The sequence below is a fragment of the Somniosus microcephalus genome, chromosome 30, assembly GCF_052327205.1.
Source record: "Somniosus microcephalus isolate GS21.2 chromosome 30, FLI_Smic_1.0, whole genome shotgun sequence".
NCBI lineage: Eukaryota > Metazoa > Chordata > Chondrichthyes > Squaliformes > Somniosidae > Somniosus > Somniosus microcephalus.
This window is the reverse complement of record NC_141016.1, coordinates 26,901,039-27,045,217: the sequence shown is the minus strand read 5'-3', so window position 1 is coordinate 27,045,217 and position 144,179 is coordinate 26,901,039. Positions and strand designations below refer to the sequence as shown.

At 48.6% G+C, this 144,179-nt stretch overlaps 2 protein-coding genes across 2 annotated transcripts; one reads left to right on the top strand and one right to left on the bottom strand.

Annotated features, from left to right (window-relative positions):
- Positions 1-38,382: 38,382 nt before the first annotated feature.
- npc1l1 (NPC1-like 1) lies at positions 38,383-116,866 on the top strand. Its single transcript, XM_085971264.1, has 19 exons — positions 38,383-38,546; positions 41,823-43,375; positions 51,487-51,587; positions 67,015-67,187; positions 68,629-68,757; positions 71,841-72,023; positions 74,103-74,217; positions 79,500-79,627; positions 80,869-81,006; positions 84,748-84,837; positions 89,735-89,925; positions 91,027-91,154; positions 100,065-100,194; positions 101,793-101,848; positions 103,207-103,357; positions 108,070-108,301; positions 109,405-109,518; positions 110,579-110,741; positions 112,845-116,866. Exons 1-19 carry the CDS (start codon positions 38,493-38,495, stop codon positions 113,111-113,113), a joined length of 4,098 nt encoding a protein of 1,365 aa, XP_085827390.1. The 5' UTR covers positions 38,383-38,492; the 3' UTR covers positions 113,114-116,866.
- A 1,577-nt stretch (positions 116,867-118,443) lies between these two features.
- On the bottom strand, positions 118,444-139,157 carry LOC147098041 (uncharacterized). Its single transcript, XM_085971265.1, has 5 exons — positions 138,928-139,157; positions 126,184-126,232; positions 125,394-125,465; positions 121,539-121,623; positions 118,444-119,609 (listed from the first exon to the last, which is right to left on the bottom strand). Exons 1-5 carry the CDS (start codon positions 138,991-138,993, stop codon positions 119,549-119,551), a joined length of 333 nt encoding a protein of 110 aa, XP_085827391.1. The 5' UTR covers positions 138,994-139,157; the 3' UTR covers positions 118,444-119,548.
- Between the last annotated feature and the right edge of the window lie 5,022 nt (positions 139,158-144,179).

Sequence of the window (144,179 nt, the reverse complement as noted above, 5' to 3'; positions counted from 1 at the left end):
TGCCTGGTGTGTAGATCAGTTCAAAGTCATATCTTTGCAGCTTCATCATGAGTCATTGAATCCTTGGAGACATCTCATTCAGGTTTTTTTTTATGATGGCAACCAGAGGGCTGTGGTCTGTCTCAACTGTGAAGGTGGGAAGTCCATATATGTAGCCATGAAACTTTTCTAGTCCAACTACCAAGCCTAGACATTCCTTTTCAATCTGGGCATATCGACACTCAGTATCAGTCATAGACCTGGAGGCATAGGCAACAGGCTTCCAATCTTTGCCCTCTGCTTGTAGCAAGACCGCATCTAGACCATCTTTTGATGCATCTGTTGACACTTTGATTCTTTTTGTTGGGTCAAAGAAGGTGAGTACAGGTGTGGTTTTCAGCACTGTTTTGAGGTTTATCCACTCTTGTTCATGTCTTTCTGTCCATGCGAACTCATTTGTATTATGTAGCAGGTCTCGCAGACAGGCTGTCTTGGCTGACAAGTTAGGAATGAACTTTCCAATGAAGTTTATCATCCCCATGATGCGTAGCACTCCTTTTTTGTCAGTGGGTCGGGGCATTTTGAGTATGGCGTTTACTTTTTCCATATCTGGCTCTATTCCTTTACCAGATAGATTATCTCCTAGGAAAGTGATTTCCTGGACGCCAAACTGACACTTGGCTTTGTTGAACTTCAGTCCATTCCGGCGTATGCTCTGAAGCACTTTAGTCAGTCTCTCATTGTGTTCTTTCAGTGTGGAGCCCCAGATGATGATGTCCTCAACATAGACCCGCACTCCTTCCAGACCTTCAATTATGTGTTCCATCGCTCTATGAAAGATTTCAGATGCAGATATTATCCCGAAAGGCATTCTGAGGAAACAATACCTGCCAAATGGTGTGTTGAAGGTACAGTATTTGGTGCTCTCTTCATCCAGTTTTAGTTGCCAAAATCCTTGTGAGGCATCGAGCTTTGTAAAGTATCTGGCACCTGACATTTCACTGGTGATTTCTTCTCGCTTGGGAATCTGGTAGTGTTCACGTTTTATGTTTGCATTTAAGTCCTTTTGGATCCATGCATATTCTTAGATCATTGTTCTTTTTCTTTACACATACCATGGAGTTAACCCAGTCTGTTGGCTCTTCGACTTTCCTGATGACTCCTAGTGTGGTCATTCTGTCCAGTTCATTCTTGAGCCGGTCACGCAGGGGTGCTGGAACTCTTCGTGGAGCATGTACCACTGGCTGAGCATCCTCCTTTAGCTGGATCTTGTAAGTGAATGGTAGAACTCCAAATCCTTTGAACACATCCTGGAAATTATTCACTACAGAATCCACTGAGTCATCTGGTCTGCTTATGGCACAGTTTATACGGTAGACTCTCTTGACCAGTTCTAAGTCCTCACAAGCTTTGTCACCTAATAGTGAATCAAGTCTTTCAGCCACAACAGAAAACATGAGATGATGCACTTTGTCTTTGACTGTCACTTTAAGTCTGCATACACCTAAGCTATCTATTTTCTGTCCATTATAGTTCTTCAGTAATACTGACTTTTTTTGTATTTTGGGCTTTTCTTTCATATTGTTAATGTCACTCATACTGATTAAGTTTGCTTTTGCCCCAGTGTCTAGTTTCAAGGTAACTAATGCTCCATTTACCTGCAGTGGGATCATCCATTTGTCCTCTTTTACTGCATTAACTTTATGTTCAGCATTGTCCATTTCTGAGGGCTGCACATTTTCTGTATCCTTTTTGATATTGTCACATGACACCATTCCTGCAAAAAATGTCCCACTTAAATCAGTGTCCTCAATTACATTAACTCGTTGCCCTTTCTTAGTTTTTACTTTTGAAAAGCATTGTTTGGCAAAGTGATTCTTTCCATTACACTTTGTGCACATTTTTCCAAACGCTGGGCATTGTCTTAACTGGTGTTTGTAACCATAGCGTTTACAATTAAAAATTTCATCCTCCGATTGCTTTTCATTTCTGTTCTGCCCACGTTTCTTCCCCTTGTAGGACACAGCACCGACAGCAGCATTATCACTCATTACAATCACATCATTATTGATTTCACTGAAAGTCTTCGCGTGCTTTCGAGCTAGCTCGCTGGCTTGGCATATTTTCACCGCATTTTCCAAATTTAGTTCGGTTTCTCTCAACAGACGTTCCTTGACTTTTTTATCATGAATACCAAACACAATCTGGTCACGAATCATGGATGCTTTGAGCTCAGAGAAATTACATGTCTGTGCTTTCAGTTTCAGGTCAGTTATAAAGCTATCAAAAGTCTCATTTTGCTGCTGTGTCCGAGAACAGAAGATGTATCTTTCATAGGTCTCATTCTTTTTGGGAGAGCAATGTGCATCAAATGTTTTTAGCACATCTTCTAATTTTTCTCTGTTCTCCTTTGGATTAAATACAAATGTATTAAATACCTCTATCGCCTGTGGGCCGGCAACCGTAAGCAGCAACGCTATCTTCCTTGCGTCTGGCTTCGTACCGAATCCGATGGCTGCAATGTAGAGTTCGAATTGTTGTTTAAAAGTCTGCCAATTGTAGTCGATGTTTCCTGTGAGTTTCAAACGCTCTGGTGGCTTCAAATTCTCCATGTCGCTTTTCACAATTTTCAGCAGACCTTCACCATCCTGGTACCATCTTATGTTCATTAATAACTAGACATTCTTATTATGAACACAGCTAGCTTTTGCTAGACACTTTTATTGAGCACATGTGGACTAGGTACAGTATCTGTAGAGGCTTCCATCTTGACTGCTGCCTTGTGGGTAGCCTAGTGCCTCATGGGTAATGTAGTCTTAATATACATACAGCTGGGTAGTGTAGTCTTATGCATACAGCTATATACAGCTCTACACAGCTCTACGGCTCCACCTAGTGTCCACTATAGAATGACATGTTATTGATCATTACAAGTAGTTGTAGTCCTCTCGCCCATATTCCTTTGCACTGTCGTCCGATTGGGCTGCTTACATGAAAGCAGCCTTTAAATAAGGAAGGATGTCCCTGCAGGTTACGGTAGTGCAGAGATTATGTGACTGGACCAGCAATCCAGAAAATGTGTACTCAAATCTCACTGTGACCGTTTGAGAATTTGAATTCAGTTTCAAAAATAAATCTTGGCATCGGTGATAAAGTGGCCAGGAAGATGTCAGATTGTCGTAAAAACCCAACGGGTTCGCTGCTGCCCTGCTGTCCTTACCCGGTCTGGCCTACATGTGACTCCAGTCCCACATCAACGTGGTTGGTTCTTAGCTGCCCTTGTAGCAAACCTGGTAATTAGGGATGGTCAATAAACGCCGGCCTTGCCAGTGACAATGTGTAAAAAAAAATTAGTAAACCAATTTTCACAACCCCAGGATGTGCCAAAGGGCAAATGCCCAAGTTTTGAGATCCAACCATACTGGACGTCTTCCTGGGTCTCATACTCTCCCCCTCCTGTCCAACCCAATGCCATAGCTCAATGCATGGCTCCGTCTGCATCTCCCCATCCTCAATTTGACAGGCTCTTATGTGAAGAATATGTCCTCTTGTTAGCTCAGTGCTAGAGGGAATCATAGCCCAGTCACTGACTGTCTCACTTCCTCATTCAAACACACAGGTATCATTCCCCTTTCTTACAGACCCACCAATCTACTTCTACCACCCTGAAGACATGGATATGGGCAAATTGTCATCACAGGCATATTTGTGTTTGTTTTCATCATGGGTCCCTGAATCTCTTGCTGTGGACCTTCCGTTAGGGATGGTAAGACAACATTCTTGGAACCATTTATGAAGCATCTAGATGCTGTGATTGAGGAAAGGTTTTTCCTGGATGGTCAAGCTTGGATGGGTCAAATGGCCTTTCTCATCTATATTTGTCTTGTGATTGGACCCTTCCAGCATTTCTCTCTCTCTGTCTCTCTCTCTGGCCCTCTCCTCTCTCTCACTCCCTCAGAGAGCCAATAAATGCGGTCTTTCATTTGTCTTGTCCTTTATTGAATTATTATAAGTAGGCTGTGGTCTTTCTACTCTATAAGAGGAGCTTCCTTCCCAAACCTAGAGCCTTGAACTTTTCCTCAAGCTTATTTATGTAGGCTATTCATTGCTTGCCCTATTGATCCAATAGATGGAAGCATCACTTGGTGAACCATACTGGTTGGGAGGGTCTCAGGTTCCTGGGGGGGGCGAAATTCGGTTGGTTAGCGCCGCCCGTTAGCGCCTCCGGGGGGCGCTAACCACTTGCCGCCCCACGTGGCGATTGCAGCGCCGCTCGTGATATTCGTCTGCCAGTTAGTGGTGCCGCTAAACTGTAGCGCCACGATCTCCTGCGCCCGGAGATCGTGACGTCATCCATGCGCGCAGCACCACGGACGAGAAATTGGGTCACGCCACCTGCTCCAGCGCCTGGCGACAGCTACAAGGGGACGGTGCACAATCAACCGGGAGCTGAGGGGGCGCTATTTAAAGGTGAGCACTTCCTGTGTTCTGCCGTCGGCCAACTATTCTGCCTACGCTCGCTCAGAGAGGGAGAGACGCATTTGGAGAGGCTTCACACTTCCACACATGAGGGTCTGTTGGTCGGCAGAGAAACTTATCAGGTTTCCATTTCTGTTACCTTTGCTGCAGCAACACTTTGAAGATTTAATGGGGGCTGTAATGGCACAGGGGGCCCGACCCCCAGCTTCATCATCGGAGGCAGCGGAGGCGGAGACAGAGAAGCACGGTGGCATAGTGGTTAGCACTGTTGCCTCACAGCGCCAGGGACCCGGGTTCGAATCCGGCCTCGGGCGACTGTCTGTGTGGAGTTTGCACATTCTCCCCGTGTTTGCGTGGGTTTCCTCCGGGTGCTCCGATTTCCTCCCACAGTCCAAAGATGTGCGGGTTAGGTTGATTGGCTATGATAAATTGACCCTTAGTGTTAGGGGATTAAATACGTGGGGTTACGGGGATAGGGTGGGATATGTGTTGGTGTAGGGGTTACGGGGATCAGGTGGGATATGTGTCGGTGCAGGCTCGATGGGCCGAAATGGCCTCTATCTGCACTGTGGGGTTTCTGTGATTCTGTGATTCTGTGAGTGCAAAACGTGGGCAGAGGGAGGAGGGCCAACAGGCCTCTCCACACAAGACCTTACCCTCCCAGGATATTCAGAGAACAATTCTCATATATCCATCTCTCAGAGGAGGAGTGTATCAGGAGGCAGCAAGTCAGCAAGGAGGTGGTCACAGAGCTCGGCCACCTCCTGCAGCCAGAGCTCGAGCCTCGGCTCAGGACCAAGACATCTCTGTCAGTGGCAGTGAAAGTGATGGTGGCCCTCAATTTCTATGCCAGCGGCTCCTTCCAGGCATCGACCGGGGATACTGCGAACATCTCCCGGTTCGCAGTCCATTGCTGCATCCGGGAGGTCACTGATGCTCTGTACAGATGGAGAAGGGAGTATATCGCATTCCCCATGAGCCGAGAGGAAACAGCATGAACGCGCATGTGGCTTTGCTAGGATAGCGGGCTTCCCCATGGTTCAGGGCGCCATTGACTGCACCCACGTGGCACTGCAGGCACCTCATGAACATGCAGAGGTGTTCCGTAACCGGAAGGGCTACCAGTGCAGGAATGTACAGTTGGTATGCGACACCAGGCAGTGCGTCCTCACCGTGAATGCCCGCTATCCTGGCAGCAGCCATGATGCCTTTATCCTGCGCCAGACTGGTGTCCCAATATCAAGCTCGCGGCTGGCTCCTCGGGGATATCCACTCTCCACCTGGCTGAAGACACCGCTCCGTAACCCCAACACTCCTGGTGAGCTCGCCTATAATGAAAGCCATAGCCCCACCAGGAACCTCATCGAGCTGGCCATCAGCATGCTGAAGCAACGGCTCCGGTGCCTTGACCACTCCAGCAGGAGCCCTGCAGTACTCCCCTGATCGAGTGTCGCTGTTCATAGTCGTCTGCTGCATGCTGCACAACCTCGCCATTCTCCGGACCCAGCCATTGCCACCAGGGATAGCTGGACCTCCTCAGGAGGTGGAAGAGGGAGAGGATGAGGCGGCGGAGGAGCAGGAGGAAGAGGAGGAAGAGGAGGGGGAGCCGCAACAACGTGGGGGAGGCTGTGCAACGTTGTCTCTGCGAGGGCCGTCCGTGAACGCCTGATGAGACAGCGCTTCTCATGAGTGAGGCAGCACATGGCACTGGGGGTCCACAGCCACATCATCGCAGCCACACCTCAGCCCCTATGAGCAGCCAAGGTTGCGAAGACAAAGATGATCAGATTTGTAAAATGGAGACAAACACCTTTATTAATGTGAACAACTTTTTTTTTATTCGTTCCTGGGATGTGGGCGTCGCTGGCAAGGCCAGCATTTATTGCCCATCCCTAATTGCTCTTGAAAAGGTGGTGGTGAGACGCCTTCTTGAACCGCTGCAGTCCGTGTGGTGAAGGTACTCCCACAGTGCTGTTAGTTAGGGAGTTCCAGGATTTTGACCCAGCGACGATGAAGGATCGGCGATATACTTCCATGTCAGGATGGTGTGTGACTTGGAGGGGAACTTGGAAGTGCTGGTGTTCCCATGCGCCTGCTGCCCTTGTCCTTCTAGGTGGTAGAGGTCGTGGGTTTGGGAGGTGCTGGCAAAGTAGCTTTGGCGAGTTGCTGCAGTGCATCTTGTAGATGGTACACACTGCAGCCACGGTGCGCCGGTGGTGGAGGGAGTGAATGTTTAAGGTGGTGGATGGCGTGCCAATTAAATTGGCTGCTTTGCCCTGGATGGTGTTGAGCTTCTTGAGTGTTGTTGGAGCTGCACTCATCCAGGCAAGTGGAGAGTATTCCATCACACTCCTTACTTGTGCCTTGTAGATGGTGGAAAGACTTTGGGGAGTCAGGAGGTGAGACACTCGCTGCAGAATACCCAGCCTCTGACCTGCTCTTGTTGCCACAGTATTTATGTGGCTGGTTCAGTTAAGTTTCTGGTCAATGGTGACCCCCAGGATGTTGATGGTGGGGGATTCGGCGATGGTAATGCCGTTGAATGTCAAGGGGCGGTGGTTAGACGCTCGCTTGTTGGAGATAGTCACTGCCTGGCACTTGTGTGACGCGAATGTTTCCTGCCACTTATCAGCCCAAGCCTGAATGTTGTCCAAGTCTTGTTGCATGTGGGCATGGACTGCTTCATTATCTGAGGAGTTGCGAATGGCACTGAACACTGTGCAGTCATCAGCGAACATCCCCATTCTGACCTTATGTTGGAGGGAAGGTCATTGATGAAGCAGCTGAAGAGGGTTGGGCCTAGGACACTGCCCTGAGGAACTCCTGCAACGATGTCCTGGGGCTGTGATGATTGACCACCAACCACCACAACCATCTTCCTTTGTGCTAGGTTTGACTCTAGCCAGTGGAGAGTTTTTCCCCTGATTCCCATTGACTTCAGTTTTACTAGGGCTCCTTGATGGCACACTCGGTCAAATGCTGCCTTGATGTCAAGGGCAGTCACTCTCACCTCCCCTCGGGAATTCAGCTCCTTTGTCCATGTTTGGACCAAGGCTGTAATGAGGTCAGGAGCCGAGTGGTCCTGGCGGAACCCAAACCGGGCATCAATGAGCAGGGTATTGGTGAGTAAGTGCTGCTTGATAGCACTGTTGACGACACCCTCCATCACTTTGCTGATGTTTGAGAGTAGACTGATGGGGCGGTAATTGGCTGGATTGGATTTGTTGTGTTTTGAGTTTTGCTTCAATTAAGTTTGTCCCAGTGCCCGGGTGTTACCTGAAGGGGGTGCTGGGGGGCTCGGTTTTACTTTGACTTTCACTTTCAGTTTCGGTTCTGCCATGTAGACAATGTGCTGCAATGTCCAACCATTTACTTAATAAATAGTAAAAGGTACGTTCCGCCTCCTCTATTCATTACTGTTCGGTCAAGATGCAATACTGGCGACGAGGCGGCTGTTGAACTCTCTAGAAGGACGGAGATAGACATGCGAACCTACAGCCGTGATATTGGAAATTGTGATGAGCGGGCCACTCAGCTAGCAACATCAACGGCATTTTGATAGTTGGCTAGCTGCAACGTAGACGGCGGACAGAGTATTGTGCGGGCCAGGCAACTACCGTGAGTGTAGCTACCGTAACTCTGGCCGGAGGAGAAAAAGAATTTTTTAAAAAAAGAAAAAAGTCTGTGGATCTTAAAGGGACAGTGCACATTAAAACTATGACGACCTTGGGACGTATTGAAGAGTTCTCTGGGGATAAGGACAGTTCATGGGAGGAATACGCAGAAAGACTGGGGTGTTTCTTGGAGGCCAATAATATTGACAAAGAAGAGAAGAAGAGCTCAGTGTTGCTAAGTGTATGCGGAGCTGCTACTTACTCCGTCCTGCGTTCATTGGTGGCTCCTCGTAAACCTAGTGAGGTGGATTATGCTGATTTGATTGAGAAGCTGCAGAAACATTTTCACACAAAACCCTCAGAGATTGTGCAGCGTTTCCATTTTCACAATTGTAAACAACAGCCTGGACAATCTATTTCAAGTTACATTGCTGAGTTGAGGAAACGCTCATTACATTGTAATTTTGGTGACCATTTAGACAATATGCTCCATGATCGGATTGTGTGTGGAGTGCTGGACTCGGCATTGCAGAGACAGCTGTTAGCGGAGAAGGCCCTGACGTTCCGACTGGCCGAGGAGAAGGCTTTAGCAGCAGAGGCTGCATCGATGAACACACGTATGCTCCATACAGAGGCAGCACCATCTCAGGCCGCCGAGGAGGTGCACAAGACCACACACGCAGCTGCTGCTGCGAGAGACATGGAGGCAACTAAAGAGACAGGAAGAAAATGTTTCCGCTGTGGGGCTCTCCATGGTTCCACTACATGCAAATTTGTGTCAGCGGTATGTCATTTCTGTAAGAAAAGAGGACACATAGCTCGTGTCTGCATGAAGAAAGCTCAGGCTGCTGCAGCAGAGCCAACACAAGCATCGCAGACACACACCCTGACACTGGAGGACAACGATGTGTAGACAGTGTATACCACGGAAGCTGAGCAGCTACCCCACAGACGGTGGGGATACACGGCAAATGTGATCATGAATGGGGCACCACTCTGCATGGAGGTGGATTCAGGCTCAGCGTGTTCGTTGATAAGTGAAGAGACTTACAATAGGCTGTGGCCAAGTGAACCCCCGGCGATGGCTCAGGTCAGTGGCGTGCTACGGCAGTGGTCCCAAGCTCAACTCCAGGTGCTGGGTATGATTCATGTGGAAGTTAAGTATCAGGCAGTCAAGGACACACTTCCACTTTATGTGGTGGCGGGGCAGGGCACAAGCCTGCTGGGCAGAGATTGGTTTGAGCCCCTCGGCATTGAAGTGACAGGAGTACACACGGTACAGCGACAGCCCATAATGCCTATGTTGGAGAACTATGAAGAGGTTTTTGGTGAGTTCGGGGCCTGTCGGGGACCGCCAGTCTCAATCGAAGTGGACCCAAGGGTAGCGCCTAAGTTCTTCAAGGTGCGACCAGTTCCTTTTGCGTTGCGCAAGAAGGTGGATGAGGCCGTGGATAAGCTGGTGAACCAAGGGGTTCTCTTGCCAGTGAAGAACTCCCGTTGGGCCACCCCTATCGTGCCCATTGCAAAGAAGGATGGGGGCCTGCGAATCTGTGGAGATTACAGATGTACGGTTAATACTGCTGTGTTACCAGATGTGTATCCCTTACCAACAGTTACAGAGCTGTTTTCAACACTGGCTGGAGGCACTCTGTTCACCAAGCTGGATCTCAAGCAAGCATACCAGCAACTGGTCCTGGATGAAGAGTCAGCCGAGCTGTTGACAATCAACGCCCACAGAGGACTTTTCCGAGCCACAAGGCTGCAGTTTGGGGTGTCTACAGCTGTGGCAATCTTTCAGAGGTTCATGGACACCCTGTTGGCTGGTGTTCCGGGAGTTCAGCCTTACTTGGATGACATACTGATTACAGGCAAGACACAGGAAGCCCATGATGAGCGGCTGCAGGAAGTACTACGCCGGCTAGCTGAGGTAGGACTACGCCTTCAGAAGGAGAAATGTGTGTTCGCTGCCAATGGGGTGGAGTTCTTGGGATTCCGAGTGGACAAAGACGGTGTGCATCCGACTACGGAGAAGGTGGAGGCTATCAGGAGCGCTCCCACCCCCAAGAACAAGACCGAACTGCAGGCATTCCTCGGACTGTTAAACTTCTACAGTTGTTTTCTCAAGGGCAAAGCCACAATCTTAGAGCCACTGCACAGGCTGTTAGACCAAGCAACAGTGTGGAACTGGACCTCAGCTCATGAAACAGCCTACAGACAGGCAAAGGAACTGCTACAAGCAGATAAGGTTCTGGCACACTATGATGAAAACAAGCCATTGGTGTTGGTGTGTGATGCCTCACCATACGGGCTGGGAGCTCTGTTGGGTCACATAGAGCCAGATGGCCGGGAAGCGCCTATCAGTTTTGCCTCAAGAACACTCTCAACAACAGAACGTAATTACGCCCAGATTGACAAGGAGGCCCTAGCCATCATATTTGGGGTAAAGAAGTTCAGCCAGTACCTGTTAGGGAGACAGTTCGTCATCTACACAGACCACAAGCCACTCTTGGGGCTCCTGCATCACTCCAAGCCCATGCCCCAGATCATATCACCGCGTATGCTTCGGTGGAGGCTGATGTTGGGGGCCTACAGTTATGAACTTTGCTACAGGCCTGGGAAGATGCTGGCTAATGCTGATGCTCTGAGTCGCTTGCCTTTGAACCGGCCGATGGCTGAGGTGCCACCACCCCTGGAGGTGCTGCTACTGGAGGAGGTTCCGGAGGCCCCACTCCATGCCCAGCGGATTGGCAGCCTCACACAGAAAGATCCAGTCTTATCACGGGTGCTACGCTGGCTGCTGCATGGCTGGCCCTCCAAGGTCCAGGAGGAGCATTTCAAGCCCTTCATTCAGAGGCACCATGAAATGTTTGCACACAAGAACTGCGTGCTCTGGGGAAGCCGTGCGGTGGTTCCTGCCGCCGCAAGAGAGGAGTTGCTGAAAATACTGCATGACTCACACCCTGGGATTGTGCACATGAAGGCGCTGGCGAGAAGCTACGTCTGGTGGCCGGGGTTGGACCGAGACGTGGAGGAGGTGGTAAAGAGCTGTGAGACATGTCAGCTGACTCGCCATAGCCCATCCAAGGCTCCCCTTCACCCCTGGGAGTGGACCACTCGTAAATGGTCAAGACTCCACATTGACTTTGCAGGGCCATTTCAGGGGAAGGTCTTTCTGATAGTGGTGGATTCTCATTCAAAATGGCTGGAGGTGGCTATCATGAGCTCCATGACATCCAGTGCAGTGATCAACGTGTTGCGTTTGCTGTTTGCCACACATGGGGTCCCCGACGTGCTGCTTTCGGACAATGGAGCAGCCTTCACGTCAGCGGAGTTCAAGGCTTTTGCAGGCAGAAACGGGATCCGCCACGTGACCACAGCGCCCTATCACCCCTCCTCTAACGGGCAGGCAGAGAGGATGGTGCAAACCACAAAAGAGGCACTGGTGAGGATATTGGTGGGGGACTGGCAAACCAGATTGGCCAGGTTCCTGTTATCACAGCGTACCACACCAAACTCAGCAACGGGGAAGAGTCCTGCCGAGATGCTGATGGGTCGCTGGCTGGCAACTGCACTGCACTGGCTACACCCGGACTACAGGGATGAGATGCACACAAAGCAAGAGGAGCTGGCTAAGAAGCACCAGGGCACCGCCAGGCAGTTCGAGCCATCAGAGACTGTGTTTGCCCGTTGCTATGCAGGAGGAGACAAATGGATGCCTGCCGTGGTGGAGCAGGCCACGGGTCCCCTGTCGTACAGCGTCCGTACACCTGATGGCCAGCTACACAGACGCCATGTAGACCAGCTACGGGGTCGTACTCCGGTGAGAGTAACAGAGACGTCACAGGCTAGGCCATTGTCTCCACCACCTCTGCCAGGCAGTGACGGCCTGCTTCCTGCAACAACGACGGAAGCCACATCGACAGAAGGTGTCACGGAGTCATCAGCCACGGAGGAAGGTTTTCCTGCGGCTAGCAGTGGCACCCCGACTATGCCTGTCCAGCGGCGCTCAAGTCGGGTTAGATTCCGTCCCAGACGCCTGGAGGACTAAGGGGTTTTATCTGGGGGAAAGGAGTGTTGTGTTTTGAGTTTTGCTTCAATTAAGTTTGTCCCAGTGCCCAGGTGTTACCTGAAGGGGGTGCTGGGGGGCTCGGTTTTACTTTGACTTTGTCTACATGGCAGAACCGAAACTGAAAGTCAATGTGCTGCAATGTCCAACCATTTACTTAATAAATAGTAAAAGGTACGTTCCGCCTCCTCTATTCATTACTGTTCGGTCAAGATGCAATAGGATTTGTCCTGCTTTTTGTGGTAAGGACATACTTGGGCAATTTTCCACATTGTGGACTTTCAGAAGGCTTTCGATAAGGTCCCGCATAAGAGATTGGCGTGCAAAGTTAAAGCACATAGGATTGGAGGTAAGGTACTGACTTGGATAGAGAACTGGTTGGCAGACAGGAAGCAAAGAGTTGGAATAAATGGATCTTTTTCTGAGTGGCAGGCAGTGACGAGTGGGGTACCGCAGGGATCGGTGCTAGGACCCCAGCTATTCACAATATATATTAATGATCTAGACGAGGGAACTAGATGTAATATCTCCAAGTTTGCAGACGACACAAAGCTGGGTGGGCGTGTGTGCTGTGAGGAGGATGCCGAGAAACTCCAGGATGATTTGGACAGGTTGGGTGATTGGGCAGAAGCATGGCAGATGCAATATAACGTGGATAAATGCGAGGTTATCCACTTTGGTGTCAAAAACAGGAAGGCAGATTATTATCTGAATGACAATAGATTGGGAGAAGGGGAAGTGCAACGAGACCTGGGTGTCCTTGTGCACCAGTCGCTGAAGGTAAGCATGCAGGTGCAGCAGGCGGTTAAGAAGGCAAATGGTATGTTGGCCTTCGTAGCGAGAGGGTTTGAGTACAGGAACAAGGATGTCTTGCTGCAGTTGTACAGGGCCTTGGTGAGACCACATCTTGAGTACTGTGTGCAGTTTTGGTCGCCTTATCTGAGGAAGGATGTTCTTGCCATGGAAGGAGTTCAGCGAAGATTCACCAGGCTGATACCTGGGATGGCAGGAATGACATATGAGGAGAGATTGGGTCGATTGGGCTTATACTCGCTGGAGTTTAGAAGAATGAGAAGGGATCTCATTGAAACTTATAAAATTGTGACAGGACTGGACAGACTAGATGCAGGATGGATGTTCCCGATGATCGGGGAGTCCAGAACCAGGGGTCACAGTCTAAGGTAAGGGGTAAGCCATTTAGGACAGAACTGAGGAGGAATTTCTTCAGCCAGAGACTGGTGAACCTGTGGAATTCTCTGCCACAGAAGGCAGTAGAGGCCAATTCATTAAATATATTCAAGAAGGAGTTGGATATATTTCTTAAGGCTAAAGGGATCAAGGGATATGGGGAGAAGGCAGGGACAGGGTACTGAATTTGCATGATCAGCCATGATCGTATTGAATAGCGGAACAGGCTCGAGGGGCCGAATGGCCTACTCCTGCTCCTATCTTCTATGTTTCTATGTTTCTATGAGATGGCTGATGGTGGATTCTGTTTAATAAACACCTGAATCGATAATACGCTTATAAAACAACTCAAATATCAAGAGATATGGAGAATCGATCGGGAAAGTGGAGTTGAGGTCGAAGATCAGCCATGATCTTATTTTTTTTATTCGTTTATGGGATCTGGGCGTCGTTGGCAAGGCCAGCATTTATTGCCCATCCCTAGTTGCCCTTGAGAAGGTGGCGGTGAACTGCCTTCTTAAACTGCTGCAGTCCGTGTGGTGAAGGTCCTCCCACAGTGCTGTTAGGGAGGGAGTTCCAGGATTTTGACCCAGCAACGATGAAGGAACGGTGATATATTTCCAAGTCAGGATGGTGTGTGACTTGGAGGGGAACTTGGAAGTGGTGGTGTTCCCATGCGCCTGCTGCCCTTGTCCTTCTAGGTGGAAGAGGTCACGGGTTTGGGAGGTGCTGCCAAAGAAGCCTTGGCGAGTTGCTGCAGTGCATCTTGTAGATGGTACACACTGCAGCCACGGTACGCCGGTGGTGGAGGGAGTGAATGTTTAAGGTGGTGGATGAGGTGCCAATCAAGCGGGCTGCTTTGTCCTGCATGGTGTCGAACTTCTTGAGTGTTGTTGGAGCTGCACTCATCCAGGCAAGTGGAGAGTATTCCATCACACTCCTTACTTGTGCCTTGTAGATGGTGAAAAGGTTTTGGGGAGTCAGGAGATGAGGCACTCACCATGGAATACCTAGCATCTGACCTGCTCTTGTTGCCACAGTATTTATGTGGCTGGTCCAGTTAAGTTTCTGGTCAATGGTGACCCCCAGGATGTTGATGATGGGGGATTCGGCGATGGTAATGTCGTTGAATGTCAAGGGGCAGTGGTTAGGCTCTCGCTTGTTGGAGATAGTCATTGCCTGGCACTTGTGTGACGCGAATGTTACCGGTCACTTATCAGCCCAAGCCTGAATGTTGTCCAGGTCTTGTTGCATGCGGGCATGGACTGCTTCATTATCTGAGGAGTTGTGAATGGCACTGAACACTGTGCAGTCATCAGCGAACATCCCCATTTCTGAACTTATGCTGCAGGGAAGGTCATTGATGAAGCAGTTGAAGATGGTTGGGCCTAGGACACTGCCCTGAAGAACTCCTGCAGCGATGTCCCGGGGCTGAGATGATTGACCTTCAACCACCATAACCATCTTCCTTTGTGCTAGGTATGACTCCAGCCAGTATTGAATGGCAGAGCAGGCTCGAGGGGCCGTATGGCCTACTCCTGCTCCTAATTCTTATGTTCTTATGTTCTTAAACCAAACCAGGAACAAATAAGAATTAAAAATGCTGTTATAACTACCGCAAAGGCCAAAGTTCTGCCAGGCTGTATAAGTGTAATTGATAACACTGATACAAAATTCACTCGCCAAAATATGACTCTGCAAAAATTGGCCCTCAGACTTAAAATCAGCTTTCCAGGAAATTAAAAGGTCAATATCCATGTCTGGGTGCAGCGGTGCTGGGTGCACAGATGTTAGCAGCACAGGTACAGACCATTTGGCCCATTGCGTCTGTGCCAGCTCTTTGCTAAAACATGCCAAAACTAATCCCATTGCCGTGCTCGCTCCCCAGACCCTTCTATTCAAATGTTTATCTCTTAAAAGAGGCAATTTTCTCTGCAGCAACAATTTCCCGTGGCAAGTCATTCCGCAATCCAACTACTCTCCCGGTGAAGACATTTCTCCATTTAGTACCAATTTTAAATGATGCCTCCTCACCTCTGACTCCCAACTGGATTAAATCTCATCTAAACCTTCTCTGCTCCGGTGGAAAGAGTTCCAGTATTTCAAACTCTTCCTCGGAACCCCAGTTGCTCACACCCTGGTGTTATCCTGATGAAGCTACACCGTACGTTGACCATTGCCTCAATGTGCTTTCTGACATGAATCAGTCATTCATGAAAGAAAGACTTATGAAATAATACTGAGCGGCCTGCGGGTGGTGCTGTCCAGGGAGAGTATAAATACTCGGGCACGGGCCCAGCTTGCGCAGGACATTTTTAACAGGTACTAGTGAAGGACACAGGACACAACTAGACCTCCATGTTGTAAAACAGTTGATTAAAGCTTTGTTTAACGCTTAGACCAAGTGCCTAGTAGTTTTCTTACATCACTTTCTATAAAGAGCTTCCCAAGATCGCACACGGTTCTTTGTCACCCAAACATTACCTTGTGTAAATTTATCGTTTCGTATTTTCTCTTGTACTCCGCGCCCTGTTGATAAAATCCTGCAATTGCACTTTCAAGATGGGAATGTGGGGGGGGTTAAAACCGGTGGAATTGACAGCGAGTCAGGAAGCCGGCTCCAACCCACCGACTTCCGCATTTGACTCCAGCGCGTTAGGCCGCGTGCGCGCAACTACCTCGGGAGAGGTTGGTTGTCAATTTCCATGTGCTAATCGCTTAATTAGAGCGCTACTGACACATTGTTTTCACTTTCACGTCGGGTCCATGGGTTGCCCGGGCTTCCTGAAACTCGCCAGTGAAACCAAGGCGGGAACACAGCGGCAATGGAGGGGACTGAGGCAATCTCAGGCAAAGATGCCAATAAATACTCAGTACTCACAGCTGCTTTCTTACCTGCTAGAGGGAAAGGGTTTCTTCACAGTACTTTTGTTGAGAGATTAGTTTAGAGGTCACTTTTTACACTTTGGAAGTTTGCTGTGTCACATCAGGATGGGTGCCGCTTATGCTGCCTTAGATTGGACCTCAAATCAGGATCAAGACAACCAGCAACAGCACTTGCAGCCTGCACAGCAGAGAGGAGACCAGCAGAGTGGGGACCAACAGAGAGGGGACCAGCAGAGAGTGGACCAGCAGTGGAGACCAGCAGGAGACCAGCAGAGAGGGGGCCCAGCAGAGAGGGGGCCCAGCAGAGAGACCAGGCAGAGAGAAGACCAGCAGAGAGGGGACCAACAGAGAGGGGACCAACAGAGGAGACCAGCAGGGAGAGGACCAGCAGAGAGAGGGGCCCAGCAGAGAGACCAGGCAGAGAGAAGACCAGCAGAGAGGGGACCAACAGAGAGGGGACCAACAGAGGAGACCAGCAGGGAGAGGACCAGCAGAGAGAGGACCAGCAGAGAGGAGACCAGCAGAGAGGGGACCAGCAGAGAGGGGGCCCAGCAGAGAGGGGGCCCAGCAGAGAGGGGCCCAGCAGAGAGGGGCCCAGCAGAGAGGAGGCCCAGCAGAGAGGAGGACCAGCAGAGGGGGGACCAGCAGAGAGGAGACCAGCAGAGAGGGGACCAACAGAGAGGGGACCAACAGAGAGGGGACCAGCAGAGAGGGGATCAGCAGAGAGGGGACCAGCAGAGAGGACTGGCAGAGGAGACCAGCAGAGGAGACCGGCAGAGAGAGGACTGGCAGAGAGGAGACCGGCAGAGATGGGACCGGCAGAGATGGGACCGGCAGAGAGGAGACCAACCGAGAGGAGACCAACCGAGAGGAGACCAGCAGAGGGAAGACCAGCAGAGGGAAGACCAGCAGAGGGGTACCAGCAGAGAGGGGACCAGCAGAGAGGGGACCAGCAGAGGGTGGGGTACTGGCAGAGAGGGGGACTGGCAGAGAGGGGGACTGGCAGAGAGGGGGGCCAGCAGAGAGGGGGACCGGCGGAGAAGAGGACCAGCAGAGAGCACCAGCAGAGAGGAGACCAGCAGAAAGGAGACCGGCAGAGAGGGGGACCATTATTAATTCAAGGTTCACTTAGGTTGCACCAGTGTACCCATGTCACCAGAAAATGCAACAGCCGCTCTGCCCCCTCCCTCCCCTAATGCCACTTGATGTGCCTCAATTATTCCGAGACTCGAAGTTAGCAGAACAAAAGTAAGGCTTTTATTAACTCAGAACATAACACGTAAAATAGAGAGATGTCTTCCTTCAGGAGGCTGATGCCCGACTGAACTTAGATTACAAAGGAGCCAGGTATGGGCGGAGCCCTGCACACAACCAGTTCCAGCACATTCCAATACATAATACATGAGGACTGGGGGAAGGGAAAAGACACAGAAAGCAGGCAGTTACAAGACACAGAAAACAGGCAGTGATGAATGGAATATATTTCATCACATTCACCCCTTCTATAGATTTAGTCTGTTCGGGGGTTTGATAGTCCTCTGCGACCGACGTGGCTGTTGTGGTGCCGCGGGTGTCGGCTGGGTGTCCCCGGTAGCCTCCTGGGTCTCTGCCGGGGGTGCCGCCGGGGTTGTTGAAGGGGTAGTTGGTGGGGGTGCCGTTGGTTGATGTTCTTCCGGGGGTGATGAAAGAATAGTGGGTGGGTAAGGGTTGCTGTGATCGTCGTCGCTGCTATTGCCGTGGTTGTTGTCGATGCCGGCTGGGGCGACGTCTTTTATGGACACGGTGTCCTCCCTTCCGTCGGCGTGCCGGACATATGCGTATTGGGGGTTGGCGTGGAGTAGGTGTACTGGCTCCACGAGAGGGTCCGTCTTGTGGCCCCTCACATGCCTTCGCACGAGTACCGGACCTGGGGTGGAGAGCCATGACGGCATGGATACGCCTGAGGTGGATTTCCGAGGAAAGACAAACATTCGTTCATGAGGCGTGGCATTAGTGGCCGTACACAATAGCGACCGTATCGAATGGAGCACATCCGAGAGGACTTCCTGCCAGCGGGAGATAGGGAGGCCCTTGGTCCTTAGAGCTAGAGTGACTGCTCTCCACACTGTCCCGTTCTCTCGCTCCACCTGGCCGTTACCCCGGGGGTTGTAGCTGGTGGTACGGCTCGTGGCGATCCCCTTGGACAGCATGTACTGGCGTAGCTCTTCACTCATGAAGGACGCCCCCCTATCCGTGTGGATATAGCTCGGCATACCGAACAGGCAGAACAGGCTGTTGAGGCATTTAATGACCGTGGCGCTGGTCATGTCTGGGCAGGGGAAGGCGAATGGGAAACGGGAGTATTCGTCCACAATGTTCAGGAAGTAAACATTGCGGTCGACGGACGGGAGGGGGCCCTTGAAATCTAAGCTGAGCCGCTCGAAGGGCCGTGTAGCTTTGATTAAGTGGGCTCTATCTGGGCGGTAGAACCGAGGCTTGCACTCAGCGCAAGTGCGGCAGTTCCTGGTCAGAGACCGAACTTCCTCAATCGAGTAGGGTAAGTTACGGGACTTTATGAAGTGGAACAGCCGCGTGACCCCTGGGTGGCAGAGGTCGTTGTGGAGGGTCTGTAGCCGATCCTCGGTGGCGCTGGCACACATCCCTCGTGAGAGGGCGTCAGGGGATTCGTTAAGGGCCCCTGGCCGGTAAATGATGTCGTACTCGAAAGTGGAGAGCTCGATCCGCCACCTAAGAATCTTATCATTTTTAATCTTCCCCCTCTGTTTATTGTTGAACATAAACGCTACCGACTGCTGGTCGGTAAGTAGGGTGAAGCGTTTGCCGGCTAGGTAGTGGCGCCAGTGGTGCACTGCCTCCACGATGGCTTGGGCCTCCTTTTCCACGGAGGAGTGTCTGATCTCGGGGCCTCGGAGGGTCCTCGAGAAGAAAGCTACGGGCCGCCCCGCCTGGTTGAGGGTGGCCGCCAAGGCGAAGTCGGATGCATCACTTTCCACTTGAAATGGAGTGTTCTCGTCCACTGCCTGTAGCGTGGCCCGCTCAATATCCTGCTTAATGCTTTTGAAGGCGGCGTGGGCCTCAGCAGAGAGCGGAAAAGAGGATGCTTTCAAGAGGGGGCGGGCTTTGTCGGAGTAGTTGGGGACCCATTGGGAATAGCAAGAAAATAACCCCAGGCACCTTTTCAGGGCTTTGGGAGTGTTGGGCAGGGGCAGCTCCCGTAGGGGGCGCAATCGGTCGGGGTCTGGTCCGATTTCCCCATTCTCCACCACGCTGCCCAGTATGCAGAGGCACGTGGTGTTGAAAACGCACTTGTCCTCGTTATAGGTGAGGTTGAGTTTTTGTGCGGTTTTCAGGAACCTCTCGAGGTTCGAGTCGTGATCCTGCTGGTTGTGACCGCAGATGGTGACGTTGTCGAGGTAGGGGAAGGTTGCCTGCAAGTGGTGGTCATCGACCATGCGATCCATCTCCCTCTGAAAGACCGAGACCCCGTTCGTCACCCCAAAGGGGACTCTGAGGAATTGGTAGAGGCGTCCGTTCGCCTCGAAGGCGGTGTACGGGTGGTCCTCTGGTCTGATAGGGAGCTGGTGGTACGCTGACTTGAGGTCGATGGTGGAGAACACCCGGTATTGGGCGATTTGGTTCACCATTTCTGATATGCGGGGTAGCGGGTAGGCGTCTAGTAGGGTGTACCTGTTGATCATTTGACTACAGTCGATCACCATCCGTTTCTTCTCGCTGCCCCTTACCACTACCACTTGGGCGCGCCACGGGCTGTTGCTGTGTTCAATAATGCGCTCTTTCAGGAGCCTGTCTACCTCGGTCGCGATAAACCGCCTGTCCTCCCAGCTGTACCTCCTGCTTTTGGTCGCTATTGGCCGGCAGTTAGGGGTAAGGTTCGCGAATAGCGAAGGCGGCTTTACCTTCAGGGTAGCCAGACCGCACACTGTGAGGGGCGGCTGGGACCCACCGTACTTGAGCGTGATGCTTTGGTGGTTGCACTGGAAATCCAAACCCAAGATCACGCTCGCACATAGATTCTTCATGATTAATACTTTAAAATGATCATACACAGTTCCGTTAACGCACAATTGTACCGTGCAGTAACCCAGAATGGTCGATGTCTGGGTTTTATCAGCCATAGAGATGGTACCCTGAGCAGGGACCACCTTTAGGGAGAGTTGTTGTGCCAGTTCAGGGTGGATAAAACTCTCCGTGCTTCCACTGTCAATTAAGCATTTAACCCGGCACCCGTTTACCTCGATGTCCACCATTGATTTAGATAGCAGATGCGGCCTGGTCTGGTCCACTGTGACCGATGCCACTGTAGGGCCCTGATCGAGATAAGATGGCGTCCACGCTGTCTGCTCATAAGATGGCGGACCCCACGAGGTCGGGCAATATGGCGTCCAAGATGGCCGCTCCCACGGCGCACACGCGGCGGTGGCGGGTTTTCCAGCGGTTGGTTTTCCGGCGGGGTTCCCTCTGCACACCTTCCCGAAGTGCCCCTTCTTACCGCACTTAAAGCAGGCGGTGCCTTTCGCCGGGCACAGGTTTCTGGTGTGCTTTGGCTGCCCGCAGAAGTAGCAGTTGGGTCCTTGACGCGTCGCGGCTGTCGTAGGGCTTCTGGGGGGAGAGCTGGGCCCCGCCGGTGTCGGGCTGCCGGGCGGGGAAGATGCCTTCCAAGATGGCGGCGCCCTCGGCACACACATGGCGGCGTGGGCGGCGCGGGCTGAAGAGTAGGCGTCCGAGTTTCTCTGGGCCATCTCCAGGGACCGCGCGGTGTCCGCAGCCTGTTTCAGGTCCAACTCCGTTTTTTCCAGCAGTCTTTGCCGGATGTGAGTGGAGCTGAGGCCTGTGATAAAGGCATCGCAAACAAGCTCGTCGGTGTACACTGCGGCTTTTACATCTCGGCACTTACAGTCCTTGCCAAGCTTTTTCAGGATGCTTAGGAACTCCTCCACCGATTCCCCAGGTCGCTGTGCGCGAGTAGCGAGTAGATGCCTAGCATACACCTCATTCGTAGGCTGCTGGTAATGCGCCTTTAAGGTGTTGCAGGCGGCCAGGTACGTCTCGGCGTCTTGGATGAGGGGGTAAACCCGGTGGCTTACCCAATTCCGTAGCATTCCGAGTCTCATCTTCGCAGTGTCCGTAGCGTCTTTGACGGCTGCGGAATTGTCCAGGAAGAATTCCATACAGTCAAACCAGTGTCCGAAGCGTGCTGATGCGTCCGGAGCATGTTGATCCAAATCCAAACGTTCGGGTTTCAGGAGTTGATCCATAGTGTTGAAAATTGAGTTAATAAAATTGATGTGCCTCAATTATTCCGAGACTCGAAGTTAGCAGAACAAAAGTAAGGCTTTTATTAACTCAGAACATAACACGTAAAATAGAGAGATGTCTTCCTTCAGGAGGCTGATGCCCGACTGAACTTAGATTACAAAGGAGCCAGGTATGGGCGGAGCCCTGCACACAACCAGTTCCAGCACATTCCAATACATAATACATGAGGACTGGGGGAAGGGAAAAGACACAGAAAGCAGGCAGTTACAAGACACAGAAAACAGGCAGTGATGAATGGAATATATTTCATCACACCACTGACACAAAGCAGTCCTGCAAACAGCCAACCAGCCTTTCAACATCCCCCCACTGGTCCCCATCAATTCATGTCTCTCCATTCAGCATCATACAAGATAGAAGGCCACTTACCCCCCAGCACCCAAGAATGGACAAGATGGGAAATTGGTGAAAAAGCTTAACATTTATGTGAGCTAAATAAAGAACAAAAACCTATCAAAACAACATTTTCTCATACACCCACGTGCATACCCTTAAACTACAAAGCTTTATTCTTTGTTTATCTACTACTCCTACGTGGTGCAACGGCTGTGGCTTGAGCAGAGGTAGAGGCAGGCTCCTCAGATCCCTGCTCTGACGGCTGAGATGCTCTTGGCCGACGTCCTCTGGGTTTTGGAGCCCGCGGGTGCCCCACCAAAGACTGCTCCACCTGCACCTGTGCAAGGGGCAGACTCGGCCATCGGGAGACAAGGCAGCATGTGGGGTGACGTAAGAAAACTACTAGGCACTTGGTCTAAGCGTTAAACAAAGCTTTAATCAACTATTTTACAACATGGAGGTCTAGTTGTGTCCTTCACTAGTTCCTGTTAAGAATGTCCTGCACAAGCTGAGCCCGTGCCCGAGTATTTATAATCTCCCTGGACAGCGCCACCCGCAGGTCGCTCAGTATTATTTCATAAGTCTTTCTTTCATGAATGATTGATTCATGTCATGGGGTACTGACTGAGCATGGTCGGGGGTGGGGGGGGGCAACAGGTGAGAAGTGGAAGCGCTTTGGGTGGCGTCCCCAGTTCCATGTCCCTGTTCGCCACCATCCCTCTCGTGGCCCAGCCGCATTTTGCTGCTCCCGCTGTGCTGGAGAGCACTACGGTGCAGATCGATGCGGCGCTGTATGGCCCAGGCTAAGGTATCCGCCATCCTATTTAAGGTGGCAGTCATGTTGGCCTCCAGAGTCTGCACGGCCGTGGTCAAGGCGTGCATGGACTCATTTGATTGGAACGTTTGATGATCCACGGCACTGGCCACTCTATCCATGGAAGAAGACATCGAGCCAGAACTTCGGGTCCCCACGGGTGAGTGCACGTTGGATACTCACCCGTAGGCCCAACGAAAGTGCTGGTTTCGTGCATGCACTGCGCATGCGCGGGAAAACGGAACTTCCGTTCCCTTAAAGGAAGGGCTTCAGAGGTCGAACGCGTGCGCCGGAGAGGCAGCGCGTACGCCTGGAACGTCCATTTTTTTTACAGGTTTCTCCGGGAGGGTAAGTCTCCAGGAGCTACGCTTTTAAAAAGCAGTCGCAAGGCCTGCTTTTAACAAGGTAAGTGGTGAATTAAGTAAAATTAAAACATTTTTTCCACTGGTTTATTATTTTTAAATACTTTAAAGAAAGGTAAGTTTATTTTTAGCCCCGTTAAAAACTGTAATTAATTTTTTTTTAAATTTAAATTATTGATTAAAATAGTTATTTTATGTAATTTATAGTTATTTTAAAAATGTGATTTAAAAAAAAATGTATTTGAAGTTTTAGTTATGTTTTGGGGCCGAACTCTATTCATACAAATCTATAAATAGAGATTCCCTGCTCCCATTGGCTCTCCATGGCCCACGTGATCCCAGGGGACGCTTCGAACTAACTGCGCCCCTGGGATACGCAAGCACTGCGCGCCGGCAGTTAGAGGAGGCCCAGGATCGGAATCCCACGCGGGCCCACAGCTCAACGGCCGGCGCGCTAGGTAAGTGCAGGTCGGAGGCTTGCACCCGCGGGAAGCCTCCGACCCGAATTTCTGGCCCAAATTATCTCAATGGCCTGCGACATCACCCTCCCTCATGCTCAAGGCGGACTCCTCCATTCTCTCAGCAACAATGGTGAGTCTACGTCAAAGGCCTTTCAGTGCATCGCACATTCTCCGCTGCTGCTCAATGGTTCGCCTTTTCATCGATGGCATCCGGGGAACAGCATCTGTGTCTGGCTAAGCAGAGCGTGGAGAGGGTCCTGTCTTGTTTTGCACAATTTGTACAAAAATAATAACTTGCAGGACCATGGAGTATTACAGTTTAAACTCTTTTATGAAACAATAGGTCTGTGAACTTACTCATACAGCACAGTGGGGACAAGATGGAGTTAGGACCCCTAGCCTGGGTCTTCAAGAACAATTGCAGTCCTTACAGATGCCTGCAGGCCAATGACAACTCAGCATGTGATCACATGTGAATATAATAGGTATTCCTTACAGATGCCTGCGGGCCAATGATAATTCAATATGCAAATGTTACAGGTCCCACGCAGACTCTCCACTGCTGTCCCCGTCTCCACCATCTGCTCTTGCTGACTTGTGAAGGGCGAGTCACCAGGTGAAAAAAAACAACTCTCTGTGTACGAGGTCCAACCGAAGTGCGAGAATCTGAGCTGGTGCACGGTAGGCATGAGTCCTGCGATGGTGCACCCTCAGATGGACTCAGCTGCTCTGAGGAATTGTCGTCAGTGGCCTCCAGTGACCGTTGCTGTACGCGCGAAGGCCCTGTGGGAGATAAAAGACATGACTTAGTCCTGGCAAGGTAAGAATATGTTGCAACGTAACATTATGAAGTTGCAGTATAATGTGGATAAATGCGAGGTTATCCACTTTGGTGGCAAAAACAAGAAGGCAGATTATTATCTGAACGGCAATAGATTGGGAGAAGGGGAAGTGCAACGAGACCTGGGTGTCCTTGTGCACCAGTCACTGAAGGTAAGCATGCAGGTGCAGCAGGTGGTTAAGAAGGCAATTTGGTATGTTGGCCTTTGTAGCGAGAGGGTTCGAGTACAGGAACAAGGATGTCTTGCTGCAGTTGTACAGGGCCTTGGTGAAACCACATCTTGAGTATTGTGTGCAGTTTTGGTCGCCTTATCTGAGGAAGGATGTTCTTGCCATGGAAAGAGTGCAGCGAAGATTCACCAGGCTGATACCTGGGATGGCAGGAATGACGTATGAGGAGAGATTGGGTCGATTGAGCTTATACGCGCTGGAGTTTAGAAGAATGAGAGGGGATCTCTTTGAAACTTATAAAATTCTAACAGGACTAGACAGACTAGATGCTGGAAGGATGTTCCCGATGGCCGGGGAGTCCAGAACCAGGGGTCACAGTCTAAGGATAAGGGGTAAGCCATTTAGGACAGAAATGAGGAGGAATTTCTTCACCCAGAGAGTGGTGAACCTGTGGAATTCTCTACCACAGAAGGCAGTAGAGGCCAATTCATTAAATATATTCAAGAAGGAGTTAGATATATTTCTTAAGGCTAAAGGGATCAAGGGGTATGGGGAGAAAGCAGGGACAGGGTACTGAATTTGGATGATCAGCCATGATCTCATTGAATGGCGGAGCAGGCTCGAGGGGCCGAATGGCCTACTCCTGCTCCTATCTTCTATGTTTCAATGTTTCTATGTTTCTATGGTCATATTTCACTCGCTGTTGAAATCAAGTCAACATGACTGAGTGCCATTTGACATGTGGGTGGCTTTTATTTAACTGTGCCACCAGGTAGCTGGGAGCTCCCCGTCTCCCCTTCTCCGACGGCCAGGGACGCTGATACTCCATTGATCTCCAGCGCCTCCTCCTCTGTGCTTGTCAGTGGCAAGATATTTGGAGGGCCCCCTCCAGTTCGCTCCCTCTCTCTGGTGTTCTGTGCTCTCTTCTCCTGCAAGGAGGGGAAAGAACAGTTCTATGAGTTCAGCTGATGGATGGAGAGCGTTTGGTGTTGGTGGCTATCAGGGAGAGGCATGGCGTTGCATTAGGATGAGGGTGAGTGACAGTGGTGGATGGATAGATGGGGATGTGAGGAAGTGCATAGACAGAGGGAGATGGGTGCACCTGAAAGGCAAGTGGGTGTGAGGAGTGATGTGATGGAGTAGGCTTGAGTAGGCAGAGTGAGGGGGTGGAGTGATGCGCACAGCAGGGTGTAGGTAAATGTGCCACTGTGTTCACCTTTCCTGATCTACTTAGGTCTGTAAGATTCGCAAAATTGAACATTGTCCTATAAGGGTCTATTGGCAGAAAAGGCCTTAATTTTAAAGACTGTTTTAAAAGAAGCCCAGAAAAAGGGGCACACAAAATGGCCGCCAGACCCCGTGACCAGCTTTTTGGGACACTTTAAAATGGTTCCTGCAGTCCCCAGACAGCCTTTGTGGATTCAGCCCACAGTAAGTTCTGGAAGGCAGTTTCGGAGAAAACGAAACCAGACAGAGCCCCATACATATAGATTGGATGCAGATCCGATCAGATTGGCCTGTAGATAAAGGCCATCTAAATGTTTACTCAGACAAAGGGGAACAGATTCAAGTTCGAAGGAGGACATTAAAAACAATACAGGGCCATTCCAGACCAGAGATGGCAGTTACCGGCCATCCTGAAGATACTTTAAAAACAAAGACTACCCCGCTGTGCTACAAGCCCGCCAAAAGTTAAACAAAGACTAGCCTTGATGTGACGGGAGATAAGGGCCTCTTTGAGAAGTATAATTGGGGACCTGGAATAGCTATCGGTAGCCTAAGCTTTAGCCTTGGCCTGCGCCAGCCTTTCTCGTAGCCGTTGGAGAGCGACGAGCCTTCAGATAGCCTTGGGAAGGCTCGACATCGGAGAAGGTGGCTCGAAGAAGAAGAAGACGAGACCCGGGGTAGTCATCGGGAGATCATTGACAAAGACCCCGGGCCGTTGACGAGAAGAAGAGGGGACGAAACGCCCTACAGATCAGGTAGCCAGCGTTGAGTGCAGGAGCACGGAAAAATCGAGGCTGTGACCACCATCGTTGTCTGCAGGAGCACCGAGAAGACAGCCGGTGGGCGAAACGACGGACGGCGAGTCCTGCTGACTTAAGGTGGCCGAGACACCATTAGCCTGGGCAGCCCGCTACGCCTACAGCCCGCTGACCACGTGGAGACAGGACGCCTGAGAGGACCAAAACGCAGACTTCAAAACTTCTATGTTTCTAACTGGGATTGGTGAGCATGTTTCTGACCCCTCGTAATCTAATCTAGCTAGGCTTAGGGGGTGGGCATTTTGGGTATAATTTAACAATGAGTTGTTGTCCCTCGATGTTCCGTGTGTTTCCCTATTTCAGGATGAACCTTGTAAAACATAATGGCCTAGAAATTCAGTATAGCCACTTTTGGGGCGGTAAAGACGGGCGGCCGCTAAAGTTTGCGCCCGGCGCAAAGTCGCGCCCCCTTCGCCGATATTCAGTCGCATCACCCCAAGAGGTTGCTGCTGCGCTAAAACAGGCGATGCACGACTATCTTTAGGCGCTAAGCCGGCGGTGCTGAGCGACACCCCCGAGGCCGGGCGCAGCGCAGGTGCGGCGAGTTCTTGATTGACGGCAGACACTCTGGCGCCGGTCATCTCTTAAAGGGGGAGGGTGGATTTGTTTGCCTGCCACGCCCTGCACACTGCAGCCCTCAACCTAGGCCTGACCACTTCAGCTTCACCTGTACAACGCCCAGGACTATGGAGAAGGCCAGGGAGAGAGCGCAGCGCTTCAGCGACGGCGACCTGAGGCTGCTGGTTGGCGGAGTGGAGCGCAGGTGCCATGTTTTGTTCCCAGAAGGTGGCAAGAGGCCGCTGCCCAGTGCCTACCGGAAAGCCTGGAGGGAGGTGTCCAACAGGGTGTCTTCCAACAGCGTGGTTGCCAGGACTCCTGTGCAATGCCGGAAGAAGTTCAACGACCTCACTCGGGTTGTCAGGGTGAGTACCCTTTCCAGTGTCCTCCTCATCCTTGCATGTGCACCTCACATTATGGCCAAAGGGACCTGAAAGCACTAATGGCCAGCCCTCATCCAGCAGCTATGGGACTGGCATGAAAATCAATTGCACATTCAGCAATTTACACACTGTACAAGCTATTCGACCATGGGAGGCATTGCAGACAAGATCAGGGCTACACACTGTACAAGCTATTCGACCATGGGAGGCAGTGCAGACAAGATCAGGGCTACACACTGTACTTAGAGGCCGTCCTTTCTCTTGCAGGCCAAGGTTGCGCACAACCGGCGCAACCAAACTGAGACCGGGGGAGGCCGTCCTGACCTCAAAGAGCTCTCCGACCTCGACCAGCGTGTGGAGCGCATTATGGGAGGCCGGCTGATTGGCCCCGTCGCCAGTGGAGATGCCGACCCTGTTCTGGGCACCAATGGTAAGGGCATCACCTTTTGGACCTCTCTCGTTCCACTTGCGCATCAGATCAGCATCCTTTGCCACTGTCCGACCAATGTGGTGAATGGCACCACTCATGCCTCCCTCGCTGCCGCCCTGTCCTCACTCTAAAGCTACTCTTGTGCCTTCCTGCTTTCAGATGGTGAATCACCAGGTGAGGAGGCGGGCCCTCAAGCTGCCACTGTCAGCCCTTCGGAAGACGAGGAGGAGGAAGAGGAAGCCGGCCCATCAGTGCCACCCTCAGCCGTGCCAGCCCATGGCGATGTAGGGGGCACGTCTTCCCTGGAGGGGAGCCGGGGGGAAGGGTCGGAGGAGAGTGAAGCTCCGGGGCCCAGCAGCCTGCAGCAACGCGGAAGGGGTGGGGAAGCTCGGCGGACTTCTTCCCAGAGAGTGAGTGCGGCCTCCAGTCCTGCGACGGTCAGCGCAGAGGAGGTGCGCCTCCTAGAGGAAATGGCCGTCCAGGCTGAGCGCAGGCACACTGAGCTCATGGCTGCAGTGGCAAGGATGCCTGACTCCATAGAGTGTCTGTCAAGGAGTGTGCAGCAATTCGGAGCAGCACAGGCCAGGAGTCTGCAACAATTCAGTGCAGCACAGGCCAGGAGTCTGGAACTATTCAGTGCAGCACAGGCCAGGAGTCTGCAGGACTTCGCGGCAGCACAGTCGGCTTCTAGCCAAGTGCTCAATCGTGCCATCCATTCACTGGCTGGTGTCATGCGGACACAGACCAGGGCCACACGGGCACTAACTGCTGCCACCCTCACTGGATCAGCCAGGCATCGCCAGGGCACTCGCCGTGCAGCAGCAGCCCAGCAGTCTGTTCTTCAGCTGTTTGCTGCGCATGCTGCAGTGCTGGCCTGTGCAAGTGCCAGTGTCTCAGGCGACCAGCGAGCACCTGCGATCTGCCAGGTTGCCACCATTCCTGCAGCCGACACTGCCACTCCGCCATTGCAGCTGCCACGAGCTGCTGGATAGACTGCTGCCGCCCAGCCAGAGTTGGAGCAGTCAGCAGCCGGACACTCCAAGGCCAGAGCTGGTGCAGGCCGACCCCCAAGGGCATCTGCCGTCTCGCCATCTGCCCCTCAGCAGCCTTCCCCCAGCCTTGCTGCAGCCACTGGGCTCCCATTGAGGAGGAGCAGCAGGGCGGGCAGGGGCCAGGCAAGGATGCGCAAGGCATCGCCCTCGCAGGGCAAAAAGTAGAGGTATGCACAAATGCCTGGTGCTTGTTGTAAGGCCGACACTGGTGCAGTTGTTTTTGTGTAAGGCCGAGACTGGTGTCTTTCTTTCTTTTTGTAAGGCCGAGACTGGTGTCTTTCTTTCTTTTTGTAAGGCCGAGATTGGTAGTTTTGTGCTTTTGGAGGGGGCTTCTCCACATGAGCATGTAATGTGGGAAGGGCAGAGGTTTTCAATAAATTATTGTTGTTAAATTGCAGTGTGCATGGTTTTTTGGTTAAGTCCTGGTTGCCCTGCTCGGCTGAGGGCTTGTGGAGCGGCTACATTCATCTGCTGACATTGGCACAAGCCAGTCCCTGAGAGGGGGGCTAGAACCGACGTTCAATAAGCCGGCGACGGGCGGCCCTTGCACTTTCTGCCTCCCTCCTGTGCTGGTCCCCCTCCTCCTCCTCCTGCTCCTCCTCCTCAGGTGGTCCTCCAATCTGTGGTGGCAGTGGCTGAGTCCTGCGGATAGCCAGGTTGTGCAGCATGCAGCAAACAACCACGAAATGGGAGACTCGCTCCGGCGAATACTGTAGGGCTCCACCGGAACGATCCAGACAGCGGAACCGTTGCTTCAAGACGCCGATTGTTTGTTCGATGATGTTCCTGGTCGCTTGATGGCTCTCGTTGTATCCCTCTTCAGCAGGGGTGCTGGGCGCACGGAGGGGGGTCATCAGCCAGGTACACAAAGGATAGCCTTTGTCCCCGATAAGCCATCCTCGTGGGTGAGGCTGTGCCTGGAACATGTCTGCCACAGAAGTCTGTCGCAGGATGAAGGCATCGTGGCTGCTGCCTGGAAAGCGGGCATTGACAGCTAGGATGAGCTGCCTGTGGTCACACACCAGCTGGACGTTCAGCGAATGGTAGCCCTTCCGGTTGCGATAATCCTTGGCATTCTCCAGAGGTGCCCGCAAAGCCACATGCATGCAGTCAATGGCGCCCTGCACCATGGGGAAGCCCGCGAATGCTGCAAAGCCCATTGCATGCTGTTGCTGCTTGGCAAGGGCCATGGAGAAGGAGATGAACTGACGTCTCCTTTTGAAAAGGGCATTGGTCACCTGGCAGATGCAGCAATGCACGGCGAACTGGGAGATGTTGGCAATGTCCCCAGTAGCGGATTGGAAGGAGCCGGTGGCAAAGAAGTTGAGAGCCACCGTCACCTTCACTGCCACCGACAGAGACGTCCTGCTCCTCAGCTGTGGCTGCAGATCACCGCCAAGCAGCTGGCAGATCTCTGTGACCACATCCCTTCTGAATCGCAGCCTCCGAACACACTGCTCCTCAGACATGTTGAGATAGGAGAACTGCTGGCGGTATACCCTGGGTGGGTAAGGCCTCCTTTGCCGACGCCTGTTGCCCCCTCTCCATCTAGCCAGGGCTGCCACTCTCTCACGGCGCCTGTGAGCCCTTTGGATGTAATTGAGAAAGCCAGCGTTGACACCCATTGCAGCCCCCATAATATGCTGGCAAACAATGAGATGTCAATGAAGGCAAAGACTAGTGGAAAGCTGTGGCCTGAAGCCAGAAGTACCTGTCTGAGTGTTGGGCCAAAGCAGAAAGCTATCTACCTTGGTCTCTCCCCAAAGATCCGTTTCTCAAGAGGGAGTGCTGCGAAATGGCAGCCTTTTACAGTGCAGGAGGAGTGCCCTTTAATTTGCGCCCCCCGCGCCCTGCATCGGCTGAGCACCGTTCCACTCTAACAGTCGCTAGGGGCGCCAGGCGCACAATGGGGCGTTGCCACTGAAGTTCCGGTTGGGGGCGCACAAAGGGCGTTGCACGAGGAAATGACGTCATGATCTGCGCGCGCAGCTGAGCGCGCGCAAAGACTTTGCGCCGCCGCTAAATCTCTAGTGAAGTTGGGGCGAGGCGCAGTTCGCGCTGCGCCCGGGCGCTACCCGCCTAGCACCCAACATCTACTCCTCCTAAGGCGCTAACGGCTGGCGCAACCAACTGAATTTCTAGGCCAATATGCCTGTAGATATTTTAGTTAGTACTGTATTATGATTTGTTTTTCCCTCCCATGTACCTTATTTGGCTTGTATTCAATTTTTCCTTTATGCAATAAAATTTCATTTCGTTTCATTAAACTTGGTCTATAGAGTATTCTCTGCATTGTAGTTCCTGCCTCAAAGTCCAGTGTATAGAACCTAAGGGGTGAGTGGGTCGAACCACTCGGTAAATTACTGTGCAAGAGAGCGAGGCCTCTAGAGCGAGAGAGAGAGAAACCTCGGCGATCGAAAACCCCTTACAGGTCAGTGATGTGAAAAGACTACTGAGAGCTTGGTTTGAGTATAAAACAAGGCTTTAATCAACTGTTTCAAAACCATGAGATCCTAGTTACATCACTTGTTCCTGGTTACAGAAACATCCTGAGCAAGCTGGGCCCACGCCCGAGTATTTATACTCCTTGGCCAGTGCCCCCAGCTGGCCGCCCAGTGTTACTTCATGAGTCATGATAAGATTCATGACAGTCAGCAAAGCGCTTTTTGCACTGAATCCAGGAGCGTGGCACCACGCTCCTGCTGCTGAGCTCCTCCGCTTCCTCCAACCACGCCTTCTTCGTCTCAGCTGCAAGCTTCTTCCTCCCGTTGGTCGGGAACAGTATCTCTCTCCGACTCCTCACAACCCCCCAGCAGCACATCCAGGGGGGGATCAGTGAAACGAGACGCAGCCTTTGCCCATGTGGACTCCATTCTACCACTCGCGTCTCTTTTCTTCCCAACTCCAAACTCCTTCAAATTGCATGTGTGGAGTGTTCCTTTAAATACTGACCTGTTTGGACACCATTCACACCTTTGATTGCTGTGATTATCTCTCTGCCGAGGTGTGATAAATGGCAGTTAGAAAGATTACCTGTAAACATCTGACATTATTCTCTGACTATATAAGCTGTTTCTTTATGCATCTCTCCACTTCACCTGACGAAGGAGCAGTGCTCCGAAAGCTTGTGACTTCAAATAAAGCTGTTGGACTATAACCTGGTGTTGTGTAACTTCTTACCTTTAAATACTGGAGTTGAGATCGTGCCATGTGGGTCCACATCATTCCTGTTGCCCCTGACTGGACGGGAAACCCGTAAGTAAAGTTATAATGAGGTGGCCAAGTTAAAAACCCACTGACAGACGCACTGCACTTACGTCCGGGTTTCCCGCGTGCTATCGGACCCCCCCCACCCCCGCTCCCAGCGCACCCCGTAATTAAAATCAGGGCCTGTGTGTCTTCAGCCATCTAAGCCCTAAGCTCTGGAATTTCCTTCCTAAGCCTCTCCTCTTTTTAAACACTCCTTTAAATCTACCTTTTTCACCAAGTTTTTGGTCATCTGTCCCATTGTCTCTTTCTTTGGCTCGGTGTCATTTTCTTTGGGATGTTTTACGACACTAAAGAGGCTGCAGGCCAGTTGGCCTGACATCGGTCATAGGGAAGGTGCTGGAGTCTATTGTTAGGGACGTGGTAGCAGGGCACTTAGAAAATGGTGGTGGGGTTGGGCAGAGTCGGCACGGATTTGTGGAGGGGAGGTCGTATTTGGCAAATCTGTTGGAGTTTTTTGAGGTTGTGACTGGTGGAGTGGGTGGGGGGGCGGAACCAGTGGATGTGGGGTGACGTAAGAAAACTAGTAGGAATTGGTCTAAGCGTTAAACAAAGCTTTAATCAACTGTTTTACAACATGGAGGTCTAGTTGTGTCCTTCACTAGTTCCTGTTAAGAATGTCCTGCGCAAGCTGGGCCCGTGCCCGAGTATTTATACTCTCCCTGGACAGCACCACCCGCAGGCCACTCAGTATTATTTCATAAGTCTTTCTTTCATGAATGACTGATTCATGTCATGGTGTATTTGGATTTTCAGAAGGCATTCGATAAGATGCCACGCAAGAGGTTAATTAAACAAAATTAGGGATAAATACTTGAAGGAGAAAAAGTTCGTAGGGATATGGGGAAACAGCGGGGGAGTGGGACTAACTGGATTGCTCCTCGATAGAGCCGGCACATACTCAACGGGCCGAATGTTTTTTTTTCTGTGCTGTACTATTCTATAATTCTATGGTTCTCGTGGAGCGGAGGGAAGGACTAAGGCTGAGGGGGGATTACATAAAATATACAGCGCAGAAACAGGCCATTCGGCCCAACCAGACCATGTGCTGTACTATTCGATGATTCTATGATAGAGAAGTGGGAAAAATCCACGACCTGGATCTACAACACACTGCTGGAGATTTCCTATGACATGTAGACCACCCCAGAGAGAGGGATAGTACAGGAGATTTCTGCACCAGTAGGAGAGCCTAAGGACAGCGATAGTCCGGAGTGACGGCTCCCTCTGTTTCAATAGACGCATTGATCAGGAGACTTTCACATTGCGCCCAGGACCTGACGGGACAATTGAGCGTGTGAGGACACCGAACCGGGGGTATCTCTGAGCCTGAGCTCTGCACCGATGGGCTGCAAGGAGTTGGCGCAATGTCTCTGTCTCTCCGGAGAGTGGCAATGACCCCCGTGTCCTTCAGCCCCTCCAATGCCTGCACACGAGGGAGAGCTTCACGCACGAGCCTGGTCTCCCTTGACGCTAAGGGAAAGGCGGCCAGGAGCTGAACCCTCCGGGACAGCGGCTTCCCTGAGACAAGAGTCACCTCAGGCTTCTAACTATTAAAGTTATAAATGCATTTGTGTCAGCTGTGGCTCAGTGGGCAACACCCTCGCCTGTGAGCCAGCAGGTTGTAGATTCAAGACCCACTCCAGAGACTTGAGCCCATAATCCAGGCTAACACTCCCAGAGGGAGCGCTGCAGTGTCGGAGGCACCGTCTTTTGGATGAGACGTTAAACCGAGGCCCCGTCTGCCTTCTGAGGAAAGATTCTTTGGCACTAAGTCGAAGAAGAGCAGGGGAGTTCTCCCCAGTGTCCTGGTCAATATATATCACTTAACCAACACTTAAAACAGATTACAGGTAGACTATCCTTTATCCGAAAACCTCGGGACCAGCCGTGTTTCGGTTTTCAGAAAATTTCGGTTTTCGGAAGGTATTTTATAAGACTGGGAAATTTGTCGGAGGTGGGGGTCGGCGGGGGGTCGGGGGTCGGGGTCGGCGGGGGTCGGGTCGGCGGGGGGGGTCGGCGGGGGTCGGGGCCGTGCGCACGACTTACGCTGAACGAAAACACTTTCGGTTTTCAGAGGATTTCGGTTTTCGGAAGTGCAGATAAAGGATACACTATCCCTTATCCGAAAGGGTGGGGGTCGGCGGGGGGTCGGGGGTCGGGGGGGGAGAAAAGAATATCGGACAGGCCGCTGCAGCTATTGGACGGGCCGCTGTATTGTTGGGTTCACTCTCCCGGTATACCTCCTTCACACTGCCCGGCTCGGCCTGCAATCTCCTACCCAGGAGGGAACTCAGTGACCCTCTGCCCTGCTCAGCGTAAGTCGTGCGCCACTCTGGTCATGTTGTGCGCACGACTTACGCTGAACGAAAAAACCTTCGGTTTTTAGAGGGTTTCGGTTTTCGGAAGTTCGGATAAAGGGTAATCTACCTGTATCTGATCATTTACTTCATTGCCGTTTGTGGGACCTTGCTAAGCGCGAATTGGCTGGTGCTTTTCCTACATTACATCAGTGAATGCACTTCTTAAAAATGCATCAGTGGCTGTAAAGCACTTTGGGACGACCTGAGGCCATGGAAGGTGCTGTAGAAATGCGATTTGTTTTCTTTTTTTTCTTTTCAAAGGTACTTTGAACTGGTTATTGGGAACCAATGGAAGAATGTTAGGGCTAAATCACTAATTTTCCCTCAGACGACATGGTTGAGTCTGGGTACCCTGGGAATTAGTGACAAGGACTCGTGTCCAACTCTTACTACAGCATGCCTCGGAACAACTCTGTACTCTCTCACCCCGTCATCTTGTAGAGCTGCTTGCTTGTCTTCTGCACGTAGTTTTCAGCACTTTATGGGTTCAATAGATTTATGGTCTGTTGTGTTGACACCTACACGACATACATAACTACTTTATCTGCTTCAGTGAGCAAATGATAGCCTTGGAGTGCTCAGTGGGTGACTATCTGATTTGGAGAACTCTCGCAGTAGACTTTGAATCTATATGGGACCATTTCTTGACCTTGATGGGGCTTTGTTTTTAACTTATCTGGTGTCCTTGAAAAGAGGGAACTTTAAACGCTGATAACTCTATTCTCCTGAAAACCATAACCCTTACTCCAGTTTACATGTGCCACCTTTGTTCGTGCAAGCACCAGTGAGGCAATCAGAAGCATTGATTAGGGCACTGATCAGGGCATTGATTAGAGCACTGGAAAGCAAATGCACTACTTGAGAAATAGCAATGGGATCAATGTCAACTAACGTTGGTTGAGCATATTGGCGCATGACAGGCACAGTTCAATACCCAAAGCACTTCTTTCCCATCAGTGAGTTCTCTTGTGGATTTTGGAATGTGTGCGTCACAATAATAAACTGCGGAGCTGCCAAAATGGCAAGAGAAGTACAACACAGCGATGCCAGAATATAAGGAACCCAAGAATACCAACGTATAGTAACAGCCAAGCAATGGCAGTGTCATCACAGCTCAGCGATACCAATATATATATAACACACCCAAACAACACACTGAATACGGTACACCCAGTAACACCAGTATATATAACACACCCCATGAACACCATGTAGCAGACACCGGGATCGGCAACATATGTATCATAACCCTGGTAATGTCAGTGCTTATCACACAACCAAAGAAACACTAGTATATGCAACATACACTAGGAATGCCAGTATATTTAATGCACTCCAGTGACAGGTATATTAAAACACATCGGCCTAGAAATTCAGTTGGCTGCGCCACCCGTTAGCGCCTTAAGAGGGCGCTAAGTGGGTCGCAAGCCACTGCCCACGCCTCCCGCTAAATTCCGCGGGACGCTAATGGTGGCGCTAGCCGTTAGCGCTGCGCCGCTACCGATGACGTCATTGGTGTGCGCAGCGCCCCACTGACGCCCCGGCCGCGATATTAGGAAGCGCCCCCTGATTTACCGCCGGACGCTATGTGCGACCGGTTCAGGGTTACCGCCGGACGCTGTGTGCAACCGGTTCAGGGTTACCGCCGGACACTGTGTGCGACCGGTTCAGGGGGGCCTTCCTGCGGCGGTAGAGGCGCAAATTAAAGGAGAGGTGCGGGGCGGCCATTTTTGTTGTTGGCCGCCTGCCAGCACCTCTCTGCGCTGCCGTCCCCGGCCTCCTGACCCCCCCCCCCACGGAGTGCCGGCTGCGTTCCAAGAGCCCGGCACTACTCCTTGGTGCCGGGCTCTTTTGCCGGCACTCGCGATCCTCGGGGGCCCAGCTGGGCCCTAGATCGCGCTAAACAAGGCCCCTCCCCTTTAAGAAGGGGAGGAAGGCCTGCAGTACCGCAGTGCGACGTACCGCAGCGTGTGGCGCTGCGGCACGTTGCGCAGCGATATTCAGTCGCAGCGCCCCAAGAGGGATGTGGGGCGCCTCCAGTAGCGCCGCGCTTCCCTTTGGAGCGCTCCAACTGAATTTCCGGTGGCCGGCCGCGAATGCTTCCGGGGCGCTACTTTTAGCGCCCTGGCGAGGCTGGCGCCCCAAACGGGGCTATAGTCAATTTCTAGGCCATACACACTTACATACACACACACTCACACACACACTCACACACACACTCACACACACACTTACACACACACTAGCATACACACACTTACACTTACACACGTATACACACACTCACATTTACACACACATGCACACACAGTTACACACTTACACTCACACACTCACATACACACACACTAACACACACATCACACACACACTCACACACACACTAGCACTTACACACTTATATAGACACACACTTTAGCACACACACTCATATTTACATACACTTACACTCACACACACTTACATACACACACACACACACACACACACAGACACACTTACATACACACACACTAGCACACACACACTTATATACACACACTTTAGCACACACACTCATATTTACACACACACTTACACTCACACACACACACTTACACACACACACACTTCTACACACACACACACACTTACACACACATTAGCACACACACTTACACACACACTGACACACTTACATACACACACACTTACACACACCTACATACACACTCACTTACACACACACTTACACACTCACACACACTTAAACACACAAACACTCACTCACTCATACACTTACACACAAACACTTACACACATGTACACACTCACACACGCAAACACTGTCTGCTGTTTTACTAAGGACAGCTGCCAGAGATTATTTACTTTGCACCGTAATATCACTGATTAACAGATGTCTTTCAAATAAACACTGTTTTGGTCCATCAACATTTATTTAACTTTTCTTTTACCCCAGTTTGCTCCCCTCCACTAAAGGTGTTGCCTTATTGCTGCTGCACAGTTCCATGTGGGACTTTCTTTCTATACGAGCCTAGACAGTAAATGGCAGCAGGCTGTTCGACTACAGAAGCCAGCATAGCTGAGCCCTGATACTGCTCTGGCCCAAAGTCCCTCTACATGCACTTTCAGTGCGGCTCGCTGGGCAGTGAGCAGGTGTGGTAACCCTGACTGCTTTTCCCCTTCTTGACCAAGCCCTTATGAGGCTACAAGTAGCCCCACTGCCACTGCCACTGCCTTGGCTGGGGCTAGCTGGCTGCGACCTCCTTCTTCTTAGGCAGTCCCTCGGAACCGAGGATGGCTTGCTCCCACATTAAAAATGAGTTTGCAGGTGACCGATGAGTCCAATGTGGGACCGACAGTCTCTGTCACAGGTGGGGCAGACGGTGGTTGAAGGGGCGGGTGGGTGGGGTGCTTGGGTTGATGTGCGCTTGGGTGGCTGCGACCAGCAGTGACTAGGGATCAAATGTGTGATTTTCCCGGCCCACAGAACTCAACAACTCACTTCATTAACCAACTGAGCCATCGAGTAAATGAACCAGTGCCTGTTTAATGATTGACTGCTGGCTGCACAGTGATTACTCAGTTCAATCTCACTGCCCTGGGTTAATAATAACTTGGGATTTATAACTACTTGTATCTGGGCCTGCAGATTGGCTGTACTCTGTCACGCTACATAAACGATAACAAAGATCTATAAAGGTGACATAGGACAGGATTGTCTATTAAACTCCCATTCATTGCCTCTGAAACCTACGGATTTATCCGCTGCTTGTTGCTCAGCTCTTCTGTGAAATCTGTTTAATAATAACAGATTCATTAAATTAAAACGACAAAAAGACCGGTGAAAGAAATCTAAAAATGTTGACGAAAGTGTCCACTGTGCTACCACTTCTCAATCTCCTCTCATTCATGGTGAGTGACAACTAATCGTGACTAGTTTTCAACTGTGAAATTGTTTTATTTTAATCGCTGTGATGTCAGTGACACCAGTCTTGTGACTGTTCTGCACTAAGCTGTTTGCTCAACGGGGTAAGAATTACTTCCCATGTAATTGTACCCAATTACTGTTTGTTCAGCGCTTCACAAACCGCAGGGAGAATCTCTTTGACTAAGAACTGAAGACAACAGAGTTTGATCTCCTGTTGTTCTGCAGCAACATGCCTTTATATAGCGCCTTTAACGTGGTAAAACGTCCCAAGGCGCTTCACAGGAACGATTATCAAACAGAATTTGACACCGAGCCACATAAGGAAATATTAGGACGGATGGTCAAAGAGGTAGGTTTTAAGGAGCGTCTTAAAGGAGGAGAGAGAGGTAGAGAGATGGCGAGGCAGAGAGGTGGAGAGACGGCGAGGTGGAGAGACAGAGAGGTGGAGAGACGGAGAGATGGCGAGCCGGAGAGACGGAGAGGCAGAGAGTTAGAGAGACAGAGAGGTGGAGAGATGGAAAGACGGAGAGTTGGAGAGACAGAGAGGTGGAGAGGTGGAGAGGTGGTGAGCCGGAGAGGTGGAGAGTTGGAGAGACGGAGAGGTGGAGAGACGGAGAGGTGGAGAGGTGGAGAGGTGGAGAGGTGGTGAGCCAGAGAGTTGGAGAGATGGAGAGGTGGAGAGGTGGTGAGCCGGAGAGATGGCGAGCCGGAGAGACGGAGAGGCGGAGAGTTGGAGAGACAGAGAGGTGGAGAGTTGGAGAGACAGAGAGGTGGAGAGGTGGAGAGGTGGTGAGCCGGAGAGTTGGAGAGATGGAGAGGTGGAGAGGTGGTGAGCCGGAGAGGTGGAGAGTTGGAGAGACGGAGAGGTGGAGAGGTGGAGAGGTGGTGAGCCAGAGAGTTGGAGAGATGGAGAGGTGGAGAGGTGGTGAGCCGGAGAGGTGGAGAGGTGGAGAGACAGAGAGGTGGAGAGACGGAGAGGTGGTGAGCCGGAGAGGTGGAGAGTTGGAGAGACGGAGAGGTGGAGAGGTGGAGAGGTGGTGAGCCAGAGAGTTGGAGAGATGGAGAGGTGGAGAGGTGGTGAGCCGGAGAGGTGGAGAGGTGGAGAGACAGAGAGGTGGAGAGACGGAGAGGTGGTGAGCCGGAGAGGTGGAGAGTTGGAGAGACGGAGAGGTGGAGAGGTGGAGAGGTGGTGAGCCGGAGAGGTGGAGAGACGAAGAGGTGGAGAACATTTCTTGAAATTGGGAGGAAAAGGATTAAAAAGGCTGAATGTTCTGGGCATATTATAAAATCAAAGATGTGCCCCTTGAAGAATGGGTTACCTCTAGTTAGTGGCAGTGACACAGGAGAATCCTCACAGGAACCCCTTTATGTTGGGTACTTGTTCCTTCGCCTGTATTCTTACAGAGTGCAATGTCATCACACATACCCTGATCACTCTGCCTCGCTTAGTTGAAACAAAAATGACAACCTGACTCAATGAGCTGCATAGCTGCTTATACAGAGATACTGAAGTAGGAGTTTCCAGTGGCACGAGGTCATCAACAACATTTCTTATTATTTGCCGCTGATTATCAAGCTTTTGGTCACCTGTCCTAATATTTCCTTACGTGGCTCGGTGTCAAATTTTGTTTGATAATTGCTCCTGTGAAGCGCCTTGGGATGTTTTACTACGACCGGGTACTGAATTTGGAGGATCAGCCATGATCTCATTAAATGGCGGAGCAGGCTCGAGGGGCCGAATGGCCTACTCCTGCTCCTATCTTCTATGTTTCTATATAAATGCAAGTTGTTGTAACCGAGTAAAATTTTCAGCTGATCAGAGAGAGCCAGCATGGATTTGTGAAGGGTAGGTCATGCCTGACAAACCCGATTGAATTCAGGGCAAATTATTGACCTGGTTAGGAAATTGGCTGAGCGGCAGGAGACAGAGAATAAGGATAATGGGCAGGTACTCTAATTGGCAGGATGTGACTTGTGGCGTCCCGCAAGGAATCTGTGTTGGGGCCTCAACTATTCACTGTATTTATTAACGACTTAGATGATGGGATAGAGAGCCACATATCCACGTTTGCTGATGACACAAAGATAGGCGGCAGTGTAAACAGTGTAGATGGAAGCATAAAATTAGAAAGCGATATTAATAGTTCAAGTGAATGGGCAAAACTGTGGCAATTAGATTTCAATGTAGGCAATTGTGAGGTCACCCACTTGACCTAAAAAGGATAGAACAGGATAAAATGGTGAAAAGCTAGAAACAGTGGAGGTCCAAAGAGACGTGAGGGTCCAGGTACATAGGTCATTAAACTGTCATGGGCAGGTACAGAAAATAATCAAAAAGGCTAATGGAATGCTGGCCTTTATATCTAGAGGACTAGAGTACAAGGGGGTAGAAGTTATGCTGCAGCTGTACAAAACCCTGGTTAGACCACACCTGGAGCACTGTGAGCAGTTCTGGGCACCGCACTTTAGGAAGGATATATTGGCCTTGGAGGGAGTGCAGCGTAGGTTTACCAGAATGATACCCGGACTGCGAGGAGAGATTACACAAATTAGGGTTGATTTATCTGGAGTTTAGAAGATTAAGGGGTGATTTGATCAAAGTTTTCAAGATATTAAAGGGAACTGATAGGGTAGATAGAGAGAAACTATTTCCGCTGGTTGGGGAGTCTAGGACGAGGGGGCATAGTCTAAAAATTAGAGCCAGACCTTTCAGGAGTGAAGTTAGGAAACACTTCTACACACAAAGGGTGGTAGAAGTTTGGAACTCTCTTCCGCAAACAGCAATTGATGCTAGATCAATTGTTAATTTTAAATCGGAGATTGATAGATTTCTGTTAACCAAAGGTGTTAAGGGATATGGGCCAAAGGCGGGTACAGTATATGGAGTTAAGTCACAGATCAGCCATGATCTCATTGAATGGCGGACCAGGCTCGAGGGGCTGAATGGCCTCATGTTCCTACATTTCTATGTTCATCTAAGTTCCCTCCTTTAACTGGTAAAAATCTTTCTTGGAAAAACAGGTGACTTTGAACCTCTGGTTCCCAAAGCTCTCCGCCACTGGTTTTCCTCAACTCCTGTCTGCACCTGTTGTAGACTAATTGATAGAGATTAATTACTATAATTAGTCAATAACTCCATTATCGTTGTATCATGTGACCACCAGGATGGTAGAGGGCGAACTTTAGTCATCTAGCTATTGATTGCTGTGTTCCGAAGAGAACTTGCTTATAACAGTTACCCGAACGTCTCTCTTTAACAGGTGAATTGCACTCCGATTCATCAAAATGGATACTGCGCCTTTTACGAGGACTGTGGGAAAAACCCTCAGGTTACCAACAGCTTGCTGCCAGCCAGGGTGCCTTGCTTGGACAATGGACCTGCCCGCAGGTTGTCCGGGCAACACCTGGCTGTGCTGAAATCCACCTGCCCAATGCTCTACACTGGGGAGCAAAACACCTCGGCCTGCTGCTCCATCAAGCAGCTGAACATGCTGGACAAGAGTCTCTCCCTCTCCAAACCCCTCTTGGCCCGCTGTCCTTCCTGTGTTCAGAACTTTATCAACCTCTACTGTCAGAACACCTGCAGCCCCAACCAGAGCCTGCACATTAACGTCACCCGAACCTTCAGCGCCAATATCTCAGGCACGCTGACCGAGGCGGTGCTGGAGTATCAGTGCTACTACAGCCGGCTTTTTGCCGACGGGTCGTACAACTCGTGCAAGGGCGTGCGGATCCCGGCGACGGGCGGCTTCGCCATCGCCCCCATGTGCGGAAAATACGGCTCGACGCTCTGCAACACCGAGCGCTGGCTGGGCTTCCAAGGCGACAGCAGCAACGGGCTGGCCCCGCTGGACATCGACTTCATCCTGGTGGACAACCGGACCGTTGGCGGCGGGATCGGCGGCGGGATCGTGCCTTACAACGGCACCTTCTGGAAGTGCAACGAGTCGCCGGTCTCGTGTGGTCAAGCCTGCTCGTGTCTGGACTGCGCCGAGTCGTGTCCCGTCATCCCGACGCCCGCCCCGCCCCCCGGCCGCTGGAAAATCGACAAATTGGATGGGGCGCTGGTCGTTTGCATTATCGCTTTCTGCTCGGCGGTGACAGCGTTCGCCCTTTTCCTCGTCTGTCGCTATTTGTTAAGTCGCAGGAACCAGCCAGATGAGGGTGGCTCGAAAGCCCCTCAGCTCAGGCCGGGGGACGTCGGGCGGTGTGACCGAATCAGCCAGGCCACCCAACGCTTCCTGGCTGGGCGATTCCAAAAATGGGGCGCCATGGTGGCGCGTTATCCTGTCACGGTCATTTGCATATCTTTGGTGGCGGTGATCATTCTGTCGGCTGGCCTGGTCTTCATCACCCTCACCACCAACCCGGTCGACCTGTGGTCAGCCCCCGACAGCCGCGCTCGCCGGGAGAAAGATTTTCACGACGCCAACTTTGGCCCTTTCTTTCGAACCAACCAGATCATCATCACGGTGGAGGGCCGCCCCAGCTACACGTACGACTCTGTTTTTTTCGGGGCCAACCAGTTCACTGGCATCTTCGCCAAGGACATCATCCTGGAGCTCCTGGATTTTCAGACCCGGCTCCAGAATATAAAAGTTTGGTCAGAAACAGCGCAGAGGAACATCACCATCAAGGACATCTGCTATGCTCCCCTGAACCCTGAGAACCCCAGCAGCATAGACTGTGCAGTCAACAGCCTGCTACAGTACTTTCAAAATAACAGCACCAGGATCGATGCTGTTGCAAACCAGACCATGGCCGGAGTAACTGGAATTATCGACTGGAGAGACCACTTCCTTTATTGTATCAAGTAGGTATTTTTTCTTGACAAAGGGTTTGACCTGAAACGTTAACTCTATTTCTCTCTCCACGGATGTTGCCTGGCCTGCTGAGTTTTTCCAGCATTTTCTGTTGTTACTAGGTGTTTTTTCTTCCTCATTAGCTTTACTAAATAGAAACATAGAAGATAGGAGCAGGAGTAAGCCATTCGGCCCCTCGAGCCTGCTCCGCCATTCAATGAGATCATGGCTGATCATCCAAATTCAGTACCCTGTCCCTGCCTTCTCCCCATATCCCTTTATCCCTTCAGCCTTAAGAAATATATCTAACTCCTTCTTGAATATATTTAATGAATTGGCCTCCACTGCCTTGTGTGGTAGAGAATTCCACAGGTTCACCACTCTCTGGGTGAAGAAATTCCTCCTCATCTCTGTCCTAAATGGCTGACCCCTTATCCTTAGACTGTGACCCCTGGTTCTGGACACCCCCACCATTGGGAGGTCTGTGTGGAGTTTGCACATTCTCCCCATGTTTGCGTGGGTTTCCTCCGGGTGCTCCGGTTTCCTCCCACAGTCCAAAAATGTGCGGGTTAGGTTGATTGGCTATGATAAATTGACCCTTAGTGTTAGGGGGATTAAATACGTGGGGTTACGGGGATAGGGTGGGATATGTGGTGGTGTAGGGGTTACAGGGATCGGGTGGGATATGTGTCGGTGCAGGCTCGATGGGCCGAAATGGCCTCTATCTGCACTGTGGGGTTTCTGTGATTCTGTGATTCTGTGAACAGCCTTCCTGCATCTGGAGGCACAGCGAGAGAGAGAGACACTGCCAGAGAATGAGACACAAACTCTACATGCTGTCTGCCCTTGATTCTACCACAATGTGCAGAGTTACAAGAGAATGATACAGCACAGAAAGAGGCCATTCAGCCCATTGTGCCTGTGCCGGCTCTTTGAAAGAACTCTCCAATTAGACCCACTCTCCACTCCCCCCCCTCTATCACCAGAGCCCAGCAAATATTTGTGCTCTTCACGCATTTATCCAATTCTCTTTTTTGAAAGTTACTGTTGAATCTGCCCCCACCGCCCTTTCAGGCAGCGCATTCCAGATCACAACAACTCGCAGCGTAATTTTTTTTCTCCTTTTTCTTCCCTCATGTCCTCTCTGGTTCTTTTGCCAATTATCAAATCAAATCAAATCAAATCAATTTTATTTGCCATATGTATTACTACAATGGAATGTTTTTACTCCCCGATCACTTCCACAATAGGCTGTGGGAGCTCATAGAGACACGTCGCTATTCTACAGCGCCATGTTCAGTAAAAGTCAATTCGATTGCGTCCAATGGCAGTGGGAACGCGATGTCCATCAGCCGCTCCGTCTCCGTGGACTCCTCCTCCCTGTTGCCGGCTCCACAATATGGTGTCCTTCTTCTCACGCTCATCGTCTGGCCTCAGGTCTCCATGCCCGGCTCTCCCTCCTTCCCCTCGAACTGCGAGCTTCCCGCACTGTCGTCGGTTCAAATTTGCAACGGCCCGGGGCCTGCCTCTCACGCTCACGTACGGCCTCCAACCGCCATGCCCGGTATACCTTAAATCTGTGTATCTGTGTCCTCTGGTTACCGACCCTTCTGCCACTGGAAACAATTTCTCCTTATTTACTTCATCAAAACACTTCATGATTTTGAACAGCTCTATCAAATGTCTGCTTAACCTTCACTGTTCTAAGGACAACCACCCCAGCTTCTCCAGTCTCTCCGTGTAAGTGATGCCTGTAGTTGCCGGGTTTATCCCTCTCCCCTTTTTTGAACAGGGGTGTAACATTTGCAATCCTCCAGCCCTCTGACACCACTCCAATATCCAAGGAGGAATGGAAGATTGTGGCCACAGCCTCTGCAATTTCCACCCTTACTTCCCTCAACAATCTAGGATGCATCCCATCCGGACCGGGTGACGTATCCACTTTAAGTACTGCCAGCTTGTACATTAATGACTTGGACTTGGGAGTAGCAGGGTACAATTTTGAAATTTGCAAATGGCACGAAACTTGGAAGTGCTGTAAGCAGCGAGGAAGAGACTTCAAGAGGACATAGACAGACTGGTGGAATGGGCGGACACACGGCAGGTGACATTCAAGACAGAAAAGTGTGAGGTGATACATTTTGGTAGGAAGAATGAGGAGAAACAATACAAGCTCAATGGTACAATTTTACAGGGGGTGCAAGAACAGAGAGACCTGGGAGTGTTTGTGCACAAATCTTTGAAGGTGGCAGGACAGGTTAACAAAGCAATTAATAAAGCATACGGGATCCTGGGCTTTATAAATAGAGGCAGCGAGTACAAAGCCAGGGAGTTCTGCTAAACCTTTATAAAACACTAGTTCGGCCCCAGCTGGAGTATTGTGTCCAATTCTGGGCCCCGCACTTTAGGAAGGATGTGAGGCATTGGAGAGGGTGCAGAAGAGATTTACTGGAATGGTTCTAGGGATGAGGGATTACAGTTGCGTGGATAGACTGGAGGAGCTGGGGTTGTTCACCTTGGAGCAGAGAAGGCTAAGAGCAGGTTTAATAGAGGTGTTCAAAATCAAGAAGTGTTTCGATAGAGTAAATAAAGAGAAACTGTTTCCAGTGGCTGAAGGGTCGGTAACCAGAGGGCACAGATTTAAGGTGATTGGCAAAAGAACCAGAGGCGACCTGAGGAAAAACTTTTTTTATGCAGCGAGTGGTTAGGATTTGGAATGCACTGCCTGATAGGGTGGTGGAGGCAGATTCAATAGTAACCTTCAAAAGGGGATTGGATAAATACTTGAAAGAAAAAAAATTGCAGGGATATGGGGAAAGAGCGGGGGAGTGGGACTAACTGGATTGCTCTTCGAAAGAGCCGGCACAGACTTGATGGGCCGAATGGCCTCCTTCTGTGCTGTACTATTCTATGAATCTATGATAAAAGACTTTGGGTTCATTTTTATGTTAGCCGCTAATTTCTACTCGTACACTCACTTTGCCCCGTTTTTCCCCTTTTTCAGTCCTCCCCTGGACTTTTTGCATTTTCCTTGGTTCTCTACTGTACTGTGTTATGAACCTGACATTTATCATAAGTCTCCTTTTTCTGGTTAAAATTAATCTCTATATTTTTAGTCATCCAGGGAGCTCTAGCTTTGGATGCCCTTCCTTTCCCTTCATGGGAATGTGTCTAGTCTGGACCCAAACGATAGTCCTTTTTGAAAGCCTCCCATTGCTCCTTTACTAATTGTCTGCCCTTGTAACTCTATGTATTGCCTGTCTTTGTAACTCTGCGTGTTGCATGTCTTTGTAACTCTACACATTGCCTGTCTTTGTAACTCTATACGTTGCCTGTCTTTGTAACTCTACACATTCCCTGTCCTTGTAACTAAACATGTTGCCTGTCTTTGTAACTCTACACGTTGCCTGTCTTTGTAACTCTATGCGTTGCCTGTCTTTGTAAATCTACGCATTGCCTGTCTTTGTAACTCTACACGTTGCCTGTCTTTGTAACTCTACGTGTTGCCTGTCTTTGTAAATCTACGCATTGCCTGTCTTTGTAACTCTGTGCACTGCCTGTCTTTGTAACTCTATGCGTTGCCTGTCTTTGTAACTCTACACATTGCCTGTCTTTGTAACTCTACGTGTTGCCTGTCTTTGTAACTCTACGTGTTGCCTGTCTTTGTAACTCTGTGCGTTGCCTGTCTTTGTAACTCTACGCGTTGCCTGTCTTTGTAACTCTACGTGTTGCCTGTCTTTGTAACTCTGTGCATTGCCTGTCTTTGTAACTCTACACGTTGCCTGTCTTTGTAAATCTACACATTGCCTGTCTTTGTAACTCTGTGCATTGCCTGTTTTTGTAACTCTGTGTGTTGCCTGTCTTTGTAACTCTACACATTGCCTGTCTTTGTAACTCTGTGCACTGCCTGTCTTTGTAACTCTATGCATTGCCTGTCTTTGTAACTCTACACATTGCCTGTCTTTGTAACTCTACACATTGCCTGTCTTTGTAACTCTACGTGTTGCCTGTCTTTGTAAATCTATGCATTGCCTGTCTTTGTAACTCTGTGCACTGCCTGTCTTTGTAACTCTATGCGTTGCCTGTCTTTGTAACTCTACACATTGCCTGTCTTTGTAACTCTACGTGTTGCCTGTCTTTGTAACTCTACGTGTTGCCTGTCTTTGTAACTCTGTGCGTTGCCTGTCTTTGTAACTCTACGCATTGGCTGTCTTTGTAACTCTACGTGTTGCCTGTCTTTGTAACTCTGTGCGTTGCCTGTCTTTGTAACTCTACACGTTGCCTGTCTTTGTAAATCTACGCATTGCCTGTCTTTGTAACTCTGTGCGTTACCTGTTTTGTAACTCTGTGTGTTGCCTGTCTTTGTAACTCTACACATTGCCTGTCTTTGTAATTCTACACATTGCCTGTCTTTGTAACTCTACGTGTTGTCTTTCTTTGTAACTCTACACAATGCCTGTCTTTCTAACTCTACATGTTGCCTGTCTTTCTAACACTACACGTTGCCTGTCTTTGTAAATCTACGCATTGTCTGTCTTTGTAACTCTACATATTGCCTGTCTTTGTAATTCTACACATTGCCTGTCTTTGTAACTCTACGCGTTGTCTGTCTTTGTAACTCTGTGCATTGCCTGTCTTTGTAACTCTACGCGTTGCCTGTCCTTGTAACTCTACGCGTTGCTTGTCTTTGTAACTCTACACGTTGCCTGTCTTTGTAACTCTACGCGTTGCCTGTCTTTGTAACTCTATGTGTTGCCTGTCTTTGTAACTCTACGTGTTGTCTCTCTTCGTAACTCTACACATTGACTGTCTTTGTAACTCTATGCGTTGTCTATCTTCGTAACTCTACGCGTTGCCTGGCTTTGTAACTCTACAGGTTGCCTGTCTTTGTAACTCTATGCATTGTCTGTCTTTGTAACTCTGCGCATTGCCTGTCTTTGTAACTCTACACATTGACTGTCTTTGTAACTCTATGCGTTGCCTGTCTTTGTAACTCTGCACGGAGCCTGTCTTTGTAACTCTACATGTTGCCTGTCTTTGTAACACTGTGCGTTGCCTGTATTTGTAACTCTATGCGTTGCCTGTCTTTGTAACTCTACACATTGCCTGTCTTTGTAACTCTACGTGTTGCCTGTCTTTGTAACTCTACACGTTGCCTGTCTTTGTAACTCTGCGCGTTGCCTGTCTTTGTAACTCTACGTGTTGCCTGTCTTTGTAACTCTACACATTGCCTGTCTTTGTAACTCTGGGCATTGCCTGTCTTTGTAACTCCACACATTGCCTGTCTTTATAACTCTGGCTTTTGCCTGTCTTTGTAACTCTGGGCGTTGTCTGTCTTCATAACACTGGGCGTTGTCTATCTTTGTAACTCTACACATTGCCTGTCTTTGTAACGCTGTGCGTTGCATGTCTTTGTAACTCTACACGTTGCCTGTCTTTGTAACTCTGTGTGTTGCATGTCTTTGTAACTCTGCGCGTTGCCTGTCTTTGTAACTCGGCACATTGCCTCTCTTTGTAACTGTGCGTTGCATGTCTTTGTAACTCTACACGTTGCCTGTCTTTGTAACTCTGTGTGTTGCATGTCTTTGTAACTCGGCACATTGCCTGTCTTTGTAACTGTGCATTGCATGTCTTTGTAACTCTACGCGTTGTCTGTCTTTGTAACTCAGCACATTGCCTGTCTTTGTAACTCTGTGCGTTGCATGTCTTTGTAACTCTACGCATTGCCTGTCTTTGTAACTCTACACTTTGCCTGTCTTTGTAACTCTACGCGTTGCCTGTCTTTGTAACTCTAAACTTTGCCTGTCTTTGTAACTCTACACGTTGCCTGTCTTTGTAACTCCAGGTGTTGTCTGTCTTTGTAACTCTACACTTTGCCTGTCTTTGTAACTCTGTGCGTTGCATGTCTTTGTAACTCTACGCATTGCCTGTCTTTGTAACTCTACACTTTGCCTGTCTTTGTAACTCTACGCGTTGCCTGTCTTTGTAACTCTAAACTTTGCCTGTCTTTGTAACTCTACACGTTGCCTGTCTTTGTAACTCCAGGTGTTGTCTGTCTTTGTAACTCTACACTTTGCCTGTCTTTGTAACTCTGTGCGTTGCATGTCTTTGTAACTCTACGCATTGCCTGTCTTTGTAACTCTACACTTTGCCTGTCTTTGTCAGTCTATGTGTTGTCTGTCTTTGTAACTCTACGCGTTGTCTTTCTTTGTAACTCTACACAATGCCTGTCTTTGTAACTCTACAGGTTGCCTGTCTTTGTAACGTTACGCGTTGTTTGTCTTTATAACTCTACACGTTGCCTGTCTTTGTAACTCTACGCGTTGTGTCTTTGTAACTCTATGCGTTGTCTATCTTCGTAACTCTACGCGTTGCCTGGCTTTGTAACTCTACAGGTTGCCTGTCTTTGTAACTCTACGCATTGTCTGTCTTTGTAACTCTGCGCATTGCCTGTCTTTGTAACTCTACACGTTGACTGTCTTTGTAACTCTATGCGTTGCCTGTCTTTGTAACTCTGCACGGAGCCTGTCTTTGTAACTCTACATGTTGCCTGTCTTTGTAACACTGTGCATTGCCTGTATTTGTAACTCTATGCGTTGCCTGTCTTTGTAACTCTACACATTGCCTGTCTTTGTAACTCTAAACGTTGCCTGTCTTTGTAACTCTGCGCGTTGCCTGTCTTTGTAACTCTGTGCGTTGCCTGTCTTTGTAACTCTACGTGTTGCCTGTCTTTGTAACTCTACACATTGCCTGTCTTTGTAACTCTGGGCATTGCCTGTCTTTGTAACTCCACACATTGCCTGTCTTTATAACTCTGGCTTTTGCCTGTCTTTGTAACTCTGGGCATTGTCTGCCTTCATAACACTGGGCGTTGTCTGTCTTTGTAACTCTACACATTGCCTGTCTTTGTAACTCTACACGTTGCCTGTCTTTGTAACTCTGTGTGTTGCATGTCTTTGTAACTCTGCGCGTTGCCTGTCTTTGTAACTCGGCACATTGCCTGTCTTTGTAACTGTGCGTTGCATGTCTTTGTAACTCTACGCGTTGTCTGTCTTTATAACTCGGCACATTGCCTGTCTTTGTAACTCTGTGCGTTGCATGTCTTTGTAACTCTACACATTGCCTGTCTTTGTAACTCTACACTTTGCCTGTCTTTGTAACTCTGTGCGTTGCATGTCTTTGTAACTCTACACATTGCCTGTCTTTGTAACTCTACACTTTGCCTGTCTTTGTAACTCTATGCGTTGCCTGTCTTTGTAACTCCACGTGTTGTCTGTCTTTGTAACTCGGCACATTGCCTGTCTTTGTAACTCTGTGCGTTGCCTGTCTTTGTAACTCTACGCGTTGCCTGTCTTTGTAACTCTACACTTTGCCTGTCTTTGTAACTCTATGCGTTGCCTGTCTTTGTAACTCTACACTTTGCCTGTCTTTGTAACTACACGTTGCCTGTCTTTGTAACTCTGTGCGTTGCATGTCTTTGTAACTCTACACATTGCCTGTCTTTGTAACTCTGTGTGTTGCATGTCTTTGTAACTCTGCGCGTTGCCTGTCTTTGTAACTCGGCACATTGCCTGTCTTTGTAACTCTGTGTGTTGCATGTCTTTGTAACTCTACGCGTTGTCTGTCTTTGTAACTCGGCACATTGCCTGTCTTTGTAACTCTGTGCGTTGCATGTCTTTGTAACTCTAAACTTTGCCTGTCTTTGTAACTCTACACTTTGCCTGTCTTTGTAACTCTACGCGTTGCCTGTCTTTGTAACTCCACGCGTTGTCTGTCTTTGTAACTCGGCACATTGCCTGTCTTTGTAACTCTGTGCGTTGCATGTCTTTGTAACTCTACGCATTGCCTGTCTTTGTAACTCTACACTTTGCCTGTCTTTGTAACTCTATGCGTTGCCTGTCTTTGTAACTCTACACTTTGCCTGTCTTTGTACCTCTACGCGTTGCCTGTCTTTGTAACTACACGTTGCCTGTCTTTGTAACTCTGTGCGTTGCCTGTCTTTGTAACTCTACACATTGCCTGTCTTTTTAACTCTGTGCGTTGCCTGTCTTTGTAACTCTACACGTTGTCCTGTTGGTCTCCAAGTGCCACTCAGTAAGTTAAAATGCGTTTCTGTCTCCAGCTCTCCTCTGTCTTTCAAAGACAATACAGAATTGGGAATGAGCTGCATGGCAGAATATGGAGCTCCAGTCTTTCCATACCTGGCTGTTGGTGGATATAAAGGTAAGGTATTCAATCACAGTCATCAAAGGAAGCTGGCTACACTATTAGAAAACATTTCTTATGCTAATAGAGAATATTAATGGCTAGTTTTAAGTGAACAAATAAGAATAGCCAAACCAGAATGGAATATTTAGTGAGGATTATGGACTGTTATCTAGAATGATACAGCTTTTAAAGGTAAACAATAGCAAATACTCTATTTTAAGTACAGTGATAATAGCAATCTCTTAATCCGTGCAATATTACTCTGTGAACATTGAATAAACAGAAGAAGGAATTGCATTTATACAGCACTTTTCACGACCTCAGCATATCCCAAAGTTCTTCACAGCCAATGAATTAGATTTGCAGTGTAGTCACTGTTGTAATGTAGGAAACGCGGCAGCCAATTTGCGCACAGCAAGCTCCCACAAACAGCAATGAGATAAATGACCAGATAATCTATTTTAATGATGTTGGTTAATAACTATTGGCCAGGACACCGGGGAGAACTCCATTGCTCTTCTATTAATACCATGGGAACTTTTACATCCACTTAAGAGGGCAGAGGGGCCTCAGTTTAATGTGTCATCCAAAAGACGGCACCTCTGACAGTGCACCACTCACTTAGTACTGCACTGGAGTGTCAGCCTGGATTATGTTAGAGTGAGACTATGTACCCACGACCACTGACTCGGAGGCGAGAGTGTTACCACTCAGCTAAGACTGACTTAGGCGGGACTCAGTCTCTGGCTGTTTTCCTTGGTACATCGCAGTGATTAAAGTCTGTAGACATGTCTGCCCAAAACATCACAGTGATGTAGAACAAGGAGGTGGTTGTAGGTACCAATCACATGGGCGGCTCCGCCAATTTGAGGTGATTAATGCATTTTTGACTGAAGGGCCATCCAGAGATGCACTGCAGCAACTCGCCAAGGCTTCTTTGGCAGCACCTCCCAAACCCACGACCTCTTCCACCTAGAAGGACAAGGGCAGCAGGCGCATGGGAACATCACCACCTCCAAGTTCCTCTCCAAGTCACACACCATCCTGGTTTAGAAGTATATTGCCGATCCTTTATCATCGCTGGGTCAAAATCCTGGAACTCCCTCCCTAACAGCACTGTGGGAGTACCTTCAGCGCACGGACTGCAGTGGTTCAAGAAGGCGGCTCACCACCACCTTCTCAAGGGCAACTAGGGATGGGCAATAAATGCTGGCCTTGCCAGCGACGTTCACATCCCGTAAACGAATAATAAAAAAAAGATAGATCTCATCACATACCAGAGCGAGCTGCTGCCAAAGCTCTGGCCCAATATTTTGCTGGTGGAGGGAGGAAGGATGTTATTTGCTCTACCTGTATCCCTCTCATTACATGGATCTTTCATGGGATTTGTTCCTTAGTGATGGGCCTTCAATAACCACAAAACTAGAAGTTATAGACTTAAACAAGTTGGCTTTTAATCACTAAGATCAGAGCTAACATCTCAACACGCCGACTGGTTCACAGGAATGAGTCATACAGATCCTGGGATCTTTATGTAAGAGAAGTCAGGGGCGGAGCCAAGAGCCAAGACCTGGAACCTCCCAGGTTAGTCGGGAAAGAGGAAGTGAAACTATACACAGTGGGGGAGGGTAATATACATGAGTGCAAAACGAATACAGGATCAAGACAAACAGATTTCATTACATTCACCCCTTCTATAGATTTAGTCCATCAGGGTGATGTTTCTTAAAAGTTGGTATAAGTGAGTCTGTCAGGAGGTTTTGCGGTTCTCAGTGATCGGCGCAAAGCCGGTTGGGGTGCCTGTAGGGGAGTGGATTCTGGTTCCTCCGCTGTCCGGGCCTCTGCAGTGTCTTCCAGGTTATCTGCAGTGTCCTCCAGGTTAAAGTTGGGTATTGATACCTCTGGGCGTCCTGTCTCTTTGTAGTGTAGGTCTTCATCAGGTAGTCTCCCATCGTTCTCTCCGCTCCCTGAGGGAGCGAGGTCTTTTATGGAAACAGTGCCCTCTCGCCCGTCAGAGTATTCGATATAGGCATACTGAGGGTTTGCATGGAGGAGCTGTACCTTTTCCACAAGGGGGTCCGTTTTATGGCCTCTCACGTGCTTCCGCAATAGTACTGTCCCCGGAGACGTCAGCCACGCGGGTAGAGATATGCCCGAGGTGGATTTCCGGGGGAAAACGAACATCTTTTCGTGAGGGGTAGCATTAGTGGCAGTACATAACAGAGACCTTATGCAGTGGAGCACGTCTGGGAGGACTTCCTGCCAGCGGGAGGTCGGAAGGCCTTTTGACTTTAAGGCTAACGTGACAGCCTTCCAAACAGTAGCATTCTCCCTTTCCACTTGCCCATTACCCCGGGGGTTGTAGCTAGTGGTTCTGCTAGTGGCTATCCCCTTCGAGAGCAAGAACTGGCACAGCTCGTCACTCATGAATGACGTCCCCCTATCGCTGTGTGAAATAAAGAGTAGATTGCCTTTCAAAAGCTAGGCTTTATTAACCTTAAAAAACCAGCAAGTACATGTTGAGCACCCAGTCTCAACCACTGCAGAAAACTGAATCCAAGATGGCCACCACAGGTCACATGGAATCAACTAACCAATAAGTTTACAGCATATATCTCAAGGCAGGAAAACAGGCAACCAATTACAATGCTTCTTATAAAACAAGAATAATCACCACATTCACCCCTCCTTTTAAAATATACTTCAACCTAGGTAGCCTTTACAGTTTACAATTAGTTATTTATGACTAGAGAAATACATGTATAATGCCTTCAACAATTTTAAAATTTTACTATTAATTTATTAATTATTTTAAAAGTCAATTTTTAATCGGTCGACCGGATATCTTGTTCGTGTCGACCTTCTTAGCCTTGATGGAGTTCCTTGCCCTCCCACACCAGGAGACACAGAAATATCTTCTGCAGGGAGGCTATCAATATCCCGATTATCAATGGTTTCCGGATTGTAAGTCCCATTAGAAGGTAGACTGGGAGGGTCATGAACATCCATCGGGGGCAGACTAAGAGAATTGTAAGTGTCTGCAATAGGATTGGAAATGTTCGTAGTATCTGTGACGACATCAACATTATCTGAATTATGGCTATTGTTAATGTCCTCAGGAGAGGGCTGGCCACCACAAGGAGCTTAGTCTTTTACTTAGCACGTACTTTCTTTCCCATCTTGGAATCGAATGTGAGCATATTGGGAATTTGCCTCCAATAGCTCCACCTCCTCCACTAAAGGATCATACTTTGACAGTCTAACATGGCGTCGGAGCAGCGCAGGTCCCTGCATAGTAAGCCATGAAGGTACCGAATATCCCGTAGTAGATCTCCGCGGGTAATTAAAGAGCCTTTCATGGGGGGTCACATTAGTAGCCGTTGAAAGCAATGATCTAATGGAATGCAAGGCATCAGGCGGTACCATTTCCCACTGTGTATTCTTAAGGTTCTGGGATGTCAAAGCCAACATAACTGCCTTCCAGATCACCCCATTGTATCGTTCGCACTGTCCATTACCCTGGGGATTATACGGGGTAGTTCTGCTAGTAGAAATTCCCCGACTCTGGAGGTATTCTTTCAACTGGGAAGACATAAAAGAACTTCCCTGATCCGAATGGATATACGCAGGCATCCCAAAGATGACAAAAAGTTGAGTCAGACATTTAATAACTGTAGCAGCTGATACATCTGCACAAGGAAAAGCAAAAGGGAACCTTGAAAACTCATCCACAACAGTAAATATATATCGATTCTGAGTCGTTGAAGGAAGAGGCCCCTTAAAATCAACGCTCAGGCGTTCAAAGGGAGAAGTAGCCTTTATAAGGTGAGCTCGTTGAGGCTTAAAGAAATTCGGTTTACACCGGGCGCAGACAGACGTCTTCAACTGAAAAGGGTAAATTCTTACTGCGTACGAAGTGTATCATCCTCATAACACCAGGATGGCACAAAGCATTATGAAGATTAATAAGCGTATCTCCGTGAAGCACAGAACAATAAGCCCTCGACAGCGCGTCAGCAGCAACATTATCCTTCCCCGGACGATAGACTATATCGAAATGATAGCATGCCAACTCGATCCTCCACCTCATTATTTTATCATTCTTAATCTTTCCAAAATGTTTGACATCAAACATGAAGGACACAGATTTTTGGTCAGTTACTAACGTAAAATGTTGCCCAGATAAATAATGTCTCCATTTACGCAGTGCTTCTACTATTGCGTACGCCTCTTTCTCTATTGATGAATGTCTCTGCTCACTATTGCTCAGAGTACGTGAGAAAAAGGCCACAGGTCTTCCATTTTGGTTCAGGGTAGCCCCAATTGCAAAATCGGAAGCGTCCGTCTCAATCACAAAGGGAACCTGCTCATCAATAGAATGCACAACTGCTCCAAGGATATCCTTTTTAAGATTATCAAAAAACATCCTGGCCTCCCATGATAGAGGATATGTCGTAACCCGAATAAGGGGCCGGATCTTCTGCGAGAAGTTTGCAATCCAATTAGAATAATAAGAAAACAGTCCAACAACTCGTTGCAAGGCCTTAGAATTAGTAGGGCAAGGTAACTCAATCAGTGGTCGCAGCCGTTCTGGATCTGGTTTAATCTTGTTTCCCGAGATAATATACCCCAGTAAATTTACCTCGGTGGTCGAAAAGATACACTTCTCTTTATTGAAAGTTAAGCCAACTTTTTCCGCAACTTGAAGGAATCTCTCTAGATTAAAATCATGCTCCACCCTTGATTTGCCACACACCGTGATGTCATCTAAATATGAGAAGGTGTCAGAGAGAGAGTTATCACTTATAAAAGCACCAATTACAATGCTTCTTATAAAACAAGAATAATCACCACACTGTGTATGTAGTTCGGCATGCCAAACATGCAGAATAGATTACAGAGACACTTGATGACCGTGGCACTGGTCATGTCTGGGCAGGGAATGGCGAAGGGGAAGCGGGAATATTCATCAATGATATTGAGGAAGTATACGTTACGGTCGGCAGAGGGAAGGGGTCCCTTGAAGTCCAGACTTAGGCGCTCGAATGGCCGTGTGGCTTTGATAAGGTGTGCACGGTCAGGCCTGTAGAAACGAGGCTTGCATTCCGCACAGATGCGGCAGGCTCTGGTCATTGCCCTGACCTCCTCGATGGAGTGGGGCAGATTGTGGGACTTTATAAAATGGTATAGTCGGGTGACCCCTGGGTGACAGAGGTCGTTGTGGAGACCCTGTAATTTGTCCGTATGAATGCTGGCACACATTCCCCGCGATAGGGCGTCATGGGGTTCATTAAGGGCTCCCGGCCTGTACATAATATCATAGTCGAATGTGGATAGTTCGATCCTCCACCTGAGTATTTTGTCATTCTTGATTTTCCCCCTTTGTTTGTTATTAAACATGAAAGCCAACGACCGCTGGTCGGTGAGCAGGGTGAAACGTTTGTCGGCTAGGTAGTGTCTCCAGTGCCGCACTGCCTCCACTATAGCCTGTGCCTCCTTCTCGACAGAAGAGTGCCTGATTTCAGGTCCCTGAAGGGTTCGGGAGAAGAAGGCCACAGGTCTCCCAGCCTGATTGAGGGTCGCAGCTAAGGCAAAGTCTGACGCATCGCTTTCGACTTGAAAGGGAGTGCATTCGTCCACTGCACACACTGCAGCCCTTTCAATGTCCTGTTTAATACTGGTGAAAGCCTCCCGAGCTTCAGCTGATAGTGGGAAGGACGTCGATTTAATGAGGGGTCGGGCCTTATCAGAGTAATTGGGCACCCATTGGGCATAATACGAAAAAAATCCCAGGCACCTTTTTAAAGCTTTGGGATTGTGTGGCAGGGGCAGTTCCTTTAGGGGGCGTAATCGGTCAGGGTCCGGTCCAATTACCCCATCTTCCACCACACAGCTGAGGATACAGAGATGGCTTGTGTTGAAGACACATTTGTCTTCGTTGTAGGTTAGATTCAGCTTTAGGGCAGTTTTTAAAAATCTCGCAAGATTTAGATCGTGGTCTTACTGGTTGTGCCCGCAGATAGTGACATTGTCCAGGTAGGGGTAGGTAGCTTGTAGTTTATTCTCGTCAACCATGCGGTCCATCTCACGTTGGAAGACCGAGACCCCATTTGTTACCCCGAAGGGCACTCTGAGAAAATGGTAGAGGCGCCCGTTCGCCTCGAAGGCGGTGTATGGGCGGTCCTCCGTTCTAATGGGGAGCTGGTGATACGCGGATTTGAGGTCGATAGTCGAGAAGACTCGGTATTGCGCAATCTGGTTGACCATTTCTGATATGCGGGGTAAAGGGTAGGCGTCCAGCTGGGTATAAATATTAACAGTCTGGCTGTAGTCAATTACCATTCGTTTCTTTTCGCTATTTTTAACTATGACTGCTTGGGCATGCCACGGGCTGGTACTGCATTCAATAATGCCTTCCCGCAGGTGTCTGTCCACTTCCGCCTTGATAAAGTGTCTGTTTTCCAGACTGTACCGTCTACTTTTGGCCGCTATGGGCCTACAGTTCGGAGCGAGATTAGCGAATAAAGAGGGCGGGCTGATTTTTAAGGTTGATAGGCCACAGACTGTGAGTGACGGCTGGGACCCGCCATATGCTAGCGTGACACTTTCGTGGTGGCACTGGAAGTCCAGGCCCAAGATTACATTAACACAGAGTTCTGGCATCACGAGGAGTTTAAAATCCTTGTAGTCCGTGCCTTTTACAGTCAGTGTTACCACACAGTAGCCCAAAATGTCCGAACTGTGGGGCTTAGCAGCCATAGCAATTCTGCTCCGTGTAGGGGTTACCGTTAATGAGTGCCGCCGTACCAGGCTAGGGTGGATAAAACTCTCGGTACTCCCACAGTCAATTAAACATTTTGTTAAATTCCCGTTTACCTGGATGTCCATCATGGATTTTGTCAACGGGTGTGGCCTGGATTGATCCACCGTGATCAAAGCCACTGTTGGGCCCTGGGCGGACGTTGAGTCGGGAAAAGATGGCGGATCCCAAGATGGTGGCCCGCACGGCACGCACGAGGCGGTGACGGAGTTGGAAATCGGATTCCCCTGCAGACTTTGCTAAAATGCCCCTTTTTCTTACATTTGAAGCATGTAGCGTCCTTCGCTGGGCATCGTTGTCTGGGGTGCTTGGCCTGGCCGCAGAAGCAGCATTTTGGGCCTCGAGACATTGCCGCTGTAGTAGGACTCCTGGGTGAACTTCTGTGTGGGGACTCCGGCTGCGTAGAGCTGGTCTGAGACCTGGATGGGGAAGATGGCTGATTCCAAGATGGCGGCCCCCTCGGCGCGCATGAGGTGGCGAGGGCCGCATGGCCGGAAGAATAAGAGTCAGAGTTTTTCTGGGCCACGTCCAGCGATCGCGCAGTGGCCACTGCCTTTTTAAGTCCAGGACCTCCTTCTCCAGCAGTCTCTGCCGGATATAATTCGATTTGAGGCCCGTGATGAAGGAATCGCGGACCAATTCGTCAGAGTACGCGTTGGCCGTCACGGCCTTACAGTTACAGTCCCGGACCAGGTCCTTTAGGCCCTGTAAGAAATCGTCCATTGATTCCTCTGGTTGCTGCCTGCGTGTAGCCAGCAGATGTTTGGCGTACACTTCGTTTACCGGCCTCTGGTGTTGGGCCTTCAGGATAGTGATGGCCTCCGTGTAAGAGGTGGCGTCCCGGATGAACGAATAAATCCGATGACTTACGCGAGTAGTCAGTAGACTCAGTTTATCTACCTCGCTAGCGGATGAAGCCCCCGCGAAGAGTTCGAAGCATTTGAGCCAGTGTCCAAATTGATTTGATGCTTCAGCAGAATGTGGATCCAAGTCCAGACGCTCTGGTTTTAGGAGTCGATCCATCCTAGTATTCTTTAGTGATTAAAATTGATGTGCCTTCAATAACCACAAAACTAGAAGTTATAGACTTAAACAAGTTGGCTTTTAATCACTAAGATCAGAGCTAACATCTCAACACGCCGACTGGTTCACAGGAATGAGTTATACAGATCCTGGGATCTTTATGTAAGAGAAGTCAGGGGCGGAGCCAAGAGCCAAGACCTGGAACCTCCCAGGTTAGTCAGGAAAGAGGAAGTGAAACTATACACAGTGGGGGAGGGTAATATACATGAGTGCAAAACGAATACAGGATCAAGACAAACAGATTTCATTACACTTAGGCAATCCCTATGGCCGAATGTCATTCTGAAGCACTTGTGAACTAAAGGCCTAGGGGGAAAAAATTGGTATCGCCCCATTTGGGGGCGCCATTATTGGCCGTGCGCAAAGTTTAGCGCCTAGCGCTAATTATCGCCTCCGACAGCAAACTTGGCTTTTAGCGCCCCTGGAGGTGATTGGAGTGCTAAATCAGGCACTTCACACCTGTCTTAAGGCGCTAAGGCCGAGGAGCGAGGCGCTACCTCACAGCGCTGGCGAAGCTCATATGATGTCAGTCAGCAATGGAACACAGACACACTGGCACCATCCAATTCTTAAAGGGGTGTTCTGACGAATGGTCATATTGGCCCAGAAATTCGTGTCGTGGGCTTCCCGCGGGTGCAAGCCCCCGACCTACACTTACCTAGCGCGCCGACAGTTGAAGCCTGGGCCTGCGTGGATTTCCTGTCTGTGGCCCGGTTCAGCTCCCGGCGCGCTGTGCTTGCGTGACCCAGCGGCGTACTTAGTACGATGCGTCTGCTGGGATCACGTGAGCACTGGGCAACCAATCGGAGGATGCAAAAGTTCATTCATGAGTTTGACAGTAAGAACTGTCAAACTCATGAAAACTCCGGGCACCCAAAACAGTACTTAAACTTGAATTAATTTTTGTTTTAATCACACTATTTAAATGAACTATAAATAACTTTAAATAACTATTTTAAACAATAACTTAAATTTTTGAAAAAAATAATTTTATAAAAAATTGGGGCTAAAAATACACTTACCTTACTGTAAAGTCTTTAAAAATAATAAACCTGTGGGAAAAAAATTCTAATTTTAATTAATAGACCACTTACCTTTTAAAATTAAGTCCTTACGTCTGTTTTTTTAAAGTGTAAAAAGTGGAGGCCTTCATGCACGGGCAAACCTGGGAAAAAAAAGGAAGTTCAACGCGCACGCGCAGACTCCTGCGCGCACGTGTTCGACCTCTGAACCCCTTGGTTCAGAGGATCGGAAATGCCGGTTTCCCGCGCATGCGCTGTGCATGCAGAAAACCGGCAATTCCATCGGTCCCACGCGTGAGTACACGGTGCTTACTCGCGCGTTGGGACACTAATTTCTGGGCCGTTAACTCTGTTTCTCTCCTCACAGATGCTGCTTGACCTGCTGAGTTTCTCCTGCATTTTCTGTTTTTATCTTAAAGGGGAGGGTTGATCTTGCTCTCCATCCACATACTGCTCATTGCAGCCTTGAATCTCGGCCTGAATCTCGGCCTGGAGGGACCTGTACATCAAATCTGCTGGAAAGAACAATGGAGAGACCCAGGGGAAGAGCTCAGAGTGCAGACCCCACAGTCTCTTCTAAATCGATACAAGGAAGGGCAAATCAAAATGAACCTGCAAAGTGCTGCTCAGTACCCAAAACTCCTTCACACAGCGTTGAATCTCTCCAGAAGTCTCTCTCTCTCTCAGAATGCGTGGTGCAAAAATGTCACCGACAAAAAAAGGCAGGAAGTGGTCGCCTTTAAATAGCGCTCCCCTAGTCCCTTTCTGACAGCAAAATGCTCCCCTCAACCTGTCGTTGCAAGTGGCAGGCGGTAAGGCAGGGAGCGCCACTCAATTTCCGGTCCAGGGCACTAACGGAACGTTGCGCACTCGACTGACGTCACGAACTGCCGGCGCAGGAGAACGTGGCGGTAGTGTTTAGTGCCGCTGCAAAATGTCTAGTTACTTTCGCAAGCGGCGCAAACATCGCTGCACCTGGGCGCTAGTTGCTTTACGGCCCACTTGGCACCCTCTTAAGGCGCTAACGGGAGGCGCAAACATCTGAATTTTTGCCCCCTAGATTTTCAGTCGAAAGCCACCTATTTTCAGGCAGCGCTGAGGTAGTCTGGCAATGGAAAGGAAAACCAGAATGGGCGTTCGACCCACCCCCATCTGTTTTCACCGCCGAAAGTTAGAATCAGCTCTAGAATTGTGCTGGTTAGGAATTTTATCAGAATGGCTCAATGCTGCTGTTGGTTCCTGGGATCTCACTCGTGGATCCTAAGAGCACTGAACCGAACGCCAGTCTCAGAACAAGAGAGCAGAGTATGTGAAGAGCCCTTGACTGCCTAAGGTTTGAATTATCTGAGAGAGGGGGCATCCTGCCAGGTGCAAGAACAGCATTTCCTTATTTGTCTGAGGAGGTTGAAGGTCAACGTTCACTATGGTGAAGGATTCAAATACCAGGAAACAAAAATTAAAAATTGGGAAGCTACGGTTGAGAACGGCGGTCTGGTGAACCCTGTTTGACCCAAAATGTAATCGAGTTGTGGAAGACCAAGGGAGGCCATTGATCAGACAGTGTAAATACATTCAAGACAGTGTTGTAAGTTTGAAGAGCTAATGGGTTGGGGAACATAGGGAGAAGGTGGAGGGTGATTTGTGAGAAATAGATGGCAGAAGCTTTTAGTCATAGTGGATGATTATTGCCCCAACTCCTCACTACCTTGGATCCACCCCATAATAATTGACTAAATTGCTAGGCTTCAAGATCAGAAAGATCACCCAGTTTAACACAGGTTAGACAATCCAGAGGGGCAGAAATGTGCCCAACACTCAACTTTCGATTTAAATTTTTTGCCTGATTAAAATTTAGAAGATACTTTTTTGGTTTCTACTGGTTCTGTGTAAGTTTGTGCAACGGTTTGGAACTTTCTACAGTTATTGAAAGTTGGTGAGGTGACAGGGAGTGGTGCAGCACGTGGAGACCCGATTCTGAATTCGAGGGTTTGGCTCAGACCTCTTGCTCCCAGCCACGGGGGCTCTACTTCTAGTCCCCATCGCGCTGGAGCACGACGGGGAGATGGAGCAGAGGCAACAAAGAAGAGGACAAGCTGCTCGCAGAGGGAGGAGGAGGAGTGCTCTCAGCAGGAGGCCTTACCCACTTAGGGTCTTCCGAGTGCACTTCTCCTACCTGCACTTAAGCCAGGAGCAGTGTGTTCAGAGGCTCCGCTTCACCAAGGAGGTGGTTACAGAACTCTTCCACCTCTTGGAAACAGACCGGCAGCCTCCGAGCAGGGTGATGACGGTGCTGCCAATGGCCCTCAAGGTCACCGTGGCCCTCAATTTGTCGCCACTGGATCCTTCCAGTCAGGAGCAGGAGACATCGCTAACATCTCCCAGTTTGCCATCCATTGCTATATCTGGGAGACCACAGGGGCTCTGTACCCCAGGAGAGGGGACTTCTTTGTCTTCTCTCTGAACAGAGAGAAGCAGGAGGAGCGCACATATGGTTTTGCCAGGATATCGGGCTTCCCCATGGTGCAGGGTGCCATTGACTGCACACACGTGGCTTTGCAGGCGCCGTATACCAATCCTGAGATGTACTGTAACTGGAAAGGCTACCACTCACTTAATGTGCCGTTGGTGTGTGACCACACCCAGCATATCATGATGGTGAATGCCCGGTATACTGGCAGCAGCCCTGATGCGTTCACCCTGCGCCAGTCCGGTGTGCCACCAATCTTTCAGCCACCACCTCAAACCTGAGGGTGGCTGCTCGGAGACAAGGGCCATCCACTCTACACCTGGCTGATGACTCCCCTCCGCAACCCCACCACTCGTGGCCAGCTGTCATATAATGACAGCCTTGCTGCCACGAGGACCCTCATCGAGCAGGCCATTGGGGCGCTAAAGCAACGGTCCCACTGCCTTGACAGCTCGGGCGGAGCCCTCCAGTACACGCCGGAGCGGGTGTCCCATTTCATGGTGGTCTGCTGCATCCTCCACAACTTGGCCATCATGAGGGCCCAGCCCTTGCCACCACGGGTTCCGGGACCACCTCAGCAGGAGGAGGAGGAAGAGGAGAAAGGGAGGAGGCAGGCAGCAGATCCCCGTTCGGGACGGGCTGTCCGTGAGCGCCTCATCAGACTCCAATGAATGAAACCCCAGATCCCCGTTGCTCAACACTTCCCCACCTTACTATCCCTCTGTCACAGAACATCACAGCAGCCTCTTGGCCACAATGCTGAAATGAAAGCCACCACAAAACAAACATTCCAAACATCTATATATATAAATAAAAGGATAGTGGTGTCTGTCTGTCTGTCTGTGTGTATGTCCGCTATACACTCAAAAGTTATAGAGCGTACCTACACATATGTTATATCAAAAGAAAGCTGATGATTAGGGGAGTGTCATAGGTGTATTTACATTTTGGTCAGACAAAAATTGTTCGGACAGTATACAAAAAACTTTCAAAAACCAATCCTACGGGGGAATCCGCTCATTAGCGTTGATTGACTTGATGGTTGACCAATCCTACGGGGTGGGTGGGGCCAAATCCTTCAAACTGCCATTTTACAAAAAGCCTTGGCAACGCCGGGCCCCCCAGCTAGTAATTTATAAATGAATCAATCCAATACTACATAACACATTCAACTAATCAGCCTTGTGCATTCCCTTAGTGTCTGTCTTTCATGTTCCTTTGCCTATTCAAGTGCTCCTACGAAGTGCTCCCCCAGTGACTGCAGCATGGCTGGTGGGCGGCTGCTGATTTTCCGTGGGGGACACTGCAGATGGTCTTGCAGGATGACCTCGAGGAGCTCTGAGCCTGGAAGGCCCGACTGTAGACTGCACCATCTCAGCATGGGCAGCAGCAGTCTGGGCTGGCTGGATGACGGGCAGCAGCAAGGGCACGGGCAATGTGGCAGTGGTAGGAATACCAATGCTGTCATCCTGAGAGAGGACAACAGGTTCAAGCTCCACGGAGCCACTGCCACTCCCCCGGGGCGGCACCTCAGAATTCCTAGCCATCTGTTGGAGCACAGATTGCTGGACTGCTACGAGACCCTGCAAGCCCCTTTCCACACTTGCAAACACCGCCACGATGGCAGCAGTCTGAGCTTGTGTGGCAGCAAGCTGAGCCTGCATGAGAGCAGTCTGAGCTTCCAGTGCAGCACTCAGGCGTTGGGTCACTTCCACTTGTGCTGCAATGGAAGCTGCGACATCGCCCATCACACCCAGCATCATGGATCTAATGGAGTTGTCCATAATTTCCATCCTGGACATCATGGGCTCCAAGCTCTGTACAAAGCCCCGTGCAATGTTGGAGCCGGACTCCTCCACGCTCCCTGACAAGAGGCTCTCTGCCAGGCTTACCATTGCACCTAACATTTCCGTGTGCATGCCCATCACCCTTCTTCTGAAGGCCGTCCCATCAAAGTCATCATTTGAGTCCTGTGCAGCAGAACTCGTGTGTGAACTCGCCCTCCGGGGTGCTGGTACCCGAGCTACCCATTCCCCCTGGCCTGGCTGCAGCCCACTCATGCCCGGTGACTCACCACGTGCAGATCACACCTCCATACTACCCTCTAAAGTTCTCGCAGTGCCATTTTCTGAGCTGGTGCCTGGGAGTGTCAGATTGAGTGAGGGTGCCTCTTCTTCTCCAGCACTCTCCTCCTCTAGTTAGTCGGGGACAGGCTGGGCTGCTGGCAGTTCTTGGGCACCTGAAAGGAGAAAGGTACAAGGGTCGGGTTGTGGTGAGGGGAGGCGGGAAAGCAAGATGTGCATGCTCGCACCATCAGCAGCTTGTAAGTGAGAAGAGATTGTGCCATGAGGGGGAAATGGGATGTGAGAAGGAGGATTAGGTATGAGCATATCGTCATCAGCAATACTTCCATCCTCGCCGCTCACCACGGCCTCAGTAATGGCCCCTCCTGTTACTTCCAGAACCGTCTCCTCCAGCGCGGTAAGGTTCTGCAGATGTGCTTCATCCCCACCAGTCTGCTGCTGCTCACAGCGGTTGTGAGCCAACTTGTCCTGCAAGAGAAAGGGAAATGTGTCAGTGAGTGTGGTGCAATGTGTTTGGGTGGTGTGTGTGTCACTGAGAGTGGTGCAATGTGTTTGGGTGAAGTGTGTCAGTGAGTGTGGTGCAATGTGTTTGGGTGAAGTGTGTCAGTGAGTGTGGTGCAATGTGTTTGGGTGAAGTGTGTCAGTGAGTGTGGTGCAATGTGTTTGGGTGAAGTGTGTCAGTGAATGCGGTGTAATGTGTTTGGGTGAAGTGTGTCAGTGAGTGTGGTGCAATGTGTTTGGGTGAAGTGTGTCAGTGAGTGCAGTACAACGTGTTTGGGTGAAGTGTGTCAGTGAGTGTGGTGTAATGTGTTTGGGTGATGTGTGTCCGTGAGTGTGGTGCAATGTGTTTGGGTGAAGTGTGTCAGTGAGTGTGGTGCAATGTGTTTGGGTGAAGTGTGTCAGTGAGTGCGGTGTAACGTGTTTGGGTGAAGTGTGTCAGTGAGTGTGGTGTAATGTGTTTGGGTGATGTGTGTGTCAGTGAATGTGGTGTAATGTGTTTGGGTGATGTGTGTCAGTGAGTGTGGTGCAATGTGTTTGGGTGAAGTGTGTCAGTGAGTATGGTGTAATGTGTTTGGGTGATGTGCCTGTCATGGTTGACTGGCTGGCAGTGTGTGCAAGGTGTGAGATGTCGGTGTGATAAGTGTGAGAGGGTGGGGTGAAGCTATAAGTGTGAGGTATGAGTCGTGATTGCTAGAGATTGTTGGTAGGTGATGGGGGTGTGGTGCATTGAGCGGTGGGTGAGGCTAGTTGTGCAGTTGGTGGAATATAGCAATTGAAGATGCATTCACTGACCTTGACCACTCGTGTGAAGTCATTAAACCTCTTGCAGCACTGGATCCAGGTCCTGGGGGCAACACTGGTGGCACTGACAGCTTGGACTATCTCCTCCCACTGCCTTCTGGCATTCCGTCTCGAAGGCCTCCTCCCACACCAGCAGGTAGAGGACCTGTCTTCTCCTGTATACCCCCTGGACCAAGGCCTCCAGCGCTGCATCTGAGAAGCGAGGTGCCCTTTCTCTTCCCTGTTGCGACATGGCTGCATCCACAGTGACAATGAGGCGCCTCTGCAACAAAGCACCTCCCCTTTAAGAAGTGCAGAGGAGCCTAGGCAAAATTTGATTGGCCAGCAGACTGCACCTGATATTGGCTCCTCCTCTTGAGCGCTGAGCCAACAAGCAGCGCGTTTAGTGTTGGAGCTCAGCGATCCAATCATTATAATGAGCAAGCAGCGCAAATTGTGCGTGCTGCCTGCCTCACTTTCAACGGGCGCGGGCAGATCGCTCTTCGCGATCCCCGCACCCTTTTTCGGGTCTAATCCAGTTTCCCCCCCGGAATTCAGAAAGGTCCTTTCGATAGCCTTTGCCTCCCTATTGGGGCAGGGCTGATTGAGGCCGATTGACTTTCACTCACAGGGTGTGATTCTGCACTGACCTTTTCACTTTAACCTATGCTTTGTTTTCCGACAGGTGAAGACTACACTGGAGCAGAGGCCTTCATCATGACATTCTCTTTAAACAACTACGAAACTAATAACCCCAAATATGAATACGTGTTGCTCTGGGAGCAAGAGTACTTAAAAATTCTGCGGGACTATAAACAGAACAAGTCCATCAATTTCAGCTTTGTCTATATGTCTGAGGTATGACGTTTACAAGTGTTCCCCAGTCCCCCGACCAACAGCCCTTTTATATTCCCCTTTTTACTTTTAGTCTTCTTGGTTCTACAGCTGTTACCCAAAAGCCAAACCCCATTTATTCTAAATCTGGGGCGTCAATGAACCTTTCTGGGGGGGAAAAAAACTGTTTAAACTTCCCAAAAAATACTCTTCATTGAAGAAACATGAGCTGAGAGTGTCCTCGCAGGAGATGGCACAGCACCGCAGCGGCCTCTCTGCGGACCCTGACCCCTGGACGAACAGCTCTCCATAGTCATTCGGCATATCGGGGGCCCTGCTGCGGTGATTGTTGGCATCTTGGTAAGCGCGTTCAGTCAAACCACTTTGGTTCCTGATTGCCCTGGCAAAGCTGTTTTTCAGGCGCGCCTTTCACCACAACCTCAGGGCATCATAAAGCGCGTCACGCCCGGTGAAATACTTTTTGCAGTGTAGCCACTGTTGTAATGTGGAGAAACGCGGCAGCAAATGTGTGCACAGCAAGATCCCACCAAACAGCCATGAGGTAAATGACCAGCTAATCTGTTTTAGTGATGTTGATTGAGGGATAAATATTGGCCAGGACACCGGGGAGATCGCCCCTGGTCTTCTTTGCCCTTATATGGCATCTAAAGACGTTTCTCAAAGACATCTTTAAGCACTTCACACGTTGAATTATCTTTTTGTCTGAAGTCGACTGAGCTCGGTGATGTGGGCAGTCACAGCAACTATCTTGGACAAGAAGCAATGAAACACATCACCCAAATCTTGCGGGGGGGGGGGTTTTGTTGAGGGAGGAAGGTTGATCAGGTACCAGGTGAACGCCCATCTCTTTCTTGCCATAGAATGATACAGCACAGAAGAAGGCTGACGTAAGAAAACTACTAGGCACTTGGTCTAAGCATTAAACAAAGCTTTAATCAACTGTTTTACAACATGGCGGTCTAGTTGTGTTCTTCACTAGTTCCTGTTAAGAATGTCCTGCGCAAGCTGTACCCGTGCCCGAGTATTTATACTCTCCCTGGACAGCGCCACCCGTAGGCCGCTCAGTATTATTTCATAAATCTTTCTTTCATGAATGACTGATTCATGTCAAAGGCCATTCGGCCCATTGTGCCTGAGTTCTTGAATAGTCCTTTAAAGGTTCACCAGACCCAGACCCCACTTTCTTGGCTCATCTGAAGGATGACATCTGCATCAATGCAGCACTCCCTTCACACTGCACTCGAAGGTCAGCCTAGATTACGTGCTGCAGTCCTGGGTGGGGACTGTTACCTAAAACCTTCTGACTCATAGGCAAGAGTACGACCAACTATTCCAAGCTGACCTTCCTGCTCTTACCAATGACTGTTTGTTTGTAAAATCTCTGCTGAATGGTAACCGAGGTTACGTGCAGTGTAAAAGGTTTTGTTTTTCCATGTGTTCACAGCGGTCACTTGAGGATGAGATTAACAGAACCACAGCAGAAGATATTCAGATTTTTGCCATCAGTTACTTGGTTATATTTGTCTACATTGCCTTAGCCCTTGGAGAATATACAAGTTGGAGAACTGTCATGGTACGTAACTTCCCTCTCTGCTAATTTCGTTACATTTATTTTCTGGTGTTCTTTTGCCGAAAGCTTAGTTTAAATCTTGGGGCGCGATCTTGCCAGCCCTGGGGCGGTGGGTATGGAGGCGGGGCTGCCGGGAAAATGGCAGAATTTGGGGAGGCGGGTGCTGAACCCGCCCCCAACCTGCCTCCGTGCCATCTTGCCAGGAGGCAGGTAGTCGTCCCGCGCCGGGTCCCGTCTCCTTGGAGGCGTGAAGGGATTACAGCCACTTAACTTCCAGTTAACAGGCAGAAAATAGGCTTATCACCATTTTGCCCACACAAGTGTGGGCTTCCCAAAGGCTCCGAAACCCGCCAGGGTCACCGAGGCAAGCAGTGGGTCTGCGGGGGTCGGAGGGGTGCATAAGTGCACTGTGGAGGTGAGTGATGGGTGCAAGTGTGGAGAGGTGAGTATCTGAGATAAGTGAAAAGTGTTAGAAAAAGTGTACTTACCTTTGTTTCTTCCTGCAGGCTTCAGTCGGTGGGTATGCGGAGAGTCTCGCACCTCCGCGACAGAGATGACAGATGGCCGTTGCATTCTCCAATGCAACAACCATCTAATTTCTGCTAAATAAAGAGGTTTGATGAGTCTTGAATTCAAGAACTCATCAAACTACAGAGAATGTTGGTGTTTGACAGCTTCACAGAGCTGTCAGACGATGACAATTCATCTGTCAAAATTTTTTGACAGATGAAACATCATACGTTGACGTTCTCTGTAACCGGCTTCCCCTTAATTGGCCTGCTGAGCCCGCTGGGCGGGCTTAACTAGGTCAATCAAGGGAAAATAGCGCGGGTTGGCCAGAAGTCGATGGAAGCGGGACTGAAACCCAACAATTGGGAGTCCCGCCTCCAAAAGCTCCCCATTGACAAAATCACCCCCTCAGTCTCAATCAACTCTTCGAAGGCAGGTTACTGAGGGGAGAAGAGTGGCCCATCAGCACCTGCACAGGGGATGAGCCAGTAGCAACTTCTTTACAGCAATTTCAGTGCATAGAATCTTACATCAAGCCTGTGCCGGCCCTTTGAAAGAGTCATCCAGAGTCCTGCAATGGCCCATTTGTGGGAATGGATGTCAGTGATGTGTGTTAACAATCTGGGACTTGAGTTTTACTGCAATGTTCTGAATACCCAGAGAGAAAGATTTGCACTGAACAATACAGTCTTCATTTATTTAATGAAAGATTTCATACGGTGACAGCAAATAATCTATCTTGCATTTCTGACATTACAACATATCGACCATTCCACGTTTAAATTGGTACAGAACCTACTCAGCTAATCAAATAAAAGAATCAGGTCAATACTGCAGGATTAAAAATATCACAGAGCAGTTTAATTAGATAACGGCTGCTTCAGACCTCCAGAGATGTTGATCCCAATACTTGCTGCCACCAAAAAAAAAGACGTGTTCACTTTGTGCCTGTTGTTCAGGAATAGAGAAGGGTCATTACTTACTGAGTCTGTCCCTTTTCATTCCCACCTACCTCCGTAAATCTCAATCTCTTCCCCAGAAATGTGTCAGAAAGAAAGAAAGACTTACATTTCTATAGCGCCTTTCACGACCACCAGATATCCCAAAGCACTTTACAGCCAATGAAGTACTTTTTGAAGTGTAGTCGCTGTTGTTAATGTAGGAAACACAGCAGCCAATTTGCGCACAGCAAGCTCCCACAAACAGCAAGGTGATAATGACCAGATCATCTGTTTTAGTGATATTGATTGAAGATTAAATATTGGCCAGGACACCGGGGATAACTCCCCCGCTCTTCTTCGAAAGTGTGCCGTGGGATTTTTAACATCCACCTGAGAGAGCAGACGGAGCCTTGGTTTAACGTCGCATCTAAAAGATGGCACCTCCGACAGTGCAGCACTCCCTCAGCACCGCACTGGGAGTGTCAGCCTAGATTTTTATGCTCAAGTCTCTGGAGTGGGACTTGAACCCACAACCTTCTGACTCAGACGCAAGATTGCTGCCCACTCAGCCACGGCTGAGTTAGTTGCCTGATGACCTCTTTATACTGTATGTTGCAGTGTGATTCATTGGTAATTTATAACTGATCTAACACGCTTTGCCTGGCTTGCCTGTGTAATATCCAAAAATTGGCGAGTGAGGAGAGAATCAGTTGCTTTGAACCGTGCCGGCACGGACTCGATGGGCCGAATGGCCTCCTTCTGTGCCGTTGCCCATTTCACAAGTCATATCCGGATTGAAAGGAAGGCACAAGATATCAAAAAGGAGAAAAGACAGAAATAAACAGGAAAATATGGCAAAATAATAATAATAATAATAATAATAATAAACTTTATTGCCATTGTTAGTGCACAAGTGCAGTACAACGAAATGTAGGCTTGCGGCTCCCGAGAGTGTACATTTAGATTAAGACATTTAAACATTCAACATACATTTGGCTTGTAGTATATTAACATAAACATAACCATAATAAAGTGCATTGGCAGATGTGCAGGCTTTAGAGTTTATTTGTGGAGTTCAGTAGGATGACAGCCCTGGGAAAGAAGCTGTTCCTAAATCTGGTCGTACGGGTGCGAATGCATCTGTAGCGTCTCCCAGATGGCAGGAGGGCGAACAGACTGTGGCTGGGGTGGGTAGGGTCTTTGATGATGGTCCGTGACCTCCGTAAACAGCGTTTCTGGTATATGTGCTCTATGGTCGGTAGCCGGGTGCCGGTAATGCGTTGGGCAGTTTTGACTACCCGCTGCAGGGCTTTCCGGTCATAGGAGCTACAGCTGCCATACCATACTGTGATACAGTTCGTCAGGATGCTCTCTATTGTGCAGCGGTAAAAGTTAGAGAGGATCAGGGGTGACAGGTTACATCCCTTCAGCCTCCTTAGGAAATATAGGCGCTGCTGGGCCTTCTTCACCAGAGAGGAGGTATTGAGGGACCAGGAGAGGTCTTCCGTGATGTGGACTCTGAGGAACTTAAAGCTGTCCACCCTTTCCACCACATCCCCATTGATGTGGATGGGGGTGTGACTTCCGCCTTTCGACTTGGTTACTTATGTACTTCTGGTCTTTCTTCAACTACAGGTCGATTCAAAGATTACACTGGGACTGGGTGGAATTCTGGTGGTGTTGGGCGCTGTTTTATCATCCATGGGGTTTTATGCATATATCGGAGTCCCCTCCTCACTCATCATCCTGGAGGTGGTTCCCTTTCTGGTACTAGCTGTTGGCGCAGACAACATATTCATCCTCGTACTTCAATACCAGGTCAGTTAAAGGAGAACTGGGGTTCAGAATCTCATCTCATTTTAATTCCTAATCGCAAAGCATTTAACTTGCAGAGTAATTTTCAATCTTTGGATCAATGTTCATTCAACAAACTCTTGTTACAGGGGGGATAAAAGCAAGAGCTTGCCTTTATATGGTGCTGTCTTCGACTCTTTAAAAATGTGCAAAAATGCAAACTCAGGGCGGAATCGCATTTGCTGCCCGTTAAATGACGGTTATGCGATTGCTGAAGATTTTTGAACTGAATTATCAGGCGGAGCGTATAACAGGCGATCAATCTGACACCACCTATATTGCGTCCCTGCAATTTCAATCCCATGGCTGTCAATTTGTACCCAGCAAGATCCCACAAACAGCAACAAGTGAATGCTCAGTGAATCTGTTTTTTTCCCGTGGTGATTTATTTGAAGAAAATTGTTTAGGACACGAGGAGAACTCAATTCTTCTCTTCCAATTGTCGCTTGTGGAATCTTTAATATCCACCTGAATCACCATAAGAGGTAGACATTAATATCTCAGGGTGGCAGTACAGTTGTTGGCTTAAGGTAACTGAAGATAGAGTTACCAGAAAGAAACAACTTATTGGCAAAACTGTTTTATCTAAATTGAGAAACCAAGGTGAAAGGTCAAGGCCCATAGACAAGACACTACCAAAGTTTAAAAACAAGACAAAATAAATCAGGAAGTCTTGATTAGATCATGTCACAATTGGATTTTAAAAACCTAAAGATTGTAGGAGAAATTTGGAATGGCCCCCCAGATTCTCACCAACTTCTACATGTGCACCATCGAGAGTAACCTGTCCGGCTGCATCACTACCTGGTATGGCAACTGCACCGCCACAGACCGCAAGGCTCTACAGATGGTGGTGAAAGCTGCACAACATACTATAGGAATTAAACTACCTGCTGTGCAGGATATCTACCCCGAGAGGTGGCGGGGGAAGGCCCTGAGAATCATCAAAGACGCGAGCCACCCCAGACACAACCTCTTCGCCCTGCTCCCGTCCGGTAAGAGATACAGAAGCATACGGTCTCGTACCAGCAGGTTTCGAAACAGCTTCTACCCCCGGGCCATAAGACTCATGAACGAATAATTTATTATTATTTATTACTGTTGTTTTATTTATTATTACTGTGTTTCTATTGGTATTTTTATCATTGCTGTGCCATATTTATTCCAACGTTGGGAGGACTCGTAAAAATCAACATTTCATTGTGCAGTACACACGTCTGCTGCATATATGACAAATAAAATTGAATTGAATTGAATTGAGAAAGGGAGACTGAAGGAAATGAAGAATTTCACAGTTTTCAGGACCTGTGGAAGAATTAAGTTAGATTAAAATCAGTCTTGATTTCAACACGGTGAGGACTCAGGGAGGAGGAAGAGTGGGTAGGATGGTTTATTTGTCGCATGGAAGGCACAAGAGAGGAAAGTTCTGAATTACTGCCGCCGCAGTAAAATAGAGAAAATAGAGAAGGTTGCGACAGAGGCTGGAGGTCAGACTTGCCCAGCAGAAGACCAGCTTCTTCCTGTATCCGGAAACAAGAGGCTGTCCGAACAAAGGGATGTGGAATAACAACAGAAAATGCTAGAAAAACTCAGCAGGCCAGGCAACATCCGTGGAGAGAAATTAGAGTCGACGTTTCGGGTCGAAACCCTTTTTCAAAACTGGAAAGGAAATGAAATAGATCGAAGGCAGGGCTGCGATAGAACAAAAGAAGTAAAGAGACATTAAGAGGTATTCAAAACCAGACGAGATGGTAATAGGACAGTGGAAACAAGAGGCGGCTCAGATTAGGTGTGAAGTGTACTGGCAGGGTGGGAGACAGCTGCCATGTGGGAGAGAGAAAAAAAAGGAAAGGGGGGGGAGGGAAAACCCAAAACAAAGGGGTGGGAAAAAATATAAGTAAAAATGTAATAGGGGCCGAGGTTATGATCTGAAATTGTTGAACTCGATATTGAGTCCGGAAGGCTAGCAGTTCATCAAAACCTGACCCGGGAATCTTGCTCCAATCAGAACACGCCATGCTCACTCTGTGTTTCAATCAACAGCGGGATGAGAGGAAAGCAGGAGAACGAAGGGAAGATCAGATTGGCCGTGTGTTGGGAGACGTTGCCCCGAGCATGCTTCTCTGCAGCATCTCGGAGTCCATCTGTTTCTTTCTTGGTAAGATTTCTATTCATTTTTTACTCTTTCACCTAAACGATGGATGAAAATCCTTGTGTGTGTGTGGAGGTTATTAGAATTTCTGCATCGGAAGCTCGTGTGGAGCAGACACCGGTTGGGCCAAATGGCCAAGTTCTGTGCTGTAAATTCTATGTAATTCCATGCTATTCTCCCAGTGAGATCTCATAGTGAAGACTAATATGCAACATAAAAGGAAGTATCACTCATTGTTTTTACCACGCTTGCATTTTGCATATGATATGCTCCTGTTTTACAAGATACCATGACTATCACCAAAAACTGAACTTTCTCCCTTACCCCTGTACTTGCGTCACAAATCCCACACATTTTGTTAAGTATATTCAAGGCTGAGAGATTTTTGGACTCTAGGGGAAATCAAAGGATATGGGGATCAGGCGGGAATTGAGGTCGAAGATCAGCCATGATCTTATTGAATGGCGGAGCAGGCTCAAGGGGCCATACGGCCTACTCCTGCTCCTATTTCTTATGTTCTTATTTTCTTATTGCAAAAAGACACAAACATCCAGCTCAGATCACAAGGGGGTACTATGATATGCTCCTGGGTTTCCCTATTGTACAGTTAGATATTGGGCTGTACGGTCATACCCATAAAGTAAGACAATGATACCACTGACTAGCACCTCTGTACGCAAGGCAATATCTAAGGCAAGTCCCAAAATTTAATGCAGTCTTCCTCAAGTTTCTTTCAGCCCCTCCTCGCTGTTTGCCAAACCCCTTACTTTGGAGTCATCAGCAAATGTCACTATTGTGCTCCCTTTGCCCAAGTCCATGTATATCAAGGACAAAAACAGGTCAGCAACGACCTCTGGGATACTCCATTTCCAATCCTTCTCCAATCTGAGCGACGCCCATTTCTCCTGACCCTTTTTGTCTGTTACTGACTTCCTACCATAGGCCTGAATTTTAGTAATAATGTTTGTAAATTTGATTAGACATCTTATCATATACCTTCTGAAGATCCATTTACACTGCATCTACTGCATTCTCTTTATCTGTACATTTCTTCAAAAGACTCCATTAAATTTGTAAAACACGACATGCCTTTACTAACATGCTGGTTGTTATTAATTATCGCCCTAAATGCTCAATAATATTATCTCAAATGATTATGGATTCTAAGATTTGCCCATAACTGATGTTAGACTAACTGGACGATAGTTACTTGGGCTCCCTTCTTGAACGGAGTCACAGACAGATTGTGATTTCCAATGGAGAAAGACATATCTAACTGCAGTAATGTACATGTAACAATCTGAATGGTAAACATTACCCATTGCTACAAGTGTTGTCTTGTCCCGGTTGAGTTAATTGCCCTGCTCTTCTTCGAAATAGTGTCATGAGATCGTTTACATCCACCTGAGAGCGCAGACGGGGTTGAACATCTCATCCGAAAGACGGCACCTTTGACAGTGCAGCACTCCCTCAGCACTGCACTGGAGTGTCAGCCTGTGCTTATGTCTCTGGAGTGGGACTTGAACCCACAACCTTCTGACTCAGAGGCGAGGGTGCTACCCACTGAGCCACGACTGCCACACTGTGCCAAAAGGGGGAAACCATTCTGCTTACGTGGTAGTGTTATATAACAAGAATGTTGTCATCGCTGATTTATAACATGTGTTGACTTGAAGGGGAAAGTGCCAAACTGATGCATAACCACTGGGAATTCAATTAGTTTTATTATTTGAATCTGTTGGAGTGGTGCTTTTGAACACCTCAAGTTAGTTGTGCAGACTACTGACACAGAACAAAAAGGTGCTAACTTTGAACTTTACCGTGCGCGGGAACTGCCCAACTTTAACACTAACCGTTGCTCTATCCTTGATGAGCTGATTGATTCTGTGCCAATAGCTGACGGCGAAACCTTGCCATTAGTCAGTAAGCACGGCTGTTCCTGCCCTAAATAAGAAATAGGAGCAGAAGTAGGCCATACGGCCCCTCAAGCCTGCTCCGCCATTCAATAAGATCATGGCTGATCATCGACCTCAACTCCACTTTCCTGCTCGATCCCCATATCCCTCGATTCCCCGAGAGTCCAAAAATCTATTGATCCCAGCCTTGAATACACTCAAAGACTCAGCATCCACAGCCCTCTGGGGCAGAGAATTCCAAAGATTCATGGCCCTCTGAGTGAAGAAATTCCTCCTAGAATCATAGAAACATAGAAGATAGGAGCAGGAGTAGGCCATTCGGCCCCTCGAGCCTGCTCCGCCATTCAATGCGATCATGGCTGATCATCCAAATTCAGGACCCTGTCCCTGCCTTCTCCCCATACCCCTTGATCCCTTTAGCCTTAAGAAATATATCCAACTCCTTCTTGAATATATTTAATGAATTGGCCTCTACTGCCTTCTGTGGTAGAGAATTCCACAGGTTCACCACTCTCTGGGTGAAGAAATTCCTCCTCATCTCTGTCCTAAATGGCTTACCCCTTATCCTTAGAATCTGACCCCTGGTTCTGGACTCCCCGACCATCAGGAACATCCTTCCTGCATCTAGTCTGTCCAGTCCTGTCAGAATTCTATAAGTTTCAATGAGATCCCCTCTCATTCTTCTAAACTCCAGCGAGTATAAGCCCAGTCGACCCAATCTCTCCTCATACGTCATTCCTGCCATCCCAGGTATCAGTCTGGTGAATCTTCGCTGAACTCCTTCCATGGCAAGAACATCCTTCCTCAGATAAGGCGACCTAAACTGCACACAATACTCAAGATGTGGTCTCACCAAGGCCCTGTACAACTGCAGCAAGACATCCTTGTTCCTGTACTCAAACCCTCTCGCTACGAAGGCCAACATACCATTTGCAGTACCTCATCTCAGTAAAAGATAATGGCCTAGAAATTCAGTAAGGCCCGCCAGCAGGCTAACGCCCAAAAGTTAGCGCTGCGCGCGGAGCCAGGTGTGCCCGTCAGATATTCGGCTTTTGCGCCCCAAGTCGGAACCGGCCGCTATTCCAGGGTGTGCCTGCCCCCGCTTGGGGCGCTGAAACTGAATTTCTGCACTGTAGGCCCCGCTGCGCCACCCGCTGCGGAGCGGCAGGCTGTGGTACTGCAGGCCTCCTCCTTCTCTTAAGGGGGAGGTGCCTGCAACAGTGAGATCGCCGCTGGATTGTGCCGGCAAATGAGCCCGGCACCACGGAGAAGTGCCGGGCTCACGGAAAGCAGCCGGCAATGCCGCGGGGGGGAGGGGTGGAGGAGGCCGGGGAAGGAGGTGCGGGCAGGCGGCCGCCGAAAAAGCGGCCGGCCACACCTCCACCTTAAAGCGCCCCAGTAGCGCAGCAGTACGGCCCCGTTTTTCAATCGCTGTTTGCGGCCGCTGCAGAAGAGGCGGCCGCAACTAAATATGGGGTTTGGGCCGGAAGCAGGGCGGAACCGGGGCACTGCGCACACCGATGACGTCATCAGTGTCGGCGCAGCGCTACCGGCTACTGCCGCCATTACCGCAGCGCTGAATATCAGCGCACCCTCTTACACTGGCGCAGAAACCCTATTTGGGCGGTAACTGGGCGCAAAGCCCACTGAATTTCTAGCCCAATCTGTTTTAGTGATGTTGGTTGAGGGATAAATATTGGCAAGGACACCAGGGAGGAACTCCCTGCTCTTGAACCTCACAAGCTCCTACCCCAGAGGCGGGAGTGCTACCAACTGAGCCATGGCTGACAATCCCTGGAGCATTTAAGAGGCTATAACCGGCAACTTTGAAATTGATGTTAATACAAATGGCCAATCGTTATCGCTTTTTGACCGATTTAATAAGTGAGTGCCGCATTAAAGGTGGATGTCTAACGTGGTGGGCAGTGTATCTAGAGTAGTGTTCGAGTTTGCCACAGGGAAGGTAATGGTTAGAAATGTAGTGAATGAAAAATTCAAATAATAATAAAATAGTAGGAAGTCACCAAAGCATTTCTAACTTGTTGCTTTTGCCAATGTCTCAGGGTGAGGGGGGGAGGTGCGGGGGGTAAATGCACCCAATGGTGTGGTCCTCTCCAGCATCACAAAACGTCCGCCCTTGTCAGGTCTGAGTTAACTGATGTCATCCAGGGTAACAGTGGGGTCGTTAGATTGGGAAAAGGGGAAGTGCAACAAGACCTGGGTGTCCTTGTGCACCAGTCGCTGAAGGTAAGCATGCAGGTGCAGCAGGCGGTTAAGAAGGCAAATGGTATGCTGGCCTTCATAGCAAGAGGATTCGAGTACAGGAACAAGGATGTCTTGCTGCAATTGTACAGGGCCTTGGTGAGACCACACCTTGAGTATTGTGTGCAGTTTTGGTCGCCTTATCTGAGGAAGGATGTTCTTGCCATGGAGGGAGTGCAGCGAAGATTCACCAGACTGATACCTGGGATGGCAGGAATGATGTATGAAGAGAGATTGGGTCGATTGGGCTTGTATTCGCTAGAGTTTAGAAGAATGAGAGGGGATCTCATTGAAACTTATAAAGTTCTAACAGGACTAGACAGACTAGATGCAGGAAGGATGTTCCCGATGGCGGGGGAGTCCAGAACCAGGGGTCACAGTCTAAGGATAAGGGGTAAGCCATTTAGGACAGAGATGAGGAGGAATTTCTTCACCCAGAGAGCGGTGAACCTGTGGAATTCTCTACCTCAGAAGGTAGTTGAGGCCAATTCATTAAATATATTCAAGAAGGAGTTAGATATATTTCTTAAGGCTAAAGGGATCAAGGAATATGGGGAGAAAGCAGGGACAGGGTACTGAATTTGGATGATCAGCCATGATCTCATTAAATGGCAGAGCAGGCTCGAGGGGCCGAATGGCCTACTCCTGCTCCTTCTATGTTAGGATTGGGTCTTGGTATCCCCAAGGTAGGGAGAAGGATAAAAATCAGCCGGGAATGTCACTGCTGATCGCCGCCCAGTGAGGCTGGCTGGAAAATGCAGGCGTGTGGATAGAGGACAAAAGAGCTGAGTCGAGTCACCCCCCCCAGGGCTTGTCAGCAGCTCACTGACACTCAGAGCCACGGGCTGCATCTAAACTGCACAGTGGATTGAATCAGAAGACTGCTTCCACCCTTGAAGCGCTACCCCTGAAACAAGCACTGGAAAGCAGGCAGTGGCCGATTTAAGCGGCATTAGTTCTTGGGACGAGCCTCTTGTGAGCCAGTACTTTCCCACGTAACAGAGAATAGGGGAGGACAAAGAAAAACTCTCGGCATTTGAACCGAGTTGGTTCTGCAGACGGTAACACCATCAGTGGGACTCACTCACCAACACACGATCCTTGACACAGGTGCCCTCACCAATATGCCGGCGGTCCGAGCCTTCGCACTGTACGCGGCGCTGGCTGTGTTCTTCGACTTTCTGCTCCAGATGTCGACATTCGTGGCCCTGATGTCCCTGGACGCACAGAGAGAGGAGGTACGATGTACAACATCCACTGCACGCTGCTCCGTACGACCCTTTTAGTTTCACCTTGGGCTGTGATAATTGGCTTATTTCCCTCGGAGCTATCAGACAATCAAACAGTCGTGATTTTTGGTTCTTTCACTTACAGAGGTTACGAGCGAAGACTCTTTCCTCTAAAACTAGATATTGATGGTTCACAGAATACTTTAGTAACTACAGTCCTGCATCAAATAATCTATAGAAGTGGAGTTATAGAATCATAGAAATTTACGGCACAGAAGGAAGCCATTCGGCCCATCGTGTCTGTGCCGGCCAAAAGAGCTCTCCAGCCTCATCCCACTTTCCAGCTCTTGGTCCGTAGCCCTGTAGGTTACGGCACTTCAAGTGCATATCCAAGTACTTTTTAAACGCGGTGAGGGTTTCTGCCTCAACCGCCCTTTCAGGCAGTGAGTTCCAGACCCCCACCACCCTCTGGGTGAAAAAAAATTCTCTTCAACTCGTCTCTAATCCTTCTACCAATTACTTTAAATCCAAGCCCCCTGGTTATTGACCTCTCTGCTAAGGGAAATAGGTCCTTCCTATCCACTCTATCTGGGCCCCTCATCATTTTATACACCTCAATTAAATCTCCCCTCGGCCTCCTCTGTTCCAAAGAAAACAAAAAGAGTTGAGTGAACACTGGCGTACCGTGGCTGCAGTGTGTGCCATCTCCAAGGTGCACTGCGGCAACTCGCCAAGGCATCTTTGGCAGCACCTCCCAAACCCGCGACTTTCTACCACCTAGAAGGACAAGGGCAGCAGGCGCATGGGAACACCACCACCTCCGAGTTCCCCTCCAAGTCACACACCATCCTGACTTAGAAGTATATCGCCGATCCGTCATCGCCGCTGGGTCAAAATCCTGGAACTCCCTCCCTAACAGCAACTGTGGGAGTACCTTCACCACATGGACTGCAGCGGTTCAAGGAGGCGACTCACCACCACCTTCTCAATGGCAACTAGGGATGGGCAATAAATGCCGGCCTTGCCAGCGATGCCCACATCCCATAAACGATTTTTTTAAAAAGTGCTATTTCACCCTCAAAATAGTGCAGCTCTTCGGAACATGCCACTCTGATTAAGTTAATGTATCACGATGTTAATATCTGTGATTAGTTCATGTAAATAGTGAAAATATGCATTTCTTTATATTAAAAGCGTGCTATAAACATATAACCCGTAGCTGACTGACTTCACTCCGGTCTCTCTTGCAGGTGGCCAAATTTGATGTCTGTTGTTGCATTCGCTCGAAAGGTAAAAAGAAAAAGAAGAAAAGCAATGGGATTTTGCTGCCCTTTATGAGGGAGTATTATGCCCCTTTTCTGCTTCACTCTGTTACGAGGATAATTGTGGTAAGAAAACAAAGACCCAGAATTTTTAAACCAAGCACTGGGGTTCATTTCTAGAGGAACAGAATTGAAAAGCAGGGAAATTATGTTAAACTTGTATCGAACCTTGGTTCGACCACAGGTGCAGTACTCTGCACAGTTCTAGTCTCCATCTTACAAAAAGGATATAGAGGCACTGGAGAAGGTGCAAAAAAGATTGACAGGGATGATGCCTATACAGGTAGACTATCCTTTATCCGAAAACCTCGGGACCAGCCGTGTTTCGGTTTTCGGAAAATTTCGGATTTCAGAAGGTATTTTATAAGACTGGGAAATTTGTCGGGGGTGGGGGTCGGCGGGGGTCGGCGGGGGTCGGGGTCGGCGGGGGGTCGGCGGGGGGTCGGCGGGGGTCGGGGTCGGCGGGGGGTCGGCGGGGGGGTCGGCGGGGTCGGGGTCGGCGGGGGGGTCGGGGTCGGCGGGGGTCGGCAGGGGGTCGGCGGGGTCGGCGGGGGTCGGGGTGGGGGTCGGCAGGGGTCGGGGTCGGCGGGGGGTCGGCAGGGGGTCGGGGGTGGGGGTCGGCGGGGGTCGGGGTCATGCGCACGACTTACGCTGAACGAAACCTTTCGGTTTTCAGAGGATTTCGGTTTTCGGAAGTGCGGATAAAGGATAAACTATCCCTTATCCGAAAGGGTGGGGGGCCGGCGGGGGGTCGGCGGGGTCGGGGTCGTGCGCACGACTTGCGCTGAACGAAAAAACCGTCGGTTTTTAGAGGGTTTCGGTTTTCGGAAGTTCGGATAAAGGGTAGCCTACCTGTACTGAGAGATAAGGCTGAACAGGCTGGGGCTCTTTTCTTTAGAAAAGAGAAGGCTGAGGGGTGACCTGATAGAGGGCTTTAAAATTATGAAGGGGCTTGATAGGGTAGACGTAGAGATAATGTTTGTGGGGCAGATCAAAAATAGGGGTCTTAAATATAAGATAGTCATTAATAAATCCAATAAGGAATTCAGGAGAAACTCCTTTGCCCAGAGAGTGGTGAGAATGTGGAACTCACTACCACAGGGACTGGTTGAGGCGGATAGTATAGATGCATTTAAGGGGAAGCTCGATAAGTACATGAGGGAGAAAAGAATAGAAGGATATGTTGATGGGGTGAAACATAGAAACATAGAAGATAGGAGCAGGAGTCGGCCATTCGGCCCCTCGAGCCTGTTCCGCCATTTAATGAGATCATGGCTGATCATCCAAACTCAGTACCCTGTCCCTGCTTTCTCCCCATATCCCTTGATCCCTTTAGCCTTAAGAAATATATCCAACTCTTTCTTGAATATATTTAATGAATTGGCCTCAACTGCCTTCTGCGGTAGAGAATTTCACAGGTTCACCACTCTCTGGGTGAAGAAATTCCTCCTCATCTCTGTCCTAAATGGCTTACCCCTTATCCTTAGACTGTGACCCCTGGTTCTGGACTCCCCGTGAGATGAAGTAGGGGTGGGAGGAGGCTCGTGTGGAGCATAAACACCAGCACGGACCAGTTGGGCCGAATGGCCAGTTTCTGTGCTGTAGACTCTGTGGGCTGTAATTTGTGGTCCCTACGGGTGTGTGCGAGGTGCGCCCGCGCCCGTAAGGGCCATGCGAGTTCCGGGTTCAGGCGTGCGCTCCGCATGCGCTAAAACCCGGAACTTGCGATCTGTCAAGAAAATTCATCGGCGTCCGTGGGCAGAACTTCTGCCCAACGAATACCTGTGAAATTCTTTCAGCATAAGAGTATTAAAAAACAGAGAAATAACATTTTATCATTAATTTATACATTTAAAAACTTGTTAAATAAGCTGTTTATTTTTAGCCCCTTTAAAACATGTAAAATTATTTTTCAAAAATTTAAATTTTTGTTTTAAATATTTAATTAAATGCCATTTTAATTAATTTTAAATATGTGATGGTGTTTTTTTTTATTTATTTGATGTGTAGATGTATTTTTTGGGGTATTCCCATTCATGCTTAAGGGGTTTCTTTACATACGGGCTCCCCATAAGCATGAATGGGGATTCCCTACTGTCATTCATTGGTCTGGCCTGCGTGATCCCAGAGGCGCTTGCGAACCGCCTGCGCCCTGGGATACATGGGCCTCTACCCGCGGGCACCCGGAGAGCCCCAGGACCGCGAGTCTGCGTACCTCCCGAGGCCCCGGGTCCGCGGGCACTTTATTTGCGGATTGGAGGCATTTCCCCGCAAATTCCGGGCCGATTGTAATTTTAAAATTGGAAAGAAAGCTGCTTTAATCTGTTGCCAGGCTGGGTGTGTGTGGTAGGGGAGTGGGAGAGAAGTGCCAGGCAGAAACAAAGTGAAAGGGCACCCGTACCCGAGGTGAAGAGGTCCCGGCCTCCTTTACAGCGAGGCCGGTGAGCTATGGGGCACCAGGCGGGCATCCCAACGCAGCATGGCAGATTACGGCTGGCCAATATCCGACAGCACTGGCCGCCATCAAGGTACGTGCGGTGGGGCGGAGCGGGGCTGCTGGGGTTCGATCACGACGTGGGCAAGTATGGAGGCGGCAGCAGGAGTAATATGGGTCGATTGAGCTTATACTCGCTGGAGTTTAGAAGAATGAGAGGGGATCTCATTGAAACTTATAAAATTCTAACAGGACTAGACAGACTAGATGCAGGAAGGATGTTCCCGATGGCGGAGGAGTCCAGAACCAGGGGTCACAGTCTAAGGATAAGGGGAAAACCATTTAGGACAGAGATGAGGAGGAATTTCTTCACCCAGAGAGTGGTGAACCTGTGGAATTCTCTACCACAGAAGGCAATTCAGGCCAATTCATTAAATATATTCAAGAAGGAGTTAGATATATTTCTTAAGGCTAAAGGGATCATGGGATATGGAGAGAAGGCAGGGACAGGGTACTGAATTTGGATGATCAGCCATGATCTCATTAAATGGCGGAGCAGGCTCCTATCTTCCATGTTTCTATGTTTCTATATCAGTCTCAACATGGCTGGGCCTCTTTGGTTCTGCTTTGGTGAACTCTGTCCCTCCAAAGACTTGACGTCACCAACTGCTTTTGCCGGGATTTCCAGAGTATTTTTTTCCCTCATTGGCCCTGGGTTTTTCGCTGTTGTTTTCCCTCCCCCAGGAGATCACATGGCGGCGGAGGTGTGGGGGCAGAGCGAGGCGGCAGGATGTTGGGAGAGAGGAAATGTTTCGTTGGGTCGTGAGTGTTGGGCAGGCTTGATGGACCAGCTGATCTTTTCCTGCCCCTCAATCTCGTATGTTGGCATGAGTTTGTTCCATATATTCACCTCTCTGTGGGAGAAATAAAAGGTTCCTCTCGTGTCTGGTCTCACTTGTCGCTTGTCCATTTTAAAACTGCATCCTCTAGTTCTATGCTGATACTTCAGAGTACAGGAAACATTGTGCTATCCGGCACCGACGGGACCGAGCTGTTGCCGTCCCATCAAAACTGCCGGATAAACCAGCGCTAATGTTGAAACATACGGAGATTTTGAGCTCCGTATCTGGCAACAAACCCTGTTGCTTAGCAACAGCTTCTAAACAGTTGGCCGTACCTTGCAAGCATCTCTGTAGCTTAGCAACAGCTTCAGCGAGACCTTGCAGAGCCTGACTGGTGAAAAAAAAGCAACGAAAAGAAAAAAAACCTAACGAAACGGCTCCTGGTTTTTGCCGGTGACTCGAGCATTCCAGACAGTTAACCTCCAGATAAACCAAAGTTTCCTGTATTTGACTTTCCTATTTTTTTTCTAGATCATCCTGTTTCTCTTCATGTTGTGTGCTGGAATATTCTTAATGCTACACGTTCAAGTGGGCCTCGATCAGGAGCTTGCGTTGCCAACGGTCAGTATTCATCCATTGTGTCTCTTCCACATGGCCAAACCTTTCAGTCAACCAGCCACTCTTGCTCGATTACTCTTTCTCCTACACCACCTGCGGCCAGCTTGGCTCAATGGCAGCACTCCAGTCCCTGGGTCAGAGGTTATAGGTTTGGGTTCCACATCAGGGGCTTAATGCAGTGTCAGCTGTGGCTCAGTGGGTAGCACACTCTCCTCTGAGTCAGAATGGTTGTGGGTTCAAGTCCCACTCCAGGGACTTGAGCACATAAAGCTAGGCTAACATACCAGTGCAGTGCTGAGGGAGTGCTGCACTGTCGGAGGTGCTGTCTTTCGGATGAGACATTAAACCGAGGCCCTGTCTGCTCTCTTAAGTGGATGTAAAAGATCCCATGGCACTATTTTGAAGAAGAGCAGGGGAGTTCTCCCCGGTGTCCTGGACCAATATATCTCCCTCAACCGACATAACAAAAACAGATTATCTGGTCATTATCACATTGCTGTTTGTGGGAGCTTGCTGTGCGCAAATTGGCTGCTGTGTTTCCCACATTACAACAGTGACTCCACTTCAAAAAGTACTTCATTGGCTGTAAAGCGCTTTGAGATGTCCGGTGGTCATGAAAGGCGCTATAGAAATGCAAGTCTGTCTGTCTACCTGTCCCGGGGATGAGGGGATGGACATATGAGGAGAGGTTGAGTAGATTGGGACTCTACTCATTGGAGTTCAGAAGAATAAGAGGCGATCTTATTGAAACATATAAGATTGTGAAGGGGTTGGATCGGGTGGATGCGGGGAGGATGTTCCCGATGATGGGTGAAACTAGAACTAGGGGGCATAGTCTTAGAATAAGGGGCTGCTCTTTCAAAACTGAGATGAGGAGGAACTACTTCACTCAGAGGGTGGTAGGTCCATGGAATATGCTGCCCCAAAAAGCTGTAGAAGCTACATCATTACATAAATTTAAAACAGAAATAGACAGTTTCCTAGAAGTAAAGGGAATTAAGGGTTATGGGGAGCGGGCAGGAATTTGGACATGAGTCTAGGTTCGGATCGGTCATGGCCCTGTGGGTAGCGGAGCGGGCCCAGGGGCCGTGTAGCCTGATCCTGCTCCTATTTTGGGTGTCTAATTCTGTTAGATTCAGGAGATGGTTCTGTGATAGTGGATTGGCGGTTAGGATCAGATCAGCCATGATCTTATTGAATGGCGGAGCAGGCTCGAGGGGCCTACTCCTGCTCCTATTTCTTATGTTCTTATGTTCTTTCTAATGCAGCACTTCCTCAGTATTGCACTGGAGTAGTATCCTAGATTGTCAGGTGTCCTGTCCTTTACATAAGATACCCAACCAATGCATTGAAGATCTTGCACCACTATTCAAAGAGGAGCCGAGAGTTGTCCTGTAGGACTGGCCAACATTCTTCTCCCAAATAATTGCACCAAATAACAGATGAATTGATCATTTACCTCATTGCTATTTTCTTCCACCTCTGGCATATTGGCCACTGCATCCTTCCTTTACCTTCACTGTTGCTGAAACATTTTTACAAACTTTTGTTACCTCCAGGACGAACTTCTCCAACATGCTCCTCTGCTCCACCGTATATAAACTCCGCTGCCCTCACTCCTGTCCCCCAATGAGTCGCATTGGCCCATCATTCCTGTCCTCATACACTTCCATTGTTCGATTGCCCCTCAACAGTGCCTCACACTATCTCTGCGATCTGCTCCAGCCTCGTGTCCCTGGGCGTGTACTTCGGTCCTCCAACTCTAGTCGATCCCCCTTCCCTCCACTCCACCGTCAGTGACAGACCCTTAAGCCATCACAGCCTTACTCTTTGAAACTCTCTCCCAAAAACCCCTGCCTTTCAAAGCATCCTTAGAACTTAACTTTCCATCCCTGGGTCAAGTCATCTTTCTTTACTCTTCTGCTGCATTTCTTCCCTGTAAAGTTTCCTACATTAAAGGCTCTTTATATAAACTCTATGTAACTGAAAGTAATTATTGTTGTGGGACATGATGGGCTGGATATTCATTGAGGAGGCGGGTAGGAGATGGGACTACAACTTTCGGGGTTGTAGTCCCGCCTCCATCGAGTTCTAGCCAACCCACACGATTTTGACTTGATTGACCTTGTTGAGCCCGCCCAGCGGGCTCAGCAGGCCAATTAAGGGCCACCCGGCGACAGGTGACGTCACAGATTGATATTTCATCTGTCAAGACCTTTTGACAGATGAAATATCAGCGTTTCACAGCTGTTTGAAGCTGTCAAACACTGACAATCTGTACTCCAAGTTAATTCCTTCCTGTCAGGATGAATTAGAGATCTCCCCGGAACAGAAAGCTGAATGCTGGAACTTTTGACAGATCGCGGCCATTCTGCTTTCAGTGCCGGTGAGATGAGGGACTCCCGAGACCTGAAGGAAGGAAGGCTGCAAAGGTAAGTAAAACTTCTTTAAACACTTTAAACACACCAAACACACTTACCTCTGCACTCATGCACCCATCACTCACCTGAACACCGGACATCTTGAACCCTCCAAGCCCTTCAGCCCGACGGTCCACCTCGCTAACTTGGCGTGGTTTGGAGCCGTCGGGAATCCCACACTTCAAGAATGAAAATAGGGATTAGGCTAAAAACTGCCTGTTAACTACCTGTTAACAGGCAGTTAATTGGCACTAATCCCCTTACCGCCTCAGAGAGGCAGGTCCCAGTGCGGGGCGGGTACCCGCCTCCTTTAAAACTGGCATGGAGGCGGGTTGGGGGCGGGCTGGGTTTGTGCCCCCCCGATTTCGGGATTTTAACCCCCCACACGCCTCCAATCCCGCCCCCACGGCCCAATGAAAATCCTGCCCGATGTGTACAAAATGGTTGCTGCATTGCCACAAAATCGCAGTCACTACCCTTCAAATAATTTATGGGATGCAAATTGCGACAAGACATTTCCAAAAGATGTTAGAACAGGCTGTATAAATGCAAATCTTTCCTTCAGTCTTTCCTCACTACTTCACACAAAGTAAGTATCTTCTCTCGCTGCTCCTTGCCTCCTGAGTCACACATCACTAAATTGGGGGGGGGGGGGGATAGTCAACACTGAGGAGGACTGCAACAAATTACAAGAAGACATTGATAAACTTGCAGAATGGGCAGATAATTGGCAAATAAACTTCAACCCAGATAAGTGTGAGGTATTACATTTAGAATCATAGAATGGTTACAGCACGGAAGAAGGCCATTCAACCCGTCGAGCCCGTGCCGGCTCTCTGCAAGGGTTCTTCAGCTAGTCCCACTCCCCCGCCCTTTCCCTGTAGTCCTGCAAATTTCTTTCCTTCAGATACTTATCCAACTCCCTTTTGAAAGCCACGATTGAATCTGCTTCCACCGCCCTATCAGGCAGTGCATTCCAAATCCTAACCACTCGTTTCGTGAAAAAAAAATTCCTCCTGTCACCTCTGGTTCTTTTGCCAATCATCTTAAATCTGGGCCCTCTGGTTATCGACCCTTCAGCCACTGGAAACAGTTTCTCTTTATTTACTCGATCTAAACCCTTCATGATTTTGAACACCTCTATCAAATCTCCTCTTGGCTTTCTCTGTTCCAAGGAGAACAACCCCAGCTTCTCCAGTCTATCCACGAAACTGTAACCCCTCATCCCTGGAACCATTCTAGTCAAACACCGGTTTTGTGCTGTTTCATATCAAGCTTTTAAAGGTTGAAGTTTTTGGGAGCGGGTTTCAAAGAGTGAGGCTGTGATGGTTGAAGGCTCCATCACTGACGGTTGCAATCGCCTAAAGAGATGGTGGCAGGGCTGTGAGAAACTGGCCTGCCAGCTTCAGTTGTTTATTACCGGTTTGCAGGAGGTACCAAGGTCATCTGATGGCTGGAGGTAGTAAGGAGGGTCCAGGGGTGGGGGGGGGGGGGGGGGAGTGGGGTCCAGCAGCGACCCGTGTATTTAATGTGGAGCCACAATAAGGTCAGTAAAATTTTAACACTTAACCTTTCCAGTGGCAGCCTCCATCGGTCATACACGGTGCATTCAGAGGTCCTAATGCCTGTGTTAGGCCTGTTCTCTGGTCGCCTATGGCGGGGCCTTTGCCAATATGGTGGGCAGCGTACCTCCGGCGCCAGTTGAGCGCGCTCACCAGCCGCCATATAGTTACATGTTACACAGTATTTACAGCACAGAAACAGGCCATTCGGCCCAACTGGTCCATGCCAGTGTTTATGCTCCACGCGAGCCTCCTGCCACCCCTCTTCATCTCACCCCATCAGCATATCCTTCTATTCCTTTCTCCCTCGTGTTTATCTAGCTTCCCCTTAAATGTATCTATGCTATTCACCTCAACCACTCCCTGTGGTAGCGAGTTCCACATTCTAACCACTCTCTGGGTAAAGAAGTTTCTCCTGAATTCCCTCTTGGATTTATTAGTGACTGTCTTATATTTATGGCCCTTAGTTCTGGTCTTGCCTGCAAGTGGAAACATCTTCTCTACATCTACCCTATCGACCCATTTCATAATCTTAAAGAATAACCTGGCAGCTCACCCTCATTCTAGAGAAAAGAGCCCCAGCCTGTTCACTCTTTCCTGAAAGGTATAACCACTCAGTCCCGGTATCATTCTAGTAAATCCTTTTTGCACCCTCTCCAGTGCCTCTATATCCTTTTTATAATATGGAGACCAGAACTGTTCACTGTACTCCAAGTGTGGTCTAACCAAGCTCCATACAAGTTTAACACAACTTTTCTATTGGACCCTGTAAAACCTGCACAGCGTGATCCAATTTCTACTCCGTCGAACACCGACAAAAGATTCCCGCTAATCCACAATTCATGTTAAAGTACATCATCGTGTATGATGCGGCCTAGTTGTCTGATATAAACTTGCCTCTTTGTTATGTCTTGTCAGGACTCGTATATGTTGGATTACTTTGCTGCCCTTAACAAGTATTTTGAAGTGGGTGTGCCTGTGTACTTTGTTACGACTGCTGGGTACAATTTCACCACTGTGGATGGAATGAATGGTGTCTGCTCCAGCGTGGGATGTGACGGCAACTCCATGACCCAGAAGATCCAGTATGCCACAGACTTCCCACAAGTGTGAGTCTCATTGGGTTCAACGTGAACGCTTCCTTTACACGCTAAAATCTCAAGTGTTGCGGCGGTTTTTGCACAAACTGTGTGTGTGCGGTGTAGTCTTTCCACACTCGGCGCTGAGTGAAGTATTGATTGTCATTTACCGTGAAGCCATTCCGCCCCATTAACAATACAGAAAATGATCAGAACCACGTCACAGCACAAATACTCAGCAGGTCAGGCAGCGTCGAGTAGAGAGAAACAGAGTCAATGTTTCAGGTCGATGACCCTTCGTCAGATGTGTAATTAATGTGTTGGTTTTGGAATCTTCAGAGCGATAGATCAAGCCAGTTAGCTCTCACAGTGAGGAAGTATGAGAGAAGAAAGACTGTGCTTCTAAAGGTCAGCTACAATATACAGCAGGAAGATTGTGTTCATTTATTGTTTTTGTTAATATATATTGTCCCCAACTTCCAATGGTTCGGTAGCATGCAAAGCCAGCGATCTACATTCTCTGGATTTAGTCACAAGAAGGTGAAAAAGGGAGACCTGATAGAGGTGTTCAACGTCATTAAAGGGTTTTGATGAGGGGGGTCGGGGAAACAATTACTTCCACTGGTTGGTGACTGGAGGGCATAATTTTAAAGTCGTCGTCAAACGAATGGAGAAAGTATAGATTTTCTTTCGGAGGCAGAGGGCGTTCGAACACCCGACCAGGAACCGAGGTGGAAGAAGAATCTATAACAGATCTAAAAAGAGGAGCTGTAAAATATTTGAAGAAAAGGATGGGGAAGTGGCAGGGGAATAGGACTGAGAATTGGCTCCTTCAAAGAGCCAATGCAAGGACAGTGGGTCAGAGACCTCTTTCTGGCTGTAGCATTGTCTGGTTGTGTTTGTATGTAAGAAGCAGTCCTGAATAACAGAAGCAGCAGTGTGATCACATAGACTCTACAGCACAGAAACCGGCCATTCATTCGGCCCAACTGGTCTATGCCGGTGTTTATGCTCCACGAGAGCCTCCTCCCACCCTCTGATATACCATATCCCCTTAAAGCTGAGCCATTACAATGCTTCGAACCACCTTGTTTTATTTTTCTCATGCTGGAAAACCTCTTTAATCCTCAGGTCTTATTTGGCCATCCCTGCCTCCTCGTGGGTGGATGATTTTATTGACTGGCTGAACCCAATATCACGCTGCTGTCGGCTGCATCTCTTTGGACCCAATAAGGGCGAATTCTGCCCAGCTACATCTAGTAAGGAATCTTTTCCATCTACATTTTCTAGCTTTGTTTAGAACTAATTGCTACAAAGAAAAGGTTGTAAGGATAAACCCAGCAACTACTGACAAGTGGCAAGTAACATTCGCACCACACAAGTGCCAGGCAATGACCATCTCCAACAAGCGAGATTCTAACCATCTCCCCTTGACATTCAATGGCATTACCATCGCTGAATCCCCCACTATCAACATCCTGGGGGTTACCATTGATCAGAAACTGAACTGGACCAGCCATATAAATACTGTGGCTACAAGAGCAGGCCAGAGGCTGGGAATTCTGCGGCGAGTGTCTCACCTCCTGACTCCCCAAAGCCTTTCCACCATCTACAAGGCACAAGTCAGGAGTGTGATGGAATACTCTCCACTTGCCTGGATGAGTGCAGCTCCAACAACACTCAAGAAGCTCGACACCATTCAGGATAAAGCAGCCCGCTTCATTGGCACTTCATCCACCACCTTCAACATTCACTCCCTCCACCACCGGCGCACTGTGGCTGCAGTGTGTACCATCTACAAGATGCACTGCAGCAACTCGGCAAAGCTCCTTCAACAGCACCTTCCAAACCCACAACCTCTACCACTTAGAAGGACAAGGGCAGCAGACGCATGGGAACATCACCACCTACAAGTTCCCCTCTATTATGTCCGTGAATGATTGTGACACGGACAGCAGGAGTTGAACAAAACAAGTCTTTACTGATTGAAGTCAATAGGGAAACTGAAAACACAGAGGCTCACTAGCGCCTTTTATACAGGGGTGGTCACTGCCAGTACTGCAGTCTGAGACCAGTTATTCTCTTAAAGGTACATACACAACAATTCCTCCCCTTTTAGATAAACAGTACATAACATTCATTTAACAACTAAATGATAACTAATTACAATCACAATTACGGTTGCTAGATACATTGGTTAAGTTTAAGCAATTATAAGTTCAGTCTTTGAGGAGGCTTCCTGATTCTGTCTGGATAACGCCTCTTTGGGGTATCAGGTTCTTCTGGCAAGGTTGAGTCGGGATCAATGTCTTTGTTTGGTTCATCTGCTTCCAATATCACCGATTCTGCGGTAGCTGCAATTGGTACGTCGATTTCATTGCCAGGTGTATCAGATCGTGGTGTGGAGTTGACGTTTTCCAGTGACTCTAGAATCTGGTCAGCATGGCGTCTTACAGTGCTCTCTCCAACGTCCACGGTATACATGAGAGGTCCTTGTCGTGTACAAATCGTTCCTGGCTGCCATTTCTCAGTGCGGTAGTCCCGGGCCAAAACTGGTTGACCTATCTTAAAACTCCTGGTCGGCCTTTCATTCATATTCTGAAACTGCCTGTTCTCCACATCTCTTCGGACGTTTGGCTTAACCAAATCCAAGCGGCATCGTAGTCTTCGATTGAAGAACATCATGGCTGGAGTTTGGTTGGTAACTGCATGTGTCGCATTCCGGTAGGCAAACAAGACGTTGTCCACCTTGTGTTGTAGGGGTATATCTTCATTACACATTGCCTTGATAGCCTTCTTGAATGTTTGAACAAACCTCTCGGCCAATCCATTAGTAGCTGGATGATATGGGGCAGATGTGTAATGCTTAACACCATTGTTCTTTAAGAACCTCCGGAAATCTTCAGACACAAACTGTGGTCCATTGTCAGAGCAAATCTGTTCAGGCAGCCCATTCCTGGCGAATATGGTTCGTAAAACTGTGATAGTTTTTTCCGTGGTGGTTGAGGACATTTTTATTACCTCTGGCCACTTTGAATGTGCATCCACCGCAATTAAAAACATCGAGTCCATGAAGGGACCAGCAAAATCAATGTGCACCCTTTGCCATGGAGATGAGGGCCACTCCCATGGATGCACAGGAGCTTGTGGTGGGGCGTTTTGGACCTTCTGGCATCCTGCACAGCTCTTGGTCATCTCTTCGATTTCTCTATCGATTCCCGGCCACCACACAAATGCTCTGGCTAAGTTCTTCATTTTTACCCCACCCAGATGACCCTCATGAAGCTCATTGAGCACTCTATCCGTCAACTTAGGTGGAATTACTACTCTGGACCCACACATCAAGGTTCCTCTGCACACTGACAGCTGTTCTCTTCTCGGCGAGAATGCTGGCAGCAGTGGTTCGCCATGTGCTGGCCATCCCTTCACCATTAAATCATAGACCCGTGATAGTGTCGGGTCATTCCGGGTTTCCTTTTCTATGTTTGCATTCGTCGCAGGGAGACATTCGACTATGGTCAAGTGGAATAACTCCATTGGATCCACTGCAAGGTCTTCTTCTTCCACCGTCGGCAACGGTAGGCGTGACAATCCATCAGCATTCCCATGCTGTTTAGTTCCTTTGTACTCGATGTCATATTGGTGTGCCCCTAGGAAAAGGGACCACCTCTGCAGCCGTTGTGCTGTCATTATCGGTACGCCCTTCTGAGGGTTGAAAATGGAGACAAGAGGTTGATGATCGGTTAGTAGAGTAAATTTTTGACCGTGCAGATAGTGATTGAACTTCTTCACCCCCCACACTAGGCTGAGGGCCTCTCTGTCAATCTGGGCGTTGTTACGCTCGGCAGAAGTTAACGAGCGTGACACAAAAGCTATCGGCCTCTCTAAACCATCAAGGAATTTATGTGACAGTACCGCCCCAATGCCGTAGGGAGACGCATCACACGCCAGTCTGATCGGCAGTGCTGGGTTGTAGTGAGCCAATACTTCTCTTGAAGTGATTAAGTCATTACTCTTCTGAAAGGCCCGCTTACAATCATTGCTCCATTTCCATGCTACTCCCGTTCATAGCAGGGCGTTCAGTAGGTGCAGAATTGTCGACAAATTCGGCAAAAACTTATGGTAGTAATTCACCAATCCGAGGAATGACCTCAGTTGCGACACATTTTCAGGCGCTGGGGCCTTAACAACCGCTTCAATTTTGTCAGGGGACTTGTGTAACCCCTCTTCATCAATCACGTGGCCACAATACGATATCTGTTTCTTAAAAAACTCGCACTTGGGGCGGTTGGCTCGTAGCCCATGTTCCCGTAGTCTAGTGAGCACCTGTTCTAGGTTGTTAAGGTGTTCACTGTCATCTTCACCTGTCACAAGGATGTCGTCCAAGTAACACTGAGTCCCCGGAATCCCTTGCAGGACTTGTTCCATCGCTCTTTGCCATATCGCCGGAGCCAATGCTACTCCGAATACCAATCGATGATACTGGTAAAGACCTTTGTGAGTGTTTATCGTGAGATACTTCCTAGAGGAGTCTTCAACCTCCATCTGCAAATATGCTTGTGCTAGGTCAATTTTTGTAAAACGCTTCCCTTCAGACAGTGAGGCGAAGATGTCTTCTATCCTTGGAAGAGGATATTGTACTGTGTGAAGGACTGGGTTCACCGTCACCTTGAAATCCCCACAGATGCGAACCTTCCTTGGCTCCTCAGACTTATTGCTTAATGTTTTCTTCATGACAGGAATGATGGGTGTCGCCCACTCGCTCCAGTCGACCTTAGACAACACGCCCGCCTTCTCCAGATTCTCCAGCTCTGCCTCGACGGCTGGGCGAATTGCATATGGTACCGGTCTTGCTTTGAAAAACTTGGGAATTGCATTCTCTTCTATTTTTATCGAGGCGGTTACGCCTTTAAGAGTGCCCAGTTCTTGTTGAAATACCTCTTTGGCGTTAGCTAAGATTGTTGACAATCGTCCAGGAGTGACGTCGTCATCTTTTTTACCGTCCACCGTCATTGCATGAATGGAGTGCCAATCTAAGCTTATCTTCCTGATCCATTCACGTCCCAATAATGGTGGTCCACCATTTTGCAGTATGTAGAGATACAATTTCCATATTTTCTTGCCGTTGTATTCGACAGGCACCCTTATTTTTCCTCTGGGGTACACTTTTTGCCCCGTATACGTCGTCAAGACGATGGATGTCTCTCTCAAGGGTATGTGTGAGAATAGCCGCTCGTAGTCTCGTCGATTCATGACAGTTAGCGCTGATCCTGTATCCAATTCCATTTTAACTTGGGACCCTGCTATCGTGAGGGTGGCCCAAATGGTTCGGTGATCCTCTTTTGCGATTACATTGTGAAGTTTGAGACAGCTTAGTCTCCTGTTCCCGGATTCACTATCGCTCATCTGGTCTTCGGAACTGCTGTCCGTCATCTTTTGTACTTTCTTGTACGGTTCCTTAGTAGCCTTTTTGTTGTCACTGGTCTTCTTCCCAGACCTGCAAACTCGTGCAATGTGTCCCATCTTTCCGCATTGCCTGCATATTTTGTCTTTGGACCAACAGTCCTTCTGGTCATGGTTAGTTCTGCCGCAGTGATAACATTTTGCAAATCCCCGTGTCATTTCGTGGGTGCCGTATTCCTGTGGCTTTTGTTGAATTTCCGCAGCTCCCCTGGCTGCTGCTTCGTACGGTACTGCCACGCTGAAAGCCTTATCTAGCGTCAGCTCTTTCTCTGAGAGTAACTTCTTCTGTGTTCCTTCACTCAGGAGTCCACAGACAAATTTGTCCCGTAGGGTATCTGCCAGTCCTGCTCCAAACTGGCAGTGCTTTGATAGCTTGCGTAGTTCCGTAAGGTACTCAGCATTGCTCTCATCTTTATGCTGAGTTCTCCTGTGGAAATTAAATCTTTCTGCTATCAACAGCGGTGCAGGGTTTAGGTGTTCCTGTAGGACAGCAACAATTTCGTTAAAACTCTTCGCCTTCGGTTTGGCTGGAGTAATCAGGTCCCGCAATAGGCCGTACGTTCTAGCGCCCATTAAGTTTAGCAATACCGATGCCTTTTTCTCATCGGCTATTTCGTTTGCCTCGCAATATACCTCGACTCTTTCCACATACGTGGTCCAGTCCTCTATTGTATTATCAAAGGCAGTGATACAGCCAGTCTTCGGCATCTTGAAAATCTAAAATGGCGCCTCCCGCGCTTTGCCTTCTTCCCCGATTTAACAAAATGGCAACTCCCGCGCTTTGCCTTCTTCCCCGCTGATTAAGATGGCGCCTCCCGCGCTTTGCCTTCTTCCCCGCTGTTGCTAGCGTTGCTTTCCGCGGTTTCCGTTGCAACCTGCAGCTCCTCGCGGTTTCTTGCGCGTTTAATATTTCTTTTTTTATTATTTTCCCGTCGTGGAACAACCCTATGGGACTCTTGCCTCCCTCTTCTCGGGTCTATACGCAGCCCGGCTTTGTAGCACCGGCCGTGCCCTGTGTGCTCCACCCTCTCTCTCTCCTCTTCCCAACAACGCTGCTCGGCCCCGTTGCAAGCCACCCGCTTGAGTTCGCGAACGCCGCAGCCCAGGAAGGATCAGTGTACTACCTGCCACCAGCCCGATTAGCTGAAGCACCGTCGACAGGAATCAGGCCCCGCTTTCGACAGCTTCTCCAGCAATCTTCAACTCCGCTAACACAGGGGCGGATGCCCATGGTCAACACCCATTTCTACTGCTTCTTTCTTCCTTCTGGCCTCGACCTCTGCTCACTTCGCTGCAGGAATGGATCCCAGGAGGTGGTGCAGACTGTAGGTAAGTTCGTATCTGCTCGTCGCCAGTATTATGTCCGTGAATGATTGAGACACGGACAGCAGGAGTTGAACAAAACAAGTCTTTACTGATTGAAGTCAATAGGGAAATTGAAAACACAGAGGCTCACTAGCGCCTTTTATACAGGGGTGGTCACTGCCGGTACTGCAGTCTGAGACCATTTATTCTCTTAAAGGTACATACACAACACCCTGCAAGTCACACACCATCCTGACTTGGACCTGTATCGCCGTTCCTTCACTGTCGCTGGGCCAAAATCCTGGAACTCCCTTCCTAACAGCATTGTGGGTGTACCTACACCATATGGACTGCAGCGGTTCAAGAAGGTGGCTCACCACCATCTTCTCAAGGGCAATTAGGGATGGGCACTGAATGCAGGCCTAGCCAGCCAGTGACGCCCACATCCCATCAATGAATTTAAAAAAAAAATTTTAAAAAAACTACAGGCCGGTCAGTTTAACCTCGGTAGTGGGGAAACTTTTAGAAACAATAATCCGGGACAAAATTAACAGTCACTTGGTCAAGTGTGGATTAATTAAGGAAAGCCAGCACAGATTTGTTAAAGGCAAATCATGTTTAACCAATTTGATCGAGTTTTTTGATGAGGTAACAGAGAGGGTTGATGAGGGCAATGTGGTTGATGTGGTGTATATGGATTTCCAAAAGGCGTTTGACAAAGTGCCACATAATAGGCTTGCCAGCAAAATTGAAGCCCGTGGAATGAAAGGGACAGTGGCAGCATGGATACGAAATTGGCTAAGTGACAGGAAACAGAGAGCAGTGGTGAACGGTTGTTTTTTGGACTGGAGGATGGTATACAGTGGTGTTCCCCATGGGTCGGTACTAGGACCACTGCTTTTCTTGATATATATTAATGACTTGGACTTGGGTGTACAGGGCACAATTTCAAAATTTGCAGATGACACAAAACTTGGAAGTATAGTGAACGGTGAGGAGGATAGTGATAGACTTCAAGAGGACATAGACAGGTGGTGGAATAGGCGGACACGTGGCAGATGAAATTTAACGCAGAAAAGTGCAAAGTGATACATTTTGGTAGAAAGAATGAAGAGAGGAAATATAAACTAAAGGGTACAATCCTAAAGGGGGTGCATGAACAGAGAGACCTTGGGGTATGTGTGCACAAATCGTTGATGGTGGCAGGGCAGGTTGAGAAAGCAGTTAAAAAAAGCTTACGGGATCCTGGGCTTCATGAATAGAGGTACAGAGTACAAAAGCATGGAAATTATGATGAACCTGTATAAAACACTGGTTCGGCCTCAACTAGAGTATTGTGTCCAATTCTGGGCACTGCACTTTAGGAAGGATGTGAAGGCCTGAGAGAGGGTGCAGAAAAGATTTACGAGAATGATTCCAGGGATGAGAGACTTCAGTTGCGTGGATAGACTGAGAAGCTGCGGTGGTTCTCCTTAGAGCAGTGAAGGTTGAGAGGAGATTTGATCGAGGTGTTCAAAATCATGAGGGGTCTGGACAGAGTAGATAGAGAGAAACTGTTCCCATTGGCGGAAGGGTCGAGAACCAGAGGACACAGATTTAAGGTGATTGGCAGAAGAACCAAAGGCGACATGAGGGAAAACATTTTTTTACGCAGCGAGTGGTTAGGATCTGGAATGTACTGCCTGAAAGGGTGGTGGAGGCAGATTCAATCACGGCTTTCAAAAGGGAGTTGGATAAGTACCTGAAAATGTTTTTTGCCGGGCTACGGGGAAAGGGCGGGGGAGTGGAAATAGCTGAAGTGCTCTTGCCGAATGGCCTCCTTCTGTGCTGTATCCATTCGATGATTCTAATCTACGATTCTATGATTCTATATTTGATCAAAAACAAAAGTGTCAAAAGAGCGATGCACCCCTCGAACCTCGGGGACGGCTTGGCCTACTTTCACGAGTTGAAGAAGGATAGTTTATAGATAAGGGGGGCAAAATTCGGTTGCTTTGCACCTCCCGTTAGTGCCCCAAATGCAACTAACGCCCGGGCGCGGCGCCGCTGATGCCTCCCGCGAAATTCAGCGGGAGGTTAGCAGCGTCGGTAGCTGGTAGCGCCCCACGGTGCTGTGCCTCCGGCGATGACATCATCGCCGTGCGCAGCGCCCCGGCCGCGAACTTCGGTTGCGCCCCCTGACGTACCACCAGACGCTACGTCGGGGGGGCGCACGTGCGGCCGGGGCGGCGATATTTAAAGGGGAGGTGCCGGGCGGCCCCTTTTTTTTTTGCTGGCCGCCTGCCAGCACCTGCCCCTTCTGCCGTCCCCCCGCGGGGTGCTGGCCAAAATCTGCCATCCTTACCTGGTCTGAGCCTATATGTGACTCCAGACCCACAGCAATGTGGTTGACTCTTAACTACCCTCGGAAATGGCCCAGCAAGCCACTCAGTTGTACCTGCATGCATGCTAGGTTTGGTACAGCAAGCAATAAGGAAGGCAAATGGCATGTTGGCCTTTATTGCAAGGGGTTGGAGTATAAGAGTAAGGAAGTCTTGCTCCAATTGTACAGGGCCTTGGTGAGACCACACCTGGAGTACTGGGCACTGTTTTGGTCTCCTTATCTAAGGAAGGATATACTTACCTTGGAGGCGGTGCAACGAAGGTTCACTAGATTGATTCCTGGGATGAGAGGGCTGTCCTATGATGAGAGATTGTGGAGAATGGGCCGATACTCTCTGGAGTTTAGAAGAATGAGAGGTGATCTCATTGAAACATACAAGATTCTGATGGATTGACAGGGTAGATGCTGAGAGGTTGTTTCCCCCTGGCTGGAGTGTCTACAACTAGGGGACATAGTCTCAGGATAAGGGGTCGGCCATTTAAGACTGAGATGAGAAGGAATTTCTTCACTCAGAGGGTTGTGAATCTTTGGAATTCTCTGCCCCAGAGGGCTGTGAATGCTGAGTCTTTGAGTGTATTCAAGGCTGAGATCGATAGATTTTTGGACTCTAGGGGAATCAAGGGATATGGAGATCAGGCAGGAAAGTGGAGTTGAGGTCGAAGATCAGCCATGATCTTATTGAATGGCGGAGCAGGCTCGCGGGGCCGTATGGCCGACTCCTGCTCCTATTTCTTATGTTCTTAAACCGCTACAAAGAAGTATACTAACAGCACGGTGAGAGTACCTGCAGCACATGAACTGCAGCGGTTCAAGAAGGCGGTTCACCATCACCTTCTCGAGGGCAATTAGGGATGGGCAATAAATGCTGGTCTTGCCAGCGACGCCCACATCCCGTGAACAAATACAAAAAGTGACTGCAGCAAGTGTGGGTTGTCCAATTGAGACTTTGAGACACCAATATATATTTTTTTTGTCTAAGAGAAATCCACTGACTCTGATTCCATTTGTTTTCATCCAGATCAGCTGTCCTGCATTAAGAAGTGCATGCCACCAAATCAGAATGGCATCATCAGGCCCACCGTAGAACAGTTCAACAAATACCTGCAATATTTCCTGAATGATGTTCCCACGCTTAAGTGTTCCAAAGGGTAAGTTCCGCCCAGCATCAGCAGACAGCAGGGTAGCCATAGTCGGACTGTGAGCTCAGAGTAGATGGCTTAGGGTCACTGACGGCAGCGAATGCGAGATGCCAGTAAATATTTCCAGTTGAAGAACTAGCAATGACTCAGGCCCAGCGGCCTCCTCCTATGCTGCAAATTGTATTATAGAACATACATAACTTAGGATCAAATGTTTCATTCAGTTAGAAAGATTTTTTTTCATGTTTATTTTGAATATTGTGTGAATCGCAGGCATCCATTTAAAAGGACACTGATGCATTGAAGAAGTGTTAAGAAGAGTGACAAAGATATGACTCCGTACCTCACATAAGGTGCATGTACTCACCACACTTAGACAGGTCATACAGAACTTCATCTACCCAGGGATCTTGCCTACTTTTTGGATTCTCCTTTGGGGTATTGAAAGGAGTGTGATGGAATACTCTCCACTTGCCTGGATGAGTGCAGCTCCATTGAAACATAGAAACATAGAAGATAGGAGCAGGAGTAGGCCATTCGGCCCCTTGAGCCTGCTCCGCCATTCGATGAGATCATGGCTGATCATCCAAACTCAGTACCCCGTACCTGCCTTCTCCCCATATCCCTTGATACCTTTAGCTCTAAGAAATATATCTAACTCCTTCTTTAATATATTTAAAGACTTGGCCTCAACCGCCTTCTGTGGTAGAGAATTCCACAGGTTCACCACTCTCTGGGTGAAGAAATTCTTCCTCATCTCTGTCCTAAATGGCTTACCCCTTATCCTTAGACTATGACCCCTGGTTCTGGACTCTCTGACCATCGGGAACATTCTACCTGCATCTAGTTTGTCCAGACCTGTCAGAATTTTATACGTTTCGATGAGATCCCCTCTCATTCTTCTAAACTCCAGCGAGTATAAGCCCAATCGACCCAATCTCTCCTCATACGTCATTCCTGCCATCCCAGGGATCAGCCTTGTGAATCTTCGCTGAACTCCTTCCATGGCAAGAACACTCAAGAAGCTCGACACCATTCAGGACAAAACAGCCCGCTTGATTGGCACTCCATCCATCACCTTAAACATTCACTCCCTCCACCACCGGCGCACCGTGGCTGCAGTGTGTACCATCTACAAGATGCACTGCAGCAACTCGCCAAGGCTTCTTTGGCAGCACCTAACAAACCCGCGACCTCTTCCACCTAGAAGGACATGGGCAGCAGGCACATGGAAATACCACCACCTCCAAGTACCCCACAATCCTGACTTGAAATTATATCGCCAATCCTTCATCGTCGTTGGGTCAAAATCCTGGAACTCCCCCCCTAACAGCACTGTGGGAGTACCTTCACCGCACGGACTGCTGCGGTTCAAGAAGGCGGCTCACCACCACCTTCTCAAGGGCAAGTAGGGATGGGCAATAAATGCTGGCATTGCCGGAGACGCTCACATCCCATGAACAAATAATTTTTAAAAAAGTCAGGTAGACCTTATAACAGTCATTATAAGTGGATTGAACAGGTTTAGAAGATTTAATGGTCTTTTCTCATTCCATATTTTCGTATTACACATTTCACTCGCTGTAAGGATGCACTTTACTTTTCAGAGGTTTGGGAGCTTATGGAAATGCAGTGAAAAGAGGCAAAGAAGGAGAGATCTTGGGTAAGTGTTGGGACTGTATTAATTTAGAAGCAAAATGTTTTTGCACCTTTGCATCCAACAACGTAAGGAACAAAATAAAAACAGAAAATGCTGGAAATACTCAGCAGATTTATCGGTGTAGAAAAATACCAACTTCATCCAATCCGGACACACAGGGCTCGATTTTCATTGTGCCGTGGAGTCGGGTTTGGAGGCGTGCGGGGGGTTAAATTCCCGAAATCGGGGGTCCCGACCCCATCCCGCCCCCAACCCGCCTCCATGCCCGTTTCAAAGGAGGCGGGTACCCGCCCCGCACTGGGAGCCGCCTCCCCGAGGCGGGAAGGGATTAGTGCCAATTAACTGCCTGTTAACAGGTAGCTAACAGGCAGTTTTTAGCCTAATCCCTATTTAAGCTTGAACTGTGGGAATCCCGACGGCTCCAAACCACGCCAGGTTAGAGGAGGCGGGCCGTCGGGTTGAAGGACTTGGAGGGGTCGAGATGTCGGTGTTCAGGTCAGTGATGTGTGCATGAGTGCAAAGGTAAGTGTGTTTGGTGTGTCTAAAGTGATTAAATAAGTTTTACATACATTTTCTTACCTTTTCAGCCTTCCTTCCTTTAGGTCTCGGGAGTCCCTCGTCTCACCGGCACAGAAAGCAGAATGGCTGCGAACTGTCAAAAGTGACAGCCTTCAGCTTTCTGTGCAGGAGAGATTTCTAACTGAGTCTGTGGAGAAGGACTCATGTTAGAAGTAAGACTGCCCGTGTTTGACAGCTTCAAACAGCTGTGAAACGCTGATATTTCATCTGTCAAAATGTCTTGACAGATGAAATTTCAGTCTGTGATGTCACCTGTTGCCGGGTGGCCCTTAATTGGCCTGCTGAGCCCACTGGGCGGGCTCAACAAGGTCAATCAAGTTAAAATCGCGTGGATTGGCCGCATCTTGATGGAGGCGGGACTACAACCCCAAAAGTTGTAGTCCCGCCTCCACCCCGACTTCTGAATGAAAATCCAGCCCACAGTGCCCACCCAGCATTAATCGTTATTCTCTGTTCAACGTTGTGCTTCCAGCATTTAATATAGAATCTTAGAATCTTGCAGCACAGACAGAAGCCATTCGGCCCATCAAGTCTGCGCCGGCTCATTCGAAGAGCAATCCAGTTAGTCCCGCTCTTTCCCCATATCCCTGCAATTTTTTTCTCCCTCCAAGTATTTATCCAATTGCCTTTTGGAGGCTACTATTGAATCTGTATCCATGACGGGACATTGAGTCCTGTGTTACTCGGACCTACTCGCAGAAGGAAAGTTAGCGGTATTTATTGAAACTCGATAGTCACCTGAAATCGGAAATGTCTAACCTCACACCTGTATTGTTCACCAGCCTCCAGATTCATGGCATATCACATACCTCTGAAAAACTCACAGGAATACACTGCAGCCCTCAAAGTAGCCCGAAAGCTCTCAGCCAACATCACAGAAAGCATGAGAAAAATTCCTGGAACTGACCCAAACTTTGAAGTCTTCCCTTACACGTAAGTTTTCATTCAAGGCCGAAGGTTAGAGCTGCTTATGTAATGAAGTGGGTATTAGTATCTTAGTAACACCCTCCATTCTGCCATTCATGGGCCGGTAACAGCAAGCTCTTCAATCAGAAACACTTGCCCAGATATTCCTTTCCGGGGAATGCTCGGTTCCCAGGCAGAATGGAAAGGAAAAGGGGATCTGTTATGTAAAGTCTCTGTGTGCCCTTTTCATTGTCCTAGGATTTCCACGACTTTCCTAAAGAGCTGGAAGTCCGTGCCTGTCCTACAACAGGACAGGACAGGCACGGACATCCGTCCCTGTCCTCCGGGGAAGACTGTCGCCCGTTGGTCAACTGACCGATGCCGCTGTAATCCCTCACCAGGTGGAAAGTCGGCACCAGGAGCTACTGACAAGTGATATTGAGGACATGGACCAATTAGTGGGATGGGCAGACAGGTGGCAAATGCAATTAAACGTGGCGAAATGTGAGATAATACATTTTGTGGGGGAAAATAAGGAATGGGAGTCTATGCTCAATGAACGTCTCTGAGGGATGTGGAGGACCAGAACTCTGGGGTGAAAATAAAAAGAAAGACTTGCATTTATATAGCGCCTTTCACGACACTGGACGTTTCAAAGTGCTTTAAAGCCAATTAAGTTTTTTTTTGAAGTGCAGTTACTGTTGTAATGTAGGGAAACGCGGCAGCCAATTTGCACACAGCAAGCTCGCACAAACAGCAATGTGATGATGACCAGATAATCTGTTTTTAGGTGATGTTGGTTGAGGGATAAATATTGGCCAGGACACTGGGGGATAACTCCCCCTGCTCTTCTTCGAAATAGTGCCATGTGATCTTTTACATCCACCTGAGAAAGCGGACGGGGCCTCGGTTTAACATCTCATCCAAAAGGCAGCACTCCCTCAGCTCTGTACTGGGAGTGTCAGCCTAGATTTTTGTGCTCAAGTCCCTGGAGTGGGACTTGAACCCACAACCTTCTGACTCAGAGGCGCGAGTGCTGCCCACTGAGCCACAGCTAACACAAATCCAAGTGCAGGCAGATAATGTCATAAAAAGCCCAACTGTATTTTGGGTTTTATTAATAGAAGCATAGAATACAAGAGCAAAGGGGTGGTGATAAATTTGTAGAAGGCAATGATTAGGCCTAGATAGATTATTGTGCAGTTTAGGTACCACATTAGAGAAAGAACATTAAAGCCATAGGGAATATTCAGCATAGATCCACCTGGATGACGCCAGTGATGCAAAACTATCGTTATAAGGAGAGACTTTAGACACTGGGATTATTTTGACTGGTGCCGAGAGGGCCAAGAGGAGATTTAACAGAGTTTTTAAAAATATTGTGACGGGTAGGGTGATCAGCGAAAGGCTATCTCCCCCAGTTGGGGATCACCAATTTAAAATTGTTACTAAGAGAGAGGTTCAGAGAAATGTCTTTACAGGGTGATGTCGGAGCATGGAATGCTTTACCGTAGGGAATAGTCAAGGCAGAGACCGTTGAACCTTTTAAGGAAAATAGATAAATATTTGAAGTAGAGGAAGACCTGGACAATGGGCAGAGAGTAGGGCAATGGAATTCGTTTGGTATTGTTCTAGCAGACACATGATTGACCAAATGACCATCTGTGTTATAAACATCTAGAATCTTTTCTCTGACACTCGGGATCCAATCTGTTGTCTGGCCAGAGCATTGTCTAGCTGCGTGCTGAGCTTGTATAATGCTCTGGTCAGACCACACCTTGTGTAATGGGTCCAGTTCTGGTCACCAAGGAAGCAGCTAAACCCTGAAAGCGGTGCAGAGAAGGCCCTGCCGGGGTGATCCCTGACGCCAGAGGATTGGGCTCTGAGGAAAGGTTAGGAAAACCCAACCTCGGTTCCCTAAAGAGGCAGGGAAGTCACTCAATGGATCCAAATTAACAGTCGGATAAAGGGACAAATGTACGTTCTAGTAAAAGGGAAAGTGAAGACTGGTGTCGGGAAGCACTTCTTCACACATTGATACCAGATAAAGTAGTCGCTCCAGAGGCTGTGATAGGGGGATAGTCGGCCTCTACGGAAGGATGAACTAGAAGTGATGGCCTCATTTTGCTGCACTTACCAGCACTAATTTGCGGAAGTGCAAGGGAAACCCTGTCACGTGTGTAAACGAGGCTTACGGCAAAGCAACGGCAGGGTAACGAGGCAATCCTTGTGCTGTAGTATCGAGTTCTGCCACTAGATGTCTCCCGTGAAACGCTCCTCTCCATCACCAAAAACAGTCAGCCCCATTTAATTGATCCCCCCCATCTCTATAAAATGGTAGACTCCTACTTCAGAACATGTTCACACAGACTGGCTTTTTCTGAGATGTCTTAAATTTACTTTTCATAGTAATTGATGTAATAAAGACTCACTACGCACTTGGTTGTACATAAAGCAAGGCTTTAATCGACTTGTAACAAAACATGGAGGTCTAGTTAGTAGTCACTAGCTTCCTGTTTCCAGACTGTCTCTGGCCAAGGTGGGCCCACGCCCGAGTATTTATACTCCTCGGGCGGCACCCTCAGTTGGCCGTTCAGTAGTACTTCTTGTAGAAGTTGCGATTTATGACAGTAATTATGGCAAAAAAGAAAGCCAATTGAGTCCCTGATATATAAGGGATCAGGTTGTGACCCTTTTCTGCATCAACAGTAGCCACTGACTCTCATCCCATTTTCATGGCCATTCCCCATATTCTTCTTTTCCTAACTCTTAGCCAATTCTTTTTTGAATGATATGACCGTCAATATTCTAAGAACCCTCGCGGAACAAAACCCCTTCTAACTTTCCTTGTTACCGATTCCCCAACCAATGAGCTTTCACTATTTATTCTCTCAAAACCTTTCAGAATCTTCAACACCTTCACTCGATTTCTGCCGTTCTGTTCCATTGAAACGTGCCCGAACTTTTCCAAGCCTTTTAGCACCCGCGTCTCTGAGTCAGAAGGTTGTGGGTTCAAGTCCCACTCCAGAAACTTGATTATATCACCTAGGCTGACACTCCAGCTGAGGGAGTGCTGCACTGCCGGAGGCGCCGTCTTTCAGATGAGGCGTTAAACCGAGGCCCCGTCTGCTCTCTCGGGTGGGCGTAAAAGATCCGACGGGCACGATTTCGAAGGGGGAGGCCAATATTTATCCCTCAATCAACATCACTATAAACAGATCTTCTGGTCATCAACTCAGTGCTGTTTGTGGGAGCTTGCTGTGCGCAAATTGGCTACCGCGTTTCCTACATTACAACAGCGACTACACTTCAGAAGTACTTCATTGGCTGTAAAGCGCTTTGGGACGTCCTGAGGTCGTGAAAGGCGCTGTAGAAATGCAAGTTCTTTCTTTATAACTATAATAATCTCCCTTTTGGTATCATGTCCGTGAATCTTTGCTGCCCCCTGCCATGCCTCCATTAGCCCGCCTACAACCTGATGGCCAGGACTGCATGCAATACTTCAACTGTGCCTTAAACAATATTTTGCAAAAAAAAAATGTGCTTTTATATTCAGTGCCTCCATATATAAAACCCAGAATCCCATTTGTATGTTCCATGGCTTGTTTTACCTTCATCCCCACCTTTAATGATCTGTGTATTGCGCGAGAGGATTCCTGACCTATTATGCAGAGCGCCAGTGCTCGAATTATAAATATTACCAGATCATCAATTTCAAACAGCGTATTCACACACATTATAAACATTGCCTTTATTTTTATTCTCTGCTTTTCCCTCTTCTCTTAAAGAATTGACTACAGTTCTCTCTGGTGACCTTAACCGAGGAGACATCGTTCATGTGTGAGCAAACCATCGCCCGCCTACTCTAGAATCCCTCTCTACACCCCTCACTTCTTTTGTCAATTATTGCAAAGGGAATGGAGTATAAAAGTAGGAAAGTCCTGTTACAACTGTACAGGGCACTGGTGAGACCACACCTGGAGTACTGCGTACAGTTTTGGTCTCCTTATTTAAGGAAGGATATACTTGCATTGGAGGCAGTTCAGAGAAGGTTCACGAGGCTGATTCCGGAGATGAAGGGGTTGTCTTATGAAGAAAGGTTGAGCAGGTTGGGCCTACACTCATTGGAGTTTAGAAGAATGAGAGGGGATCTTATTGAAACATATAAGATTCTGAAGGGGCTCGACAGGGTAGATGCGGAGAGGATGTTTCCCCTCGTGGGGGAATCAGGATAAGGGGAAACCCTTTTAAATCGGAAATGAGGAGGAATTTCTTCTCAGAGGGTCGTGAATCTGTGGAATTCTCTTCCCCAGAGAGCTGTGGAGGCGGAGTCATTGAATATATTTAAGGTGGAGATAGACAGATTTTTGAACGATAAGGGAGTCGAGGGTTATGGGGAGCGGGCAGGGAAGTGGAGTTGAGGCCAAGATCAGATCAGCCATGATCTTATTAAATGGCGGAGGAGGATCAAGGTGGCGAATGACCTCCTCCTGCTCCTATGTCTGATGTTCTTATGACCTTAAATCTGTGTCCTCTGGTTACTGACCCTCCTGCCACGAGAAACTGCATCTCCTTATTCACTCTATCAAAATCCCTCCTAATTTTGAGCACCCTCAGGTCTGTATGCCTCAGTTAAGCAATGCCTTGGCCACTTCAGTCAGTGGGAGAACCATAATCAGTAGCGGTGTGTGTGTTCTGCAGGGAATTGCTGAGGTGGTTTTACTTTCTCTGCATTACAGGATCACTTATGTCTATTATGAACAGTATCTGACCGTAGTGAACGAGGGGATTTTCAATATTGGGCTGTGTCTGATCCCAACCTTTGTGGTCTGCTGTGTTCTGCTTGGAATGGACATCCAGTCGGGCTTTCTGAACCTGATCACAATTGTCATGATCGTCGTGGACACGGTGGGAGTGATGACGCTCTGGGGCATCGACTTCAACGCTGTGTCTCTCATCAATCTGGTTACGGTAAGAATCCGATGTTCTTTCAGAAAGTTCGGTTTTAGCTGCAAAGAAAGCGGCTGTCTCCGAACGCGACCCCACTCGGCTTCTCCCACTCAGGCGAGCAACAACACGTTCCAACTGCAAATGTTGGAATTGTTCAACTAAGATTTGAAGCAGGGCTTAGTTACATTTGCAAACCTTTAAATGATAAGAAGTACCTTTTTGAGAAATGAAAAAGCAGGCATCAGTATGGAGGCATAGAGTGTCGACGCTGAAAGGTCCGGGGCCAAAGAATTCTCTTTTTACGGGAAATGAGAGAATAACTTGTTTTTTCTGCAATTAATAACCTGTCAACAAACGTGGCTGCAATATGCATTTATGCAGGAGTGGGCATAGCTCATTTTGTTGCAACAAGATTCGATACTCTGCAGCAATTGTTGATTTGGTTTTTGTAAGCCGCCTTCTTGCATGACTTGCTCACTTAGTACATCTGACTTTGATGGTAAATGGCCACCAACATGCACCCTGACCAATTTACAGCCCGCCCTATTTACACCCCACTCGATTTTAATCCCGCCCTATTTACACCCCACTCGATTTTAACCCTGTCCTATTTACACCCCACTCGATTTTAACCCTGTCCTATTTACACTCTGCCTGATTTACACCCTGCCCCATTTTAGCCTCCATTCAAATCATTATCCAGTTTTCTTTTTGTTAAACGAGTTTCTGTTGCTTTAACACCGAAATGCTGATGTCACCAATTCAGAAAACCCGCTAACTTGCAGTAAATATTGTAATTTGTCTACAGACGATATACGGTTAGAAAGCTGCAGGCACACTGCAAAAAGTTGCATTTAAGATGGGGTAGAAAAGTTTGGTCATCAGATCCCGAGCAAAGAATGTAGATTTACAAACTGCCAGTACGCCTGTTTGCAATGCTCCTTACGCTCGATCCAGTTCCCCCTCCCTCCCTCCCCATCTGCTCCCTCTGAGGAAGTGGCTGGCACACATACAGCAGCGCTGCCGGGACTGGAGGTATGCCAATTGGGGGATAGCTGGCATCGACTCTGCCCCCTCCTCTCGCATCAAACCCTCGAGTCTAACGCCAACGTTTTATCCCTCAGGCCGTGGGCATGTCTGTGGAATTTGTCTCTCACCTGACACGGTCGTTTGCCATCAGCACCAAGAGAAACAAGGTGGAACGAGCAAAGGAGGCCACGGCAACCATGGGGAGCGCGGTATGTACGGCAAGTGGGCCATGGCGGGTGGGGGGGGTGCTGGCGGCAAGTGGGCAAAGTGTAAAGTAAAATGAACAGATAGTCCAGCACGATCACACCTGTTCGCTTCCTCAGTACTGCACTGAAGTGTCAGCCTGCAGTCGACTTGAGCACAGACTCTAGGCTGACACTTCAGTCCCTGGAGTGGGACTTGAACCCACAACCTTCTGACTCAGAAGCGCGACTGATTTGATAGAATTGAAAAGTAGGGAAGTTATGCTAAACCTGCATCGAACCTTGGTTAGATCACACTTGGAGTACTGCGTACAGTTCTGGTTGCCATATTATAAAAAGAATATAGAGGCACTGGAGAGGGTGCAGAGAAGATTTACAAGGATGATACCAGAAATGCGAGGGTATACATATCAGGAAAGGATGAACAGGCTGGGTCTCTTTTCTCTTGAAAAAAGAAGGCTGGGGGTGACCTAATAGAGGTCTTTAAAATTATGAAAGATTTTGAGAGTGGATACAGAGAGAATGTTTCCACTTGTGGGGAAGAACATAACTAGAGGCCATCAATATAAGATAGTCACCAAGAAATCCAATAGGGAATTCAGGAGAAACTTCTTTACCCAGAGAGTGGTGAGAATGTGGAACTCGCTACCACAGGGAGTGGTTGAAGCGAATAGTATCGATGCATTTAAGGGGAGGCTAGACAAGCATATGAGGGAGAAGGGAATAGAGGGTTATGTTGATAGAGTTAGATGAGGAAAGACGGGAGGAGGCTCGAGTGGAGCATAAACACCGGCATGGACTGGTTGGGCCGAATGGCCTGTTTCTGTGCCGTATATCCTGTGTAATGTAATGAGCCAAGGCTGCCATGTTGATATAGCAGTGTTGCTTTGGACAGCAGGTAAACAGCTGTCCCCTATGCGCTAAAAGCATCAGTAACCAATGGTGCCTGAGCCCCGTGTTGTATATAAAACCACCATAAGCGCTGTATTGATGAGGAAGGTATCATCGCCACGGCCCAGGGTAAAGCCTCACTAACCTGTTCCGCTGCTGTGTTGTTTTTTCCCAGGTGTTTGCAGGTGTTGCGATGACCAACCTTCCTGGAATCATTGTCTTGTATTTCGCTAGAGCTCAGCTCATCCAGATTTTCTTTTTTCGTCTTAATCTCGTGATCACGTTAATGGGCCTGGTCCACGGCCTCGTGTTCCTCCCTGTGCTCCTCAGCTACTTTGGTGAGTACATTCCCTGCATTACAACAGTGACTGCACTTCAGAGAAGTGCTTCATTGGCTGCAAAGCGCTTTGGGACGTCCTGAGGTCGTGAAAGGCGCTACAGAAATGCAAGTCTTTCTTTCTTCCTTTACAAAGTCACCAATTAATCGCAAGGGACCTTACCCAGATTAAACAGCAGGAAAAATTGGAAAACAAGAAATACTTTAAACCACAGGTTGTGATCTGGAATCTGGATAAATACTTGAAGAAGAAATATTTGGTAATTTTGCGGTGGTAATCGATGGCCCCACATTATTGACTTCCCAATCAGAGGACATAGTCTTTCCCTATTCAACAACAGCTTGTATGGGAGTAGTGTCTTAAAGTAGTAAAATATCCCATTCACCCTATGAAAGCCTTTTATAATGTTAGAAATTTCCTCTTAACCACTTTGAGTCTAGGGGAGATAATCCAATATCTTGTGTATTTTAAAAAGATGGAAAGGATACAAGTCAAGTGTATTGCAGCAAGGAAAAAAGGGAATGTTTGTAAGGCTGGAGTTCCAGGGACGAGGAGAGAGATTAGATCAAAGTAGAAACGAGAGATATAGAAGCGTTTGGCATTTACGGGGCCGTTAATAATCAAATGCCAGGACCAGGATAAAGAATTTTTTTAAAATTTGTTTATGGGATGTGAGAGTCACTGGCAAGGCCAGCATTTATTGCCCATCCCTAATTGCCCTTGAGAATGTGGTGGCGAGCCGCCGCCTTGAACCGTTGCAGTCCGTGTGGTGAAGGTGCTCCCATAGTGCTGGTAGGGAGGGAGTTCCAGGATTTTGACCCAGCGACGATGAAGGATCGGCCGATATATTTCCAAGTCAGGGTGGTGTGTGACGTGGAGGGGAACTTGGAGGTGGTGGTGTTCCCATGCACCTGCTGCCCTTGTCCTTCTAGGTGGAAGAGGTCGCGGGTTTGGGAGGTGCTGCTGAAGAAGCCTTGGCAAGTTGCTGCAGTACATCTTGTAGATGGTACACACTGCAGCCACGGTACACCGGTGGTGTAGGGAGTGAATGTTTAAGGTGGTGGATGGGGTGCCAATCAAGCGGGCTGCTTTGTCCTGGATGGTGTCGAGCTTCTTGAGTGTTGTTGGAGCTGCACTCATCCAGGCAAGTGGAGAGTATTCCATCACACTCCTGACTTGTGCCTTGTAGATGGTGGATAGGCTTTGGGGAGTCAGGAGCTGAGACACTCTCCGCAGAATAACCAGCTTCTGACCTGAATATGGAGAATCGTAAAAGTTATGAGGGAGTATGGAGAAAATTAGCAAAAGGTAAAGGAGAACAGAAAGACTTTGTGGCGGAAGAACAGTCATGTGGTTGGTGTAGTGGGTGTAACTGCAGGCACCATTTGATTTGGTTTGTTCAGTTCCCTTTGTGGTTCCTCTGTAAAGAAAGACTTGCATTTATATAGCGCCTTTCATGACCTCGGGACATCTCAAAGCCCTTTACAGCCAATGAAGTATTTTTTGAAGTGCAGTCACTCTTGTAGGAAACGCGGCAGCCAATTTGCGCACAGCAAGCTCCCACAAACAGCAACGTGATAATGACCAGATGATCTGTTTTAGTGATGTTGATTGAGGGATAAATATTGGCCAGGACACCGGGGATTACTCCCCTGCTCTCCTTCAAAATAGTGCTATGGGATCTTTTATGTCCACCGGAGGGAGCAGACGGGCCTCGGTTTAACGTCTCATCCGAAACACGGCACCTCCGACAGTGCAGCACTCCCTCAGCACCGCACTGGGAGTGTCAGCCTGGATTTTTGTGCTCAAATCTCTGGAGTGGGGCTATGAACCCACAACTTTCTGACTCCGTGGCGAGAGAGAGAGCGAGCTACCCGCTGAGCCAGAGCCGACACCGTAGCGTGATTGCTTTTGGAATGTTCCCTGTTTTCTGTGCTTATGTCTGTGAGGCTCGTGTTGAAGACAAGTTGTGGAATTGTTTAAACTGTTGGCACACCTAACATATAAACTTAAAATACGCCAATGGAAATGGGGTCTGCTGGGTGCTGTCTGGAACTGAACGACGCATTTCCCGGTACAATAACAACTGTCATCCATTTACAGGACCAAACATCAACATCGCTGTCTTGCTGAAGCAGCAAGAGATCAAGGAGCAGCCGCCAGAGAAAATATATTCCAATAGTTTCTTTCAGAACTTTGGGTATGACGGTCCTGCTGAGGATAAGAAAGCCCAGTCAACCGCACAGTGCAACGGGATGGCCAAGTCGGAAGAACGCACAGTGCCTGGGAACAGCAAAACCTCTTCAGAGAAAGAGTCTACCTCGTCAGAAACTCACCCGAACTGTACGGGCCCCACAGTCACTTCATTTTAAAGGCTTTTTATGCACTGCTCTCAACACATGCAACTGTTGGGATTTTAAAAAACACAAAACTGCTCCCGAGCTCTCCATGCTGATCATGAATTAATGTGCGGTGGGCTAACCGGCCACGGGCCCAGGCCTCCAGCAACACTGCAGAATGGATTCCCCCAATGTCGTCATCACTGGAAAAGTGTCTGTGAAAACTTCGTCACTTTTTAAGCTATCGTAAAATATAGAATTAATACAATTTCTTCAGCAGCTTAAGTTCCCTGCTATATCCTCCTCGGTGGAATGGGCTTCTTATTTCACTGCACGGCCTGCCATCAGTATTCCCTGCAACATACAAGCACCTGCTCACAGATGCAACGACGAAATAAAATGCAGCCACTTCTTCCGTGGCCTACTAGCTGAACGGCTGCGATCTGTGAAAAGTGACAGCCTTCAGCTTTGAGTGCCGGTAAGAGTTCTAACTGAGTCTGTGCAGAATGACTCATGTCAGAACTCAGACTGTCAGTATTTGACAGCTTGAAACAGATGTCAAACACTGATTTTCATCTGTCAAGAACTCTTGACAAATGAAATTTCAGTCTGTGATGTCACCTGTTGCCGGGTGGCCCTTAATTGGCCTGCTGAGCCCGCTGGGCAGGCTTAACAAGGTCAATCAAGGGAAAATCACGCGGATTGGCCAGACGTCAAAGTAGGCGGGTCAAAAGCCCGAAAGGGGAAGTCCCGTCTTCTTCCCGACAGGTTCGGGAAAATCTACCCCAGAGACTCTATCCCAATACTGGGAAGACCCTCTGACCCCTTCCCCGATTCTAGGACCTTGCCACAACTGAGGAGTCCTGGTAATAATGCTGGACATAACTTCCCCCCCCCTGTTCCTACAAACCCTCCAGCAACTCACCTGACCAATGCCAGGGGCTCCCAGCTCAGCGTTAAGAAACATCAGGTATATTTGTTTTCTATTTCCTTACTCAACTTTCCATTGCCAAAGCCAACCGGACAGATCACGTAAAAATATAGAATGATAAAGCACAGGAGGCCATTCAGCCCATCGTGCCTGTGCCGGCTCTTTGAAAGAGCGATCCAATTAGTCCCACTCCCCCCTGCTCTTTCCCCACAGCCCTGCATATTTTTCCCCTTCAAGTATTTATCCAATTCCCCTTTGAAAGTTACTATTGAATCTGCTTCCAACGCCCTTTCAGGCAGCGCATTCCAGATCATAACTCGCTGCGTAAAAAACATTTCTCCTCATCTCGCCTCTGGTTCTTTTGCCGATTATCTTAAATCTGTGTCCTCTGGTTCCTGACCCTCCTGCCACTGGAAACAGTTTCTCCCGATTTACCCATCAAAATGCCTCAATTTGTAAACTTGCCCGGGATCGAGTGACAGGATCCTCCCACTCGCCCTGATATAATAGACTCGGATAGCCGTGTGCTCTCGGGGGTTTGGGCGGGAAGGGCTGGCGAGGAGTGCTAGAATCGGCCGGCCGTCCTCTCCTTTTAATTCTACAGAAGGCAGCAGGTAAAGTAGAATTCCCAACCATTACCTGTCGGCATTGGGGGAGTAAGTTGGGAACGGTATTGTAGTTATTGGCCTAGTAATCCAGAGAATGGTAGTTCAAATCCTGCCATGGCAGTTTGAGAATTTGAAATCAGTTTTTTTTTAAAAATCTGGAATTAAAAAGCTGATTTCAGTAAAAGTGACCATGAAGCTGTCGGAGCATCGTGAAAACCCAACTGGATCACTAATGGGGTTAGTGGACCAATATAACCAGCCCCACACCAACGTGGCTGACTGGCTGGCTTGCTGGGTCACTTCAGAGTGCATCATCACCTTAGCAGTAGGGATGGGCAATAAATGCCGGCCTTGCCAGTCACGCCCACATCCCGAGAATGAATAAAAAAGTTTGTTAACCCTTCCCCACCCCCCTCCCATACAGTGTGTGATGAGTGGACCCCTCCAGCGAAACAGTTCCCTCATTCCAGGTGTCCTATCCATCAAACATCACTTCATCTTTCTGGTGAAAATGGAAGAGCCGACAGTTCCGAGATTAATTTTGCAATTCCGAATTTAAATAACAGCATGATTCCTGCCGCGTGCGGTTAATTCGGGAGCAGTGGTTCTGACCATACCCTGTGCAAGGAGTCTGGGCCCCATCGATTTTAAAATCCCACGCCTGGGGGCGGATTGGAGCTTTGGTCACTGAAACGCAGCATTGATGGGCAAGGTTTGAACAGACCGAGTGATTGCGAATAAAGCTGCTTAATCTAACCCGCATTACTTAAACATTTCTCCCATTCACCATGTCTGACCCCTTGGAATTAAAATGGCAAATGTTTCCCATGAGTTTTAGAAATCAGTGAGAGAGCGAGAGAAAGAGGAATAAAGCCACCTACAAGTGATTATTGGAATATGATGGCGTCGGAACCTCTCTCAATAAGGCCAGGAAATTACTTTGATTCACTACTGTTGACAAACCGCACTTCTAGAATTTGAAAAAGATATCGTCTATTCAGAGGAATTAAGTTATAATTTAGCAGAATGTACTGTGCTTTTCTAAGTTCTTCCCATTCGAAAGAGTGGCTTGTTCAGTGTTGATCTTGAATTTACTCCAACATGTTGCACTCCTTTGCAGAATACAGTAACAAGTGTGCAAAGAAAGAAAGACTTGTATTTATATAGTGCCTTTCACGACCTCAGGATGTCCCAAAACACTTTACAGTCAATGCAAAGCTTTTGAAGTGGAGTCACTGTTGTAATGTAGGCAACACAGCAGCTAATTTGCACACAGCAAGCTCCCACACACAGCAATGACCAGATAATCTGTTTTTGGGTGTTGGTTTAGAGATAAATATTGGCCCCAGGAAGAACTCCCCTGCTCTTCTTCTAAATAGTGCCGTGGGATCTTTTACGTCCACCTGAGAGAGCAGACGGGGCCTCGGTTTAATGTCTCATCCGAAAGACGGCACCTCCGACAGTGCAGCACTCCCTCAGCACTGCACTGCAGTGTCAGCCTAGATTTATGTGCTCAAGTCTCTGGAGTGGGACTTGAACCCACAACCTTCTGACTCAGAGGCAAGTGTGCCACCCACTGAGCCACTGGTTGACCCTGCGGTAAGCATTGATTTGTGCAGAATCACAAAAACACTGAATAAAGAATAGGAAAAGTAAAATATTTCCCATTCCTTACTGCTCCTTGAACCTGCCCCTCGCCGACAAAAAGCACTGCAGTGATGCAATATAGTGAAGTTACTTTTTGATCTAATGAAACAGGAAAGAATGTGGTGTTACATACCTTTTGTATTTATATGTTTCTTTAATGGAGATGATAATATTTGTTGTACAGAGTAAATACCTACAGAATTTTGTTCTGTTGCATTTCTGACTGTCATAACGTTGTTGTCTTCATGGGTTAATAAACTTAAGAGTCAAAGAAACCAACATTTATTTTGGTCAGCTTTGTGTCCGACATGTATAGGAACAGGAGGAGGCCATTCAGCCCCTCTAGCCTGTTCCGGCATTCAATTAGATCATTGCTGATCTGTATTTTAACTCTATTTACCCGCCTTGGATCCGTAACCTTTAATACCCTCGCCTTAACAAAAATCTATCAATCTCAGTTTTGAAATTTTCAATTGACCCCCAACCTCAACAGCCTTTTGGGGGGAAGAGTTTTCCAGATTTTCACTACCCTTTGTGTGTGAAGAAGTGCTTCCTGACATCACCTCTGAATGGCCTGGCTCTAATTTTAAGGTTATGCCCCCTTATTCTGGGCCCACCCCAAATGGAAATGGTTTCTCTCTACCCTATCAAATCCTTTAATCATCTTAAACACCTCAAATACTTTATATCTGTCTTCATGGAAGAAGACACAAAAAACATCTCGGAAATAGTGGGGAACGAAGGGTCTAGTGAGAATGAGGAACTTAAAGAAATTAGTATTAGTAAAGAAATACTACTGGAGAAATTAATGGGACTAAAAGCCGACAAATCCCCTGGACCTGATGGCCTACTCCCAGGGTTTTGAAAGAGGTGGCTACAGAGATAGTGGATGCATTGGTTTTGATCTTCCAGAATTCCCTAGATTCTAGAATGGTCCCAGCAGATTGGAAGGTAGCAAACGTAACCCCGCTATTCAAGAAAGGAGGGAGAGAGGAAACAGGGAACTATCGGCCAGTTAGCCTGATATCAGTCATCAGGAAAATGCTGGATATTATTAAGGACGTGATAACAGGGCAATTAGAAAATCATAATATGATTGGGCAGTGTCGACACTGATTTATGAAAAGGAAATAGTGTTTGACAAATCTGTTGGAGCTTTTTGAGGTTGTAACTGGCAGGGTAGATAAGGGGGAACCAGTGGATGTAGTGTATTTGGATTTTCAAAAAGCATTCGATAATGTGCCACACAAGAGGTTATTGCACAAAATTAGGGCTCATGGGATTGGGGGTAATATATAATGTCAGCCAGTAGCTCTGTGGGTAGCACTCTCACCTCTGAGTCAGAAGCTGTGGGTTCATAGTCCCACTCCAAGAGACTGGAGCACGAAAACCCAGGCTGACAGTGCAGTACTGAGGGAGTGCTGCACTGTCAGAGGTGCTGTCTTTCAGATGAGACATTAAACTGGGGTCTTGTCTGCTCTCCCAGGGCACTCTTTCGAAGAGGAGCAGGGGAGTTATCCCCGGTGGCCTGGCCAATATTTATCCCTCAACATCACTAAAACAGATTATCTGGTCATTATCATATTGCGGTTTGTGGGAGCTTGCTGTGCGCAAATTGGCTGCCGCGTTTCCTACATTACAACAGTGACAGTACTTCATTGGCTGTAAAGCACTTTGGGACGCCTGGTGGTCGTGACCAGGCACTATAGAAATGCAAGTCTTTCCTTTATATATTAGCATTGATTGAAGATCAATGGACAAGAAACAGGGAGTAGGAGTAAACGGGTCATTTTTGGGTTGGCAGGCTGTAACTAGTGGGGTGCCGCAAGGATCAGTGTTTGGGCCTCAGCTATTTACAATCTATATCAATGACTTAGATTAGGGGACTGAGTGTAATGTATCCAAGTTTTCTGATGATACAAAGCTGGGTGGGAAAGTAAGTTGTGAGGAGGATGCAAAGAGGCTGCAAAGGGATATAGATAGGTTAAGTGAGTGAGCAAGAACATGGCAGATGGAACATAATGTGGAGAAATGTGAAGTTATCCATTTTGGTAGGAAAAATAGAAAAGCAAAGTATTTTTTAAGTGGCGAGAGATTGGGAAATGTTGGTGTTCAGAGGGACCTGGGTGTCCTTGTACACAAATCACAGAACGTTAACACACGGGTACAGCAAGCAATTAGGAAAGCAAATGGCATGTTGACCTTTATTACAAAAGGATTGGAGTACAAGAGTAAAGAAGTCTTACTGCAATTATGTAGGGCCTTGGTGAGACCACACCTGGAGTACTGTGCAGAGTTTTGGTCTCCTTGTCTTAGAGGGAGTGCAACAAAGGATTACTCGACTGATTCCTGGGATGGGGGGATTGCCCTACGAGGAGAGATCGAGTAGACGAGCCCTATATTTCCCTAGAGTTTAGAAGAATGAGAGGTGATCTCATTGCAACATATAAAATTCTTCAGGGCTTGACAGGGTAGATGCAGGGAGGATGTTTCCCCCGGCTGGGGAGTCTAGAACCAGGGGTCACAGTCTCAGGATAAAGGGTCAGCCATTTTGGACTGAAATGAGGAGAGTTTTTTTTATTATTCCCAATGTTTCTACAGCTGACATCAACACAAAGTCGTCTTCAGGGGGGGCTGCAGGAAAGAATGTTCTTCACTCTGTCACATCAGCAAAACGTGGCCCAAATTTGAGGGAAAAACACCAAAAAGCCATTTTTCCCCCTGCTGGTGACAAGAGATTCAATCCCCAGGACACATCCTGATGGAACACCGGAGCATCAGCACAATCCAGACCAAGTCGAAAGAGCTGAGACAGCAAAGAGGCTACAGTATCCAGCCAGTTTTCAACCTTCGTATTTTAATTTGACTTTTCTTTTTCGTAATCGTCAATAAAAGTGGCGCTTGTACGTACAGAAAGTCAGGGGGGGCTAAAAGAAAAAACTTACAATTCGTTTGCCGTTCCATTCTCCCATCTATTTTGTTTCCACTCGCATCTAGAAAGACACCTTTCCCGCTAACCAATACCCACTTCTGCTAATGGAGGATTGTGGGGGCGACAGCTGGGGACTAATAAAGGGCAGGAGCCGTTCTTAAGTGAGCTAGAATTAGGAGAGGCTTGTAAGATGCAACCCGCACACGGCACCGTTTGAAATGCTGCCGTGATTAGCGTGCGGACAAGCCAGCACTGTGAATTCCCCAAGCGAAAGAGGTGTGTTCTCTTCGAAGCATCTGGAATAAGCTAGGCCGTCCAGGCTGATGTACAGGATGCTGCTAAACCTTCCGTCAGCAGGAGACTGCGGCTGGATGGTGAATCTTCTGCCTTGACCTTCTGTTCCCTTTGTACCTGCAGATGGGGATGGGGAGGAAATGAGAGAGAGGGGGGGGAAAAAATCATTTTTGGAAGGGATCAACGGTAATAAATTATCAGCTAGAAGTGACGGCTCGTAGCCGAGCCCCTGGGGCAGGCCGGGGCTTTATGCGGTAGTGTACACCGGGCGATAGCGAGTCGACAGTCGCGTTTTCCATCTCTCCCGAGTGACTTCGATGGAAAGTAAAAGGGGGGGGGGGGAAGGAGATGTAAAACGAGCTGCCGGCTCGCCATCGCCTGTTTCGCACTATTGCACAAAGGCACGCTCGACCCGCCGAGTGTGAAAAGGAGCCCCAATTGTTGCTCACATTAGGATCTGTTTGAATTACAGATTTCCACCGCAGGAGGGAATGTTGGGAGGAGGTGTTGCTGAGCAGAGTTAGATATTGCACTCACAGGGGGGCGGGGGGCAATTTTCCCAGCCCTGGGGAGGCGGGACTGCCGGGAAAATGGCAGAATCTGGGAGCGGGTACCCATCCCGTCTCCGTGCCACCTTCCCAGGAGGCGGGTACCCGACCCGCGCTGCGAGCTGCCTCCTCAAGGCAGGAAGAGGATTAGTGCCAATTAACTGCCTGTTCACAGGTAGTGAACAGGCAGTTTTTTGGATAATCCCTATTTTGCCACCTAAAGTGTGGGCTTCCTGACGGCTCCGAACCTCGCCAGGGTCAGTGAGGCGAGCCGTGGGTCTGCGGGGGTCGGAGGGGCCGAGATGTCCGGTGTGCAGGTGAGTGATGGGTGCATGTGTGCAGAGGTAAGTGTGTGAGGTGAGTCTTAAGGGTTTTAAAAGCTTTACTTACCTTTGCTTCTTCCTCCAGGCTTCAACCCTTCAGGTCTCGGGAGTCCCTCATCTCACCGGCAGAGAAAGCAGAGTGGCCGCTACATTCTCAAATGCATCAGCCTTCTGCTTTCTGCTCAGGAGAGATCTCTAAGTAAGCCTGTGTCCCAGGTCTCAAGTTAGAAGACAGATCATCAGTGTTTGACTGCTTCACAGAACTCTCAAACGATGACAATTCATCTGTCAAAAGCTCTTGACAGATGAAACGTCACTCGCTGACATCACCAGTAACCGGCTTTCCCTTAATTGGCCTGCTAAGCCTGCTGGGTGGGCTTAACAAGGTCAATCAAGGGAAACTAGCATGGGTTGGCCAGACGTTGATGGAGGCGGGGCTAAAACCCGACAAGCAGCAGCCCCGCCTCCAACACGCCCCCATTGGCAAAATCACTCCCACAGTTTCTTAAAATGCAGAGCTATGATAACTTTCAATATTAGATTGATTCCTGGGATGAGAGGGCTGTCCTATGAGAAGAGATTGAGTAGAATGGGCCGATACTCTCCGGAGTTTAGAAGAATGAGAGGTGATCTAATTGAAACACAAGATTCTGAGGGGGATTGACAGGGTAGAGGCGGAGAGGTTGTGTCCCCTGGCTGGAGAGTCTAGAACTAGGGGCCATAGTCTCAGGATAAGGGGTCGGCCATTTAAGACTGAGACGAGGAGGAATTTCTTCACTCAGAGGGTTGTGAATCTTTGGAATTCTCTGCCCCAGAGGGCTGCGAATGCTGAGTCGTTGAGTATATTCAAGGCTGTGATCGATAGATTTTTGAACTCATGGGGAATCGAGGGATATGGGGATCGAGCGGGAAAGTGGAGTTGAGGTCAAAGATCAGCCATGATCTTATTGAATGGCGGAGCAGGCTCGAGGGGCCGTGTGGCCGACTCCTGCTCCTATTTCTGATGTTCTTATGTTCTTAATACAAAAATTATTGGCTGTAAAATATAAATTCAAGTATATTGTGGAGAGCATTGAAGGATGCTGGCTCTGCAGCTGGTCTGCTGTATGTGTACGGAGGTCAGTACTGTACTGCGTGCAGTGACAAACACATCAAACTGTTGACACCCTTCTTACCTTTTCGCCTGGAAACTCATGCATTTCCACAGAATGGTGTATAATCCCAGCAGGAGGACAATAAATATCGTTGCTGCTACAATACCTGGAAAGTAGTTTGCAAAATTTCATTTTAACGCCAGTCAACCAATCAATGTACAGTGGGTATTTTTAAACTCACGAGCTCATTACCGTTTCAGTCACAAAGCCTGTGGATTAGACGCGAAAGAGTGTTTCCTCTGTGTGCTGTTAGCTGACGTTGTTAACGGTTCGCTCTCCTCAGGTACTGTCCCCCTCTCCTTCAAATCTGCCGTCATCACCCCTCTCCTCCAATAACCAACCCTTGACCCCTCCGTCCTTGCAAACTACCGCCCCATCTCCAACTTCCCTTTCCTCTCCAAAAGTCCTTGAAAGTGCTGTTAATGTAAGAACTAGGAACAGGAGTCGGCCATTTGGCCCCTTGAGCCTGCTCCACCATTCAATAAGATCATGGCTGATCTTCTACCTCATCTCCACTTTCCTGCACTAGCCCCATATCCCTTGATTCCCTTAATATCCACCGACTCGGTCCTTCTCCCTGGCAACTGTCTTGAGGCTGAACCAGACTGTTCGCAACCTTGGTGATATTTGACCCCGAGATGAACTTCTGACCACATATCCGCTCCATCACTAAGACCGCCTATTTCCACCTCCGTAACATTGCCCGACTCTGCTCATCTGTTATCTCCCGAATCCGTGCCCATCTTTCCCGGAACTCCGTGTCTGAATCCCTCCAATCAGGTTTCCGCCCCTGCCACAGAACCAAAACAGCTCTCGTCAGAGTCACAACTGACATCCTATGTGACTGTGACCATGGTAAATTAACACTCCTCATCCTTCTCGACCAGTCTGCAGCCTGTGACACAGTTAACCACACCATCCTCCTCCAACGCCTCTCCACTGTCATCCAGCTGGGTGGGACTGCAGTTGCCTGGTTCAATTCTTATCTATCTAATCTCAGCCAGCGAATCGGCGGCAATGGATTCTCTTCCGGCTCCATTACCTCTAGTGTCCCCCAAGGATCTATCCTTGGCCCCCTTCTATTTCTCATCGACATCATCTGAAAACACAGCGTCAGTTTCCACATGTACGCTGATGACCCCCCAGCTCTACCTCATTATTACTCCTCTGTCAAACCCTCCACTGTCTCTAAATTGTCAGACTGCTTGTCCGACTTCCAGTACCGGATGAGCAGAAATTTCCTCCAACTAAATACTGGGAAGACCGAAGCCATTGTCTTCGGTCCCTGCCACAAACTCCGTCCCTCTCCCTGGCAACTGTCTGAGGCTGAACCAGACTGTTCGCAACCTTGGTGTCGTATTTGACCCTGAGATGAGCTTCTGACCACACACTGGTGCCATCACTAAGACCGCCTATTTCCATCTCCGTAACATCACTGGACTCTGCCCCCTGCCTCAGCTCATCCAGGCTGTTGTTGCCTCTAGGCTTGACTATTCCAATGCGCTCCTGGCGAGCCTCCATAAACCTGAGCACATCCAAAACTCTGCCGCCCATATCCCAACACGCACCAAGTCCCGTTCACCCATCACCCCAGTGCTCGCTGACCTACATTGGCTCCCGGTTAAGCAACGCCTCGATTTTAAAATTCTCAGCCTCCCGCCCTTCCCTATCTCCGTCACCTCCTCCAGCCCTACAACCCTCCGAGATATCTGTACTCCTGCAATCCTGGCCTCTTGCACATCTCTGAATTTAATCGCTCCACCATTGGCAGCCATGCATTCAGCCGCTGTAGCCCTTAGCTCTGGAATTCCCTCCCTAAACCTCTTCACCTCTCTCTCCTCCTTTAAGATGCTCCCTAAAACCTACCTTGTTGACCAAGCTTTTGGTCACCTGCTCCAATATCTCTATGGGGCTCAGCGTCTAATTTTCTTTGATAACGCCCCTGTGAGGCGCCATGGGACATTGTGCTGGTTAAGCAGTGAAGAGGAAGTCATGGACTTCACACAAAGAAGTGATTCACTTTTTCAAAAACACTAATATTTGGTGCAGTCTGTCAGGGGTTCCTCGCTTGTGAAATGTTTAACAAGCGCAGAACAATATCGATCAAAACAAAGGGTTCAGCGAACCGAAAGAATACAAAGTTCACACGCCAGCGCTCACTAGATTCTTATCAGATCTTCAGATTCACAGACAGAACAAAGTGAAACAGAGCGTGCAAAGAGCATCAGTGATGCACAATCCTTCACTTTCACCAAGGAGCCCAAAAAGAAAGACAATGTTCTCAAAAGAAACAGGAAATTCCTTGGGGTGGTGAGGGGCGGGAAAATCAGAGCTACACTCACCAAGACCACCTATTTCCACCTCCGTAACATCGTCCGACTCCACCCCTACCTCAGCTCATCTGCTGCTGAAACCCTCATCCATGCCTTGGTTACCTCTAGACTTGACTATTCCAACGCACTCCTGGCCTCCCATCTTTCACCCTCCATAAACATGAGCTCATCCAAAACTCTACAGGCCTTGTCCTAACTCCAATCCCCTTTCGCCCATCACCCCTGTGCTCACTGACCTACACTGGGTCCCGGTCCGGCAAAGCCTCGATTTCAAAATTCTCATCCTCGTTTTCAAATCCCTCCATGGCCTCGCCTCTCCCTATTATCTCTTTAACCTCCTCCAGCCCTACAACCCTCAGATCTCTACACTCCTCCAATTCTGGCCACTTGCGCATCCCCAATTTTAATCCCTCCACCATTGGCGGCCGTGCCTTCAGCTGCCTGGACCATAAGCTCCGGAATTCCCTCCCTAAACCTCTCCGCTTCTCTTTCTCCCTTCAAGACGCTCCTTAGAACCTACCTCTTTCCTCTCCTAATGTCTCCTTATGTGGCTCGGTGTCAATTTTTGTCTGATAACGATCCTGTGAAGCACCTTGGGACGTTTTACAATGTTAAAGGTGCTATAGAAATACAAGTTGTTGTTGTTGTAGTAGAAACATTGTAAAATCATTCTTTAAAATCACGTATTTACAATTTCTCCGCAAATAGCAGAAGAAATCTTACCACACATCGACACATAACCAAATAGTTTTACGATTTGAGCCACAGATTAAAATCATGGAGGGTTTAGATAGAGTAAATAAAGAAAAAACTGTTTCCAATGGCCGAAGGGTCGATAACCTGAGGGCTCAGATTTAAGGTGATTGGCAAAAGAACCCGAGGCGACAGGAGGAGAAATTTTACACGAGTGGTTAGAATTTGGAATGCACGGCCTGATAGGGCGGTGGATACAGATTCAATAGTAGCCTTCAAAAGGGAATTGGATAAATACTTGAAGGAGAAAATATTGCAGGGATCTGGGGAAAGAGCGGGGGAGTGGGACTGACTGGATTACTGTTCGAAAGAGCCGGCACAGACTCGATGGGCCGAATGGCCTCCTTCTGTGTTGTACTAGTCTATGATTCTATGATAAGATTGAGTTCCCCCATGTTCAATATGGAAGCCTTCACTGTCATGGTGTTTGATTCAATGGATGAAATTAATTCTAGCATTGCAGTAGACCGAAGGGATCTAGCATGACTATTAATATCCCATTAAGGGCTGATATACCTGCAATGTAAACTCTGCCTCAGCAAAACCATCAGGTACCTGCAATATAAGCATATCATGATCCCAAGCCCAATGAGTAGCATTGCTTTGAAGGAACACAAGAATAAGGAGCAGGAGTAGGCCAGAAGGTCCTTCGAGCCTGCTCCGCCATTCAATAAGATCATGGCTGATCTTCAACCTCAAAACTCCACTTTCCCCGCCCGTTCTCCATATCCCTCGATTCCCCTAGAGCCCCAAAATATTTATGGATAAGACAAGATCACACATTTCTTACCTGGAACGATTCCACTTTGTCTCGCTGCCAGTGGTTCATTTGTGTGACTGTGAACAGGCGGGAGCCTCTGGTCTTGTGTCAGGTCCATTTATTAAATGTAGGAGAGGTGAAAAGCAGCAGATTAGACTAGTAACAGGTATATCATTAATTAGGTGTAAATCAGAGATGGACTGGTTTTCCCAGTGGACCATTGGGTAAGACAGCGATTGTCGGTTCGTTCGAATTCTCTCCTCAAATCGCTGCGTACTGGTAAAATCGACCACTTCATTGCAACTCACAACCCCGTGACCAACACCAGGTGCAGAGGTCCGCCAGCTTTCGGCCACCTGTGCGCGGTGAACAAAATCAAGAGCGGTTTGGAGAACGCTGCTAACCCAAAGCAGCAGGGACCCCCCTAGCACCGAGGAAAAAAAAATAGATCACGGCGTGCCTGGAGGTGCCCCCTGCCAGAGTGAAGGGATGCTGTGGCACAGAAATTGAGCGTGCCTCTCACCAGCCAAGTTCTGCAGCCACGGGAAGAGGACGCTGACCTCCGCTTGTCCCCACATCAAGTCAGCTGCCTCAAAGGAGGTGCCAGAGCCGGGTAACCTTCCGCGGCTATCTTGCTCGAACAGATGAATTAATTGGAGCAATTTGTAACGGACGCGGTTTCTGCGGTCCGATCCAAGTCCACCCATTGGCGGGGGGGGGGGGGGGCAGCACACAGTGTCACCACGGAAACAAACGATAACTGGGGCCGCCATATAATCCCTGACATTTTACAATCGAGACTGTTTTCGAGTGCACTTACTGTCCAGATGATTGGCTGTTGTGGACGGTTTTGGTAGGTTTGTAATGTTCTAATGCAAAGAGAGAGAGACACAAAAATAAAAGTAGGATGAAACAGTATCTGGAGTGGAAGGCCCTCATTTAAAATACCGCACCCAGAGCTGCAACCATTAGACACAAACCACCCACTCTGTAAATCATTTAACACATAGTTACTTAATATTTTCTTGAATTCTCACACACCAACATGTGTTTCACTAACAAGGTTTCTGTCCTTCTACCTGCTGTGTCCAGAATTCTCCCAGTTCCCATTTATCCATCAGTATTGACTGCACTAAGCGACAGACCATCCCATAACACAGTCAGTCCAAGTGTGAAGAGACTGTTCTTCAATTTAAGTTCAGCTCGTGGCTTCTTTCACTTCCAGCCATTTCCTCAAGTTCTTCCTCGACTTTGAACAACGTTTCTCTACATTCAAGTTATTTTGAAAACCGATTATGTTTTCCATTCAGAGACGATGGGCAGATGGGCAGAGATGGGCAGCACGGTGGCATAGTGGTTAGCACTGTTGCCTCACAGCGCCAGGGACCCGGGTTCAAATCCGGCCTCGGGTGACTGTCTGTGTGGAGTTTGCACATTCTCCCCGTGTTTGCGTGGGTTTCCTCCGGGTGCTCCGGTTTCCTCCCACAGTCCAAAGATGTGCGGGTTAGGTTGATTGGCCATGATAAAAATTGGCCCTTAGTGTTAGGGAGGATTAAATACGTGGGGTTACGGGGTTACGGGGATAGGGCTTGGGTGGGATGGCTGTCGGTGTAGGGACCGGGTGCTAGGGTTTGGATGATCAGCCATGATCTCGTTGAATGGCGGAGCAGGCTCGAAGGGCCGAATGGCCTACTCCTGCTCCTATCTTCTATGTTTCTATGTTTCTATTACGATTGTTTGCCTCTGCTTCCCTTCCGAGCTCATTGATCTAACACTTCAAATCGCCTGCCTGCATTTGCCTCGGCGCACCGTGACTACGCTTTGCGCCAGGTCACCTAGGTGTTTGTGCTCCTGATCTACTGCTCTTGTGCGGTGCTCCCCGAGTGAGATGGACAGCGGGCCTGATGCCCCTGGAGCCTCAGAGGCCAAAGGTGACGCTCATCTCAGGGGCGAAGCTGTCTCCAGCACTGAAGAGATGGAAGCTCAGCTTTTCAGTGCTCCTGTTTGTTTCCCTGGCTGCATACCTGGTCAGCCTTAGTAGCTCAGTTGGTAGCACACCTCGCCTCGGAGTCAGAAGGCTGTGGGTTCAAGGCCCACTCCGGAGGCATGAGCACGAAAATCTAGGCTGACACTCCAGTGCAGTGCTGAGGGAGTGCTGCACTGTCTGAGGTGCCATCTTACAGATGAGATGTTAAACCGAGGCCCCGTCTGCTCTCTCAGGTGGATGTAAAAGATCCCATGGCACTAATTTCGATTAGAGCACGGGAGTTATCTCTGGTGTAAAAACAGAAAATGCTGGAATCACTCAGCAGGTCAGACAGCATCGGTGGAGGGAGAAACAGAGTTAACGTTTCAGGTCCATAATCCTTTGTCAGAACTGGAAAAAGCTGGAGATGGAAGAGGTTTTTAAGCAAGTGTAGGGGCAGGGAGAGGGGGGAGGGGAGGAAAGAACAAAAGGGGAGGTCTGTGATAGGGCGGAAGGCAGGAGAGATTAAGAGACAAAAGGGATGATGGTGCGAGGCAAAAATTATCTCTGGTGTTCTGGCCAATATTTTATTCCTCAATCAACATAACAAAAAGCAGATTATCTGGTCATTATCACATTGTTGTTTGTGGGAGCTTGCTGTGTTTCCTGCATTACAACAGTGACTACACTTCAAAAAGTACTTCATTGGCTGTAAAGCACTTCGGGATGTCCTGAGGTCGTGAGAGGCGCTATTGAAATGCAAATTGTTTCTTTCTTTCTATCTTCATTTGCTGCGGTGACCTTTCCGAGCAAGCTTTCTGCTGGTTTTAAGAATGCGGGACAGCAAAAGCTCCACCTGCATTTCACTAACTCGTTCAGGTTCTGCTCGAGTGCTGTGTTCTGGTATCAGGAGGTTTTTTGGGAGGATAATTCTGCTGTGTTCAAGTGGCAGTTTAAAGGGGATTCCCTCAACATCACCTCTCCATCTCTCTCCTCCTTTAAGAACATAAGGAATAAGAGGAGTCGGGCATTCGGCCCCTCGAGCCTGCTCCGCCATTCAATAAGATCATGGCTGATCATCCACCTCAACTCCACTTTCCTGCCCGATCTCCATATCCCTCAATTTCCCTAGAGTCCAAAAAAAAATCTATCTCAGCCTTGAATATACTCAAAGACTCAGCATCCACAGCCCTCTGGGGTAGAGCAGTCACAGCCCTCAGTGAAGAAATTCCTCCTCATCTCAGTCTTAAAAGGCCGACCCCTTATCCTGAGACTATGCCCCCTAGTTCTAGACTCTCCAGCCGGGGGAAACAACCTCTCAGAATCTACCCTGTCAATCCCCCTCAGAATCTTGTATGTTTCAATGAGATCACCTCTCATTCTTCTAAACTCCAGAGAGTATCGGCCCATTCTACTCAATCTCTCCTCATAGGACAGCCCTCTCATCCCAAGATGCTGCTTAAAGCCTACCTCTTTGACCAAGCATTTAGTCACCTGTCCTAATATCTCCTTCCTTGGCTCGGTGTCAAGTTTTGTTTGATGACGCTCCTGTGAAGCGCCTTGGGATGTTTTACAACGTTCGAGGCGATACCCGTGTAATGATTGTTGGATGTTGGAAAGCAGCATTGAAGAAATTAAAGAAACAAAGGTCATGTGAACAGTTACCAGCTTTGGAAGGTCCAGGGGAATCGTTAGAAAAATGGGACAGGTGAAAAACAGAGGGGGTTAAGGAGCCGGTCTGAAATGAAAGCACAAGATGCCGAGAAGGTACAGTGGCAATGAATGCGGCCGCACCCACTGTTCTAAATCTACTTGATTTCGACTGAAGTTCATTTTAGACGGACATCTCTTAAATGTAAAAAACAAAGCACTTAAAGATGTGAGAAGTTTGTCTGTAGTTTAGAAGTATTCGCCATGCCGATGACCCTGATGAGGAATGCATTGTATTCCGACCCCCACCCCAACCCCACACCCCTAGGGTGAGCTCTTATCACGAATCTAATCTGGTTTACAATGATCTAATGATTGGGGCACACCTACACAGCTCTGGCTCCCAGTAACCTGCAGGAAGAGGATTCAGCCGCTGTCTGTTGCTTCGGAATGGTTCCCCATTCCTTCCCCAACACACAATGCCTGTAATTAGGCCAAGGAATCCAGCCCGTCTACAGCACTTGCCCAAACATTTCCTTCAACTCATCGGAAATCTCTCTGGGTAGAGGAGATCTGGCTGTGACAACAGCCCAGCCAGCGCATCACCAGACTGGTTCCATTCTACTGGTAGAGGAAACACGGCAGAGAGAGACTAAACTATCCACCAGCTCTTTTATATTTTAGTCTCTCTCTGCCGTGTTTCCTCTGCCTGTAGAATGGAACCAGTCTGGTGATGCGCTGGCTGGGCTGTCGTCACAGCCAGATCTCCTCTACCCAGAGAGATTTCCGATGAGTTGAAGGAAACGTTTGGGCAAGTGCTGTAGACGGGCTGGATTCCTTGGCCTAAGCAACACAAGGCCCGATAATTCTTCAGAGCAGCGGGACCTACTCTGCAAAAAGACTGACTGATAACTAGGTCCTAAACTCTCATGGTCATGGCTCAGATGGCAGCACTCATCGCCTCTGAAGGTCGTGGGTTCAAGTCCCACTCCAGAGACTTGAGCACAAAATCCAGGCTGACACTCCCAGTGCGGTGCTGAGGGAGTGCCGCACTGTCGGAGGTGCCGTCTTTCGGATGAGACGTTAAATCGCGGCCCCATCTGCCCTCTGAGGTGGACGCAAAAGATTCCATGGCACTATTCGAAGAGAGCAGGGGCGTTCTCCCCAGAGTCCTGGTCAATATTTATCCCTCAACCAACACCTAAAGGCAGATTATCTGGTCATTATCACATCGCTGTTTGTGGGAGCTTGCTGTGCGCAAATTGGCTGCCACGTTTCCCACATGACAACAGTGACTGCACTTCAAAAGAACGTAATTGGTTGTGCATAGCTTTCCTGAGGTTGTGAAAGGTGCTATATGAATGCAAGTCTTTCTTTCTAAGCAATTCTGGCATCGGATCTGCCGGACGGCAGCAAAGAGAAAATGCATCAATGCTGCACAGTCTGGGTCACAATACACACACAGTCTCAGAGATAGCGCAATTATTCAAGGTTCACCTCTGCACTGTCCACGCCAAACTCAGTCATAAGTAATTTGCAAGTAGCTGTTCGCAACCTTGGTGTCGTATTTGACCCTGAGATGAGCTTCTGACCAGACATTGGCGCCATCACTACGACCGCCTATTTCCATCTCCGTAACATCACTGGACTCTGCCCCCTGCCTCAGCCCATCCAGGCTGTTGCCTCTAGACTTGACTATTCCAATGCTCTCCTGGCCGGCCTCCATAAACTTGAGCTCATCCAAAACTCTGCCGCCCAAATCCCAACTCGCACCAAGTCCCGTTCACCCATCACCCCAGGGCTCGCTGACCTACACTGGCTCCCGGTTAAGCAACGCCTCGACTTTAAAATTCTCAGCCTCCCGCCCCTCCCTACCTCTGTCACCTCCTCCAGCCCTACAGCCCTCCGAGATATCTGTACTCCCGCAATTCTGGCCTCCAGCACATCTCCGAATTTAATCGCTCCACCATTGGCGGTCATGCATTCAGCCGCTGTGGCCCTTAGCTCTGGAATTCCCTCCCTAAACCTCTTCACCTCTCACTCCTCCTTTAAGATGCTCCTTAAAACCTACCTTGTTGACCAAGCTTTTGGTCACCTGTTCTAATATCTCTCTGGGGCTCAGCGTCTAATTTTCTTTGATAACGCTCCTGTGAGGCGCCATGGGACATTGTGCTGGTTGAGCAGTGAGGATGAAGTCATGGACTTCACACAAAGAAGTGATTCACTTTTTTCAAAAACACTAATATTTGGTGCAGTCTGTCAGGGGTTCCTTGCTTGTGAAATGTTTAACAAGCGCAGAACAATATCAATCAAAACGAAGGGTTCAGCGAACCGAAAGAATACAAAGTTCGCACGCCAGCGCTCACTAGATTCTTATCAGATCTTCGGATTCACAGACAGAACAAAGTGAAACAGAGCATGCAAAGAGCATCAGTGATGTACAATCCTTCACTTTCACCAGGGCGCCCATAAAGAAAGACAATGTTCTCAAAAAAAACAGGAAATTCCTTGGGGCGGGGTGGGGGGTGGGGATGGTGAGGGGCGGGGGAATCAGAGCTACACTCCTGACAATGCAGATTCTCCCAAAATCTACGAAAGCTGGGTGGCTTTTAAATACCCACTTTCATTACCGTTTTACATTCCTTGCTGCAAGATTCAGATCTCACACGGGGCAAAAATTGGGTCGCGTTCCCTTTGGGGCGCTAACTTCGCCGGGACACCACTTTTAGTGCCCCGAAAAAGTTAGCGCCCCCGCGCCCAAAATGCAATGGTAGCGCCCCAAGCAGGGTAGCGTGCCGCAGTGCCACGCGCAGGCCTTCCTCCCCTTGGGGAGGGGCCTTGCACAGCGCGAACCGTGACCCAGCACCTCCCCTTTAAATATCGCCGCCCCGGCCGCATGTATGCCCCCCTGACCCTGTCGGGCATAGCGTCCGGCGGTAGGTCAGGGGGCGCGACCCAAGTTTGCAGCCGGGGCGCGAGTGGGATGCTGCGCACGGCGGTGACGTCAGTGCCGAGGGGCGTTACCGGCTACCGCCGCCGCTAACCTCCTGCTGAATTTCGCGGGAAGCGTTAGCGGCGCCGTGCCCAGGTGCTAGTTGCTTTGCGTCCCCTTAGGCCATATTTAAACTTTCGTCCTGCAGGGCCAGTTGAAGCCAACCACAGAACCAGCCACTGGGGCACAGAGAAGGTCCATTTGGACTGCCCCCCATCTCAAGTCATCCAAATGTTATTTTACGTTAGACTGAGACAGGAGAACTTTGATTGTACCATCTCAACGGCTCAGAGGCGAAGTGCTGGAGATCGAAAATGAAATGCTAGACATTCCACTGATCAGCAAAATCTATGAAGGAAAAAAAGATATGTTGATGTTTTGGGCCAGAGAACTTTGGTCCGTCTCTTGTCTGAACTGCACAGACCCGGAAGTCCTAGGTTTCAGCCCGAGTTGGACCAGCGGCAGCTCCTGTGGATTCGAGGATGGGAGAAAGAGTTAAACTGGCTTCCTGCTCCTGTGCAGCAAGCTCTTCTGCGAGTATATACGTGGATGCTGGGTGACGGCAGGCCTGGTGGGCAGTGACGGCCTCCATTGTCGATAGTCACAGGTCAAGGTTCATGCATGAATAGGGGCGCATAAATGAGGGAACAGGAGGTGACCACCAGTCATGCAATAGTTCCTTAGTGAGTCAATGCATTCAGAATTGGAAAATAATACCATTAATGGATAGCATTCTCGGAAAGTAGAAAGCATCTAAAAACACAGCACAATGTGGACCCAGTTGCTGGCGCTACAGCAAGCCAGAGCCAGGGAATCACTCGCCTAAGTGTCAGCTGTGGCTCAGTGGGTGGCACCCTTCCCTCTGAGTCAGACGGTTGTGGGTTCAAGTCCCACTCCAGAGACTTGTAGCACAAAAATCTAGGCCGACACTCCAGTGCAGTGCTGAGGGAGTGCCGCACTATCGGAGGTGGTGTCTTTCGGATGAGACGTTAGACCAAGGCCCCGTCTGCTCTCTCAGGTGGATGTAAAAGATCTCATGGTGCTATTTCGAAGAAGAGCAGGGGGGGGAGTTATCCTCGGTGTCCTGGACAATATTTATCCCTCAACCAACATCACTAAAAGAGATGGTCTGGTCATTATCACATTGCTGTGTGTGGGAGCTTGCTGTGCAAATTGGCTGCCTTGTTTCCTACATTACAACAGTGACTACACTTCAAAAGTACTTCATTGGCTGTAAAACACTTTGGGATGCCCTGAGGTTGTAAAAGTATATAACTTCGGAGACAACATTCTTTCTTTAGATCACATCGCTGCAAAGGCCAAACAATCAGAATCAAAGACAAAGGGCTAGAAATTGCGTAGTGCCCCGTTTGGGAGCTAACTTTAGCGGGAGCGCAAAAGTATCGCCGGGCGCTACGCAATTGATTCCAACGGGAACTTCCAGTTTAGCGCTCCAAGAGGGAAGTGGAGCGCTAAATCGGGCGCTACCACTTCCCTTAGAGCGCTATAGGGAGCGACAGGGCAGTAGCAGCAGAGCGCTGAGCAATGTTCAGGGCAGCGCTGCCGGTTTTGCAGGCTCCTTCCCTCCCTTAAAGGGAAGGGCCAATGCTGCGGTCATCGAAGGCTGGGAATGGTCGTCGACGGCACCGGCGATACGCGCACAGCAGCCCAAGAGAGTGCAGGGCTGATCAATCGCGGGCTGGGAATAAAACATCAAAATACAGCACACTGGGTGACGTAAGAAAACTACTAGGCACTTGGTCTAAGCGTTAAACAAAGCTTTAATCAACTGTTATACAACATGGAGGTCTAGTTGTGTCCTTCACTAGTTCCTGTTAAGAATGTCCTGCGCAAGCTGGGCCCGTGCCCGAGTATTTATACTCTCTCTCGACAGCGCCACCCATAGGCTGCTCAGTATTATTTCATAAGTCTTTCTTTCATGAATGACTGATTCATGTCACTGGGGACATTATTACTTGTTGGCCTACCTGACCACCACTGCCTTTAATCAGCACTCCCCAAGCGGCCGGCCTGTTGACGCCTGGCGATGCTGCAGGGGGCGGAAGCGAATTCTACACCCAGGGCGCCATGCGCCGGATGATGTCACCATCTCCGGGGCACAGGAGATCGAGACGGCAAGCTTTAGCGCCCCGCCATGGAAGTTCACGGGCGTCGGTAATTTTGCCACGGCCAGTCGGTAAGCCCTTAGCGCCCCGTTATCGCTCCCCCCCCCCCACCCCCGAAGCACTGACGGGAGGCGCAAAGGAGGTCAATTTCTCCCCCTAAGTCACACTGGTTTTTCTTATAGGATTTTCGATATTTGCCTGTGCACTAGAAGTGGCCCCAGTTCCTAGAGACAGCTGGTAAGTTATGCCCTGGTAAAACCTGGCAATTCCAAAAACAGGACTTGGCTTATTGGCCTTAAGCTCGGTCGGTCAACTGGGAAATAGCCAGAAATAAACACTTACCCGGGGGGGGACGAGGAGAAATAGGGAAGTCAATAACAACCCAGCATACATTCCAGTTATACAACAGCAGAGGCAGAGAGCTAGGAATTGGCTCTCTTCACAGCCTTTAGTGTGGGAATTGGGTGGGGCGGGGCGAAAGAATGCAAAGTGTACAAGATAAATGCACATCTTGAGTAGATTCGGAGACAGCATTCTTCGTTATGAAGAGTATAACCCCTTAACCTGCTGAATGCATAATCAGCTCGTGTTACACAAGCTGTAAATCTTCCCGTTCAATAAACAGCCATTCCATACAGTTACACAGTGAGTAACCCTTAACCCGCTGAATAAACTTTACAGTTACAAAGCATAATTCCTATCTTGCTGAATAAACAGAAACTCCAGACCATCACATGTGTGAGGCCTGGTTTTTCCTATCACTCTGGCCTAGGCTGCACGCCACAGTCTCCTGGCTCGTTCAGTTCCTCACTATTTACACAAAAGGGTGCTGCAAGTTTCGGAGGAAAAATTTTAAGTTGATGGATAAAAGACAGATAATGAATCAAGAATGGGGCCAATTTAATTGTGTAACTGACACAGCTGTGGCTCAGTGGGTAGCGCCCTCACCTCGGAGTCCGAAGGTTGTGGGTTCAAGTCCCACTCCAGAGACTTGAGCACAAAAATCTAGGCTGACACTCCCAGTGCAGTGCTGAGGGAGCGCTGCACTGTCAGATGAGACGTTAAACCGAGGCCGCGTCTGCTCTCTCCGGTGAACATAAAAGATCTCATGGCATTATTTAGAAAAAGAGCAGGGGAGTTATCCCCAGTGTCCCGGCCAATATTTATCCCTCAATCAATATCTAAAACAGATTATCTGGTCATTATCACATTGCTGTTTGTGGGAGCTTGCTGTGTGCAAATTGGCTGCCGTGTTTCCCACATTACAACAGTGACTCCACTTCAAAACAGTACTTCATTGGCTGTAAAGCGTTTTGGGATATCCGGTGGTCGTGAAAGGCGCTCTATAAATGCAAGTCTTTCTTTTGTTTTTCTTTCAATTTTAACCCATCACGCTGGGCGGGAAACCCACAGGATCGGGAGGAATGCTGGTTTTACACTGACTCCACTGGAGAGTAAAATAGGGCGGCGTGCAAGACCAGCGTCAGTGTCCCGACGAACGAGTTAGGTTCAAATTGTGCCCCCCGCGTCTCTGAGTCAGGCACGCACCACAGAAGAACGCCTCTCTCATGTTTCCTTTGGAAAACACATGATTCCTCCGAAAAAGGAAAGACTTGCATTTATATAGCGCCTTTCATGACCACCGGACGTCCCAAAGCGCTTTACAGCCAATGAAGTACTTTTTGAAGTGTAGTTACTGTTGTAATGTAGGAAACGCAGCAGCCAACTTGCGCACAGCAAGCTCCCACAAACAGCAATGTGATAATGGACATATAAATTTGTTTTTAGTGATGTTGGTTGAGGGATAAATATTGGCCAGGAGACCGGGGATAGGCAGATAGATTAAAGCAAGTAGGCAGAGATGATGGCAAATAAAGTTTAATACAGGTAGACTACCCTTTATCCGGACTTCCGAAAACCGAAACCCTCTAAAAACCGAAGGTTTTTTTGGTCAGCGTAAGTCCAGCGTAAGTCGTGCGCACGACCCCCCGCGGACCCCTGCCGGCCCCGACCCCCCCGCGGACCCCCGCCGGCCCCCGCCGACCCCGACCCCCGCCGACTTACGCTGAGCGTCAGCGTAAGTCGTGCGCACGACCCCCCGCCGACCACCCCGCGGACCCCCGCCGGCCCCGACCCCCGCACGGACCCCCGCCGACCCCGACCCCCGCCGACTTACGCTGAGCGTCAGCGTAAGTCGTGCGCACGACCCCCCCGCCGACCCCCCCGCGGACCCCAACCCCCGCCGACTTACGCTGAGCGTCAGCGTAAGTCGTGCGCACGACCCCCCGCCGACCCCCCCGCGGACCCCTGCCGACCCACCTTCCGAAATCCGAAATTCTCCGAAAACCGACACACGGCTGGTCCCGAGGTTTTCGGATAAAGGATAGTCTACCTGTATAACAAATGGTGAGGCAGCATAGCATGGCTGTGAGAATGACAGATGGGAATGCAGTCTTACTTTAAAGCACTGGAGAGGCGGGGGCAATAAATGAACCAAGAGATTTACTGTTCCTGGAAAAGAGTTGCTAGACGCTCTCTCGCGGGCGATTGGAAAAAAAACAGTAAGCTCCCACACACAGCATTGAGGTAATGACCAGATAATCGGTTCTTTTAGTGATGTTGGTTGACGGATAAATATTGGCCAGGCCACCGGGGATAACTCCGCTGCTCTGCTTCGAAATAGTGCCATTGGGATCCTTTACATGCACTTGAGAGGGCAGACAGGGCCTCGGTTTAACAATATTTAATAGGTTAGGTAGGCGGTTGAAGAAATGGGGAATAAAGAGGTATGGGAACCGGGCTGGCACACGGGGTTAGGATACTGCTCATGTATAGGATAAGCACCAACGCGGACTGGTTGGACTGAACGGCCTGTTTCTATGCTGTAATCCCTGTTATTGTGGGCCTGCAGGTTTGGAAAAGGGCTGTTATCACTGTGGCCTCACTGGTGCAAGATCCTAAATCAGCTTTAAAATACGCCAGTATCAGGAACTTGAGATATGTGCCGGATAATGGATATTGATATATCTCAAGTTGATAGTAACACCTTTTGTGGATTTAAACGTTGCACGTGCCCCCACTCCATAGTCAGAACCTATGGTGGCCCAGTGAGACAAAACTCTTGGGCAACCTTGCATGATGCCAGGGAGGGTGCTGGGGAGCAGGCCCACTCAGGCCATTCTCCCCACTGTTGAGTTGGTGGTCTTGGTAATGCTGAGAATGAACTGGGGCCAAGCACTTCCCCACAGGGACCAGCAGACCCAAGAACTGGTCTGCAGAAACTAGAAGAATGCACACAGTCGGGCTTTCCATAGAATTACATCAAATCTACAGCCATTCGGCCCAACTGGTCCATGCTGGAAATAACAACAGAAAATGCTGGAAATACTCAGCAGGCCAGGCAGCATCCGTGGAGAGAGAAACAGAGTTAACGTTTCAGGTCTGGGACCCTTCATCAGAACTGGAAAAAGCTGGAGATGTAACAGATATTACGCAGGTGCAGAGACAGCGGGGCGGTGGGGGGGGGGGGGGTTAGGAGGGGAGGAAGAAATAGAAAGAACATCCTGTACTTTTGTAAGAGGCAGGAAAGATAAAATGTTGCAAATGGGAGTGGCAAAAATCATACAGCATGAAAAATGGGGGCAGGGATTATTATCTGAAATTGTTAAACTCAATGTTGAGTCCGACAGGCTGCAAAGTGCCCAATCGAAAGATGAGGTGCTGTTCCTCGAGCTTACGTTGAGCTTCATTGGAACAATGCAATAGGCCGAGGACAGAGAGATCAGAGTGGGAGTGAAGCGGTGAATTAAAGTGACAGGCGACCGGAAGCTCAGGGTCACCCGTACGGACTGAACGGAGGTGTTCCGCAAAGCGGTCGCCCAATCTGCGTTTAGTCTCCCCAATGTAGAGGAGACATTGTAGAGGTCCATGCCGGTGTTTATGCTCCACACGAACCTCCTCCCGTCTTAATTCATCTCACATTATCAGCTTTTCCTTCTATTCCTTTCTCCCTCATGTGTTTATCTAGCTTCCCCTTAAATGCATCGATACTATTCTCCTCAACCACTCCCTGTGGTAGCGAGTTCCACATTCTCACCACTCTCTGGGTAAAGAAGTTTCTCCTGAATTCCCTATTAGATTTATTGCTAACTATCTCATTTTTATGGCCCCTAGCTTTGATCTCCCCCACAAGTGGAAACACCTCTACTTCTACCCTATCAAACCCTTCATGATTTTAAAGACCTCTATTAAGTCACCTCAGCCCTCTCTCTCCCTGAGAAGAGCCCCAGCCTGTTCAGTCTTTCCTGATAGTTATAACCTCTCTTTTCTGCACCTTCTCCAGTGCATGTATATCGTTTTTGCAATATGGAGATCAGATCTGTGCACAGTACTCTAAAAAAAAAACTATTTAGTAACTACTAGCTGCAAGTCTTAAATCTGTATGTTGCATAGTTTAGATATATATTCAGTAAATGTATACGGGAGAGTCTAACAATGGTTACGTTCCTTTCAGTGTTAAATCTTAGTCTGCTGCGGGTTCTCCGTCCATTAAAAGTAGGTTTTATTGACAGATTGGAGAGACTTTGGATTTTCTCTATATATAAAGAAAAAGAAATATCTCTCTCATTTAAAGCTGGGACAGTCTACAATCTGAAGTTTTATATCTAGATACACAATATAAACCCAAACATTTAAAATATGCACGTACCTGAGTTAATGCAACATGCACAGATACAGACATTTGAGCACAATTTAAACTCCAGAGAGACACAATCTAAACTCACTCAGTGTGAACCTGTTGTGAATCCAACAATGTCCCTTCCCTCTTACCTGTATGTCGCTGTTTAAAGTTGAGCTTTCCCTAGTTTGGGTGTCATTTTCTGCAGATAGCTTCATGTTGCCCCGGTGTTGTCTGCACTCTGCCCAGGGTCCTGCCTGAACTCCGCTCCCATTCACCTGCAGCTCCCAGCGAACTAGCCCCCGCGCGAACCGAGACACTGCTTGCACTGCGATGAGGCGGCTCCCCGCAGGCCAGCGACCTGGCGGAGGGATACACCAGAGACTACACATTGCAGCTCACCATACACAGAACTATTCATTCATAAAGATATATATAGGTTATGTATTATGAGTTATATATGGGTTATGTATATGAGTTATATATAGGTTATATGTAGGTTATATATAGATGGGTTATGTATATATTATTATGGGTTATATATGAGTTAGTTATATATAGGTTATATATTAGGTTGTATAGATGGGTTATGTATATGGATTATATATGGGTTATGTATGGGTTATATTGGGTTATATATGAGTTGTATATTGGGTTATATATGAGTTGGGTTATATATGAGTATATATGGGTTATATATGAGTTGTATATTATGGGCTATATATGAGTTATATATATGGGTTACATATATGGGTTATATATGAGTTATATATTTGGATTATATATGAGTTATATATATGGGTTATATTGAGTTATATATATGGGTTATATATGGGTATAAACATGGATTATATATGCACAATTATAGAATCATAGACTGTAATTCCTAAAGGAAATACCTGCAATGCAAGTTTTGAAATGTTGCAGAAAACAAAATAAAGATTAATAATCACAACAAACATAATGAGAAAGTCATTTGTGCAATGGAATTAGTTCTAGTTAACAACCAATAACTAATAATAGCAAAATAAACATTATTATTTATTATGTATATAAAGTACAATAACAGTTATCTAAATGCAGGGGTTACCCGGTTAGTTGCCATGGTCACTGACAATGCTTGGTATTTGATGATATAGCATGGATTTTATGGATTATCATAGAATCATAGTTTACGGCACAGAAGGAGGCCATTCGGCCCATCGTGTCTGTGCCGGTCGAAGAGCAGCTCTCCAGCCTAATCCCACTTTCCAGCTCTTGGTCCGTAGCCCTGTCGGTTACAGCACTTCAAGTCCATATCCAACTATTTTTTAAATGTGATGAGGGTTTCTGCCTCTACCACCCTTTCAGGCAGTGAGTTCCAGACCCCCACCACCCTCTGGGTGAAAAAAGTTCCTCTCAACTCCCCTCTAATCCTTCTACCAATTACTTTAAATCTATGCCCCCTGGTTATTGACCTCTCTGCTATGGGAAATAGGTCCTTCCTATCCACTCTATCTAGGCCCCTCATAATTTTATACACCTCAATTAAGTCTCCCCTCAGCCTCCTCTGTTCCAAAGAAAACAACCCCAGTCTATCCAATCTTTCCTCATAGCTAAAATTCTCCAGTTCTGGCATATAGAAACATAGAAGATAGGAGCAGGAGTAGGCCATTCGGCCCTTCGAGCCTGCTCTGCCATTCAATGAGATCATGGCTGATCATCCAAATTCAGTACCCTGTCCCTGCCTTCTCCCCATATCCCTTGATCCCTTTAGCCTTAAGAAATATATCCAACTCCGTCTTGAATATATTTAATGAACTGGCCTCCACCGCCCTCTGTGGCAGAGAATTCCACAGGTTCACCACTCTCTGGGTGAAGAAATTCCTCCTCATTTCAGTCCTAAATGGCTTACCCCTTATCCTTAGACTATGACCCCTGGTTCTGGACTCCCTGGCCATCAGAAACATCCTTCCTGTATCTAGTCTGTCCAGGCCTGACAGAATTTTATAGGTTTCGATGAGATCCCCTCTCAATCTTCTAAACTCCAGTGAGTATAAGCCCAATCGACACAATCTCTCCTCATACGTCATTCCTGCCATCCCAGGTATCAGCCTGGTGAATCTTCGCTGCACTCCTTCCATGGCAAGAACGTCCTTCCTCAGGTAAGGCGACCAAAACTGCACACAATACTCAAGGTGTGGTCTCACCAAGGCCCTGTACAACTGTAGCAAGACATCCTTGTTCCTGTACTCGAACCCTCTTGCTATGAAGGCCAACATACCATTTGCATTCTTAACCACCTGCTGCACCTGCATGCTTACCTTCAGCGACTGGTGCACAAGAACACCCAGGTCTCTTTGCACTTCCCCTTCTCCCAATCTATTGCCATTTAAATAATAATCTGCCTTCCTGTTTTTGCCACCAAAGTAGATAACCTCACATTTATCCACATTATAGTGCATTTGCCATGTTTCTGCCCAATCACCCAACCTGTTCAAATCGTACTGGAGTTTCACGACATCCTCCTCACAGCATACCCTCCCACCCAGCTTTGTGTCGTCTGCAAATTTGGAGATATTACATCCAATTCCCTTGTCCAGATCATTAATATATATTGTGAACAGCTGGGGTCCTAGGACCGATCCTTGCGGTACCCCACTAGTCACTGCCTGCCACTCGGAAAACGACCCGTTTATTCCAACTCTTTGCTTTCTGTCCGCCAACCAGTTCTCTATCCAAGTCAATACCTTGCCCTCAATGCCATGTGCCTTAATTTTGCACGCTAATCTCTTATGTGGGACCTTATCGAAAGCCTTCTGAAAGTCCAACTACACCACATCCACTGGTTCTCCCTTATCTATTTTACCAGTTACATCCTCAAAAAATTCCAGTAGATTAGTCAAGCATGATTTACCTTTTGTAAATCCATGTTGACTTTGTCCGATCCTGTAACTGCTTTCCAAGTGCTCTGCTATTACATCTTTTATAATGGACTCTAGCATTTTCCCCACTACCGATGTCAGGCTTACCGGTCTATAATTCCCGCTTTTTCTCTACCACCTTTTTTGAATAGTGGGGTAACATTAGCTACCCTCCAATCCATGGGTACTGTTCCAGAGTCTATCGAGTTCTGAAAGATGACCAGCAATGCATCTACTATTTCTAGGGCCACTTCCTTAAGTACCCTGGGATGTAGATTATCAGGCCCTGAGGATTTATCAGCCTTCAGTCCCATCAATTTTCCTAACACCATTTCCCTACAAATACTGATTTCTTTCAGTTCCACTCTTTCATCAGACCCTATGTTCCCCGGCAGCTCTGGGAGGTTATTTGTGTCCTCCTTTGTGAAGACAGAACCAAAATATATATTTAGTTGGTCTGCCATTTCTTTGTTCCCCATTATAAATTCCCCTGATTCTGACTGCAAGGGACCTACGCTTGACTTCACCAATCTTTTTCTCTTCACATATCTATAAAAGCTTTTACAGTCAGTTTTTATGTTCCCTGAAAGCTTACTCTCATATTCTATTTTCCCTTTCTTAATTAATCCCTTTGTCCTCCTTTGTTGAATCCTTAAACTGTTCCCAATCCTCAGGATTATTGCTTTTTCTGGCCAATTTATATGTCCTCTCCTTGGATCTTATGCTATCCCTAATTTCCCTTGTTAGCTATGGTTGAGTCACCTTTTTTGTTTTATTTTTATGCCAAACTGGGATGAACAACATCCTCGTAAATCTGCTCTGTAGCCTCTCTAGTGCAATCACGTTATATAATTATATGAGCATCAGTTAGCGCTGGAGACTGAACAATGAACCCAAGCTTTCAGAGCGAGAGCGCAGCACATGTTGATTACTGTAATAAGAAGTTTCTCCAGAGGAATGAGTGTGATGGCCTCCCTCATCTGTACTTAACTTGGTGATTTGTACACCTTAATCCTAATTAAAGTTGTTTTGTTATACCCAGAATACCTAAAGCTACTAGTTGCTCTGTGAATCTGTAAGAATGAGTTTATATGGGTGTGTAAACAACTTGTATTTATATAGCGCCTTTAATGTAGTAAAACGTCCCAAGGCGCTTCACAGGCGTATTTTAAGACAAAAAATTTGACACCGATCCACATTAAGGAGAAATTCGGGCAGGTGACCAAAAGCTTGGTCAAAGAGGTAGGTTTTAAGGAGCATCTTAAAAGGAGGAAAGAGAGGTAGAGAGGTTTAGGCAGGGAATTCCAGAGCCTAGGGCTTGGCAACAGAAGGCACGGCCACCAATGGTTGAGCGATTATAATCAGGGATGCTCAAAAGAGCAGAATTAGAGGAGCGCAGATATCTCGGGGGGGTTGTGGGGCTGAAGGAGATTACAGAGATAGGGAGGGGCGAGGCCATGGAGAGATTTGAAAACAAGGATGAGAGTTTTGAATTCGAGGTGTTGCTTAACCAGGAGCCAATGTAGGTCAGCGAGTACAGGGGTGATGGGCGAATGGGACTTGGTGCGAGTTAGGACACGGGCAGCAGAGTTTTGGATGACCTCAAGTTTACGTAGGGTGGAATGTGGGAGGCCGGCCAGGAGTGCGTTGGAACAGTCAAGTCTAGAGGTAACAAAGGCATGGATGAGGGTTTCAGCAGCGGATGAGCTGAGGCAAGGGCAGAGACGGGCGATGTTACGGAGGTGGAAATCGGTGGTCTTTGTTATGCTGCGGATATGTGGTCGGAAGTTCATTTCGGGGTCAAATATGACACTAAATTAATGTGTAGAAATTTATGTTGAGCAATAATCCAAATCATGGAACATTGAAACTCCAGTGCAGTTTGGATTGTCTGAAGATAAACTGACAGTTTGTTTCTAAAACTCAGAAGGCAGTCTGTGTAACTTTAGAACTGCTGGCAAGACTGCTCAGCAATGTTACAGTTTATGGACCACACTCTAACCTTCCACAACCACCTGAAGAAGGTAGCCACCAAGCCCAAGACAAGTCAACCCGGTCCAGGAACTGGCAAGCACAAGCTGGGGAGCATCAGCATCAGTGCTACAGCCATCAGCGATGGCCTTGGTGTACGCTGTAGCTGATTACTGTGCACCGGTATGGGCCAGAATTGTTGGTGTCCAGCTGAACACTGCAATGTGGTGCATCACTGGGACCCTCAAGTCGACCCCAACACCCTGGCTGCCCGCACTGTCACACACCGCTCCCCCATCCAGTCACCGTGAATGCCACGACCCTTCAGGAAGTCCAGCGAATCGTGGAAAGCAAACGTCTCCCCATCCAGCGGGATCTCAACAACGTCCCTCACCACCGCTTGAAGTCACGCAAGCCCTTCTGGACTCACGCGCTTAACCTTCGACAATGCAACGTCAACCCTGATGATTCTTGGAAAGCCAAAAGGAGTTCACAAGGAGTCAGAAACAAAGGCCTCGTGAAAGAGCCGA

What these genes read in the sequence shown, in the direction of transcription:
- LOC147098041 (XM_085971265.1), bottom strand. Translation starts at nt 138,993, where the DNA reads ATGAAGCTATCTGCAGAAAATGACACCCAAACTAGGGAAAGCTCAACT. An exon ending in CTTTAAACAGCGACATACAG is followed by an intron (nt 126,233 to 138,927) that starts GTAAGAGGGAAG and finishes TCTTTGCATTAG; the next exon opens with AACATTACAAACCTACCAAA. An exon ending in ACAAAGTGGAATCGTTCCAG is followed by an intron (nt 121,624 to 125,393) that starts GTAAGAAATGTG and finishes ACTACTTTCCAG; the next exon opens with GTATTGTAGCAGCAACGATA.
- npc1l1 (XM_085971264.1), top strand. Translation starts at nt 38,493, where the DNA reads ATGTTGACGAAAGTGTCCACTGTGCTACCACTTCTCAATCTCCTCTCA. An exon ending in CACTTCCTTTATTGTATCAA is followed by an intron (nt 43,376 to 51,486) that starts GTAGGTATTTTT and finishes TTCTGTCTCCAG; the next exon opens with CTCTCCTCTGTCTTTCAAAG. An exon ending in CTCTCATCAATCTGGTTACG is followed by an intron (nt 108,302 to 109,404) that starts GTAAGAATCCGA and finishes TTTATCCCTCAG; the next exon opens with GCCGTGGGCATGTCTGTGGA.